This window comes from Heterodontus francisci, chromosome 10 (genome assembly GCF_036365525.1).
Source record: "Heterodontus francisci isolate sHetFra1 chromosome 10, sHetFra1.hap1, whole genome shotgun sequence".
Lineage (NCBI taxonomy): Eukaryota > Metazoa > Chordata > Chondrichthyes > Heterodontiformes > Heterodontidae > Heterodontus > Heterodontus francisci.
Window position 1 is genome coordinate 60,186,206 of NC_090380.1, and position 137,245 is coordinate 60,323,450.

At 42.7% G+C, this 137,245-nt stretch overlaps 1 protein-coding gene across 1 annotated transcript; it reads left to right on the plus strand.

Annotated features, from left to right (window-relative positions):
• The first annotated feature begins 41,983 nt into the window (after window positions 1–41,983).
• On the plus strand, window positions 41,984–111,831 carry LOC137374458 (cell surface glycoprotein CD200 receptor 2-like). Its single transcript, XM_068040596.1, has 8 exons — window positions 41,984–42,083; window positions 43,159–43,290; window positions 89,712–89,863; window positions 95,451–95,780; window positions 98,188–98,475; window positions 105,599–105,731; window positions 108,244–108,271; window positions 111,733–111,831. The coding sequence occupies exons 3-8, from the start codon at window positions 89,740–89,742 to the stop codon at window positions 111,814–111,816; spliced, it is 987 nt and encodes a 328-aa protein (XP_067896697.1). The 5' UTR covers window positions 41,984–42,083; window positions 43,159–43,290; window positions 89,712–89,739; the 3' UTR covers window positions 111,817–111,831.
• Window positions 111,832–137,245: the final 25,414 nt, after the last annotated feature.

The window sequence follows — 137,245 nt, forward strand, 5'->3', positions numbered from 1 at the left end:
AATGCAAGTTTTTTTGTTGTTACTTTGATTCTAGCATCAGCACAAGGAGATCTCTGGCATCCAAAGTGCTGATCTCAACCAAACTAAGCAACAATCTCATTGAAGGATTCTGCAAACCAAGAGGTAAAAAGCACTGATTATACTTCACTTAGTAATCATTTTGCAGAGTGAAATAAAGATTAGGACATGCACATGGGATTGAAGTACAAACTGAAATATCATAAACAAACTGTAAATAAATTTTAAAAATCTACGGATCTTTTATCATAATGGATAAATTTGATATTCCACAAATATAAAAATAGTCCTTCAGAGACAGTAAGGTTGTTCAACAGTAACCATGACTTAATATGCCATTAAAGATCCAGTTACACCTCATTCAACAAGGTGTAACTTTACAAAGGTTTTTAGAGTGATGCTAATAGTGTAAAAGTGGAAGTTCATGTCAATTCAATTCAAGTGATTTCAGAAGATTTTCATCTGCAGGGACTTCAACAGCATGACCTGTGAAGGAGCAGGAAATCACTGACAGCAACTACTGGATTTCCATGTTTAACTGCTCATGTGCGGACACCAGGGATCAGATTTTCAAATGCCATTGGGGTTGGGACCAGGTGCAAACGTGATTTAAAAATCGTGGTCTGAGGGCGTCTCTGGGTCTTGACGCCTCTGGGACAGAGTTCAATGAGGGCGGAGGGGGGGAGGGAATGGGAACCCACTCACATCCAATTAGAGGAGCTTGTTAAGGGGTCAGGGAGGTTGGGACTGCCATTTTCAATTAGGATTTTGGTGAATTTGAACAGTCTGGTGCATGTTAGTGTACAGTTGTTGGGTTCACAATGGGGAAAAGGGAACATTTTTCGTAATATTAAAAATTATGGGGGCTTTGGGAATCTTGTGACGGATCATGGCCATTACCTTAGATTTGAATTTTTCAACAAAACTTTCCTCTTTTATTCTGCTGGCCCTCTAAGGAGCTGCCTGCTCTCTTCAGAAAGGCAGCAGCTGGTCCCATCATGCCTGCTGTCTGTCTTTGCTACTTACACTCTGCAGGCAGCTCCTGCCTCCTGGAGACACTCAGTGCCACTAATTGGGCGCTGAGCTCACCTACTACCCAAATAGAGCATTAACATATAAAAATAGTGTTGTGGGGTCAGGACACACAAATTATCTGGACGTTGGGTTCCAGAGCCCATTTTGAAAATTCTGCCCCAGAAGTTGTTGTCTGTTTCACAGTTGTAATGGTGGAAAATGCTGACAGTTTTGCATTCATTACATCTACAAAATGTGGGGCATGGCCTACTGGAGAACAATACAATAACGCAATGTGTGATGTTAGCTTGTTTGTAAATGTTGCAGTTGATTTAAATATAAAAGGTCTTTCAATGCACTGCAGCACTGTCACCAGTAAAGCAAGGTTGCTCAACATTCTTACAGTTGCATCATAATACATCATAGCTGTTATGTCTTGTTGTTCCCAGAGCTCCAAAATAATCACAGTTTTTAACACAGATACTGGAGCTTGCATCTCATATATTTTACACATCTCTACACATGTGGCAGAATGATACAATTTGTGTCTGGTATACAGACTGTGTAGTGCAGTAGTGGTTGGTGTGGTATTATGGATATACATGTATACATACGCATGAACAATATAGATCTTAAATTATTTTGGGATGCTATAACAATATAATGTCATGCTTAGAAGGAGCCATGATGAAATAAACAATGAAGTGGAGGACTTATGGGAATAAAAAGTCAACTGTTAAACTGAACCATAGGAAAATGAGCAGATTTGTACCACAGACAAAATGAAGTTGAGGTCAGGTGACCTCTCCTGTACTAGCAATAAACGAGCCTGTCTGCAAAGATGAAATTTATTAACTATATTAGTGTTAGCTCTGGGGAAAACCCATTGAAATTGACAGGATCCCATTACATGCTAATGACTTCTACCTACAGGAATGGAACTAACAAAGGTTCTGTAGGACAAACTGACTCCACCATCGAAACCCTGATGAATGGGTGTGAAGTAGCACCATTGTAACAGAATGGTCCCTATCCAGATACCAAGGTAGCAATGGCTTCCATATCATGGACCATTTATGTGGTCACATAAGAGGAGAGGGCCCTGTAACAACTGACAGAGACGCAAATGTGATAGATTTTTACCTCTCTCTGGAGAGAGAGAAGAGATCAAGAAAAAAACATAGAAAGCGAGTTCCAGCCAAAAGCTGTGAGATCGGTTCAGCATAAGGAAAAAGCCCAGCTGCAGATACAATACTTCAATTTGCTGCAGCAGAGCACTTAAAAAGTGATCACCGCCTCCAGACTGAAGTTTTAACCACCAGGTAATCAATCCACAACACCTCAGCAAGTTCATGACCACAAACATTCAGGCCTGCACCTTTGAAAAGACTTTCCTCCCAAGAAGATTCAACAGGTTTCTGTGAGCCATGAACTCTTACATCACTTTGGACTTTAATTGCATCCTACCCTTTTTCTCTCTATCTATTCTTGTGTATGCCTATGCGTGTGTGAATGTATGAGTGGATGAAGGTTGGGAACAATTCAGGTTTTGCTGTTTAAGTAAATATTTAACCTTCCTTTTTGAAAATCTATGAGAAAACCTGGTGTTTGTCCGTTTATTTACAATGAAAACATTCAGGACTAACACATCATTTTTAACAAAACACTATTGTAGTTAATTGGGAGGTGAGAAGTGGAAGTTACCCACACCACTTACAACCTGTCCATTTGGGGGCTCAAAGCCGGGATGCTGAACAATCAGATTAAATGAGAGACTTGGAAACAGGAGGAAAATTGGCCTCGAAAACATAGGAAAATTTGAACAAACAGGTTTTCTCATATCATTCTTTTCTTCTCTACGGGGCTAGAAACAAAAGACATGGGCACATTTAATGCTAAAGAGTTTATAGAGCAGGGAGACATATCCCATGGTACATTAAATCAATGGAATCTTGAAGAATTAAAAACCCTAGCTGCCCAAGTGGGAGTCACTTTCAAACAAAAAACAAAGAAACCTGAAACAATAACAATAGTGTTGCACTTACAGCTGAACACAATTCGTTACCTAAATTGACTTAAACTGGGTCATTTAGAGTTCATCCATAATTAGCTATGCTCTCCACAATTCAAATCATACTGGGTTTGGTTTCAGTTTTGTGCTCAGTTTCAGGTTTGTGTTCATCTCTTGCTTTTTAAGAACTATGGTGAGCATGCAGAAAAGTATAATTTTCAACTGTTAGCTGTCCATTTCTCACCTGGAAAATGACCTCTTTGTAATGCCAAGGCCCACCTCAGGCAGTTTGCAGACTTGCCTAAAAATGGATGCACAGCATGTCCCTCTGTTTTGGGTGGGAGGCTGCTCAAACATATAAATTAGTGTCTTATGCTATTGTAAGGCCCCAATTACAACTCTGAAGTACAAACGTGCAGAGCCCACATGTGCAAGACAGTGAGAAGCCTACCAGACCCCCTTCAAGGGACTGTTGGTGGCCACTCCAGAAAAGGGCCTCAATTTGTTTTTTATGTTTTTAGGCCAGAGGAAACAAGAATGCTCTTTCACCAAAATTGGAAATAATAACACCCATGATAAACACATAGAGCATTATGAGGTTGAGTAAGGCAAACAATACCAGAAAGAAGTAATCTAGAAGCTGAAACTCTCCTGGCAATCGAAAAAGTACAATGAAAAACAAATTCTATGATCCAATTATCTGCAGAAGAGTGCCCCTTTTAAAATCTGTTTTAGTGACTCTGAGAGACCAAACCCATTAGGTTTTACAGGCAAGTTGGCGCTGGGTGCGACATCTGTGATTTTGCATTAAAATAGCATCAGGGTCCTAATTGCATTATAGGACCCCAATTCGCATGTGTTCAGAAGGTTTCCATCTTCCTCTGGGAGCCTCCTCTGTCTACTGACAAAGCTATGTGCTTTAAATAGCACTGCATGCTAACCCTTGCTCTTCAGTTGTTTTTCTAGGTCCTTCAGCCAATTTGAACCCAACAGCTGCTCAGGCAAAGGGGTCAACCTGCCTGCAGATTGGAATCATTCACTGTTACCCCTCTAGGCTCCATCTCAGAAATTGGCACTCTGGGTGGTATAGAGGGCACCGCATTAGCAGTGGAGAAAACTGGTTTGAAAAATCTTTTCCTGTTTGTGATGATGGAATCTGTACTGGGTGATTCACAGACCATGTGAGCATCCATTGGGTCATGTGGAAAGGACAACCCAGGAAACAGGTAGGTAGGTAGGTGGGTGGGTCGGTGGCTGGTAGGTAGGTAGGTAGGTATTAAAATGCACTAGGACAGTACAATAAATGTATAGAAAAATCTCAGGAATGGAAGTTCATTTGCTGAGCGAACTTAAGGTCAGAATTCTAATCCTTACATTTTATTGTATTGAATCCAAAATCAGCCCTCTAGGCACATCCAATTACAACTTTACATATCATTAAAACCAATATGAGATGTGGTAGAAGAATCCAGCCATCAGAGGGTAGCAGTAATTTCCACTGCCCCACTTCTGTGGTACTGCTACTGATTTCCTCTGTGTGCATAGTGTAATGACATCATAAAACCGTTCTTTGTAAATGGGATTACAATTTCACTACAGCAAGCACGCAGAGAAAAGCTTTCTCCAATCTCATCTTGAAACGAGTATCTTGTCTGTAGACATTTTTCTTCAAATCCCTTTAAGATTTTGACATTGAGGAGTTCCACTTGCATGGAAAAGTGTTTGTCCGTCCTTGTTTTAGGGAGGAGGGGTTTTGGAGGGGGAGAATAAATGAGCAGTAAGGATTATTTTTATTACAATGATGATATTCCCAAATTATATCATCACAAACAGGAAAGAGATTTCAAACTCGCTTTGTCCACTGCTAATGCGGTTCCTCCTCTTCTGAAGCCACTAATTCATCCTGGGGTGTAGCTTCATGGGAACAGAAGCGAAAATGGACAGCCTTCATATGTTCATGCTGTCGCTGCCATTTCTGGGGAATCTTTGCCGAATTCATGGCGAATGTCAGGAGAAAACCCCCAAGAATTTCAACCCCAAAGTGCCTCTTTGTGTGCCACTATTTTATCTAAGATGCCACAAATGTCTTCAGCACTGTAGTTGGCAAAGAAAGGATACTGTCAGTGGCTGCAGCTGCAGCAACAGCAGAGCTCTGTTTATTTCACATTTATAAGATTCCTTCATTTGCTGGTGGCCTAGCATTGGGCATTTGGCCCCATATTATTCAACCTTACAATATTAGAGGTTTCTGTGCTTCCAAAGGTTAGTGAAGAAGTCTGCTGTAATCAGAATTGGCCTTTAGCTTCTTCGCTATTTGACCTTTGGGGGGAATTTAAATCCCCAAAAATAGATGAATTTGGGTCAGGTACGAAGTTAAAATGTTAAAAGTTTCAAATCCAAACCTACATCGCCTCAAACCTACCCATTTCCAGTGTTAACAGAGGCATGTTGAAGGGCAGGTGACCAATCCATTCTCAGGAGAATGCTTTTGTTTATTCATTCAGTGGATGTGGCTGTCACTGCCTAGGTCAGCCTTTATTACCAAACCCTAATTGACCTGAGCAAGGTGATCATGAACCAGCTTCTTGGACCGCTGCAGTCCTTGTGATGTAGGTACATCCACAGTGCTGTTACGAAGGGAGTTCCAGAATTTTGACCCAGTGACAGTGAAGGAATGACAATATAGTTCCAAGTCAGGATGGTGTGTGACTTGGAGGGGAGCTTGCAGTTGGTGGTGTTCCCATGCGCCTGCTGTCTTTGTTTTCCTAGGTGGAAAAGGTCATGAGTTTGGAAGAGGCGAGTTGTTGCAATGCATCTTGGAAATAGTACACTTTGCTGCCACTGTGTGTTGGTGATGAAGGGAGTGAATGTTGAAAATTGTGGATGGGGTCCCAATCAAGCGGGCTGCTTTGTCCTGGATGGTGTCGAGCTCCTTGAATGTCGTTGGAACTGCACCCGTCCAGGCAAGTGGAGAGTATTCCATCACACTCCTGACTTGTGCCTTGCAGATGGTGGACAGGCTGTGGAGAGACAGGAGGTGAGCTGGTTGCCGCAGAGTTCCCAGCCTCTGACCAGCTCTTGTAGTCATAGTATTTATTTGGTTGCTCCAGTTAAGTTTCTGGTCGATGGTAACCCCCAGGAAGTTGATGGTGGGGTAATCAGTGATAGTGATGCCATTGGATGTCAAGGGGAAGTGGTTAGATTCTCTCTTGTTGGAGGTGGTCATTGTCTGACATGCCTCCATTTTAATAAGAATTCTATTTACCTGACAGGTAAAAGCAAATGAGAAGGACTGGATCTATGAGGTAAGTGCCTTTACAGCACTACATGTGGGCCAGCGGGAGCAGGAGTATTTCCTCCAGGCTCAACAAGCTACCCTGCAAACACACACCGGCCCCGCACCTGCACCCCCTACCACCCACTGCCGATCTGTCTGACCCCAATCTTCCTCGATCTACCTGTGATCACCAACTCCTCATGATGGGCGGCGCAGTGGTTAGCACCGCAGCTTCACAGCTCCAGCGACCCGGTTTCAATTCTGGGTACTGCCTGTGCGGAGTTTGCAAGTTCTCCCTGTGACTGCGTGGGTTTTCGCCGGGTGTTCCGGTTTCCTCCCACAGCCAAAGACTTGCAGGTTGATAGGTAAATTGGCCATTATAAATTGCCCCCAGTGTAGGTAGGTGGTAGGGAAATTGAGGGAAGGTGGGGATGTGGTAGGAATATGGGATTAATGCAGGATTAGTATAAATGGGTGGTTGATGGTCGGCACAGACTCGGTGGGCCGAAGGGCCTGTTTCAGTGCTGTATCTCTAAATAAATAAATAAATGTCTCCCCCTGCAATCTCTCTGCTCCCCATCCACGATCTCTCCATTCCCTCCCACACTGCCATGATCTCCCTGCTCTCACTCCCCACAATCTCTCTGCTCCCTGCACTACTGCACCCTGTTCCCCCCCTGCCACCGCCACCCCCCCCCCCCCCCCCCCACCCTCATGATGATTTCTTCCTCCAGCATCACTAGATCTCCCTTTTCCATGGCTGCAGCCTTGTACCAGGCTGGCTGTAAGGCTGTAAGTCCTGGAGAAACAAATTAAAACACACACTGGAGTTAAACTCCATAATGTTCAGGGAAACACATACAGTACTCCACCCACTCGAAACTCGTGCTTTCGTAGATTTGGGGGTCTTTGCTCCTATTAAATACACAATGAAATATTAATTGGAATATGGGATTTCTCTGTAGTTGCTTGGTCACACATAATTTTGTCTTCATTTAAAACAGCTACAGAATCGACTGCTTCATTGACCATAGTTGTTTACGGGTAACTATTTCCTTCAAGCTAAAAAAATAGACAATAGGCAGTTTTTTGATGCATTCAGAAACCCACACCAACTTCAGTGAAAGTGAATTCTATACTCTGTTATGCATCAGCACAAAGCAGCTAATTTTTTTTTAATGGAAACAACAATTGTTTGCAACTGATACATGTTTCAAGATGAATATTAATAAAAGCTTCTGTAGAATGCTTTGTTGTCTTAAGGGTTCATAGTGAAGGCTCTTTTGGATATGATGTAATATTACAATAATTACTAAGATTGATATTAACATGAAAGTAAAATACTGCGGATGCTGGAAATCTGAAATAAAAGCAGAAACCACAGGAATCACTCAGCAGGTCTAGCAACATCTGTGGAGAGATAAACAGAGCTAACACGTGGGATTTCCATTCCAGGATCAGGAGCCAGTTGTCGCAGTCACTTCTGGGTGCTGACCCTGCACAGCGGTGGCAATGGGCACGCGTTGCAATCTCGATGTGGAAATAAGCTAATTGGCCTAGAGTCATTTTTGCCACTAAATTAGTGATGACAAATGCGGAAGGAGGTGGGACATAGGCAGCCATAGGTCCAATTTAAAGGTGGGTAGCAGCCATTGCTGAGGTTGCCATTTGCCCAAGGATGGAGGAAGGAGCAGAGCAAAGGGCAGTGAAAAGGGAGGCCACCCATCTCATGCCAGGGCACCTGCTTTTCTGACACCTCACTGGAGGTGCTGCTGGAGGTGACTAAGTACAGAAACATTCTGTTCCCTGCCAGTGGCAACAGAAAGCTTGCAAGGCTCACCAAGAGGGCATGGCTGGAGATGGCTCATGAGGTCAGCAGCAGAGGGGTGGTGAAGAGGAATTGGGTGCAGTGCAGAAAACATTTCAATGACCTCCTCAGGACTAGAAATGTGAATCCAAAGATAGACCCAGATGGTATGCCTCCTGGCCAGCAGTCATCAGAGTGCAAAAACGAGGGGCATCCTGAGGGCACATAGAGTTCTGATGACCATCCGAGAAATGTGTCCTCAGCAGCCTTGCTGACCCAAAAGGATAGGTCAGAAAGCTAGTGCTGTTGGACTGGAGGCTGGAGTGAAGACTGCAGCAGCGAATGTGAATGAAAAGCTACGAGTGGTCAGAGAGAGAGGCATTGTACTAACTGCATCTTTCTTCAGCTTGCAGACCAAGTGGAGTTGAATGCCAGGGAGAATGAGAGGGCATGCCTGGATGGTGAGGTGCCACAGTTAGCATCGCTCACGCACTTTGAGGAGCTGGCCCTTGATGCAGCCAAAGTGTCAAGACACAGGGACGCTGGGAATGGAGAAACAGGTGTCCGCTGTAGACAGGATGAAAACATCTCAACACCTCCAGATTCTGCGGATACATGGCAATGTCCCCCATGCAATGAACTGTCAAAGCATGAGTTGTCATTTAATTGTTTTTAGCAGCATAAGCATCTGTTGACTGTCCCAATCTCTCATCACCGTCGTTTCTTATGTCTCCCACAGGGCCAGCTACAGAGGGGCAGGAGCCCACGAAAAAACAAGTTCCCGAAGAGTCACATCTTTTTTGTGTACCCTCCACCAACGCAGATACTCGCAGCTTGGTGGGTCCTTGCGTGTTATTAAAAGGAGTAACGGAAGGTGAAGCGCGCATCAATTCAGAGCAAGAGAATGTGGTGGATGCAGAGTTGGCTGTGGCCAGTCCTCCTCAGAGGTTGAAGGACAGGCGCAGCCCTGTTTAGTAGGGGGTAACAGAACCTCGGGAGTCACAATACAGGTGGTTGTACATGGAGAACCAGGGTGCCCACATGTTGGAGTTATCTGAGACTCTGCAGAGTCATGGGATGAAAATGGAGGAGTCCATTCATCTCATGTGCTCCACAATGTCTCAGTGCTCTGAGTGTATAAGCTCTTCCATTGAGAGAGTGGCCAACCTCATAGAGAGCCATATGCGCCATTACTCAGAGTGGATGCAGGAACAGTGCACTGAGATGCATGAAATGTATACCGTGGTCTGTAGCATTGACCGTCAGTGACACAAATGGCAATGAAACATGGAGTGGATGCCCGTTGCGCCCCAGCTGGTGGTTCCCTCCATAGATCAAGGGCAACATGAAAGGATTCAGGTGGTGACAGATGGTGATGAAGGGGCAAGTGCTCAAGGGGCTCCATCATCAGCATCCACCTCCATGGCCACTCTGACGGAGGAGGCTGTTGTGTTTGATTGCTCAGTGATTGATTGCTCTGTGCTGTGTTTGTAAGACTGCTCACGATGCTGTCAGTCAACCCTGAGGGGGGCGTTGTTCCAAAAATGAAACTAAGACAGCTCTGGGCAGCCATCTTGAATACACACACAGAAATTGTGAGTCTAGTTTCTTCATGCATAAGGGTGGCGGCAGTGAGAAACAGCCCAATTAGCTGGCACTTAAGGGCCTCCTCCCGCCACCGCGTGTATTTTACTCACGGCAGCTGGACAGCAACGGTCCCAAGAACTCCGCCTGGTAACATCAAGTGGCCTTCTTGTGGGCTGGGGTGGGGGGCCATCCTGATCAGGGAGCCTGTGCCCCACAGAGGGCCACCCCTGAAGCCCTAACCACTCCCAACGCACGACACTGCCACCCACCCCCCCACCCCCCCACACTTAACCAACACCCTCTTGCCTCACCAGGGCCCGGCTGATCATCCCAGGTGAGGACCCAGAAACTACCTCTTGCTTCTGATGATTGGATGTAGTCCCAGAAGTAGCCATTGCTCCCAGTGGTCCTGCTGGGACTAAGAGATGCCGGCCTGCTGATTATTGCCTCAAGGAGGTGGAAGTCCCGCCCAAGGCCAATTAAGGGCTTGAGTGAAAAATCCCAACCTGGCTCCCCAGGCCCGCGCAAGTAGGCTCGCCGTCGACTTTTCAGCCAGTGGGAGGGGCCTCCTGCTCAATGTAAAATTCCGGCTGTTAGCTCTGTTTCTCTCTCCACAGATGCTGCCAGACCTTCTGAGTATTTCCAGCACTTTCTGTGTGATGAAATACTCTCCACTTGCCTGGATAAGTGTGGCTCCAACAACACTCAGGAAGCTTGACACCATCCAGGACAAAGCAGCCCGCTTGATCAGCACCCCGTCTGCCACCTTAAACATCCACTCCCTCCACCACCAGTGCACACTGGCAGCAGGGTGCACCAACTACAAGATGCACTGCAGCAACTCACCACACCTCCTTCGACAGCACCTTCCAAACCCACAATCTCTTCCACCTAGAAGGACAAGGGCAGCAAACACGTAGGTACACTGCCACCTGTAAGTTCCCCTCCAAGCCACACACAACCCTGACTTGGAACTATATCACCATTCCTTCACTGTTGCTGAATCAAAATCCTGGAACTCTCTCCCTAACAGCACTGTGGGTGTACCCGCACCAGATGGACTGCAGCAGTTCAAGAAGGCGGCTCACCTCCAGCTTCTCAAGAGCAATTAGGGATGGGCAACAAATGCTGGCAGAGCCAGCAATGCCCACATCCCATGAAAGAATAATATATAAATAAATTGAATGAAAATTACATTTAGTATTTAAAAAACATAGTTTTGATGATGGAAAATATGAGTTGGTTAATCAATATGAGTCATGAACATCAGTCCCACATAAATCTTAAAATTCAAATGAACATAGTCACATGCTTACATCGGAAAATCTTCCTTCTTATGGTATCAGCGTGGCTTAGCCAGTAACACTCTTGCCTCAGAGTCTGAAAAGTTGTGGGTTCTATGATCTCAGCTGACATATCAGGCCATTGTTGGAGTACATTCGGTCAGGTGAGATGTCAGTGATCACATGGGACTATTCAGAGCAGAGAATTCTCTTGGAGTTTCCCTACTCCAATAAACATCATCAAAGTTATGTTAACAGCCGCGTTGCAGTTAGAAAGATCCCATGTGCAAATGACTGTCACAACTGCCTTCATTCCAATAATCTACACTTTTAAATAATTTATCCACTTCGGGACATCTATGACAGGTGTAATAAGGTGACATATAAATACAAGTCTTTCTTTTCTCTTACTCCTTTGCCAACAAACCTGGGTATTGATGACTAAGTGAAGCATTATGCCAACTATGAAGAGATAATGGACACCAATTTTAAGAGTTTGGAGTTTCACACAAGCACCTACAGAGCATTGATTATAACTTCCCTGCAGGAATTTATGGATGTTATCAATAAATATGTGGGTGTACCTGCACCAGATGGATCAATCAATGCCTGTCTAAGAGCGAAGACCAAAGTACGGAAAGTCCTCATCAGGGAACTCCTCTTTGCTGACGATGCTGCTTTAACATCTCACACTGAAGAGTGTCTGCAGAGTCTCATCGACAGGTTTGCGGCTGCCTGCAACGAATTTGGCCTAACCATCAGCCTCAAGAAAACGAACATCATGGGACAGGACGTCAGAAATGCTCCATCCATCAATATTGGCGACCACGCTCTGGAAGTGGTTCAAGAGTTCACCTACCTAGGCTCAACTATCACCAGTAACCTGTCTCTCGATGCTGAAATCAACAAGCGCATGGGAAAGGCTTCCACTGCTATGTCCAGACTGGCCAAGAGAGTGTGGGAAAATGGCGCACTGACACGGAACACAAATGTCCGAGTGTATCAAGCCTGTGTCCTCAGTACCTTGCTCTATGGCAGCGAGGCCTGGACAACGTATGTCAGCCAAGAGCGACGTCTCAATTCATTCCATCTTCGCTGCCTCCGGAGAATACTTGGCATCAGGTGGCAGGACCGTATCTCCAACACAGAAGTCCTCGAGGCGGCCAAAATCCCCAGCTTATACACACTACTGAGTCAGTGGCGCTTGAGATGGCTTGGCCATATGAGCTGCATGGAAGATGGCAGGATCCCCAAAGACACATTGTACAGCAAGCTCGTCACTGGTATCAGACCCACCGGCCGTCCATGTCTCCGCTTTAAAGACGTCTGCAAACGCGACATGAAGTCCTGTGACATTGATCACAAGTCGTGGGAGTCAGTTGCCAGCGTTCACCAGAGCTGGCGGGCAGCCATAAAGGCGGGGCTAAAGTGTGGCGAGTCGAAGAGACTTAGCAGTTGGCAGGAAAAAAGACAGAAGCGCAGGGGGAGAGCCAACTGTGTAACAGCCCCGACAAACAATTTCTTCTGCAGCACCTGTGGAAGAGTCTGTCACCCTAATATTGGCCTTTATAGCCACTCCAGGCGCTGCTCCACAAACCACTGACCACCTCCAGGCGCTTACCCATTGTCTCCCGAGACAAGGAGGCCAAAGAAGAAGAAGAAGAAGATCAATAAATACAGATTATGTCAGGGTAGCTTTACTCTTTGGTTACCTGGCATTCAATCAAACCTTCTGGTCACCAAAGTCTAGAAATTGCTATTGATATAAAGCATCATATCTGTGATGATTGAGGGAAGGGTGAGGGGGAGCAGGAAAGGGATGGCTGAAATATTAGATGGCACCAGAGGTGTTCCTTTCTGCACCTGTCACTCTGTTACCCTTTGCATTTACAGACCTGGCTCAGCTACCTGGCAATGACTAAGGAGTTTTATCTGAGGAGGCTTAGTTCTAGCAGGGAGACATTACATATCTGTAATATTTGGTTCAAGAAGATGTGTAGATAACTTTGAACATAAGTTGGCACCGATATGTGGTGCTTTTCTGGAGTTCAGGGAGTCAGCAATTGCAACCATATTGTCTTTTGGCTCACATACATTTTGCTTTGCCCAACATAACTTGAAATGTCTTCTATTTGAATTCAGTGTGGACTTGGTATGCTGCCATCATCCCAGAAACATTAGGGCTATCATCTGTGATCCCTTTATTTGAAGGGAAATGAAAACATAGAAGGATGAACACCCAGGAGGCCAAAGTTGCTCTGTGCAGCCATGGTTGATGGCAACACGATTATGCACTTGGAATAAAACTGGGGAAGCAAAGCAAATGGATTGCCTGAAAAATGAGTGAGAAAAGCCTGTGGGAGCCACAAGACACAAGGATGCGAGGAGAAAAGGCACATACTTAGACAAGGTGTGGAAATAAATAATTTAAAGCAATTGACATGAGTCAGCCATCATAGTCCTAGATGTGGCTGAGGTTGAAGACTTCATGCTTATCAAGTCATTCCTTGTAACTTATCACAGACCTTCCCTTTTGTTATTTTTCCACTCCCTCTGGTGTATGATCGCCTTAAGAGTGATGTCCCTTTAAGATCTCCGTATGCTAATGAGCTAAATACCAGGATGTAGTCACGTAACTACAAGTCAGAGTCACTATGCAACCGTAACACCTAGAGGAAGGTTCTGTAAATAGTTTGCTCTGTACTGTACATACTAGTTTAGCTGTTAATAAACCTGTTAGAGATCTTCAGCAAACTGGATTCCATGCCGTTCATTATCTTGCATAAGACAACATAAAGAACTCATTATATGGTGGCAGCTGTGATGAGAAGACAAAGTCTAAGTTGAAGACCATGGGTAAAACAGCTGTGAAAACAACCCTTCCTACAGCCACAGCCAAAAGAGAGAAAGTTCAACAGAAATACTGGCCCAAACACTGGAAAGAAAAAAGAACTTACCTCCAGATGTAGAAGACAGAGCTCAGAATGACAGGCTGCAAAGATTCCTGTGATTGGGCGAGTCATTGTGCTGACAGTTGAGGAAACCCCGTTTTAAAAATAAGCTTTGAAATGCTTAAAAACTTGATTTTTTTCAAAGGCTCCATAAAAAAAATGAAGAAGACCTGATTTCTCTCCCAGGCTGATTGAGGTCAGCGCCATGACAGGAGGCAACCAATAGCAAAAAGCGTGGAAAAACTCCGAACATTTCAGAATCTCCATTCACGCAGCCAAAGATTTAAAAAAATTAAATCAGTTGAGTGTGAAGAAGAGTCTCTGCAGCCACATCCATAAAACAATTAAACCACTCGAGCATGAAGAACATAAACAAACTCTAGCCAAAAAAAAGCAATTGAACTGATTATTGAACAGCTGTATAAACAGATAAGCTTAAGTGCTGCAAGCAAGATAAACAGAGACACTATCAAACACCTGCTGATCTCCATCTAAACAGCTAGTCTAAAGAACAGAAAATCCCTTAAAGGGGAAACGGTGCACAGTCATAGAACAAGTCTTAAAGCAGGTTTTAAGCAAAAGAACAGCAGAAAGATGGATACCAAATTTCCCAGCATGAACTGGAAGACCATTGATATCCTATCCGAGTTCAAAATTGTTAAGCTAAGAATGCAGTTATGCTTCACAGACCAAGTGATGAGAGAACCAGAGAAGCAGGCTGTAAAAATATGGATAGCAATTGGAAATGAGGGGTTACACAGAATCAATACCTCTGGCTTATCTAGAGAGTACCAGAAAAATCCCACAAAAATATGGAAAATGCTAAAAGATCAGTCCCAGTTCAGGGTGAATTTTAATATTAACCACCTGGAATTGATGTCCTACAGACAAGAGCCACAAGAATCAATAAACCAGTTTGTCAATAGAAGCCGTAGTAAGGGCAACAAATGCGATTTTTCAGAAACTGAGCTGTCAGAGCAACTGATGGAGCTGGTGATTGTCTCAACACACATTAAAGCATTTCAGAAAGACCTCTTGGGGGAAAAAGAAAGGTCACAGTATTGAGGAACTACTGGAAGATGGCAGGAAATACAAATCCATTGTAGCTGGACAGCAGCATCTGCAAGCACTAGATGCAGCCAACAGTATTGGCTTGATAACCAGGTCGAAAGAGCAAGCAAGCTGTGTAGTAAATGTGGTTGGGCCCACTCACCGTGAAGTTGTCCTGCATTTCAAGACCTGTGCAAGGTGTGCGATACAAAAAGGCACTGGGCCCGACTAGGCAAGAATTCTGGTTCCAAAGATGCAGCCAGAAGTCACAATAGGACATAAACACACAGAAGACAGGCACAACAACAGGGCAACAGCAGCAAGAAGAGGGCCAGAGACCTGCATAAATGCAAGCTGGTACATGAAATCCACAGTGAAACAGACCTGAGACAAGACTCAGAGTGGAGCGACTCTGTTAGCGGGAATGAATCTAGAAGAATCACTCGACACTCAGGTCTGCTCCAATGTCAAACAGTTTATTTAGTTACGCCAGCGGGGAGCAGGTCACTGGTCTGTCCAGATGCCTCTCCACGAACAAAGGAAAATCATCCATACTTATACATTTTTCAAACAGTTACCCAGCCCATCCTGGCTGGACTTGATCCAATCATAACGGTTATTGATTACATACATTACACATATTACCAATTAGATTACTCATTAGGCATCATGTGGCTATGTGATCAGCTCATAGCAAGCCCCCTGATCATCTTGTGATGTTTCCCAAACCCCCTTATCAACTATCCTTGAGTCTTCACAATGAATCCTTTTACCTTTATCAAGCTTGCATTCCTGATTGCTTTGTGCAGTCTGCAGTTACACAAAGCAGCTGTCTTATACACTGATATGAGGGGCCCTCCTTGGTCAGGCTAATTGTCTGTGCTAAGCAGTACCATGCTCAAGGCTGCAAGCTAACTAACTTGTCCCACAATGCCTTGGGTAAATACACCATTTTGTAACAATATGTGGCTAATACTTTCATCTTATATATATATATATATATAATGTGTGTATTTGTTTAGCTGCATCAGCCACAATTTTTTTCCTTCTACATACTCTCAGCCAGAAGACGAGCAAGTGTTTCACATTGTGAACCTGATACATTGTGTTGATCGAGTCAAACAACTAGAAGCTTTTGCTACTATTAACATCACATGCCCAAATAAAGTTAGCAAACACACACTCTGGGTTAAGATTGAAACCAGCGCTAGTGCAAATCTCCTACCAGTCCGAATCCTGAAGGATATTTACCGGAGCCGTTGGAAATCAATGATACAACCAACAAATGCAAAGCTATCTATATACAATGGGTCACCCATTCCATGCAGTGGGAAATAACAATACAATGCAGCTATGACAAGTCGGCATGGAAATTGCATATACTTTACCTGGGTAGACACAAGCAGACTAGCAGTGGCAGGACTACAAGCGTGTAAGGTCCTCAACATCGTGACGATCCACGAGGTCACCAAAGTACCCATTATAGCAGAAGAGACCAAGGGTACACATAATGAATCAGTCCAGAACCTACAACAAATGCACCTGGACAGGTTCAACGCCATAGGATATTTCAAAAGCGATGCCATACTGCGCCTCAGAGAGAATGGAATACCGTCAATTGACCCTCCCAGAAAGTTCAGCGTGCACATATAAGAAAAGCTTAAGCACAAGTTAGATGCCATGGAATGCAATGGCATCATCCGTCATGTGCATCATCACACAGACTGGCACAGCTCGATTACTTGCATACTGAAGAAGGATGGAGCAATCAGGGTAAGTCTAGATCTGAGGCATCTAAACATCTCCCTAAAGAGATGCCCCCACAAGATTCCAACATTATAGGAATTGAATCCCAAGTTCACAGGAGCCAAATTCTTCTCCAAGCTGGATGCTAAACATGGATATTGGTCGGTACACCTAGCCAAGGAATCTCAAGGAGTCACCAAGACACCATTTGGAAGGTACTGCTTCCAGAGACTGCCTTTCAGCTTATTTGTCAGTCAAGATCTGTTTCATCAGCATATGGACAGAATTATAGAAGATGTGTCTGGCTGCATATGCATTGCCGATGATATTGTGGTAATGGGCAAAATCAAAGAGGAGCATGATCAAAATCTTCATTCACTGATGGTAGTAGATTGTCTTGAAGGGTTCGTCTTTAACAGCAAGAAGTGCCAGGTGAATGTAAGTCAGATCAATTTCTTTGGCTCCATCTATTCCGGTTGTGGAATCTGTCTGGTGGCAGGCAAAGTCGAAAATGTAAGGCACATGTCTATCCCACAAGACAAGGGAGACATCCAGAGTTGTCTTGGATTTTTCAACTACTTGGCACCATGCATTCTAATTTTTGTGACAAAGCATTATCACTCACAGAGCTCTTAAAGAAAATCGTACCATTTGTATGGCAGGAGGACCATCAGCATATGTTTGAGTCTCTCAAACAAGCATTGTCAGCAGAAACCTGTACCCTGCAGTATTACGATCCATGAAAGAAGAAACTCCTGGAAGTTAACACCTCACAGAAAGGGCTAGCAGCGTGCATCCTGCAGGATGGCAAACCAATTGCATTCGGGTCCAAATGTTTATCCTCGGTACAATCCAATTACTCAAACATAGAGTGTGAAACACTTGCTCTGGTGTTTGGGATCACAAGGTTCCACACTGACCTGTTTGGTAAGCAGATCACTGTGGAAACTGAGCAAAAAACACTGGAGATGATCTGGTGCAAACCATTGACAAGCGCACCACCTCGATTACAGTGACTCTTAGTGAAAGTTCAGGGGTACGATTTCAACATCTGCGACAAACTGGGTACCAAAATGGTCACCTCAGATATGCTGAGCAGATTGCCAAACCTGAGCAAGAATGAAGAAGTTCCATTGGATCTACAAGTAGAAAATGTGGACATTGAGGTGGAAGATGTGCTCAAAATCAATTTATTGTATTTTGGTCAGCACAAATGTGACCATATACAATCAGAAACATCCAATCACCCACAGCTGAAGGCACTGTGGAAAGTCATCATAGAAGGTTGGCCTGATATGGTAAAAGCGGTGCCAGAAACCCTCAGGTGCTTTTGGCCTTGTAGAGATGAACTCGTTATCTTGAGAGGCATCACCTTCAAGAGAAAACAAGTAATTGTGGCCAAAGCTCTCCAACAGGACATCTTGTCACAACTTCACCAAGGCCATATACATATAGAGCGAGCAAGGTGACTGGCACAAGACACTGGTTATTAGCCAGGGATCGACAGTGACATCGAACGGTTAGTGAGGATGTGCAAGGCATGCCAGAGCCACCAGCCACAACAACATAAAGAATCTCTACACCCTCACACGATTCCGTCAGTCCCTTGGTCCAAAATCGCCACTGATCTATTTTCCGTTAATGGAGATGACTTTATCTTAGTCACTGATTATTTCTCCAAATTTCCAATTGTCAGACAGGTAAAAGACACTTCAAACACAGTCGTTGCACACACATTGATTGCCATATTCAACCTATTCGGTGCACCTGAAGAAATCATTTCTGACAATGGGCAAACCTTTCAGGGATATGTGTGCCAAATGGAATGTAAATCATGTGACGTCCTCACCACATTACCCTAGATCTAATGGTCTTGCTGAGCGAATGGCTCGCACAGTCAAATCACATCCTGAAGTGTAGGACAACAAAACAAGACTTTCGTTTTATTTATTTTTTTTATTTAGAGATACAGCACTGAAACAGGCCCTTCGGCCCACCGAGTCTGTGCCTACCAACAACCACCCATTTATACTAACCCTACAGTAATCCCATATTCCCTATCACCTCCCTACACTAGGGGCAATTTACAACGGCCAATTTACCTATCAACTGCAAGTCTTTGGATGTGGGAGGAAACCGGAGCACCCGGCGAAAACCCACGCAGACACAGGGAGAACTTGCAAACGCCGCAGAGGCAGTACCCAGAATCGAACCTGGGTCCCTGGAGCTGTGAGGCTGTGGTGCTAACCACTGCGCCACTGTGCCGCCATGCTACATCTCAGAGCTACACCTATGGATATGGGCTTATCATAACCAGCAGAGATCATGTTTGGCAGATAAGTGCGGACGACTCTGCCTAGCCATCATTTGTCCAAATTCTCTGAGATGCAGGAGACACTGCACGTAAACAAGGGAGAATGAAGATGGTGCATGACTGACATGCAGGGGCAGAATTACCTCAGCTACACGTAGGGCAAAAGGTCAGGGTCTTACACTCCACAATGAGAACATGGTTACCCACAGAGATATCCAAAGTATGCAGTGAGCCTAGGTCCTAAGAGATTACAGCATCTAGCGGAGGGGTGTTGAGAAGGAACCGACATCAACTAAGAGAGGTATGCAATACTTCAATTGTACACAGTGGACTCAAAAGAACACACTCTGACAATGAGGATGACGGAAGAACAGGACAACAACGAACACATTCACAACTTGTCTGCAAACCAAAAACAGCCAAAGGTGAAATCCATAGAAGGTTATACCACAACCAGATATGGAAGAGTTGTCAAACCACAGATGCGATATATGGACTCTTAAGCCTCTGCACTTGTAAACTTGTAAATAAGGAATAGTATAAATGGGTGGTTGTTGGTCGGCACAGACTCGGTGGGCCGAAGGGCCTGTTTCAGTGCTGTATCTCTTTAAAAAAATTCACAATCCCAATCCTTGTACCTGTAAGTTTCATAGTCTCTACCCCTTATAACTAATTTTGATGTTGTCAAATTTTATGTGTTTGTACTTGTAGCATACGAGACTTATCTTTGGAAAGAAAGAGGATGTTGTATGATCGCCTTAAGAGTGATGTCCCTTTAAGATGTCAGTATGCTAATGAACTAAGTACCAGGATGTAGTCATGTGACTCCAAGCAAGAGTCACGATGCAACTGTAACACCTAGAGGAAGGTTCTGTAAATAGTTTGCTCTGTACTGTAGTTTAGTTGTTAATAAACCTGCTAGAGATCTTCAGCAAACTGGATTCCATGCTTCTCATTATGTTGCATAAGACAACATAAAGAACTTATTACACCCTCCTTTCACTTGCTTAAAACTTATTACATTTCTAACTTTTCCCAGTTTTGATGAAAGGCCATTGACCTGAAACATTAACTCTTTCTTTCTCTATGGATGCTCTCTGATCTGCTGAGTTTTTCCAGCATTTTCTGTTTTCATTCCTTATAGGTCTTTCCACTGACTCTGGAAATCAGCCTGTTTACTTACCTGTTCATTGCCCCTAGAGGCTGGTTAGCCCACTTATATGGTGGCAACCAGAACAGTAATGTAAATGTAGCCTGCTTACAGTAGTCCAAGGTACTATTCGTAGCATGAAGTAACATTACAAGAAGCAATTCCTGCACTAGGTGGTTTCTTTTTAAATTCCACCGACTAAACTATTGTTTCACAAGTTATGAAAAAATCTATTGCATGTTAAATGCTATGCCCTTATCCAGTATGCATGGAATTTGCTCCCAGCTGCATGAAGTAGCTGCTTTAGAATCTGAGGTTTGTTTCCTAGCAAGGACAACATCGAGCCAGGCAAAGTTGTGGAGATTGATAAGGATCTGCATGCGGCAGATTCGATCTTTTTGTTTCGATGGATGATAACTTGACATCTGTGAAGAGACGATTAACACAAAAATCATTTCTTCTCTGAAAGACTCAGAATGAAAAACTGCAGAAGATGTAAATGAGGATGTGCCAAAACTGGAAATTCCTGAAGTTAGAGGAATAGATTCTGCATTGTGTGTTTTGCGTCGATTCCTTAAGTTAAAAGATAGTGAAATATTTGATACATTTAATGTGCTGGAAGGAAAGAAGGGTCACTGACCCGAAACGTTAACTCTGTTTCTCTTTCTACAGATGCTGCCAGACCTGCTGAGTGAATCCAGCATTTCTTGTTTTTGTTTCAGATTTCCAGCATCCGCAGTATTTTGCTTTTATATTAAGATGTAGAGGATGATGACTTCTGATTGCCACCAAAGGACATCATAGAATTCTTGGCAGCATAAAGGAAATCACAAGATACAAACATTTAATTTTCATTTTTATGTTGCTCTACTTTGTTCACCTTTTTAAGATGTCATACACAGTTTCCAGCCCCTCAGTATAAAGAACAAAGAACAAAGAACAAAGAAAATTACAGCACAGGAACAGGCCCTTCGGCCCTCCAAGCCTGCGCCGATCCAGATCCTCTATCTAAACATGTCGCCTATTTTCTAAGGGTCTGTATCTCTTTGCTTCCTGCCCATTCATGTATCTGTCTAGATACATCTTAAAAGACGCTATCGTGCCCGCGTCTACCACCTCTGCCGGCAACGCGTTCCAGGCACCCACCACCCTCTGCGTAAAGAACTTTCCACGCATATCCCCCCTAAACTTTTCCCCTCTCACTTTGAACTCGTGACCCCTAGTATTTGAATCCCCCACTCTGGGAAAAAGCTTCTTGCTATCCACCCTGTCTATACCTCTCATGCTTTTGTACACCTCAATCAGGTCCCCCCTCAACCTCCGTCTTTCTAATGAAAATAATCCTAATCTACTCAACCTCTCTTCATAGCTAGCGCCCTCCATACCAGGCAACATCCTGGTGAACTTCCTCTGCACCCTCTCCAAAGCATCTACATCCTTTTGGTAATGTGGCGACCAGAACTGCACGCAGTATTCCAAATGTGGCCGAACCAAAGTCTTATACAACTGTAACATGACCTGCCAACCCTTGTACTCAATACCCCGTCCGATGAAGGAAAGCATGCCGTATGCCTTCTTGACCACTCTATTGACCTGCGTTGCCACCTTCAGGGAACAATGGACCTGAACACCCAAATCTCTCTGGACATCAATTTTCCCCAGGACTTTTCCATTTACTGTATAGTTCACTCTTGAATTGGATCTTCCAAAATGCATCACCTCGCATTTGCCCTGATTGAACTCCATCTGCCATTTCTCTGCCCAACTCTCCAATCTATCTATATTCTGCTGTATTCTCTGACAGTCCCCTTCACTATCTGCTACTCCACCAATCTTAGTGTCGTCTGCAAACTTGCTAATCAGACTACCTATACTTTCCTCCAAATCATTTATGTATATCACAAATACTATGGCAGGAAGACCTTACACAGTGGCCTTTCCCCATTGAGGCTTTGCGGCGGCTGCCTCAAGCTTTAGTGCATCCATCAGCAGTCCTGGACCTTGGAATGTGCCAGTCTGCAACACTCGGTCCTGGACAGCTCTTTGCACTGGAAGACCAGGCAGTTTCGGGCAGATCAAAGAGTGTCTTTCATCTAGTTGATGGTCCTCCAGCAGCAGTTTATGTTTTTTTCAGTGTGCATGCCTGGGAACAGCCCATAGAGCATTGGGTCCTGCATTACGGAACAACTCGGGATGAACCTCAACAAAAACCATTGCATCTCTTGCCAGGCCTGCTTTGCAAAGGCACATTCCAGAAGGAGGTGGATGACAGTATTTTCCCCACTGCAGCCTCCTAGAGGGCAGCATGCAGAGGTGGTGAGACTCCGGGCATTCAGCAAGGATCTGACGCTTCTTTTGCTGGTGTCGTCTTTCCTGCCCTTCCTCATCCGATGAGGAGCAGCCACAGTAGTTTGTTTCCAACGTGAACGTCTTCTTGCCATTGGTTTGGGTGGTGGGCTAATCCCTTTTTTGGGCCTTCATCTTTATGGTTTTCTGCTTAAGCACTTTCCACTCACCCGGTTGTTACTCTGCTGGCTCCTCCTCCATTGATTCTGTGTGCTGAGGAGGAGGCTCCGGACACAGGGTTGATGTTTGGCAGCTTGTTGTGGCACCCTCTTCCTTCTCTTTGTCCTTCTTTGTTATGTGTTCCTCGCTGGGAGACTTAGCGGGGGAAGGGTTACTGGTCTTCTTCACCACAGCAGCCATGTTCTCCATTCCCTTCTTGTGCTGGTCCTTGATTCTCACTGCCTGTGTGTAACTGAGCCAACGTTTTGGGCAGGTCTTATAGAGGTGGCCTGCATCCTGTCACATTCTTAAATGTCACATCGATGTAGCCGCCGATGGGGAAGTCCTGCAGGCAGAAGATGTCGTCAGCTTCTAATCCACAGCTTTCAGAAATGACTCATTTAATGAAGACGGTTGAGTCCATAGGTGCTGTTTTTCACCATCACCCTAACGATGTTATGCACCCCGTGACCTGGAGTTCTGGTGTTGGTTGCAGCCATATGCTTAAAGTGTTCACTGGACGAGCACCAATGCCTGAACCAGCAGGAAAACAACAACCATGGGAAAACTCCAACACCAAAAGGGTGAAGAGTCGAAATCGGCGCTGAAATTAGTCCCTCCAAAAAACCAAAACACAACTCGCATGCGCCCTGGAAGAAACATCAAGGGAGAACCACCTTCTTGATCGTGGTCTCTCCCCTGCCAGGTAAGTATATCCTACAGTAATGTTGACTATCCACCCATTACAATTAATCAATGTCCTGCAGACAATCCTTGTCATCATCGAGCAGTGCCCAGCAACCCATCTCCGACTGCTGCTTAACCAGGAACCAATGTAGATCAGTGAGCAGAGGGGTGATAGGGTAATTAGACTTGGTGCGAGTTAAGACACGGACAGCAGTTTTGGATGACCTCAAGTTTATGGTGAGTAGAATGGGGGAGACCAGCCAGGAGTGTGTTGGAATAGTCAAGTCTAGTGGCAATGAAGGCATGAATGAGGAAGAAGTACAGGAAGAAAAATAAACTTTTTTTTTAACCTTTAAGCAACACTATGAGAGTTCAGCTACTAACTTTTACAAACAAACTATCATTTCTGCATGACACTACTTTGATGATTAATCTGAGCTATGCCAGAAACCATAAGTTCTTATATAATTACAATTATTGGAAACATATAATTTATGTAGCTTCTCATCAAAAATACCCAGATAGTTTGTCACTCCGTGAAGCTCAGGGGAAATCCTCAGAAAGGTTCAGGCACCCTTGTGATTAAAATGTTAGTTTAAATGTGATTATCTGACCCGTGGGCTATGTGGTAAATGTACACTTGTAGATTTCATTAAAATATTCTGCATATCAGTGAAAGGTTAATGTTTTACAATTTCCCCTCCATACAATAATAATGAGGCTTAATCAAATCTTTTTGCTACAAGTGCTGCAAAACATTACAAAGAGCAGTTCAGTGTAAGATTCTTTTTCCAATGTTTCGTGCCCCTCAGAAACACTAATCCAGATCAGTTTACAGTATGCCATGAGCTTAATGGGTCCTATGTACTGAAGTTTTAAATGTTTACAACTAATAAGAAAGGTTTTTCTTCAACTTCTGACAGTTAATTGATGATGTAATTGATGCATTAATAGTGTAATAGTGAGAGTTCCTGATGCAGAATATTGTTTTGGGTCCAGAGAAATTCAATTAACATTTATTGGCAACAATTTTTATTTGAATGAACATTTGTTTTATTGGTATCTTTTCAAGACACTTGACCATTCTGTCATGCAGGGCGCCACCTACCAATAATGAGGCACATTAATTTCGTCACATGAACATTGATTTTTATACTGTTACTGGAGTAAAGAAAGAACTTGCTTTTTAAAAGAAAGCAACACCAGACCCTTGACTGGAAAGACATTTGCATATTTACAGACAGTGCTTAAAAAGGACAAATGACCATTTCCTGACACATTCAATCCACAATGGACTTTTGATTACCAGACCTTGAGGGTGGAGGAACTCGCATTCCAGGTTGACTGCTAAGATGGTCGAATACACAAATGGACGTGGTCATCCCCCCCCACCAGTCACATGACTAACCTGCTGGGCAACCTGAGTTTTTGAATTTGAACTGGCCACAGAGTTTATGAAGGCAGAAAGCTGTTTGCTCCTGGTCTGAAAAGGCCTCCTGTGGCTGGGTAGCTGCATCTTCTCCTGTCTACTTCCATCTTTTTCTCACGGAACTGAAAGCCATTGAAGACACATGAACCCCAAGAGAGAAAAGTCCTTACAGTGAACAAGGTTTAAGAAGAATACTGGGCCCCAACGAAAAGCAAGATCTGCCTACAAGCAAGAACTACAGCGAGCTCAAAGCACAGTAACAAAAACCCCTCTTCAGAGATTGCCTCAAACCTCTCCACTATTTTTCTTCTGCTCTTTTCTGTCTCTATTTGCATGTGAGTATCGCATATACATGCTAGTGTGGGGTGTGGCGTGTATCCGTAGGCATTAGCCAAATTAGAGTTTAAGTTTAAATTTTAATAAATTTCACTTTTCTTCTTTAAACCTAAGAAAACCTGTTTGTGCTCACTTCTTCGCCTTATAATTGGAAAGGATTCACCAAGGGGGAGCTCAAAACACAGTGTGTTTAAAAACAAAACCCCAAAAATTACAGTAAGACCAGGTGAAGGCTGAGAAAGACCCGTAGACACCTTTCTCTCTTGGCTGCAACAATTCCTTTACCTCTCAATTACAACATACATTCCTATCGCAAATACTTCATATTCCTTTATATTGTTTAATAGTTCAATAAACCAACTAAACATGCCCCCTTCCTTTAAAGGAAAATATTTTTCCTATTAGTACATTCCAGGGCAAATTCAGCAATCCTGTGTTTTCAGCATGGAGCTATGAGCAAAGTCAGAAAATATAACTGACAAGTTGTAGCTCCGTCTCCAACTCACAGTCTCTCCAAGCTCCTAGGAGTGTGGAATTGGTAATTTAGCCTTGGTAACTTTTTTTTATTCCTTTCATTACTGCTGAGGTACTAGACTCGATAATTACTGGAGGCACATTCAGGACAGCCGGGGATGCTGATGGGAGAGAAACCCAAAGGGAGCATGATTCAAATTAATCATGGTTTATCTGTATCTCAACTCCATTTGCCCGCATTTGTTCCATATCCCATGATACCCTTACCCAACAGAAATCTGTCGATGTCAGTCTTGAAAATTTCAATTGACTCAACATCCACAGTCTTTCAGGGAGCCAATTTCATTTTCACTACCCTTTGTGCAACAAATGCTGTCTCACTTCACTTGTAAATGGCCTAGCTTTAATTTTAAGATTTTGAAATTTTTTTTAAAAAGTTTACGGTAAAGGCTGCAACCGATATCCCAAAGGCTCTCTCCCAGCTTGCTATTTGAGTTCACAGGATATTTCAGGTTCCATTGGCAGATCCTGTTACCTTTGATCCTAAACTTAAACTTTTATCTGCACCATCTGGGCTTAACAATGACTCTTCCATCAAGATATTTTGTGCTGGAGGTTGCATGGATTGCTCACTATAAATTCCAGTCTTTTTCCAAAGATGAAAAACACTATGTGGTCAGATTATATTGTTCAAACTAAAAATAATAATTACATATTATTAGCAAGACCTAGAACATTCAAGCATTCAAATGACATTTGCTTCACACAAATGCAAGTCAATGGCCATCTCCAACAAGGGAGAATTTAAACACCTCTGCTTGATGTTCAATGGCAACACCATTGCTAAATCCCCCACCATCAACATCCTGGAGGTTACCATTGACCAGAAACTTGACTGGACCAGCCACATAAATATGGCATCTACAAAATGTTTGAATCTGCTTTGTCCCCTGTCAAAGTTATCAGATAAGGATTGCTGTTAACATCGGATGTGAGCTGTAATAATGGAGCTTCCTTATAGCTAACCAGTCATCACATTACCTATCTGAGATGCCCAAAGCATATCCTGACCCTTTGTATTGCCAGACAGGAGACAGTTAAACTGATTAACAATGAAACTATCAAGATGGCCATTATCTTGATGTCAGGAGAGTTGGTGAGAAGGAACCTCAATTCAATATACATTTTGGGCATCATGTGAAAGGGCTCGCATTAAGGGGAAGACATGGGAACAAGTAGCAGGTATTTTGGGTTAAGCTGTCAGGACAGTCGGAAGTCCAGTCTACAGAAGTTTATTGTCTAGTTGTAATAGTTATAATGATAATAGTAATACACTTGTGTTTGGACAATATGCTTGAGCCTGAACCATGAGGAATCACTTAATTGAGTTTAATAGGTTTCCTTACACAACAGCAGATCAGAGGCTGGAAATTCTGCAGTGAATAACTCACCTCCTGATTCCCCAAAGCCTGTCCACCATCTACAAGCCATCGGTCAGAAGTGTGATGGAATACTCGCCACTTGCCTGGATAAGTGCAGCTCCGTCAACTCTCAAGAAGCTCAACACCATCCAGGACAAAACAGCCCACTTGATTGGCACCCCATTCACCACTTTAAACATTTAATCTCTGCAACACTGATGTACAATGACAGCAATGCGGACTGCAAATGCACCGCAGGAACTCGCCAAGGCTCCTTGGACAGCACCTTGCAAACCCACGACCTCTACCACCTAGAATTCAAGGGCAGCAGATGCATGGGAACACCATCACCTACAAATTCCCCTCCAAGTCACATACCATCCTGACTTGGAACTATATTGCCGTTCCTTCACTGTCTCTGGGTCAAAATCCTCAAACTTCCTTCCTAACAACACTGTTGGTGTACCCCACAACAGATGGACTGCAGCAGTTCAAGATGGCAGCCCACCACAACTTTCTCGGGGCAATTAGGAATGGACAACAAATGATGGCCTTTTCAGTAATGCTCACTTCCCATGAATGAATAATAAGAAGTCTTAATTACACAGTAACAAAAGATATACTGTAGATTATTCCTAATACCCACCTGGAATTTTCTCAGATATCATCCACCATAGTTTTAGTGGAAAGCTGGAGAAACGGTGTACATAGCCATTTACACCATTTCTGACACCAAAATAAGTGTCCAAGAATGCAGTATCCTTTCAGAATCTTGTAACTGAGCTTTTGTAGATTGTAACTTGAGCACTTCTATCTATGGAGCTCTGTCTCGAAACAAATGGTTGAGGAAAGGTAACTACAGAATAGGGAAAGTTAGCTGCATTTTTATTGGTAGATTTTTTTAAAGTTTCATGAATGAAAAATCCTAAAAAGCCAGTAGGCCTCATGCCTGAATTTCTGATAGGCGCTCCCAGCATGAAGTTCCATAATAGGAGCACAAATTCCCAAAATCGACCCTATACTGTTGAAGCAGACTAGGGACAGTACAGATCAAAGCAGTTCTCATCCCCAGGCAAGCAATTTGTTGTAAATCAATTTTCCTTTACAAATTAAAGCGTGTGAATTGCAGTCTTCTGACTTTGATGGATTTTACCTTTGCCTGGTCACTTGACTTGCATATCAAATAGTCTGGTTCTGACAAGAACCCTTTGCAATCATTATGCATCTGTATGCTTCACACGCATCCAATATTTCAAAGCCAGGATAGAAATGTTGATACAATTAACATATTACAACTTTCCATTAGTGAGTTGGCTGGGCCACATAACCTCTCCCCCACAGAGACATGCGCGCGCGTGCGCGCACACACACACACATACACACACACAAGCACACATACATCCCCAAACAGTATTTGTGTATTGCTTTAATTCATTTTTCCTCCCCTCACACAAAGACAAAATAATTCCTTTGAGAGACTAGCTAACAGAATTTCATTTTAAATTCTCAATTTATTGGTCTATCTAAAATTTCATATGAAACACATACAATAAAGGGATGTTATTGTCTGAAGCAAGGTATTGGACTCATTCCAGGAAGTAAAAATGTTCAGCCATAGCTCTCAGGGAACAGGGAAATGAGTGAAATTTATGATCAAAGGCATGAAAGTGATCACAAATCCCCTTAAACATAAGGATCCCTGTTTATTATTATTAGTGAGATATTTATATCAAGTTGAGCGAGGCTCACTAGAAAAGAATGAGACATGGTAGATTTGCTAAGCTCTCTTTCAGCAGCCATCACTCTAAGGAGAAGTACTGTAATCTGTAAGCAGGAGGTTGTTACACAGGCACAGCAGCCATTCAGAATATGCCCAAGAACAATCAAGACTAGTCAGTTTGTCATAGTCTGAATATACAATTACCAGGAGACATTGTAATTTCAGCAAAATTATTTTTAAAAATGTTCATTAATGTCAATAGAACTGTTAGGATTTGTCAGTATTTCACGGCATTTTAAATTAATTGCTCAATATTGTAGCAGTACTTGAATTGACAGCAAAGCCTTAAGGGAATGATTGGGACTAAATTGGGCCAGGCAGCACCCACTTTTTGGACACTTTGACGCCACATACGGCTCAAAACTGGGCTCCAGGTTTCGTATGCACACTTTTGACAGGAAGTGCACAAGACACCATTTTGGTAAAGGGATTGTGCGTGCATGCCTAACGATTGTGGGCAGCATACGGAGCAGCGAGGTGATGATGTGAATAAGTGTGCAACGTAGGTCTGGAAAGAGATGCAGTAGTTTTGTTGAGTTTCATCCCAAGCAGCTCCTTAATGCAGGACCTTTTTTGGATGATTGGTTTGATTAAAATTGAATTTTTTGATGAAGTAATGGAGAAAGTTGATGATGGGAATATGGTGGATGTTGTCTATATGGATTTGAAGAAAGCGTTTGACAAAGTACAACATAAAAGCCTGGTTAACAAAATTAAGGCTCATAGAATAGGAGGGTCAATGCGCAGTTGGATTAAAAAAATGGCAGAAGGACAGAAAACTGTCATGGTAAATGGTTGTTTTTCAGACTGGAGGATGGTAGACAGTGGTGTTCCCTAAGGGTCAGTGCTGAGACCACTGCTTCTTTTGTTATGTATAAATGACTTGGATCTTGGAATACAGAGTGGAATCTCAAAATTTGCCAATGATACCAAAATTGGAGGAGTTGCAAACAGTGAGGATGATATAAAAACAAGCAATGCTGGTAATACACAGCAGGTCTGGCAGCATCTGTGGAGAGAGAAGCACTTCTCTCTCCACAGATGCTGCCAGGCCTACTGAGTATTTCCAGCATTTCTTGTTTTTATTTCAGATTGTCAGCATCTGCAGTATTTTGTTTTTATTTTAGTGAGGATGATATGAACTGCATGCAACAGGACATAGATAGACTAGCGGAATGGGCAGACAAGTGGCAGATGGAATTTAATACAGACAAGTGTGAGATAATTGACAGAAGGGATAGGATGAGGCAACATAGACTGAATGGCTCAGTTATAAAGAGTATGCAGGAACAGAGGGACCTAGGGGTGCATGTGCATCAATCTTTGAAGGTGGCAGGACATATTGAGAGAGTGATTAGCACAGCATATGGGATCTTGGGCTTCATAAATAGAGGCATAGAGTAGAAAAGCAGGGAAGTTATGCTGAACCTTTATAAAGCTCTGGTTGGGACCCACGTAGAGTATTGTGTCCAGTTCTGGTCACCACACTTTAGGAAAGACGTGAGGGTCCTTGAGAGGGTTCAGAGGAGATTTACCAGAATGGTTCCGGGGGTGGGGAATTTTCATTGCAAGGTTAGGTTGGAAAAGCTGGGCTTGTTCTTCCTGGAGCAAAGGAGATTGAAGGGAGATTTGATAAGAGGTGTACAAGATTATGAAAGGCTTAGATAAGTTAGACAAGGAAAAACTGTTCCTGGTAACTGATGGTACAAAGACTGGAGATACAGATTGAAGGTTTTGGGCAAGAGATGTAGGGGAAATGTGAGGAAGAAATTTTTTACACAGTGAGTAGCAATAACCTGGAACTTGCTGCCCACGAGAGCGGTGGAAGCGGAGACAATCAATGATTTCAAAAGGAAAGTGGATGGCCACTTGAAGGAAATAAACTTGCAGGGAATGGGACTGACTGGATTGCTCTGCAGAAAGCCGACATACTCATGGGCCAAATGGCCTCCTTCTGTGCTGTAAATGACTCTATGACTGTAATACTCAGTGCTCTATGGGCGTCCAAGGGACGCAGACCAAGACAAATGTCAACTGCTGCTGGAGGACCATCAACTCAGTGAAATACACATTTTGGCCTGCCCAAAACTTGCTGGTCTTCCAGTGCAAAAAGCTGTCGATGACTGAGTGTTGTAGATTGGCACAGTTCAAGGTCCGGGACTATGTGCTGACGGATGCACTAATGCTTGGGCAGCTGCCCCAAAGGCTCAATGGAGAAAGGCCACTGCATAAGGCCTTCCCGCCATAGTATACCAAGGGGCTGGAAACCAGGTAAAATCCCTCGGGCTGTATGCTCCAGAGAATGTTCGACATGAAATGTAAATGTAAATATAACCTTTAATGGCAGGTGTAGTGAGGGACCTCATGTACTGTGTTTGATAAAAACTGATCTATATTGCACTTTATGTAATGCCAAATTTGAACTCTAATGTAACGCATTTTTATAAATTTATAAATAAAGTATATCTTTAGAGATAAAAGATTTGAAGCCACCACTGCCATTTTTGAATTGCACACTCCAGCCAATGAGCTATCTTAACATTATATAGCTGAATACAACACCAAAAGGAATGAAGACCCCATCATTAGTGCTATTTAAAGAGATCATGAGGTTCTTAAAGGTTAATTGCAGTATTATTTCTTCTCATTGATGATGCAATAGTGCACATTTTTGGAGCTTTCCTGTACTATGGTAAGGTTTGAATAGTCGACAGGAAGTTTTGTGGTTGGTGCTGAAATACATTTTATAACATTAAAAATGTTTTGATAAAAGGTGTTCCTTCCAGACATGGATGGCCTGGTCGGGCTTCCTCTCAAAATAGAACATGACTGGGATAATGTAGAAAGGTTGCGCACAGCAGGACAAGTTGCTAGAAGAGGGAGGAGGCGGAGCTAGATTCTCAGCAGGAACCACGTCTGCAAAGAGTCTTTGAGGAATAATTCGCTTACCTTAATTCAGCAAGGACCAATGCATGAGATGTCCTCACTTCACAAAAGAGATCATGACTGAAATCTGTCAACCATTGCAACCACAAAGCAGTGCAAGGACTGTGGCTGTAAAAGTGATTGTGGCTCTTAACATTAATGCGACTTTCTCCTTTTCGGCTACTGCTGGAGAAGTAAGAACATCCTGCAGTTTGCATGCATTGTTGAACAAAGCAGGTCACTGAGGCTCACAATACAATGAGAAACCCATTCATCTCATTCCCTCTTGCCAAAGTCAAGCAGGCAGAGTGAGCATAAGCGTTTGCATGGGTTGAAGGCTTCCCCATGGTGCAAGGTGCCATTGACTGCAAGCAGGTTGCTTTGCATGCACCTCAAGTGAACTTAGCCATTTTCATGAACCGATAGGGATTCCATGCCCTCAATGTGCAGCTGCAGTGCGAACACAGCTCGCCACGCAGATGACAGCCCAATATACTGGTAGTAGTCATGGTTCCCTCATTCTGCAGCAGTCCTCTGCTCCACCTGTATTTGAATGACCATGGCAAGTCAAAGGTTGGCTATTGTGTGAAAGGCGTTATCCTGTTATGACATGGTTCATTATTCTGATCTGGAACCCATGTACACATGCACAGCAGGCCAACAATGAGAGGCATACTGCCACAAGGAACATTATAGAGCCCACCATCAGCTTTCCCAAGTAATGTTTCCACTTCCTGTTCCACACAGGAGCAGCCCTGCAGTATTTAGCTGAGTGGATATCAAGATTGATATAAGTAACCTGGGGGAAGAATTTGGGTTTGGGGTCAGGACCCCACATCAGGGTCAACTAGAGGTCACAGCCCTGCACTGTGGGGAACAGTCACCTTTTTAGTTTAGAGATACAGCACTGAAACAGGCCCTTCCGCCCACCGAGTCTGTGCCGACCATCAACCACCCACTTACACTAACCCTACTCCTATTACTAACTCCACATTCCTACCACATCCCCACCTGTCCCTGTATTTCCCTACCACCTACCTATACTAGGGGCAATTTATAATGGCCAATTAACCTATCAACCAGCAAGTCTTTGGCATGTGGGAGGAAACCGGAGCACCTGGAGGAAACCCACGCAGACACAGGGAGAACTTGCAAACTCCACACAGGCAGTACCCAGAATTGAACCCGGGTCGCTGGAGCTGTGAGGCTGCGGTGCTAACCACTGCGCCACTGTGCCGCCCTATTGCCACCTGGCAATGATTTTCCCCGAATTGGCCTATTACTGGCCACGGGAAATGCTTGCCATCCAATTAACAACGGCGGGCAGGCTTTTGAAGCTGGAGGGCCAATAGGAGGCCCTCCAGCTCAGAAGAGCAGCATGTTGTCATTTCAGGTAAGAGAGTACCTATTACCTATTCAGGTAATGCCTCCATTTTGAGGCACTCAGTCCAACTTTAAAAACATTTACATTTAAAAATACCCTCAGCAGCTGGGTCACCATTGTGGAGAGAGAGCTCTCCACAGGGCAGCCTGCAGATGCAACTGTAACCAGGCAGGCAGGGAGGCTCTCAAAGCCTGCCTTGCGCATTGGCTCCCCTGGTCTGCTGCCTGGAGGCCACCTCCAGGCACTTGGCCCAGTCCCCGATGCCACGAGGGCCTGTAGGGTGTCTCTGACATTAGGCCTTTAGTGGCCTTTAAATATCCTTAATTTGCTCCCTGCTGCTTGCAGGTGGGTAGCTCTGTTGCCCCTGCCTCCACTCCCATTCCACTTCAGGGAAAATGGGCCGGGTGGGAAAGGTTCCGGCAAACTGGCACACTTACCGATGTCGCAAATTTTCATGCCTGCCGGCCTCCACACTTGTCCCCATGGGGGCCTAAAAATCCCGATCGTTATGCTCGCCGCCACCTATCAGGTAAGAAGCTAAGAAGCAGAAGCATGAGGATGAAGAGTATTTGCAATAGGAAGTGGAGGAACAGGAAGAGGAAGGGAATCTACAGAAAGCGCACACTGCCACTCTCCATCTGGGCTGTACATGATCACATCATTCATGAGTGATATCAATAACTTCAGCCACACTGCCCACACTCAATCCCACTCTCCTTACCTTTCCTCTATCACTGGCCATACATTGTCCTGTTTCTAACAACACAAAAATAAAAACCATCAAAAAATGCACATCCAAATCCAATGTTATAAATTCATTCACTAAATAATGCATGCATATGAAACTAATCACCCTTGCACAATCTCTTTGTCCCTGTCTTCCATGTGCCTTTGTCTAAGTGCTCCTACGAGGTGCTTCCTCAATGACTGCGGTTGGAAGCCTGCTGACCTTTAATTGAGGAGTCTGCAGATGGCTTTCAGGGTGTCTCAAACAGTTCTGAGCTTGAAGACTCGGGTGCAGCATGCACTACCTCGTCCTGGGCTGCAGTAGTCTGGGCTGACTGACCACAGGCAAGAGCAAGGGCACTGGCAGAGAGACGGGGTGGGAACAGGAATGCTGTCATCCTGAGAGAGGACAGTAGGTTCTTGTCCACTCTCCCAGGGCGATGCCTCAGCAATCCTACTGATCTGCTGGAGAACAAATTGATGGACTGATGTGATGCTCTGGAAGCCACTTTGAAAGTGGGTATCCAGAGTCATGAAGGCAGCAGTCTGAGCTTCCACTGCAACATTCAGATCTTTGATGGAAGCAGTTTGTGCTGCAATGGAAGCTTTGGCATGGCCCATCAGACAGTGCATCATGGTGGGGTCCCAGGTGTCCTGATGGCGATTACATGTTAGAAATAGGGGGCTCTGTGCTAAGTTGGAGCTGGACTCCTCCATGCACCTTGACATTGAGTGTAGGCTTTCTCCAAGCTTTCTGGCGCATCAAACATTTGGTTGTGTACACCAATCAGCCTTCTTCTGTAGCCTGGCCATGGCCAGATCATCGACTTGTTTGTTTGGTGATGAACTTCCACCTTGCACCAAGACCTTGTATGACCCAAAAGTCTAAGAGGAAGAAGATCAATGTCTCAGCCCTAAAGCAGCCCGAGCGAAGAGAGGAATTCCAAGTGCAGCTCACAACCAATCTGAAAAATCTTTACACATCCAACTTAATTTCAAAACAGTGGGAATAAATAAAGTCAGCTGTACTGGATTCCTGTGTCCAGACCATTGGGTTCGGGCATTATCGTCACCCAGGACTGGTTCAATGAAAATAATGCTGAAATATGTGAGCTCCTGGAACAAAAACGAGCAGCATTCATTGCCTGGTAGAACAACCCAAGGTCACAAGTCAAGAAGACAGCATTCAAATAGCTCAAGGCTGACACCTAAAGACAAATCCAGACGATATAGGACAAGTGTTGGGAAGAGAAAGCCAGAGAGATCCAACAATATGCCGACAATCATGATATGCAAAGTTTTTTTGGAGCCACCAGGACCATCTATAGACCAACGTCAAATAGACAAAATCCCCTTCGCTCACAGGATGGTGTCACTTTTCTTCAGGATGACAATGCCATCTGTAAACACTGGAAAGAACATTTTCAACAACCCCTCAACAGTGAATCCACAGTGACAGCTGATACTCTTCAGGCTAAACCCCAGTAACCTGTAATAGAATCCACAGGTGAACCACCATCGATGGGAGACCTGCAATAATCAATCAAACTGATGAAAACCAACAAAGCCTGCAGCCCTGATGGTATTCCAGCTGAGGTCTTCAACGCTGGTGGGCTTTTGCTCACTTCAAGACTCCATGCACTCATCCTACAGATTTGGGAGGAAAAAGAGCTCCCCCATAAGAGCACTAGAGAAATTTCAACAACAATGCCTCCGCCGCATCCTCTAGATTCAATGGGAGGATTGTCAAACAAATACTAGCATCCTTCTTGAAACCACGTCCGCAAGCATTCAGGCAAAACTCCTGCGAAATCAACTTCGTTGGACTGGACACTGTATCCAGATGGCCGAAAACTGTTTCCCTCTCTAGTCCTGTTTTCTCAACTCTCAGTGAGAGTATTTGGTTAAGTTTTTGAGTGCCTCATTATAGAGATGATACTGAAGCCATAGAGAATGTGCAACACAAGTGCTCTTAAGTGTCACTGATATACAGTCCTGGTCTCACTGCAGTACAGGAATGTGGTGATGACAACTGCTCTGTACACTAGGACTTTAGTTGACTTGCGGAGGTCTTTGTTGTCAAACACTCACTGCCAAAGTTTGTAGAAGGCTGAGCTGGCACAGCTGATCCAGTGTTGGATCTCCTAGTCAATGGTGGCTACCAAGGTATGGGAAGTGCTCAACATATTTCAAAGTCTCAACATATTTCAAATATTAACTGGGAACAGAATTTGAGCAGGTGGGGATGGGGGAGCGATGTCAGTGCCAAACACTACCGACAGTGGCAGTGAGGCCTGAGAGATTTTAACTTCCAGCACTCACTTGCATGCTGCCATTCAGCTGGTCAGTAGGTGGGAGAAGCAGTTCAGGCAGCAAGAGGCTGCTAGCTGGCATCATAGGAAGGCTCACTAGCAGAAAGCTAAGTTGTGGAGAGTTGTTTTGTGAGGGTCTCACAGGAGTTAAGCGGAAGGAGGGAGGCTGGAACAGGGGCATCTTAAACTTTTCTTGTGCCACCTGGAGACGCAAGAATGGTCCATGTTACTTACACCCATCCAAAACCAGCAGGGTCCTTCTTTGCAGACATACGTTGGGTCCTAAAGGTGTCATCAGGACCTGACTGCAATTTTAATTCAATGGCCTGAGCAGGAAGCTATTGTGTCTTTTCTGCCATGTCAACCTAGAGGGAAGAGGAACCAAGATCTAGAGAGGCCCAAACAGGGTGTTTTTTTTTAAATCTTTCCTTGTGCAGAAAGGGGAGCAGCAGTACACATCTAGGCCCACAAGGAAAGATTCAACATTTCTTTTGAAGTAACAGTAACAGAAACAGTTAACAATCTTTACATTTTCATTTGAGAGGTCGTAAAATCTTGGAATTGCGGCTTTCTTTGCATATTTCCCATTTTGGACTTGACACCTTATAATGACTTTTTCAAATGACTCCTTGCTTTGAAATCAGTAACAAAATTATTATATAAATATAGGGGATGTACAGATCATCATTAGCCATAGGCACAGCATATACGCAATGATTCCAGGTGCCCTTTAAACAAGTCAGTTGCAATTGACTGGCGCCATACAAATGAAGCACATGTATTTTCTGGTCCCTGTTATATTCATGATTTTACACATCGTCTGACATTGAAAGAGTAGAATCTCTTTCTGTGTTAATTGGCCCACATTTTTGCCAATATAAATGCAGCAATAATAATCTTTAGGGAAGTCATCAGTTGAAGGAAAGTGAACTGACTTTGCTGTTGCCCACCACTGAAATGGATGAAACTGGAGAATATAATTCCCAGGCTCTGATTATTTCACATGCAAGTAGTGTAATACTGCATTTCTGTAAGATTTGTGCTTCCATGCCCTGTGTTACCAACAAATATAAAATGGTTTACCAAAGTTTTATTTTGTCATAGAAACAATGTTCTTTTAAATAATTTGAAATTCTCAGCAATATTTTTCAAAACTCCTTTTCCTACTTTCAGTTTAATCGATTCACCAACTGAATGGAAAGGAGAAGAATGAACCAGAAAGCAAATCTTTTGTATTCAGCAACTGTTCCTCTGGCTCCCCCACCTCTTCTCCCCTACTCTTTTCCACAACTGTACAATGTATTTCCGGAATTTCTCTGTCTTTTATAATTTGAGAAGCAAGACAAAGAGGCAGCGTTATCATCAATGAAAGCTATACATGCTAAGTGAAGCTTTCATTCCTGATTGGCACCTTAGGCAACATATTACATCAATGCAGAAAAGTACCCGAGCTAATTTCTCTCACCTACTTTTCACTTACTGACAAGAGAGTTAAAATTTATGCTTAAGAGGAAGCCTATCTCAGGAATAGTATTCAGACTTGGCCAAGATCTAATCTAAATATTGTACCATTATCTATATAGGGTAGCCGTCCTGTTTCTGTGATAGCACTCTTGCCTGTGAGTCTGTAACCTAGGCAGGGACTGCAGCGTGATACTGAAAGAGTGCTAAATTGTTGGTGGTGCCATCTTTTGGATGAGGTGTTAAACTGAAGTCCAGTCTGCCCTCTGGATGTAAAAGATCATATTTCACTATTCTAAGGAGAACAGAAGTGTTCTTCGGCTGTCTTGGGAAATATTTATACCTCAATCAACATAAGTAAAATCAGAATGGGTAAAATTTGGGTGCAAGGTACAGGTCGGGGCAGGGGGGTAAGATTGGTGTCCAGGAGAGGGAGTGGGAGCAGATCGTATTTTTTCTTATTCATTTGTGGGATGTGAACGTCGCTGGCTAGGACAGAATTTATTGCCCATCCCTAATTGCCCTTGAGGAGGTGGCAGTGAGCCACCCTCTTGAACAGCTGCAGTCCATGTGGGCTAGGTACACCCATAGTGCTGTTAGGAAGGGTGCTCCAGGATTTTGACCCAGCTACAGTAAAGGAACAGCAATATAGTTCCAAGTCAGGATGGTGTGTGACTTGGAGGGGAACTTGTAGGTGGTGGTGTTCCCATGCAATTGCTGCCCTTGTCCTTCTAGGGGTAGAGGTTGTGGGTTTGGAAGGTGCTGAGTAAGGAGCCTTGGTGTGTTGCTGCAGTGCATCGTGTAGTTGGTACACACTGCTGCCACTGTGCGGCGGTGGTGGAGGGAGTGAATGTTTGAGAAAGGGGTGCCAATCAAGCGGGCTGCTTTGTCCTGGATGGTGTCGCGCTTCTTGAGTGTTGTTGGAGCGGCACCCATCCAGGCAAGTGGAGAGTATTCCATCAAACACCTGACCTGTGCCTTGTAGATGGTGGACAGGCTTTGAGGGGTCAGGAGATGAGTTACCCGTTCCGAAGAAGGGTCACTGACCCGAAACGTTAACTCTGCTTCTCTTTCCACAGATGCTGCCAGACCTGCTGAGTGGTTCACAGCATTTCTTGTTTTTATTTCAGATGAGTTACCCGCCACATGATTCCTAGCCTCTGTTCTTGTAGATTACTCCTGCTCTTCATAGGTCCATGTTCAGGCATGTAAGGGGGGCCTTCTTAATGCTTAGTGGCATGTTGAACTGGCAAGTTCAGCACATAACAAGTGAAGCACTGGTTTGGTCAATAATCTACAACAGGTCCTCATCTTTCTCTTGTTCAATGTTGCTGGTGTACATTCCTGCCCTCAGCACAAGCCTCCTTTCTCACTATGGAGGGCAACAGATTTCTGCTGGAAATAAGTGTGTGCTTCCTGCCCACCATTTTGGGGGCTCGCATGGGGAGATGATGACTTTGTGGTAATGTAACTGAACTAGTAATCCATAGGCCCAGGCTAATGCCCTGGGGACACAGGTTCCAATCCCACCACAGCAGCTGGTGGAATTTGAATTCAATTAATAAATTCAATTAATTAATTTAAAAACTCTGGAATTGAAAGCTACTCTCAGTAATGGTGCCATGTAGCTATCATTGATTGTTGGAAAAACCTATCTGGTTCACTAATGTCCTTTAGAGATGGAAATCTGTCATCCTTACCTGGTCTGGCCTACATCTGATTCCAGACCCACAACAATGTGGTTGACTCTTAACTGCCTCTGAAATTGCCTAACAAGCCACTCAGTTGTCAAGGGATGGGCAACAAATGCTGGCCTTGCCAGCGACACCCACATCCCATGAAAGAATAAATGAAAAATAGAAAATGTTCCTTTAAATAATTTGAAATTCTCAGCAATACTTTTGAAACTTTTTTTCCTACTTTCAGTTTCATCAGTTTAAGTATAGTTCACCAACTGAATGGAAAGAATAAGAATTAACAGGAAAACAAACATTCTACATTCAGCAATTGCTTCTCTGCCTCCCCCTCCTCCTCCTCTCTCTTTCTCCTGACACAGATGAATTCATCGGCCACTATCTGGTCATTTATCTCATTGTTGTTTATGAATCTTGCAAACTGACTGCTATGATTGCTGACATTACAATAATGACTTCATTTTAACGTACTTCATTGGCTGTCAATTGCTTTAGGATGTCCTGAGGACATAAAAGGTGCTATATCAGTGCAAGTTCTTCCTTCCTTTTCTAGTCCTGTTAAATACACGTTCCCAACAAGTGTAAAGTTGATAATACATAGAGAACCAAGCTGAATACAGAAAGTACGGAAGAGATCTCAGAAAGGGAATAAGAGGGGCAAAGAGAGAGTGTGAGTATAGATTAACAGCTAACATAAAAGGGATGCCAAAAGTCTTTGTATAAGCATATAAATAATAAAAGGTGCCAGAGGACTGGAGAATTGCAAATGCTACACGCCTGTTCAAAAAGCGGAGAGTGATAAATTGGCAAATACAAGCCAGTCAACCGAAAATTGGTGGTGAGGAAACTTTTAGAGACAATAAAGCAGGAGAAAATTAACTGGTACTTGTAGTGTTGTAGTGTTTTGAATTTGCAATTGCATCGGTGCATTGTGCACCCCAGAGGCTGCTGTAGAACACACATGCTAGCAAAAGGAAAGTGAAAGTAAAACAGAATAAAGAAGAAGCCTTTATGTTCAACAGCAGCTGCTGTCTCAATCTCTGTCTCACGTGTCTTATACCAAACCTGGATAAAGCTCACTCCAGTCCCGAGGAAATCACAGGACTTGAAAAATAACTGGGCAAATAAATGAAAGTCAGCATGGATTTACAAAAGGCAAATCATATTTCTCTCACTTGTTTGAGTTCTTTGATGAAGTAATGGAAAGAATTGATCAGGGTGGTGAGGTTGATGTTGTGCATATAGGCTTTCAAAAGACATTTAATGAAGTATCACATAATAGACTTGTATGCAATATTACGGTCCATGGGATTAAAGAAAGAGTACCCATGTGGATGCAAAATTGGTTAAGGGACAGAAAGCAGAGAGTAGTGCAAACGGTTGTTTTTTGGGACTGGAGGGAGGTCAGGGTCAGTATTACAACAACAGCCCTTTTGGACTTCGGTACACAGGAAATAATTAAAAAATTTCCTGATGAAACTCAGCTCAGAAATGTAGTAAACAATGAGGAGGATAGTAATAGATTTCAGGAGGACATAGACAGACTGGTAAAATGGGCAGACACATGGCAGATGGAATTTAACACAGAGAAGTGTGAAGTGATACATTTTGGTAGAAAGAATGAGGAGAGGCAATATAAACTAAATGATGTAATTTTCAATGGAGTGCAAGAACAGAGACCTTGGGGTGTATGTACACAAGTCTTTGCAGGTGGCAGGGCAAGTTGAGAAAGTTGTTAAAAGAGCAAATGGGATCCTTGGCTTTATTAATAGAGGCAAACAGTACAAAACCAAGAAAATTATGATAATTTTTTAATAAAACATTGGTTAGGCCTCAGCTGGAGTATTGTGTTCAATTCTGAGCACCACAGTACAGGAAGGATGTCAAGGCCTTAAAGACTGCACAAAGGAGATTTACTAGAATGGCAACAGGTTTGAGGGACTTCAGTTATGTGGAGAGACTGGAGGAGCTGGAGTTGTTCTCCTTATAGTAGAGAAGTTAAAGAGGAAATTTCATAGAAGTGTTCAAAATCATGAAAGGTTTTGATGGACTAAATAAGGAGAAACTGTTTCCAGTGATGCAAGGGATCATAAACAGAGGACACAGTTTAAGCTAATTGGCAAAAGAACCAGAGGCAACATAAGGAAACATTTTTTTACATGTTGTGATCTGGAATACGCTGCCTGAATGGTGGGTAGAAGCAGATCAATTGATATCTTTCAGAAAGGAAGTGGATAAATACTTGAAGGGAAGAAATTTACAAGACTATGGATTAAGAGTCGGGGACTGGGATGAATTAGATATCTCTTCGTACAGCCAGCACAGGCATGATGGTCCAAATGGCCTCCTTTATTATTCTATGATTCTAAATATGTCAAAAATGTTTAGAAATCAGCTCGACAATTATCATATATGTGATGTCCCAGTGCTCATTTTCCAGGTACATTCATCAGCTTTTATCAATGGGATAGACACCACTGGTCAAACAGTCATTTCAACAGGTCTATTTAGTGAAGCTATTTACTCACACAGAAAACCACAGAGCTTTAGAATAGACTGCCTCCAAAGATCAATCCAGATGCATTTAAACAGGCTGTGTTCTGTGGCTTTAGGTGTTAGTGACGTCTGTCTGCATTATGAAACCCAGCAAAAACAGAAGAGACTGACACTGATCCCTTCCTTTACCTGATTCACCCAAGAAGAGAGTTACTGGTCTGTCATCAACAAGGTACAAGTGACAGGTGGGTCAAAAATCATTAATGTCTGTAGAGTAGTGGAATAGTTATTTATTTCAAGTGTAATTAACATTCAGGATTTGTCTGGAGCTCAGTTTTTTTGTTAAAGTAGTATTTACTGTGAAAAGCAGTCCTGCCATTTATATACCATATTGCAGGATGTACCAAACTACTTTACAACTAATGAAATATTTGTTATGTAGACAAACACAGTAGCCAAATCATGCACATCATGGTCCCAAGAACAGGAATAAAATAAATGACCAGTAGTACTGTTTTTAGTGCTATTGGTATAATTATGGAAAGAATCTCCTCCCTATCACCATTGTAGTCATTAGTATGTATTGCATTAGACTGGATTATGTACTGGTTTGATAAGCCAAATAACATAGAATTATAGAATCTACAGCTCAGAAACAGGCCGCTTGACCTAACCTGTCTACGGCAGTGTTTATGTTCCAAATGAACCTCCTCCCACTGCTCTTCATCTAACACTATTCCTTTCTCTTTCATGTGTTTGTTTAGCCTCTCCTTAAATACATTTATGCTATTCACCTCAACGATTGCTTGTAGTAGTAAGCTCCACATATTTACCACTCATTGTGTAAAGAAGTTTTACTTGAATTCCCTACTGGATTTATTGGTGACTGTCTTATATTTATGGTCCTTAGTTTTGATCTCATTTACAAGTGGAAACATCTTCTCGATGCTATTCTTATCAAAATGCTTCATAAGTTTAAAGACCTACATTTAGGTTATCCCTCAGCCTTTGTTTTTCCAAAGAAAAAAGTCTCTGCCTGTTTAATCTTTCTTGAAAGTGGTATTATCTCGATAAATCTTTTTTGCACCTTCTTGAGCAACTCTTTTTATAACATGGGGACCCAAAGAGCGCAGTCATCTTAAGTGCAGTCTAACAAGTATTGATATGAGTTTAACATAGGTTCTCTGTTTTTCAGTTATAGCTCCTTCGAAATAATCCACAGTGCTTTGTTTGCTTTTTAGTGGTCTTATGAAGAAGTTTTGCTAATTTTAGTGACTTGTATATCTGCACCACCTTTTCCATGCTTCCTTGTGTTCTTAGCCCTGATCCTGATCACCACGTTGTGGAGTTTCTAAAGACACTGGACACGTCCAAGTCAGCTTTAAGGGAATCAAGCAGCACTTTATTTTACAAGTATGCATACAAGGAAGTCCTCTCAGACCACTCTAAGAGGTGACTCAGAGTTACATCTTTTCCTCATGTATTTATACCATTCCTGTGACATTTCAACATGTGCATAGTTACAGATAAATTAGACATGGAAGACCTGATCTTTTGCAAGCAGTGCCAGCAGCTTGTTTAAAGAAAGACAAACTTTACTTTATCTGTCTTGAAATTTAAGTCTTTATACCTATTATAGCAATTTTAAATACAAAATATCTAATATTTTGAATTGCTATATAAATTATAGCAATTTTACAAAGAACAAAGAACAGTACAGCACAGGAACAGGCCATTCGGCCCTCCAAGTCTGCGCCGATCTTGATGCCTGCCTAAACTAAAACCTTCTGCACTTCCAGGGCCCATATCCCTCTATTCCCATCCTATTCATGTATTTGTCAAGATGTCTCTTAAACGTCGCTATCGTATCTGCTTCCACCACCTCCCCTGGTAGCAAGTTCCAGGCACTCACCACCCTCTGTGTAAAAAACTTGCCTCGCACATGCCCTCTAAACTTTGCCCCTCGCACCTTAAACCTATGTCCCCTAGTAACTGACTCTTCCACCCTGGGAAAAAGCTTCTGACTATCCACTCTGTCCATGCCGCTCATAACTTTGTAAACCTCTATCATGTCGCCCCTCCACCTCCGTCATTCCAGTGAAAACAATCCGAGTTTTTCCAACCTCTCCTCATAGCTAATGCCCTCCAGACCAGGCAACATCCTGGTAAACCTCCTCTGTACCCTCTCCAAAGCCTCCATGTCCTTCTGGTAGTGTGGTGACCAGAATTGCATGCAATATTCTAAGTGTGGCCTAACTAAGGTTCTGTACAGCTGCAACATGACTTGCCAATTTTGATACTCTATGCCCCGACCGATGAAGGCAAGCATGCCGAATGCCTTCTTGACTACCTTATCCACCTGTGTTGCCACTTTCAGTGACCTGTGGACCTGTACGCCCAGATCTCTCTGCCTGTCAATACTCCTAAGGGTTCTGCCATTTACTGTATACCTCCCAGCTGCATTAGACCTTCCAAAATGCATTACCTCACATTTGTCCAGATTAAACTCCATCTGCCATTTCTCTGCCCAAGTCTCCAACCAATCTATATCCTGCTGTATCCTTTGACAATCCTCATCATTATCCGCAATTCCACCAACCTTTGTGTCGTCCGCAAACTTACTAATCAGACCAGCTACATTTTCCTCCAAATCATTTATATATACTACAAACAGCAAAGGTCCCAGCACTGATCCCTGTGAAACACCACTAGTCACATCCCTCCATTCAGAAAAACACCCATCCACTGATACCCTCTGTCTTCTATGACCGAGCCAGTTCTGTATCCCTCTTGCCAGCTCACCTCTTATCCCGTGTGACATCACCTTTTGTACCAGTCTGCCATGTCAAAGGCATACCTTGTCAAAGGCTTTACTAAAGTCCATATAGATAACATCCACTGCCCTTCCTTCACCAATCATCTTCGTCACTTCCTCAAAAAACTCAATCAAATTAGTAAGACATGACCTCCCCTTCACAAAACTATGTTGTCTCTCGCTAATAAGTTCATTCGTTTCCAAATGGGAGTAAATCCTGTCCCGAATAATCCTCTCGAATAGTTTCCCTACCACTGACGTAAGGCTCACCGGCCTATAATTTCCTGGATTATCCTTGCCACTCTTCTTAAACAAAGGCACAACATTGGCTATTCTCCAGTTCCTTGGGACATCACCTGTAGCCAATGAGGAGGCAAAGTTTTCTGTCAAGGCCCCAGCAATTTCTTCCCTTGCCTCCCTCAGTATTCTAGGGTAGATCCCATCAGGCCCTGGGGACTTATCTACCTTAATGCTTTGCAAGACACCCAACACCTCCTCCTTTTTGATAATGAGATGACTGAGACTGTCTGCACTCCCTTCCCTAGGCTCATCATCCACCAAGTCCTTCTCTTTGGTGAATACTGATGCAAAGTACTCATTTAGTACCTCACCCATTTCCTCTGGCTCCACACATAGATTCCCATCTCTGTCTTTGAGTGGGCCAATCCTTTCCCTGGTTACCCTCTTGCTCTTTATATATGTATAAAAAGCCTTGGGATTTTCCTTAATCCTGTTTGCCAATGACTTTTCATGACCCCTTTTAGCCCTTCTAACTCCTTGCTTAAGTTCCTTCCTACTGTCTTTATATTCCTCAAGTGCTTCGTCTGTTCCTGGCCTTCCAGCCCTTACAAATGCTTCCTTTTTCTTTTTGACGAGGCTCACAATATCCCATGTTATCCAAACTTCCCGAAACTTGCCATACTTGTCTTTCTTCCTCACAGGAACATGCTGGTCCTGGATTCTAATCAGCTGACGTTTGAAAGACTCCCACATGTCAGATGTTGATTTACCCTCAAACAGCCGCCCCCAATCTAAATTCTTTAGCCAAGCCTGAGTACACCCCCACCTCCCAGTGTGCACCATTTCAACCAAAGGATAACACTGGATCGCATGCTTTCCAAACATTTTTGTGATCTGGATTGCACTGCATGAAAGGGTAGTGGAAGCAGTTTCAATAATAACTTTCACAAGGGAATTGGACATATACCTGAGGGAAAAAACACAGCGCTATGAGGAAACAGCAAAAAAGTGGGATAAAATGGTTGGCTCTCCCAAAGAGACAGGAAAAAGTTGATAAGAATATTTTTTTCAGTCTTCGGCTTATTTCTGGTAAGTTCAGATAGTCGAATAAATAGAGGCATGGCAGGGCAGTTCTGTCCCATGGAGTGCACATCCTGCATTAAGTGGGATCTCTAGGATGTTTCACATGTCCTGTACAGCCACATGAGCAGCTCGAACTCCAGTTTTAGGGCTTGAGCAGCAGCTGATGTCACTGTGGTGTATCTGCGATGCTAAGAGTTTCAAGGATAGCACATGTCTGGATGATGTCACCCCACAGTTTAAGAGAATGAAAGCAGATGGGGAATGGGTGGCTGCCAGACAATCAAGTAGGACCAGACAGGTAGCGCAGAAGTCCCCTGAGAGCATCTCTAACCAGTATTCAGTTCTGAATACTGGTGAGAGTGATGGTTCCTCTGGGGAGTGCAGCCAGAGCCAAATCCAAGGCACCGCAGATGGCTCAGTTGCACTGTGGGAATGCTGGAAGATTGAAAAAGCAATAGTGATTATTTATTTATTTGTTCATGGGATGTGGGCATTGCTGGCTAGGACAGCGTTTATTGCCCATCCCTAATTGCCCTTGAGGAGGTGGTGGTCAGCTGCCTTCTTGAACTGCTGCAGTCCATGTGGGCTAGGTACACCCACAATGCTGTTAAGAAGGGAGCTCCAGGGTTTTGACCCAGCAACAGTGAAGGAACAGCGATATAGTTCCAAGTCAGGATGGTGGGTGGCTTGGAGGGGAACTTGCAGGTGGTGGTGTTCCCATGCATCTGCTGCTCTTGTCCTTCTAGGTGATACAGGTCACGGGTTTGGAAGGTGCTGTCTAAAGTCTTGGTGCATTGCTGCAGTGCATCTTGTAGATGGTACACACTGCTGGCACTGTGTGTCGGTGATGGAGGGAGTGAATGATTGTGGATGGGGTGCCAATCAAGCGGGCCACTTTGTCCTGGATGGTGTTGAGCTTCTTTAGTGTTGTTGGAGCTGCACCCATCCAGGCAGGTGGAGAGTATTCCATCACACTCCTGATGTATAGGGGATAGGAAATTCTATAAATTAGGGAAAAGACAGGGGTTTCTGCAGCTGCCAAAATGACTCCAGGATGGTATGTTGCCTCCCTGGTGCCAGGGTCAAGGGTGTCCCTGAATGATTGCAAAGCACTCTGAATGGTGAAGGTGTACAGCCAGAGTTTGCGGTCCATATCGGTACCAACAACATCGGTCGAAACAGGGATGAGGTCCTGTAGGCAGACTTTAGGGAGCTAGGAAAGAGATTACAAAGCATGACCTCAAAGGTAGTAATCTCCAGATTACTCCCAGTGCCACAAAGCCATGAGTATAGAAATAGGAGGATTGTTCAGATGAATGTGTGGCTGGAGAAATGGTGCAGGAGGGAGGGCTTTAGATTCCGGGACCTGTACAGACCGGACAGGTTGCACCTCAACAGAGCCGTAACCATTCACCCCGCAGGGCAGTTTTCTAGTGCTGTTAGGGAGGGTTTAAATTAACCTGGCAGGGGTGTGGGAATTAGAAAGGATCAACAAGGTGCACAAAGGATTGGGAGAGACAAATAGCACTCGAGTAAAAAATAGTAAAGCATTAGGTATGGTCAGACTAAGAGGAAATACAGTAAGATCTAATTCAAATTTATAGTGCATGTACGTAAATGCACACAGCCCTCTAAATAAGATTGTTGAGCTGCAGGCACTAATAGCCAAATGGGAATATGATGTTGTGGCACTAATGGAGGACTTGCTAAAAAAAAAGTAGAATTGGATTGTAAATATCCCTGGATACAAGATAGGGAAGGAAAGAAAGGAGGAGGATGAGCAGAATTGATTAAGGAGAATATTACAGTGCTGGAGAGAGGATGTCCTGGAGCAGTTAAGGACAGAATCTATTTGGTTAGAGTTAAGAATATTACAGACAGGTGAGAGATGATAGAGATGATTTCCACTTTTATACCTCTAAACTGACAAAAGACAGTGTATTTTAACAAATTGTTTTAACCCCTGAGTGTTTAAATGATTAACAAACAGACAAATGACAGGTTTTCTCATAAATTTAAAAGAAAGATAATGTTTATTATACAAGATCCGAAAATGTTTACAACTTCATCCACTCTCACACACATACAGATACACACACACGAAAAGATAAAGATTAAAAGATAACATGTCTTTAGGCCTGATAGTTTTAAAACTAGTTTGAACACAAGAAATAGGAGCAGAAGTAGACCATATGGCCCATCGAGCCTGCTCTGTCATTCAATACGATCATGACTGATCTTGGGCTTCAATTCCACTTTCCTGCCTGCTCCCCATATCCCTTAATTCCCGGTGAGACCAAAAATCTATCTATCCCAGCCTTAAATATATTCAGCGATGGAGCATCCACAACCCTTTGGGGTAGAGAATTCCAAAGATTCACAACTCTTTGGGTGAAGTAATTTCTCCTCATCTCAGTCTTGAATGATTGACCCCTTACCCTGAGACTGTGTCCCCATGTTTTAGATTCCCTGTCCAGTGGAAAAACTAAAAACAGTGCTGTAAAACTAAACAAAATAAGACCCCACTTTTGCCAACATGGGGATACAGATGATGGCTCTAAGTCAACATCAAAAGATGGTAGATTGGGCATGGGCAACACCATATTGATCTGCAATGCAGTGATAATGCATGATAAGGATCTGGAATCACATTCTTTTCAGAGGAAGCTTCTCTGCAATGATCCAATGTTTTTTTTTTCTTGATTGGATGGTTATTTTGTAGAGATCAGAGTGTGTGTATACACTGTACAAGCTTCCTATGTGTCACTCTAACAGTACTAAATGATATCTGTAAAAGTAAACAAAAACCTTCTGAAATTTTCATAACCTGAAAGAAATGTTTCCTGTTTTTCACTATTTTCTATTTACCTTGTCGCCATTGTGGTGCTCTTGGGACCAGAGTGAGGTTTAGCCGAGTTTAGTAAGAGATATCATTCAGAGCCAGCATGCTGTTGAATAACAATGAATTCTTCTTTATTCTTTTTCACTTTCCAGCCCCTCTGCTGGCATGTGTGTATAATAGCCTCAAGTGAACAAAATGTATAATGCAATTTTCAATTAGATAGAGTATAATGTAGGAAAATGTGAGGTTGTCTACTTTGGCAGGAACAATAGAAAAGCAGAATACTATTTAAATGGAGAGAGACTGCAGAATGCTGCAGTTCTGGGTGTCCGTGTACATGAATCACAAAAAGTTATCACATAACACCAAGGAGATCCAGAGAACTAGCAGGGTTGTGGGGGGGCCTCCATGACTCCAGCTTCTGAGACCCTCAAGTGGATAGTGCTCCGCATAATTCGTCTGGAAGTAACAGAGCCTGAGCAAATAAAAAGAGAAAGTGGTTGAAATATTCAGCAGGTCTGGCAGCATCTGTGGAGAGAGAAACAGAGTTAACGTTTCAGGTCTGTGACCCTTCATCAGAACTTGAAAAGGTTAGAAATGTCATAAGCTTTGAGCAAGTGAAAAGTGGGAGAGGGGAAGAAGAACAAAAGGGAAAGTGCATGATCAGGAAGAGAGCAGCAGAGATTAAATGACAAAGATGTCATGGAACAAAGGCAAATGGAGTGCTAATAGTCATATTTAAAGACAACGCATTAATCCAGAGAGAGTGTTAATGACAGAATGGTGAACAGCTCTGTCCAAAAGCAAAAACTTGAGAAACAAGATTAAGACAGGCCCATGGTTAAAAAATAAAAAAGAAAATTTATAAAAAAGGAAAAAGCCAGTCATGCTCTTAAATTGTTGAACTCAATGTTGAGCCGAAAAGGCTGTAGAGTGCCTCATCGGGAAGATGAGACGCTGTTCCTCGAGCTTGCGTCGAAGTTCACTGGAGCACTGCAGAAGGCCAAGGACATAAATTTTGGTATGGGAGCAGGGTGGTGCATTGAAATGGCTAGTAACTGAAAGCTCGAGGTCATGCTTGCGGACTGAGCAGAGGTGTTCCACAAAGCGATTACCCAATCTTCATTTGGTCTCCCCAGTGTAGAGGCATTGCTGAGGCTGTCCGGGATGATGGTAAGTGACAGGCTTATGCCCCTTCTCAACTCCCTCCTCACCCTCATTCTGAGATATGGCATCAAGTGGAAGCTGAAGATGTTGTGACCATGGACTTCCTGCTTTCCTTCCCAGCCACCTTCCCTCACCCCAAACTTTCTGTTCTGCTTTTCTGCTTTCAGAACTGGTGCCTGGTCAGCCTCAGCACACACAGGAGGCACAGGAAGAGCAAACCCATGATAGCGATGAGGAGACACCGTCACTTCATCTTACAATTCTAGCCATCAGCTCAGATACTGTCATGCTTCAAACTTTCGAGGTGGCATGAGCACATGATGAGTCACTGGGCATGGATGCACTGCAGGAAGGCCAGAGGAAAAGGGTGGCCAGATCCCCAGAGGGTGTGGTAGCAGACGAGTTCTACTACAGGGGACTAAGATGAGAACTTCGATAGAGCAGCATAAAGGAGAGTGCTGATAATGATGCACATCGAGATGACTAGTGCATTACCATACCTGCCAATTATGGTGCCCAGGTGGAATCCTCCCAATGCCTCAATGCTGCGGTGGAAGCTCATGAGATCCATGCTTGCTGCCATTCAGGCTCAGACTGCTGCCATCATTGCTGCAGATCTCAGTGCTCAAAGGGGCATGCAGGCTCTTACGGCAAACCAGCATTCTGTGCTCCATCAGATTACTAGGATCGCTGAGCTGTGGAAGACAAACCCCTGCCCTCTCTCAGGATGACAGCATTCGTGCTCCCACCACTGTCACTCCTCCAGTGCACTTGTTGCTGCCTCTCAGCCAGCCAGCCCAGACTGCTGGCACCCATGCCAGGATGATGCAGTCTGAAGCTTGACCTTCAAGGTCAAGAGCTACTTGTAAGTGTCCTGCAAGGCCATCTGCAGTCTCCACCACTAAAAGTCAGCTAACCACAGGGTTAACAGTGCATAGGAGCACTAGGACAGGCAAAGGCAACCATAAGACCAGCACTAAGGGGCTGCACAGGGTAAATAGTCCATTATTGTTTGCATAATTGGATGTGTTACTGGAAAAATTTGTTTTGTGAAAGATTTTTTTGGTACCTTTGATTGATTGCTGTTGGCCAGGGAGACTTTGTTTTTTTCATTCATCCGTGGAATGTGGGCATCGCTGGCTATCGTGGGCATTTCTGGGAAGTGGGAAGCCTGAAATGGATGCGATGATGAAGAATGGTAGATTCATGTTGGTATGGGGAAGTTTGTTTCAACTGAAGTTGAGCCTCACAATCCACCCTCTCTTGCTGTGGCCAATTGCAAAGGGTCCCTGTTTCTTTTTCCTCCTCCTTTCCTTCCGCTTCCTCCTCTTACAGCTGCCTCCCATGTTCCATTTTCTAGTCACGTTGTAGACCAAGATATACAACTGCTCCCATAACTGGGCCCAGTACGTCTCCTTCCTCCCTGATTGTATCCAGAAACTTACAGGAGTAGGAGGATAATGCAAATGAATTTGCAGCTGGAGAGAGGGCTTTAGATTCCTGTGGCATTGGATTGATTCTGAGGGAGCTGTACAAGGCGGACAAATTGCTCACAACAGGGCTGGGACCAAGACTGTGGTGGGGAGGTTTGGTCATAACATTGGGGATGTTTTAAACCATCTTGGAAGGGGGATGGGAACCTGAGTGTAGATTCAGAATGGAAAAAAGCAAAGCTAGAAATAGAAGGCAGAAAGTTAGTGTGTGTGGAAGACAGAGAAAGCAAAGCTAGAAAATAGACAACAAAGGCGTTGTTCATTATTTGTGGTATATACTTTAATGCAAGGAGTCTAGTGAATAAGGCAGATGAGCTGAGAGCACAGATAGACACATGGAAGTATGATAGCATAGCTATTACTGAAATGCGGCTTAAACAAGGGCGGGAATGGCAAATACATGAGCCAATTTCATGCTGAGAGATTCAGAGCTTTATTAATGAGTATAGACATGGGGAGTTATCAGCTTTGGAGAAATGCAAGCTAAAGTGGAGCATGATTGAAGTTTTTAAAATTATGTAGGATAAAACCTGGCTACATAGAAGCTGTCTCTGAAAATGAACGACTGGATAAAATGTTAATGTGATTTGTTTGAACAGCTGCCATGTGTAAGAAAATAATTGCTGCTAATGCCCTCAGTTGACATCAGATATCATTTGATAAGTGTTGAAAAACTATTAGAAATTTTAATTCTGGATCTCTCTCAGCCTGAGCCATTTTGTGCTGTTAAGCTTGACCCACTTATTGAGATTGAGTGTTGGCAGGATTTAGAGCTAAGGGAGAAAGCCAGGACGGGGGAAACTAAGACAGACATTCTCAGAAACCATACATTTCAAAATGTGTTTTCCCCCAGTTTTATTAGCAGGTCACTAATTACGGGAAAAAATAGAAATTCTTTTGTAAAGAGAAATGTCTTCCTTCCAATTGAATATATTTCATGCCTTGAGGTGATTACATGGATCTTCATCGGGGGGGGGGGGGGGGGGGGAAAGAAATAAAAGCTCCCGATAAATCAGTTGTAAAGAATGAACCATACACATGAATGCATGAGAAGAATTGTAAAAAAAAAATCAACCATATCAACTTTCTCCAACCCCCCAGAAGGTTGGCATCCTTCTATCTACAACACATGGACATGCAGCAAATAATCCATTTAAATTGTGGTGTCTGCTCTTGCTGCACCTTTGCTGATGACTGTGAAGGCCAATCCTTGAGAGGCAGATTCTGCCACAAATGCTGCACATGAAGCTGCCAAGTGATGCTGTGAGTTGTTGTTTTTGATATTGGCGCCCGTTGCCAAGCTGCTGTCGTTACTGGTCATTGTGGTCGTGCATACCAGTCCACAGGATATGTCGCCATTTCCCTCTTTTGCCAGCTAGTGACTCATGGGTGCAATAGACGACATTTAGGGCCTTCATGTTATGCTTGCAAGCATCCTTGAAGCGGAACTTTGGTGCCCCACTAGTCGTCTGGCCCTGGCTACCTCACCATACAGAAGGTCCTTGGGTATGCGACTGTCTTCCATCCTGCAGACATATCCAATCCACTGAAGCTGCCTCTGTTTGATTAGTGCCGAGGACTGAAATTCAGTACCCCATTTCAAACACAAATAATAGTATAGTCCGTCAAACAATGGGGCAGAGGGGGGTTATTTTGGCAAACAGGTATAAACAGACACCAAATGAGTGCTGTGGTAATAAGACATTATTCTGTTTGAAAGCCTGGATTTAGCACACAGTTTTGGTCCTAATTGCTGATTACCATAATTTTAGTACCTGGAGGCACTAAACCAGACACCTGCAGGTTTAAGCACCCAAGTGCGGATTAGAAGCTATTTTCATGGACCAGTGCATGCAGGGGGAGGGGGTGCTGCTCAGAGGTGTGGAGTGTTTTGACTGGCATGTGGCAGGTTGGCTCAGGAACCAGCACATACACACACATTGGAGGTCCTGGTGGGGTGGGTCCAGAAAAGAAGGGATATCCTGTACCCATGGAGGGTAGGGGGAAGAGGGAATGAGGGAATGGACACCACCTCACCCTACTCTTCCTCTCTCCTGCAGTAATGGATGCTGCTCTGCCTGACCTCATGTTCTACTCCCATTCAACATCCAGATCAAGTACATGTTGGTTCTGAACTCTCACAATTTCCCATAGCAAGATGCCCATGACCAAGCACTTTCTCCTGGTGACACCTGCAAGGTGGAGTAGCATGAACCTATTCTTTTTAGATGAAGTCCTGAGAAAATTTGGGGAATGAATGTTACTAGTGTTGGTGAATTCCTGACAAAATGTCCCAGAAAGTCTCCTGATGCGTTTCAGAGGTCTGCTTCACTGTTCCAGGAGCAAGTGAACAGTAAATGTAAGTATCCTTTTAAGTCTTTTTTTTTTTTTCTTTTTGGGCCTCCTTATCTCGAGAGACAATGGATACGCGCCTGGAGGTGGTCAGTGGTTTGTGAAGCAGCGCCTGGAGTGGCCTAGAGTGGAGTCCTTTTAAGTAGCACTTGAAATACACATTAAAGTCTTGTTTACTCCCAAACAACCAATCACTGTCAGGAGAGGGCATCAGGATATGCACTAGCCATCAAAATGCCATGCAACCTCCTTAATGAGTGCGAGCAGAGATTTTAAGTAGTAATCGACCCCTTAACAAGACTCTGGTTGACTGTTCCGACTGCAGGCTTCAACTCCTTTATCAAGCTGGAGTCTTGTACTAAACATGAGCTAGGGGATTTCAACTTCCCCAATATTAACTGGGATGGTCTTAGTGCAAATGGCTTAAAGGGGGCAAAATTCTTAAAATGCATACAGGAGAGCTTTTTGAGCCAGTATCTATAAAGTCCTACAAGAGAAGGGGCAGTACTGGACCTAATCCTAGGGCATGAAGCCAGTCAAGTGGCAAAGTGTCAGTGGGGGAACATTTCATGGATAGTGACCATAACTCTAAGATTTAAGGTAGTTATGGAAAAGGAAAAAGATGGACCAGAAATAAAGGTACTGAATTGGGGGAAGGCCGATTTCAATATGATAAAACAGAATCTGGCCAAAGTGGACTGGGAGCAACTATTTGTAGGCAAGTCTACATCACATCAGTGGGAGTCATTCAAAGAGGAAATTGTGAGAGTTCAGAGCCAACATGTACCCGTTAAGGTGAAGGGTAGGACTAACAGGCCCAGGGAACCCTGGATGTCAAGGGATATAGAGAATTGGATCAGGAAAAAAAGGATGCTTACGGCAGATCCCAAGCGCTGAAAACAGTGGAGGCACTAGAGGAGTATAGAAAGTGTAGGGTGGCACTTAAAAAAGTAATGAGGAGAGCGAAGAGGGGACATGAAAAAACACTGGCGGGCAAGATAAAGGAAAATCCTAAGGCGTTTTATAAGTGTATTAAGGGTAAGAGGATAACCAGGGAAAGAGTAGGGCCCATTAGGGACCAACGTGGCGATCTTTGTGTGGAGCCGGAGGACATAGGTGAGGTTTTAAATGATTACTTTTCATCAGTGTTCACTATGGAGAAGGACGATGTAGGTGTAAAGATCAGGGAGGAGGATTGTGATATACTTGAACATATTAGCATTGAAAGGGAGGAAGATTTAGTTGTTTAAACGGGCTTAAAAGTGGATAAATCCTCAGGCCTAGATGAGATGTATCCCAGGCTGTTATGGGAGGCAAGAGAGGTGATAGCAGGGGCTCTGACACAAATTTTCAAATCCTCTCTTGCCACAGGAGAGATACCAGAGGACTGGAGGACAGCAAAAGTGGTACCATTATTCCAGAAGTGTAGCAGGGATAAACCAGGTAATTACAGGCCGGTGAGTTTAACATCAATGGTTGGGAAAATATTGGAAAAAATTCTGAGGGACAGGATTAATCTCCACTCGGAGAGGCAGGGATTAATCAGGGATAGTCAGCATGGCTTTGTCAGGGGGAGATCATGTCTAACTACCTTGATTGATTTCTTCGAGGTGGTGACTAGATGTGTAGATGAGGGTAAAGCAGTAGATGTAGTATACATGGATTTCAGTAAGGCTTTTGATAAGGTCCCGCATGGGAGATTGGTTAAGGTGGTAAGAGCCCGTGGGATCCAGGGCAATTTGGCAAGTTGGATCCAAAATTGGCTTAGTGGCAGGAGACAGAGGGTAATGGTCAAGGACTGTGACCAGTGGAGTACCACAGGGATCGGTGCTGGGACCCTTGCTGTTTGTAGTGTACGTTAATGATTTATACATGAATATAGGAGGTATGATCAGTAAGTTCGCAGATGACACAAAAATTGGTGGTGTTGTAAGTAGTGAGGAGGAAATCCTTAGATTACAGGGAGATATAGATGGGTGGAGCAGTAGCAAATGGAATTTAATTCTGAGAAGTGTGAGGTAATGCATTTTGGGAGGACTAACAAGGCAAGGGAATATACAATGGATGGTAGGATCCGAGGAAGTACAGAAGGTCAGAGGGATCATGGTGTATATGTCCATAGATCACTGAAGGCAATAGCACAGGTAGATAAGGTTATTAGGAAGGCATATGGGATACTTGCCTTTATTAGCCGAGGCATAGAATATAAGAACAGGGAGGTTATGATGGAGCTGTATAAAACACTAGTTAGGCCACAGCTGGAGTACTGTGTACAGTTCTGGTCACCACACTATAGGAAGGATGTGATTGCACTGGAGAGGGTGCAGAGGAGATTCACCAGTATGTTGCCTGGGCTGGAGCATTTCAGTTATGAAGAGAGACTGAAAAGGCTAGGGTTGTTTTCCTTGGAGCAGAGAAGGCTGAGGGGGCACATGATTGAGTTATACAAAATTATGAGGAGCATTGATAGATTAGAAAGGAAGAAACTTTTTCCTTTAGCGGAGGGGTCAAGAACCAGGGGGCATCGATTTAAGGTAAGGGGCAGGAGGTTTAGGGGGGATTTGAGGAAAAAAAAATTTCACCCAGAGGGTGATTGGAATCTGGAACGCACTGCCTGAAAAGGTGGTGGAGGCAGGAACCCTCACAACATTTAAGTAGTATTTAGATGAGCACTTGAAATGCCATAGCATACAAGGTTACGGGCCAAATGCAGAAATATGGGATTAGAATAGTTGGGTGCTGGATGGCTGGCAGAGACACAATGGGCCAAAGGGCCTGTTTCTGTGCTGTATAACTCTATGACTCTAAACTGACGTTTCAGCTCAAGGCCATCTCGCAGGATGTTTCAGACCCTCCTTTTAGATTTCTGCCCCTGCCACAGTATCAAAACTGCTCTTATCAAAGTCACAAATGACATCCTATGTGACTGTGACAAAGGCAGACTATCCCTCCTCGTCACTCTCGAGCTGTCTGCAGCGTTTGACATGGCTGAGCGCAATCTTCACCTCCAACACCTGTCCACCATCATCCACCTAGGTGGGGCTGCCCTCACATGGTTACATTCTTATCTAAAATAAAAACAGAAAATGCTAGAAATACTCAACTGGTCTGGCAGCAGCCATGGAGAGTGAAATAGAGTTGATGGGCAGGATTTTGCCCTTTGGGTCAGGACCCCTAATGTCAGGGTGAAATGGGGGTCACAGCCCTGCACTATATGGGAAACAGTCACCTGGCAGTGGAAATTGCAGGCAAAGTTGATGAAAATTTTCCAGTTCATGTAGAGAGCAGGAAGCGGCACCGATATAATCACCAATCTACCAGACAAAAAAAAGCGAAGGAGGGGCCTGAGTAGGACTGGAACAAGGAATGTTTCACAATTCCTACAAAAAGGCAGGCATAGCTCAGACCCATGTGGATACCCATAGCAACACCTTTTATTCGGAAGAAGTGAATGGAGTAGAAGCAGGAGTTGTTCAATGTGAGAACAAGTTCAGCCAGGCAGAGGAGGGTAGTGGTGGATGGGGCCTGGTTGGGCCTCCATTCAAGGAAGAAGCAGAGAGCCCTCAGACTGTCCTGATAGGGTTGGAAGTGTAGAGGAATTGGACATCCATAGTGAAGAGGAGACTATTAGGGCCAGGAAACTGGAAACAGTTGAAGTGACAGAGGGCATAGAAAGAGTCATGGATGAAGGTGGGAAGGGAATGGATAAGGGGGGAAAAAATAAAGCTGCGATAGGAATAAGTTCAGTGGGGCAGGAACAGGCTGAAATGATGGGTCCACCAGGACAGTCCTGTTTGTAGACCTCGGGAAGGAGGTAGAAATAGGCTGTTTGGGGTTCCAAGCATATGAGGCTGGAGGCCATGGAGGGAAGATCTCTAGAGATGAGGTTAGTGACACTCCTGGAGATGATGGCTTGATGTTCGGTATTGGGGTCATGATACAGGATGGGGTAAGATGAAATATTGGAGAGTTGGCATTTGGCCTCTGCTGAATAGAGGTCTGTACACCAAACAACACACTTCTCTGCAGGTTTGATGACAATATTAGGGTTGGACTTGAGAGAACAGAGTGCAGCAAGTTCAGAGGGTTACAGGTGAGAGTGATTGAGGGGAGCAGAGAAAAATGAGATGGCTGATATCATGCATGCAGTTCTCAATGAAAAGATTGAGATGGGGTAAGAGGTCAATGGGAGGGGTCCTGGTGAAGGGAGAATACTGGAGATAGGGAAAGGGGTTCACTGTGCAGGGAGAAAATCCTGACCAAAGAAATGGTGCAGAGGCAAAGATGATGGACTAAGAGCCCAGCGTAATGCCAGGCTCAAAAGTCATTGAGGTAGGGATGCGAGAGAAGGAAGCTGAGGCCTTTGCTAAATACAGATCATTCAGAGACAGAGAGGGGAAGGTCAGAGGGTATTGTGAACACATGACAAGTGGTGACATTTGAAGAAAAGCTGGGGTCAGAGGAGAATTAAAAAGAAGGATCTGGAGGGGCCATTGGTACCCAAGAGCGAAGTTTCACACCTGAAAAGGAAAATAAAAACTTTGTTAAAACGCTGGATGAGACGAATGACGAAGTGATACTGCGGAGATGGAGTGAGTCAGTGCTGCTGAAGAGAGCGGTCAGGAGTGTCCATGTGACAGTGCATGGCATTGTGGATCTCACGATGCGGCAAGAACAGCAGTTCCAGGAATGCTGAATGTTATGGAGATATCTAATCATGGGTGAATTCAAAACACGGAGGGTGGAATTTCAGTTGGAATCCACGTGGAATAAGTTGGAGCCAAAGACAGTTGCTGAGGAAGGACATGTGGCTGTGAAAGCTAATTTTGGTAGATACCTGATCAAACACGAGAAATGAAATAGCAAGCAATAAAGGTGAACAAGATAGGAGAAATAAACAGAACTTTTTCAAGGTGGGCATTCCTGGAAGAGAAGTGGCAGTAAATTAAACACTAATACTAAATCAAAATACTGTGGATGCTGGAAACCTGAAATAAAAACAGAAAATGCTGGAAATAGTCAGCATCTGTACAGAGAGAAACAGAGTTAAAGTTAATGACCTTTCATCAGAACTGGGAAAAGCTAGAGATGTAATAGGTTTTAAGCAAGTGAACGGGAGAGGGTGGGTAAAGGAACAAATAAAAAGGGAAGGTCTGTGATCGGGTGGAAGGCAGAAGAGATTAAATGACAAAAGGTTCATGGTGCAAGGCTAAAGGGAGCAGTAATGAGACAAGTAAAGAAACAAAAGATTTGTCTAGAGGAGGTGTGAATGGCAGAATCATGACCAGCTGCCATCCAAAAGCAAAAAAAAAAGAGAAACAAGAGAGAAAAACCAAAACCAGTAAAGAAAAAAGGAAACAAAATGGCATAGAGGTTACGATCTAAAATTGTTGAACTCAATGTTGAGTCCGGAAGGCTGCCAAGTGCCCAGTCGTAGCCAGAGTATTACCTTCTCTTACAGCTTCTACACCATTACCTCTGGTGTCCCCCAAGGATCTATCCTTGGGTCCCTCCTATCTCTCATCTACATGCTGCCTTATGGCAGCATCATCCAAGAACATATTAGTTTTCACCATTCAGCTGACTACACCCAGCTCTATCTCACCATCACCTGCCTTGATTCCTTTACTGTTGCTAAATTGTCAGACTGCTTGTCCGATATCCAGCACTGCATGAGCAGAAATTCCCTCTAATTAAGTATTGGGAAGATTGAAGCCATTGTCTTTGGTTCCTGCTCCAAACTCCATTCCCTAGCTTCCAACTCCATCCCTCTCCTTGACAACTGTCTGAAGCTGAACCAGACTGCAACCTTGGTGATATATTTGACCCCAAGATGAGCTTCTGACCACATATCCACGCCATCACAAAGTCTTCCTATTTCCACCTCTCTATCACTTGACTCTGATCCTGCTCCAACTCAACTGCTGCTGAAACCCTCATCCTTCTTTTCTTTCTTTCTTTTGGGCCTCCTTATCTCGAGAGACAATGGATACGCGCCTGGAGGTGGTCAGTGGTTTGTGAAGCAGTGCCTGGAGTGGCTATAAAGGCCAATTCTGGAGTGACAGGCTCTTCCACAGGTGCTGCAGAGAAATTTGTTTGTCGGGGCTGTTGCACAGTTGGCTCTCCCCTTGCGTCTCTGTCTTTTTTCCTGCCAACTACTAAGTCTCTTCGACTCGCCACAATTTAGCCCTGTCTTTATGGCTGCCCGCCAGCTCTGGCGAATGCTGGCAACTGACTCCCACGACTTGTGATCAATGTCACACGATTTCATGTCGCGTTTGCAGACGTCTTTATAGCGGAGACATGGACGGCCCCATGCCTTTGTTATCTATAAACTTGCTATTCCTATGCATTCCTGGCTGACCTCCCACATTCTACCCTCTGTAAACTTGATGCAATGCACCAAGTCCTGTTCACCCACCAGCCCATTGCTTGCTGACCTACATCAGCTCCTGGTCAAGCTACATTTCAATTTTAAAATTCTCATCCTTCTTTTCAAGTCCCTCCATGTCTTCGACCCTCCCCAACTCTAATCTCCTCCAACCACGCAACTCTGAGATACCTGTGCTGATCTAATTCTGGTCTTTTGGGCTCGACGATTTTAATTGCTCCCCCGTGCCTTCAGCTGCTTATGTCTTAGTTACTCGAATTTCCTCCCTAAATCTCCCTGCCTCACTCTCCTCCTTTAAGATACTCATTAAAACCTACCTCTTTGGCCACTATCACCTGTGTGGCTTGATGTTAAATCTTGCTTTATGATGCTCCTGTGATGCACCTTGGGACGTTTTATTACATTAAAAGGTGCTGTATAAATACAAGTTGTTGCTGTTAGCAACTGAACACATTGCCAAACATTGCCCCCACCCAACCCCCTCTGGTTCTTTACAAATAAAAATGTAAGCCAATCAATTGCAGCACATTTGTATACACCCGTGTGTTACAGTAAATGTGACACTGAAATTTAACACAGGAAGTGTGACAGACAGGTGTGAGACAAGAATGTGAAAAATTGTTTTATTTTTATTACATTACTAGCAAATTGTCCATTGATAAAGATTTTTTTTTAAAAAACTTCAGATATAAAAAAAATTACAACTGAGCCTAGCTGGGCTCAGGGAACAGTGAAGCATAGCCATAGAGATAAACTAAAAAAAAATTGTGTTGGCAGCTGCATGGGTGCAGAACAGCATAGCTACAGGAATAATCATTCAAAACATGCATACTTTGTAGTTTCAGATATTAGATGTGCATGAATCCCTTTTAAAATGTTCAAACATGTTTTCGGCTGGAGACTGAAAAACAACATTTTCTCCATGGAATACAGTTATGTCTGATAGTTTTAATATAAAAAGACAAACTTTAATGTTAATGTCTCATTTAAGGATGTTTTGATAGTTGAGATAGTACTTCATACTCAGCGACCTGCACTAGACCAATAAGACCAGCCCTCCACTGTGTCTCACTGATCTTATCTTCCTTAAGATACTGGTCTATAATTTCCTGGTATCCACATCATCACCTATGGATAAACTCTCACTTCTGTGACCCTTGCATATCCAAAGTGTTCTGTGATTCATCGGTAGTCTCTGAACTCCTGCCACTTTACCCTTTATGTAAAACTAATCCTTTTCAAGCTACCATGTACAACCCTGAACAGTGTCTTGCAATCTCCTTACATACATCCCATTCAGCATGACTGAATGAAGGTTAAGAAGTCAACCTAACCACATCGGCATAAAAACAAGATATGCTGGAAATACTCAGCAGGTCTGGCAGCATTTGTGGCATGACGGGCTCCCTTTTTATTTTCAGCTATTTTTTCTTTTTTATTTGTTTATTTTATTCCATTTTGTTTCATCATTTTTTTTTTTTACCATTTGCCTACCCACTGCTTTTTTTGTCATGTTTGTGCTTTGGGCCAGGTTGTTCTATTTGTCTATCAATTAAAACCCTCTCTGCACTAACGCAGTGTCTTTCAGCACACCATTAACATACCATTTGCCTTTGCTCTATGACCCTCTGGTCAGTTATTCTCTGTGACCTTGTCCTATCAACACCTTCTCTTTGGTTATCTCTTGCCCCACCCCCGCTTTATTTGCTTTAAACCCATTACATTTCTAGCCTGTGCCGGATCTGATGAAGGGTCACTGACCTGAAACATTAACTCTGTTTCTCTCTCCACAGATGCTGCCAGACCTGCTGAGTATTTCCAGCATTTCTTGTTTTTATTTCAGATTTCCAGCATCTGCAGTATTTTGCATAGGCAGTTACACAGTCAATCTCATATCTTACAAATCCACCTAGCCTTCTGGTTTGGTCACAGGCATTTCATGAGATCAGCAGTGGTTCACTGTGTAACTTGCCATCCACCTCATTTAGAAAACCTGAGCTCATTAGCTTCAGAAGTCAGACTTCTGCTTGGCTGCTGCCTTCCAGCCTCACCCAGGGTGTGCTGAATAGCTGAGTGATCAGTCCATGGGATGGCATCAACATCTGATGGCTCACTTGTGGTCTTGAGGCCCAGAAAATGATCAGCATGTGCACCTAGTTTCTTGATAATATTGCACCCCTAACAGAGTAAGCAGGTTCATATATTTTCTAGAACTATTTCCAGAAAATTGTTCCATAGCATTACATTACAAAGGCTTTTGTACACATTTGCTTCCAGCCACATCTGGCATCTGTCTTCAAGCTGGATAACTTTTTTTTAATATAAGTCTTGCCAGATGTTTTCTTGCATTCTTAAATTCATGTCCCTATGCTATTGGTGTTACATCATAACTCTTGACAATAGCATCCTGTATAATATTATAATCCATACGAACAGCAGGATTGACACAAGAACTCAACATGACCTGATGAGTCAGTGGCTTATTAGTTTTCATCCCACTTGAGGTGACCCTAACATTTCAAATGCCTGAATTAAAAAACAACAGTCAATACAAGAGCATGACAATCTGTGATACTTCCACTCCTGCTCTTCCTCCTGTCTACATTGCTTTGTCTTTCTCCATCCAAACCTGTTACTCTCAGCTGAAACTCTCGCTGCTTTAACTGAAAATCCCTCAGTTTTCTTCTGCCACTAATTTCACCATCCCCAATTTCTGTCTTTTTTGATTTGGACAATATCTTGATATATAATTTTCTCTGTTCAGTTCAATTTCAAACCTTCGTCATCATTGTGACACAGCATCCCAGGTAGCTGCCAACAACTGTTACAAATTCAGATCTTCCATAAATCCCACTGGAGGTTTAATGTTCTCAGTTATTTCTGTAACCAATCCCATTTCCTTTACATTCTAGAGTTGTCCCATATTATCGATATTTACAAAACACAATTTCTTCACTGTCACATCTGTCCTGACCTGGATGCCATTGATAGCCCACAGCTAATAGTTCAGCATGCCTTCAATTCAAACAAACTATTTAAAATAAACAATTGCTTACTTTCAGTTTCTTTTGGAAAGATATGGGTTGGTCAATACTTTCAAAATGTTAATCACTCTAAAACGGATGATGCAGACTACCATTTCAGCTCCTGCACATTAACAGAAGAATCTCTGCCACAAGTGCATAAACCACATTTTTGTACATGCTAGGTTTTTATTAGTGCTTGCAGCATGCAATAGTATATGACTATAAAGAGAAAGCATTTTTCATAGGATCAAATCAGCAATATAGGCTGTAAATGTTCAAAGTTACAAAGCATAAGATACTGCAACTCACAAAAAAAATGGTCTGCAACTACATCATAGTAAAAATCATACATGTGGGATTCTGATCGTTAATTTCAAAATTAACGATGATTCATCATGATGACCAGCTCAGTTCCTATTTTAATTCCAAACTCTGGCAATTCTGTAAGTGGAGTGACAAGAATGCTCAAATAAAACCACTTAATTCATTCACAGCAGAATGAATCCTCCTTATTTAAAAAAAAATGCTTCAACCAGTCTTCAAGAAAATAAAATAAAAGCAAAATACTGCAGATGCTGGAAATCTGAAATAAAAACAAGAAATGCTGGAACCACCCAGCAGGGCTGGCAGCATCTGTGGAAAGAGAAGCAGAGTTAGCGTTTCGGGTCAGTGACCCTTCTTCGGAACTCACAAATATTAGAAATGTCCCATCAGCCTCCATATCCAAAGGATCATCCTCCGCCATTTACGCCACCTCCAGCGTGATGCCACTACCAAACGCATCTTCCTCTCCCTTCCCCTGTCAGCATTCCGAAGGGATCATTCCCTCCGCGACACCCTGGTCCACTCCTCCATTACCCCCACCACCTCGTCCCCATCCCATGGCACCTTCCCCTGCAATCGCAGGAGGTGTAATACCTGCCCATTTACCTCCTCTCTCCTCACTATCCCAGGCCCCAAACACTCCTTTCAGGTGAAGCAGCGATTTACTTGTACTTCTTTCAATGTAGTATACTGTATTCGCTGCGCACAGTGTGGTCTCCTCTACATTGGGGAGACCAAGCGCAGACTGGGTGACCGCTTTGCGGAACACCTCCATTCAATCCGCAAGCAGGACCCTGAGCTTCCGGTTGCTTGCCATTTCAACACTCCCCCCTGCTCTCATGCTCACATCTCTGTCCTGGGATTGCTGCAGTGTTCCAGTGAACATCAACGCAAGCTCGAGGAACAGCATCTCATCTACCGATTAGGCACACTACAGCCTGCCGGACTGAACATTGAGTTCAATAATTTCAGAGCATAACAGCCCCCCATTTTACTTTCATTTTTAGTTATTTTTTCTTTTTTTCTTTTTGACATTTTTTACAATCTCTTTTTTGCATTTATTTCATTTCATCTTAGTTTGTTCAGTTTGCTTACCCACTGTTTTTTTTTCAGGTTTGCACTTGCTGCTGTTCAATATTCAGTCCGTTAACACCTTATCTGTACTAATGCTTTGTCTTTCAACACACCATTAACATATTGTTTGCCTTTGCTCCATGACCTTTTGGTCAGCTATGTGGCCTTGTCCAATCTACACCTTCTCCTTTGTTATCTCTTGCCCCACCCCACCTCACTTGCTTATAACCTGTGACATTTCTAATATTTGTCAGTTCCGAGGAAGGGTCACTGACCCGAAACGCTAACTCTGCTTCTCTTTCCACAGATGCTGCCAGACCTGCTGAGTGGTTCCAGCATTTCTTGTTTTTATTTCAAGAAAATAAACTTTCCCATAAAACAATCATGAGGCATGTAGCAGACAATACCATTGACAAAAATCAAGCAAGTTTGAAAGCTGTAGTTTATAAGAACACAAAACACAAGAAAGAGGAGCAGGAGTAAACCCTATGCCCGTTCGGGCCTGCTCCACCATTCAAAACAATCATGGCTGATCTTAAGATGCAACTCCAATTTCCTGCCTGCTCGCCATATCCCTTGATTCCCTGTGAGACCAAAGATCTGTCTATCCCAGCCTTAAATGTATTCAACAATGGAGCATCTACAAGCCTCTGGGATAGAGAATTCCAAAGATTCAGAACCCTTTGAATGAAGTAATTTCTCCTCATTTCAGTCATAAATGATCGGCCCCTTATCCTGAGATTGTGCCCCCGTGTTTTAGATTCCCTGACATCCTTTGCTGGTTTCTAAAACACTCCCAATCCTCTGACTTGCTACTCTTTTTGCAACATTGTAAGACTTTTCTTTTAATCTAATACCATCCTTAACTTCCTGAGTGAGCCACAGATGGATCTTTCTGGCTGAGATTTTCTTTTTCAAAGAAATGTATTTTCGTTGAACATTTTGAATTGTTTCTTTAAAGCTTTCCCACTGTTCATTTACCGCCATACCTTTTAGTCTACTTACCCAATTTACCTTAGCCAATTTTCCCCTCATGCCTGTGCAATTGGCTTTAAATAAGTTTAAGATTCTTGTTTGTGATTGGAGCATGTCACTTTCAAACTTAACATGGAATTCAATGGTATTATGATCACGGTTTCCAAGTGAATCTTTTACTATGACATTGCTTATTAACCCTGCTTTATTACACAATACTAGATCTAAGATAGCTTTATCCCTAAAATAAAAGCAAAATACTGCAGATGCTGGAAATCTGAAGTAAAAACAAGAAAAGCTGGAAATACTCAGGAAGTCTGGCAGCATCTGTGGAGAGAGAAATGGAGTTAACGTTTCAGGTCAGTGACCACTTTCCTCAGTATTAGTGCCAATGCCCCATGAATCAAAACCCATTTGTCCCACGCCAATCTTTGAGCCACACATTTAATTATCTAATCTTATTTACCCTATGCCAATTTGCTTGTGCCTCAGTTAATAGCCCAGAAATTATCTTTGAGGTTCTGTTTTTAATTCAGCCCTTAGTTGCTCATACTCCCTATGCAGAAACTCTTTCCTAGTCCTATCTATGTCATTGGTACCCACGTGGACCACGGAAACTGGATCCTCCCCCTCCCACTGCAAGTTCCTCTCCAGCCCTGAGCAGATGTCCCGAACCCTGGCACCAGGCAGGCAACACAACCTTCTGGACTCTCGCTCTTGGCTGCAGAGAACAGTATCTATCCCCCTGAATATACTGTCCCCTACTACCACTACATTCCTATTTACTCCCCCCTTTTGAATGGCTTCCTGTACCATGGCGCCATGGTCAGTTTGCTCATCCACCCTGCAGCCCTCGCTCTCATCCATACAAGCTGAAAGAACCTCAAACTTGTTGGGCAATTGCAAGGACTGAGCCTGCTCTACTTCTGCCTTCTTGATCCCCTGACCTGCCTCACGCGCAGTCACACTCCCCTGTCCCTGACCAAATCAGAAGACCTTATCCTATGGGGTGTGACTGCCTTCTGGAATAAAGAGTCCAGGTAACTTTTCCCCTCCTTGATGCATTGCAGTGTCCATAGCTCGTCCTCTAGCTCACTGACTGAGCCAAAGCTCTTTGACCTGCAGACACTTACAGCAGACATGCTTGCCGCGAAACACAGTGGCATTTAAGAAAGCTTCCACATACTGCAGCTGCAACACATCACCCAAATTAATAGAAAATATTCACCAGCCAATCTGTTAAGTTTTACCAGTATTAGTAAATAAAGCCTTACAATTTGTAAACTTACCTGAGTTTTGAAAGATAAACGATAAAAAAACTCACCAATCAACTACCTGTTTTCCTGTGATGTCACACTTTGATTTTTTTTTTCTCTGCTCAAAACAAGATCAGTCCACTCTGATGGCCCAAACTGGATAGCTCTTTTACACTGCTCACTGATCACACTCGCTCGCTCGCTCTCTCTCTGCTTCCCACCACTGCTCTTTTAAACAGCTTGCTCGTCCCACTTTCTCTTGCTTTCCTTTCCGCCGCTGCTCTTTTGATTTGCCTGCTGGTCCCTCTCGCTCTCTCTTTCAATTTAATTAAATTGATTTTTCTTAATTAATTTATAGTTCCCCTCCCTCACTTACCAAACTCCCTTCTTCACACTTTGTGCACTCAAGCTGCACTCAGAGACCCCTAAATTTCTACTGTCTGAAAACAATGATCAATCAGCTTTGCTGGAGGTCAGAAACCAGTTTAACCTAGCTACCTAATTAACTAGCTACAGCTACTCTGGGAGCTTGTATATCCCTGTTTAAAACTAAGAAACTTAGCTTGCCTGTTAACTTAAACAGTAATGTTAGTTAATTGCTAAATTAAAACAAAAACTAGAGATTAACCCTTATAATGCTGTTACTTACCAAACTGCCTTCTTCACACTTTGTGCAGACTTATTTCTTTATACATAACCTCTTTGGGGACCTATACTAAATAAATGCACATGTAACTGCAACTCTCAGAAACCATCAGCTCATCTTAAACATTTTTCTCAAGTTTACGTGTAACCAATAGCAGGAAAAACTAACATTCGATTGGCTCTAACGGAGTGCAATGCTGCACTTTCACAAATCTGAAAGCTGTCAGTCTTTCCTCCAACTTAACTGATTGATCAACATTAGCAACTACTAATCCCAGTTAAAAAGCTGGGCCTGAATTTTCCACTCTGGGTAAAATCAGCGAATGTGGTGCAAATTAAGCCCAAAATTGCACTCATTTTGAAAACTGTTTTCCTCACCTGAGTTTCTGCTCACTCATTTGCATATCACCAAACACAAATTCTGTCATGAACCAGAGCTATCAGGCAGGCAGCATTTTAAAACACATTAAAAAAAATTTGCTTTAAAATATTCCTTTACATAATTAAGAGTGGTAACATGGTAAAGTTTGATTAATACAGCTGAACTAGGTTGATCACTAAAAAAACATTTTAAATCAATCAGTGTCAATCTGCCACAAAAACACAAGAAATAGGAGCAGGAGTAGACCCTATGGCCATTGAGCCTGCTCCACCATTCAAAACGATCACAGCTGATCTTAGGCTTCGACTCCACTTTCCCACCCACTCACCATATCCCTTGTTTCCCTGAGACACCAAATTCTAACTATCCCAGCCTTAAATGATAGAGCATCCATAACCCTCTGGGATAGAGAATTCCAAAGATTCACAGCCCTTTGAGTGAAGTAATTTCTCCTTATCTCAGTCCTAAATGATCACCCCCTTATCCTGAGACTGTGTCCCTAGATTCCCTGAGCAGTGGAAACAATCTCTCAGTGTCTACCCTATCAAGCCCCTTCAGAATTTTGTATGTTTCAATGAGATCACATCTTATTCTTCTAAGCTCCAGAGAGTATAGGCCCAATTTACTTAGCCTATCATTGGACGACCCCATCATCCCATGGACCAATTTAGTGAACCTTTGCTGTACCACCTCCAATGCAAGTATATCCTTTCTTAAATGCCACCTGTGAGGAAACAATTTTAAGTGACTAAAAATTATTTTAAAAAATGCAAAACTTTTTTCTAGTTAGATTGACACACTGCAGTCAGTTTCTTAGTAAAAAAATTTTTTAAACATTAAAAACCTTTCAAAATATTGCTTTCCTTGTACCCAAAATATCCTGTTTAAATTTTGGAGACTCCTCGAAGGCCTACAAACGAGTACAATTAGTGGAAACTCCCAATGATGATGAATTCACCCAGGGACATAACCAGTTTTGTGAGCAGGGCCTGCTTCCTATGAAATCTGATTCCACCACCCTTTCAGGTAGTCCATTCCAGATCATAACCCTGTGTGTGCAAAAATTTCTTTGCATTTCCCCTCTAGTCCTTTTGCCAATTATTTTAAATTTATGACCTCTTGTTACCAAATATTTTCCAGAGGAACGTTTCTCCCTACTTGCTCGATCAAAACCCCTTATAATTTCGAATACCTCTATTAGGTCTACCCTTAACCATCTCTGGTTTAAGGAAAAGAACTCCCAGCTTTTCCAATCTTTTCATATAAACTGAAGTCTGTCATCCCCGGTATCATTCTGGTAAACCTCCTTTAAACCTTGTCTAAGGTCTTGGCATCCTTCCTAACGTGTTGTACCAGAATTATACACAATACTCCAGTTGCAGTTTAACCAGTGATTTGTAAAGGTTTAACATGACTTCCTTGTTTTTGTATTCATTGTCACTGTGTACAAAGTCATGTATCCCAAGCACTTGATCAGCTTGCCCTGCTACCTTCAAAGATTTGTGAATTTGCACCCCAAATTCTCTCTGCAGTTACACCCTTTCAATATTTAGATTATACTACCTCTCCATGTTGTTTCTTCAAATGTCCATCACTTCACACTTAGCAACAGGAAAACCAGTGGTCATAATACTGACCCCTGGGGGATCCCATCTCTCCTGTCAGAAAAACATCTGTTCACCACTACTCTCTGCGTCCTATGTGTTAGCAAATGTTACGACCGAGGTGGGAGGAGTGCATGATTTATTCTAGTTACACTTCTCCACAGATCACAACATATATTTAATTTTTTTCCCACTTACCGATACGGTCAATCATATACAATTTTTATCCCAGAATAAAACACACCAACAAGGTTTCTTTAATAAACAAAATTATCCATTTATTATAAAACAAGTCTTAACCAGTAATGAAGCAAAGCATAAAGACACAGATCGAAATATAAAAGTTCCCTTTTTACCTTATACATACACATACACACACTCCTCAGCTTCTCAAGAGATGGAAAACTGGCAGTCTTTTCCAAAAAGCTGGATCAGACTGAGCTGGGTATTGCTCTCTTGGCAAGTTTTCTACAACTGTCTTTTCAAACCATTGTCCATATCCCAACTCACTGTCCAAAATGAACCCAAAACCAATGTCACAAGAATCAAGCCTCCTGATCCCTATAAATCTTGACCTGCCACTTCTCTGTAAACATCTCCATCATGTCAAGAACACCTGCTGGGTAATTATTTGAAGACAGGTGCCTTCCAGTAATTGTTTACAATCCTGTCCTCTCAATGACGCTTGAAAAAAAAACATCCATGCACTCCTTTTCGGTTTGAAAACACAAATCGTCAAAATTAAACAAAAAATGGAAGCACTCGTAACACAAATTATACACAAAGTTTCCACCATTCCTTTAATACTATGTGCTTTGATCTTCTGAATAAGTCTGTTACGTGGCACTTTATCAAATATCTTTTAAAATGCATACATACATATACCTTCATCAACCCTCTCTGTTCCATCTTCAAAGAACTCAATCAGCTTAGTCAGACACAATTTTCCTTTAGCAAATTTGTGTTGGCAGTCCCTTATTAACCCATGCTTCTCCAAGTGAGAGTTAATTTTGTCCTGGACAATGGTTCTAGTCAGTTTCCACCACTGAAGTTAGACTGAATGGCCTATAGTTATCAGGTTTATCCCTCTCCCCTTTTCTTTGAGCAGGGGTGTAACATTTGCAAATCTCCAGTCCTCTGGCACCACCCACATATCTGAGGAGGTTTGAAATATTGTGGTCAGAGTTTCTGCTATCTCCACCCTAGCTTCCCTCAGGAACTAGGATGTATCCTGTATGGACCAGGTGACTTGGGAATTGAGAGATTCCAATCTATTTAACACCTCTTTGCAATCTATTTTCTCCTATCCATGATCTCTACTCCCTCCTCCTCTGCTACAATGTTAACTTCATCCCCTTCTTTTGTGAAGACAGGTGCAAAGGATTCATTCAGAACCACAGTTATGCCCTCTACCTCCACAGAATTTCCTTTTTTGTCCCTAATCATCCCCCACCATTCATTTAACTATGTTTACAAAAGGTTTTTGGACTCATTATATTTAAAACTTTTCTCATACTATCTCTGTACCCTTCTTCTATCCTTTTTGAATTTTCTCCTGCACTGTCTGTGTTCTGCACCAGACATTAGCAATAAACCTCCTTTTTCTCTTTTATTTTAACCTCTATTTCCTTTGTCACCCAGGGAGCTCTAGATTTGGATGCCCCATCCTCCTCTTTATGGGAATAGGTTTGGTTTGTACCCATTGTCTGCCATTGCTCATTTACTGTTTTCCTGGCCAATCTTTGTTTCCAGTCCACCTGTGCTAGAACACTTCTCAAATCATTGCAATTGTCTCTTTTTCAGCTGGCCAGTTCATGTAATTGTAGGAAGCTCTTGTTTATCAACAAATGTTTCAATTACTTCATTGAAATATGTGTTTCTGTGGGTATTTAGTTGTAGAAAATATATCAGGCTGATCAAAAGTTTTAGGAAAGCTAAATAAAATATAATTTCTTCATCGCAGCTGGCAATATTTTTGTTTAGATTAGTACAATGTAAAGTGGGATCGACAGTTACTTGCTGCTAACCAATCTCTGTCAGTATGTGTGGTTCATCAAAATTGATTGTGCTTACTTTTAAAATTCACATTCTAGTGGCAATTATTACAAAAGGTGAACGCAAGCAAACAGGATGAAAACGTTACCGCAATCCGATCTTGTTTTTACAAACTCAAGGGAACTGACAGAACAGTTTGATCTTATCACACGGTGATCTTGAGGTTTTAATACTTTGCAGACTGCAATGGCACTTTAACAAGACACATGAGTAATACACAAGCAGGCTTCCTGTGAGATTGATAATGCAGGTTGCCATATCTCATTTCACATTTGCACAGGAACTCCAAAGTAAAACAAAAATAATTTCAGTTCCTATTCAACACAGATAAGAAGCACACATTTTCATGGAATATATCATGCAACTAATGGGGAAAATTGAGTTCAAATAAACCACTAAGTAATTTTTATACTTCAAGAAAAGCACTTGTTATTTGCAAGTAAAGTGATTAAGGGAAGCAACTTTTGTCTTCAAAATGTAAAACTGTTCAAATTTGGCATCTAATCTATTTCTTTACCCTAGAATTTTATATGAATTCCCCCAGTCATGCCATCCCTAGTCATCTTAAATAACATTCAAATAGACAATATCCAACCGAATCCAATTCAATCATCATTTTAAAAACCTTCTTCACATTCCTCTCTAAGCCCATGTTTCTCTAAATTAAAAGCCCTAACTCTTGGAACCTATTCCGATAACTAAGAGAGCTAGAACTATTTAGTTTACACTCCTCTACACCTTCTCTAGAACCTACATATCCTCCACCATTTGTAATGATCAAAAATAATCTTAAGTATAGACACGCCAAAAGCTTTAAATAGTATAGTGCTCTTTATTCTATACTTGCTGATACTAGAAAAGCAATAATACATCCTATTTGTTTTCCGTATCATCACCTCACATAGCTCAGGAGATATGCATAAGCAATCAGTTATGACTTCAAGTCTCTTTCTGGATTGGTTATCTTATACTGGTACCCCTACATGGTATAAAATGTTTGGAATTTCCCAACCTAGATGCATCACACAGCAATTGCCCATATCAAATTCCCTAACTTTTCTAAATCAGCCTGCAACCTATTAATTTGGCCTAAAATACAAACTGCTGCACACATTTTTGCATCATCTGTGACTTTACAAATTATTCCATTGACCTCATACAATTTATTCAGGAAAACGATCAACAGCAATGGTTCCAACACAGAATCTCTTTGAATTCTAGTTATGACCAGTTCCCATTCAGACCCATTAACATTGATATCATTGTTCTGCCTATGAAATTTCAGCCAATTACCTCTATAACCCATAAAATTCAATCCTTTCCAATAACCTTCTGTGCAATATTTTATAAATTCTTTATGGAAACCAAAATGTTCAACATCAACAGATGCTATCATCCATCATCCAAGAGACACTCATAGAATTCAATCAAGTTAGTGAAGTAGGACATGCATTTCTTCAAGCCGTGCTGGGAGTCCCTATTAACTATTAATTTCTCCAAGTGATCATAAATCACATACCCTGTTATGCTTCCCAGCAGATTGCTATCAATGTGATTGGTCTTTAGTTCCCATAATTCAATTTTTTTCCCTTCTTAAACAATGAGAACACATGAGCTTCCCTCCAATTGATGGATTTAGCACAGACCTCAATGAGTTATCAAACATATGAGCCAATCACTCACATTCCATATCATCCATTTGCTTAAGCACTCAGGAGCAAATGGAATCAGCTCCATTTACTTCAGATGTTCCCTCAGCCAGTCTGCAAGGGCCTCGGGTATAATGATTGAGGGTCATGGTCATCTTGTGGATATTACCACAAAGAAAAGAGGATTATAGACTAAAACAATTAATCATTTTATCTGAAGACACAAAATACAATATGAGCATAGCATTAACATAATGGCCTTGAAACTACACTGTACAAAAAAAAACTAGATAAACACACTTGTGTTAAAATAATAAACTAATAAAAATTAGCATGATATTGTTAAGCATTCCTTCATCTGTATGCAATGGGAATGGCCAGAATGTGAATTTCCTCTAAGATTCTCTCACTCTGCTGCTGCAAATGTGTAAGATGTGTAGTGGAATCCCCATTTATTACAACAACCTGCATTTATAGAGCACCTTTAATATAGTACAAACATCCCAAGACACCTCATGCAAGCTTCATCAGTCAAAATTTAACACTGAGCCACATATAGGGTTGAAGTTAGCGAACCGGTCATGGGTCCCGGTGGCAGACATGCAAGTGGGCGCGTCATCTCTCGTCACATGTGTGTCTGGCCCACCACAATCACACAGCGGGCAGCCCATTAATGGAGGCACAGGTACCCGTCCAGTTACGCAATGGGTGCAGGTGGCGAGGCGCCAATGAAGTCGTCAGCGGAGAGGACGCTGTTGTTGGTGCCATATTTAAAGCACTGTCAGCTCTGCTTAAACTGCTGCTTCACTGATTGACTTTGATGCTGCTTTGTCTTTGCTGCTGCTGTACTGCTGTGCTGCTCCCCCCACCCCCACCTTGTGGAGTTCCTCTGATGCTGTGCTGGTGACCAAGGTGTCAAAACGCTCGGAGCTCTCTGGAAGCCAACAGAGACCATGTCAGGTGGAAGACCCTGCGTGACCCCACAGTTCAGTGATTCCTCCTTGGAGATTCTCCTCCAAGCTGCTAGGGAAAAGCAGGAGGTCCTCCTTCTAAGAGATGGCAAGAAGAGATCCTCCCACCTGACCAAGCAAGCCTGCTAGAAGATCACAGAAGAGGTCAACAGCTGTTGGGTCACCCAATGCACAACTCCGCCCATTGCAAGAAAAGAGTCAATTACTTACTTTGTTCTACGAAGATGAGTGCTCAATACCTCTCTCCTCTTTGGGGCTTGCTCGTGGCGACACGGGAGGCAGTGCAACATGGGGAGGGAGTCACCACAAAGGTGATGGCAAAGGGGATAGGCATCACCACATCCTGGCAGATGTATGGATGCATCTCAGCCACAGGCCACCTTCTTTCACAGCTCAGCCCAATGACGTCCCCTCAGAGTGGACGTGGGGAAGAGCCATGTAGGAAACCCCAGAAGGGGATGAGGGGCTGCCACTAGCAGAATTGTTTTTTTGCTCATCCTGTGGAGTCTTACTATGTCCCTCTTTCCACTTGCAGGACAAACGGTCCCATAACGTCAGGGAGACTTCGCGGATTGGCAGAAGAATAGCCGATATCTGCCTCTTCCCATGACTGAGGAGGAGGCACTGGAGCGAGCAGGGACCCAGGGCGGCCACTCAGTAGTGGATGGTGAGACTGGAATCTCTGCACAAGAATAAAGATTGTCTTCATTTGACATCCACCCCACTTCTGGAGATCCACATCATGCATGGTTGGCATAACAAGATCTTCACAGCCTAACCCACAGATATTTGTGTTCTCTATTGCAGATCGTTGTATGCAGGAGGCTACAGTTGAAGGGGAACAGCCATCAACCTCTGAGGAGGAGCAGCACTCAGGGGATGCACCGTCACGTGACTCTCCTGCCCCTTCCACCAGCGCAGATACTTGCACCTCAGTGGGTTTAGAATCAGGGTGAAAAGCTGCTGAGATTACCACACATGTGCCCAAGCAGCTGGCTGAGGCTGAGACAGCCGAAGCCACTGACAGAGGACTGTGGGTGGCCAGGCCCATGCTGAGCACCAAGCTAATGACAAGCCTCTGGTGTTGACAGCACAGGGCATGCTGGAGTTGCTGAGAAAGGTAAGGTAACATCTGGAGTAGATGCCAGAGGCCAAGCGCAGCCATGAGCGGACGACAGAGAAGTCCATCCATGCCAGGACTGCTGCCATGTATCAGGTGTGTGAGCACATGGCTTCCTCCATGGAGAGGTTGGCGACCTTCATGGAGAGCCAGATCCCACAAATGCGTGCAGACCTGCACACCATCACCTTGGCCATGAGCACAATGCAGCAGTGGAAAGGCAAGAGAAGGACGAAACACCTGGAGTCTTCTCCAGTCAGCAGGAAGGTTCAAGTGAACCTTGTAATGGAGGAGGAGAGGCTCACCACCACAGATGGGGGCTCTCCTCAGGGCACTCTCCTCAGTGTGGATAGCAGTTCCTTAGCCCCTCCGCCAGTGAGCTGAGCCCCAGCAGATGCAATGCCTGAGGGGAGTGCTGCACCTGTGCAGGAAACCCTCAAGCAGCTGGGGCCCTCCAGGCTTCAGGCAGCCAGAGGACATCCCCCAAAGTCATCATAGGCCAAGGGGCAGTGTGATCAGCAGCCTGCCTCCAGTCCAGTGACTAGCATACGGTCACAACTCGTAGAAGCACATGGAAAGGTATAAAAAAAGCATATAGTCACACTTGGGGTTTCATGGGTATTTGACATTTCCATTTGTTTTATGTTATAAAGTTCTTCATTATTGCAGTTTGCATTCATTGTTGCAAAAAGCTTATTCTTTCATGTCTTAAGTGTGAGATGCTGCCTTCACCCTTCTCTCTAAGTGGACTGCCAGTGTAGCTACAGCCCTCCTTTGTTAAGTGTCTCAGCTGTGTCAGTGCATTTGGTTAAACTGATCGCGAGGCATAGAACCCAAATAGAAAGGAGGTGACAGACTGAATGCGTCTTTATTGAGTTCACTTTGAGAAGCCAGCATGGTGACAAGAAGCGGGTATGAATGAGATTATCTTTTGTCTCCCTGGCTGGTCTTTCAATGACTCTGGCCTCCAGTGTAAGGTGTTCAAGATCCACTGCTGCCTGCTCATTAACCTCCTTCACATCCTCCTTATTGGTTGAGGACTGACGCTCAAATATGTCCTTATTATGCAATGCCTCCACCCTCTGCAGTGCTAGATTATGCAGAGCACAGCAGGCCACCACAATACATGAGATCCTCGCTAGGGCATGTTGTGTGATTGCCTTTAAGAGTAATGTCCATTTAAGATCATAGTATGCTAATGAGCTAAGCACCAGGACATAGTCATGTGAATACTTGCTAGTGTCTTATTCTATAACTGCAATACCAAGAGACAAGTCCTGTAATTAGATAGCTCAGCAGTGTATATACTTGTTAGCTGTTAATAAATCTGTTTGATATCTTCAATCAACTGAACTCCACGCATCTTATTTATGTTGCATCAGACAACATAAAAAGCTTCTCATTACATGGTGGCAGCTGTGGTGAGAAGACAAGATCCAACATTGAAGACATCAGGAAAACAGCTTTAAAAACTACCTACAGCTAAAAGAAATCAGGTTAAAAGAAACACTGGCCCAAATGGTGTAATGAAGAAAAAAAACTTTCCTCCAGCTGTAGAAGACAGAGCGCTGAATAACAGGCTGCAAATCAATCACTGTGATCGCGTGAGTCAGGTATGCCATCGGTATAGGAATTCCCGTTGAAAAAATGCTTTGAGGTGCTCACAAAGTTGATTTTCTTAAAGGGTCAGTAAAAGCAAAAAAAGGAAAACTCAATCCCTAACTCAGGCTGATTGATTTTTTTAAGGCTCCCATAGCTGATCAGTTCCACGCCATTACAGGAGGCGACAGGCAGCAAAAAACAAAGGAATACTCCATTCACACAGCTCACAGCTAGAGCTATAAAAAGAAATCATTAAATAACTCAAATGCTGAAGAGCTTTAACTCAGCCAGAGTTAAAAAAACTCACAAAACCAAGTGTGAAGAATTGCATATAGAACAGCTGCACAAACAAGCCCCAGTAAAAGAAAAAGCACTTGAAATACCTATTAAACAACGGTATAAAAAGAGACAGATTAGAGTGCTGGAAGCTAGATAAACAGACAAGCACTGCTAAACACCTGCTACTGTCAATCAAAGCAGCCAGTTTAGATAACAGATTTCTTTAAAAGGAAGACAGTACAGAGTCACAGAACCAGGTTTGAAAGCAAGTTTTAAAGCAAATAAATGATGGAAAGATGGATACCAATTTGCCCGACATGAACTGGAAAGGCTCGTATATCCTATCCGAGTTCAAACTGTTCCAACAAAGAATGCACTTATGCTTTGCAGACCAAGTAATTGTAGAACTAGAAAACCAGGCTGTAAAAATAATGATAGCAAATGGAAATGAGGGATTTCGCAGAATCAATACCTCTGGATTATCTAAAGAGGACCAGAAAGATCCTGCAAAGATATGCAAAGCGCTGGAAGATCAGCTTCGGTTTGGAGTGAATTTCAGAATTCACAGCCTGGAATGGATGTCCTACAGGCAACAGCAAGAGGAATCAATAGACCAGTTCATCAGTATATGCCGTATTAAGGGCAACAAATGTGATTTCTCAGAAACTGATCTGTCAGACCAAATAATGGGGATGGTGATTGTACCAACACCCATTGAAGCATTTCAGAAAAAACTCTTTGTGAAAAAGAAAGGTCACAGTATTGATGCACTGCTGGAAGATGGCAAGAAATACATAGCCATTGTAGCTGTACAACAGCACCTGCAAGCACTAGTGCAGCCAACAGTATCAGCATCATCACCAGGTCGAAAAGAGCTAGTAAGCTGTGTGGTAAGTATGGTGGGTCCCACTCATGGCGAAGTTGTCCTGCATTTCGTGACCTGTGTAAGGCATGCGGTGCAAAAGGGCACTGGGCCTGCCTATGCAGTAATTCTGGCTCTAAAGACGCAACCAGAAGTCAAGGTGGGACGCAAATGAACAGATAACTGGACAACAGCAGCAAGGAAAGAGCCAGAGACTGGCATAAGCGCAATCCAATACATGAAATCCATGGCAAAACAGACTTGAGACAAGACTCAGAGAGTAGTAGTTCTCAGACAAAAGACGAACGGGAATTCCACATTGTGGAACATCTGGCACGTCATGCTGATGAAGTCCAACAACAGGAATCTTTCATCACTATCAACATCACGTGCCCAAAGAAAGCTGGCAAACACACACTCAAGGTCAAGATTGACACCGGTACTAGTGCAAATATCCTACCAGTCTGAATCCACAAAGCTATGCACCTGAGTCGTTGGAAATCAATGATACAACCAACTACTGCCTAGTTAACTGCATACAATGCAATGGCACATTAACAATGCAATGCAGATACGGCAAGCCGGCATGGAAACCACAAATGTTCTACCTAGTAGACACGAGCTGACCAGCAGTGGCAGGACTACCAGTGTGTAAGGATCTCATTATCATCACCATCCACAAGAGCAACACCAAGGGGAAATCTCCAAGGACCGGAACCTGCTCGCAGACTCTGACCAGCATCAAACGGTGTTGTATGGAAACCCAGCAACAGCACAACTATGCTGTGCCTTCAGTTCTGCTCTATAGAGAACCGCCAGCACCACAACGGGCCAGAACAGGCAGGTACCACCATGAAAACAAGCCCACGACCTAGAGCCCCAGGCCTTCAGATGCGGAGGATGAGGAGAGGCGAAGGACAAGCAATGTCCTGAAGAAGCAGAGGAGGAATGAGTTGAAGCAATGTCTATTAGCTCTTCGAGATGAGGTGCCCGAACTTTCCAAGAATGACAAGGCCCCAAAAGCGGTCATCTTGAGAAAAGCAACAGAGTATGTTAGTAGGCTGAAGGCAGAGCAACAGGAACTGAATGCAGGGAGGGAGAAACTCAGAAAGAACAGCAACAGATGAGATGCAAACTCCCCGAGCAAGTGTTGTCAAACCACTGAGACAATTTATGAACTATTGCGTCTTTATATCTGTAACTTCACAATCTCGATCCATGTGTAAATAATTTTGATGTTATCTAATTTATTTGTTTCTTACTTTTATCATATGAGACTTATCTTTGGAAAGAAGGGTGGTGTTGTGTGATTGCCTTTAAGAGTAATGTCCCTTTAAGATCTTAGTATGTTAATGAGCTAAGCACCAGGACATAGTCACCAGGACTTGCCAGTGTTTCACTCTGTAATTGTAACATCACGAGGCAAGTCCCATAAATAGTTAGCTCTGCACTGTATATATTTGTTATCTGCTAATATACCTGTTTGAGATCTTCAATCAACTGAACTCCACGCATCTCACTTATGTTGCATCAGACAACATAAAAAGCTTTTCATTACAGGGCATATTGCAGGACTCCACCAGATCAATCCAGGCACCAGAATTTCATCTCCAGTAGCCCATTGGCCTGCTCTTGGTTGCTCAGGTGAACCTGTGGCAGGTGTATCTCTCCTTTGTTGCAGTGCAAGGGTTCCTCACAGGCATGAGTAGCCATGTCTTCAATGGATAGCCCTTGCTCCAAGAATCCATCCTGAAGGTAAGTGGGGGGTGGGCCTGAAAATCTCTGGTACCTGGGACTGTCAAAGTGTGTAGGCATCGTGGCTGCTTCCCAGGAAGCAGGCACACACCTGCAAGAAATGCTTTTGCTGCTCGCAGACCAGTTGAACGTTGATGGAATGGAAGCCCTTCCTGTTGGCAAAGGTGGCTGGCTGCTCCGTGGGAGCCTTGATGACCACATGCAAACAAACTATCATGCCTTGCACCCGGGGAAATCCAGCGATGGTCCCGAAGCCAATGGCCCTCTCTGCCTGACTGTCTGGGTAAGACCGATAGCGCACATAGTCGATGGCTCTCTTGAGCAAGGCATTAGTTGGTTCCTTGATGCAGCGGTGTGATGCTGCTTGGGAGATCCCACACATGTCCCTGGTGGATGTCTGGAATGATACAGACATGTAAAGGTTAAGTGCTGCAGTGATCTTCAAGGCCACTGGCATAGGATGACTGTCTTCCCATAGGTCACAATTCGTCCTGCCACATGGTGCACAAGTTGGTGATGGCCTCCTTGGAGAGCCGCAGTCTTCACTGACAATGCCACTTGGACATTTGGAGGTAGCTGAGTCAAGTCCAGTACCTTCTCTGGCTCAGGTGGGCCCTTCTTGGCATGGCCGGCTGCTGTTGCTCTCGTCGTGGAGCTTCACGGGCAGGCGCAGCTGCAACCTGGCCCTCCCTTCTTTGGAGACACTGCATCATGCCATGGGAGTCCAGAAAGACTGGGCGTATGAAATCCATGCCAGCTGATCAGTAGGCCTCCAGAGCACTGTCCTTGCAGAGACAAAGTAACCTTGACATCTTTGCCTTTACTTTGCCTCCCAGCTAACAGACTAATGGCCCTCAGTGCTACCCTTGCTGAGAGCCAGCCCTCTCACCTGATAGTATGGCCAGCCAACCCTCTCACCCAGCAGTAGACTACCCATGCAGATTACTCGAGACCAAGATCACTCATGCGCAGCGCACTGCAGGCTGACAATGGCCTCTGCTCTCCCCTCTTCCCCTGTGCCGTGCCAGTCACAGCTCTGAGGCCTCGCCTCAGTGCCACCACCTTTCAATGTCCGTGATCCATAGGCACCTGAGGACTGCCTGTTGTTCACTTAATTCCAAATCCCCCGTTGAGTCGCGATCAAATTGCATGCAAGTTTATTATAACTAACTTTTCAACAATTTAAAATACACTTCCGTCACATCGGGATGGCAATGCCACCTTGGTCCTTTCCCACCACTGACTAAATATGGAACCGACATCACAACATCGGATTTATGGGCAGACGCGTCCTACGCCATTTTCCAATCCCCCAGGCCACGATTCCCATTCCAAATGGCCTCACTAAATTCAGCCCAAAGAGATATTAGGACAAGTGACCTATTAATAAAAAATAGGTTAAGCTTTCTACAATGCACTATGTGCAATGAAATTGTAAGCTCATTCTTAGTAAAATGATGCACATTCCATATATTGCACAGGAGAAATCTTCCCCCATGGAATCCTTAAGACATTTAGCAATACTTAATGCATAAGTCTAATTAATGACAATAGACTAATTATTACAATAACTATGTCATGTAAGAGACAAGACCAATTCATATGTACAAATCAGAGGGATTTGCTGTTTAATTAGTCATTACTATTGAACAAACCAGTTATTTTATGTCAAGGGTGGTGCCTGTTAATTTAATGGCACAGATTTTGTTCTCAATGGTAAAGGAATGGCTTTCGTTGTTCAACTCGCATACAGTTGCCCAAAGACATTTTGTGGATTTGTCAGCAAAGGTTTGTACTAATCAGGCATCTGATCCAGTACAGTATCATGTACAGGGGATCTGTAGCGTCTGTGAGTAGGGCAAGCAGCAGGGAGGCTCTCAATTAATCAGATTGAAAAATCCTCATTGAGATACGAAGAGTACAAACCAAGAAGTAAAAATAGGAAATATAAATTGCATTTAAATCATTGTACAGGAAGTGGAAGTAAGATTGGGACATATAAATGAGAGTAAGGGAGAGAGAGATAAAAGAGACAAACAGAACAACTTACAAAAAATGTTTTTTTTAATCTGCAACATTAATTTTCTTCTGAGGGAATGAGACTCCACATGTATAAAATTTAACTTTTCAGGCCAGGGAGGTTTTTCAGCAGTAATTATGACTAATTACATAACTTACTCCTGAATGCACTAACCTTAAAGTTTCCAGCCATTTTTTGTGCAAAACTACTGCCTAATTACCCTAAGTGCACACCATTTCAGTGATTTAAGTGCCTAGTCTATCAGTGAGGACTGCAACAGTATCTCCTGTAGAAGAGCAGGGTATCCCTGACAGTAATGTCTGGAGTTCAACTGCACATTTGTGGACACCAAAAGTGGCTGTCAGATTTAAACTATAATAACAGTGAATGCTGTTAGCCACACCATTATTATTACAGCAAAAATTGGGCAAATAAGCGCATGTCACATTTTAATTTTCACTCACAATTCAGACTATTATGTACTGGTAGTGGCAACCTTGCATTTGTTGAGGGTGGGCTTGTGAATTATGGCAATTGTCTTTTGTAGCGCTCTAATGTGTTTACAAATTTGCATTTTCTAGAGTATCATGTTAGTATTCTCAAGAAAAATAGGTAGTAACCTTGCTGGTTGGCATGAATGGGCTGTCAATATCCCATTGACAAGAATAATGCAAACTTATCACATCAAAAGTGGAAAGTTGACAAAACTTGGAACTTTTTTTAATACAATGCTTGCCTTTAAAAAAAATCAGATAATGATACAGGGACTCAAGATTTCAAGAGTAATATAGCTAATATGAAATACCCCCAACCAATCTTCAATCAACATTCTGCGTTAATTTACTGATCTAATTGTGCATTTAACTCCATACCACAAAGAAAATTGTAATCCTTCTTCTACACCGCTAAAGGTCAAATGAATCTGGTATAGCTAACATAATGTAGAAGTATTTCTTCAGTACTGTTTAATGTGGTTTCTGATATCATACAGAAACATGAAACTTCAAAAAGTGTATTTAATTTTCTCGGCTAATTACTTACATAGAGATATTTAAAATGCATTTTAGTCAAGTTGACTGTTATTTCAAATATGATTTTTCTACTTATATCTTACAGTAGGAAACATTAAAACTAAAACATATTAAAGTCACCAACTTCGTTAGCCAGTATAATCCTCAGATCATAGTCTGAAATATGTGACAATCCTAGATAAAATGCTATTCAATGATCACTCCCTAATTAATAAAAGCCCAAAACTGCTAAAAGGTAGCAACAACATACATCATTGAAAGTAGGAGCATTTTGATAATGGAATGGTCATATTCTATTTTAAAGACAATTCTGGGATTTTTCATTGTCGGAAAAATATTGGGCTTTTCAGTGTTTAAATTCAAGGAGAAAAAGCTCAGCTGAGATGTTTGCAGTTATTATTTTACCATTTAGACACTGCTTCAGAAATGTTTCTTTCATTTTTTTAAATTTTAATTTATGTCCTCCAAATTTTTTTTATTATCAGTAAGTACAAGTTAGCCACAAGTCCTGAGTTCCATAAAAAGAATTGGCAAAACTGCCATTCCATTTTAGGATTATCAGTCAGGTGGTTCAAGAATTGAGCAGTACTGCTTGGAATTTAAGAACAACATTTGGTTCTCCACCACTATAAATCAACTCCAGGGCAATCCATTTGAATCTAGAATGGTTGGTCTTCAAGGGTAACGTGTATGTTTTCTCACAAGTCATACCAACACTACTGGCTTTGAACTGCAGTTACTGAATATTCTTGTCCAATTTAATATTGGGAAGATTGAAGCCATTATTTTCACTGCCCGCTCCAAACTCTGTTCCCTAACTACCAACTCCATTCCTCTCCCTGGCAACAGTCTGAGATTAAGCCAGTTTGTTTTCAACCTTGGTGTCATATCCATGGCCTCACCGCTCCCTATCTCTAATCTCCCCCAGCCCCACAACCCTCCGAGATATCTGCACTCCTCTAATCCTGGCCTCTTGAGCATCCCCGATTTTAATCACTTCACCATTGGTGGCCAAGCCTTCAGTTGCCTAGGTCCTAAGCTCTGGAATACCCACCCTACACCTCTCTGCCTCTCTATCTTGCTTTCCTGCTTTAAGACACTCGTTTAAAAACTACATCTTTGACCAAACTTTTGGTCATCTGACCTAATATCATCTTATGAGGCTGGGTGACATTGTTGGGTTGATAATGCTCCTGTGAAGCACCCTGGGATGTTTTATTACATTAAAAGTGCTATATAAATAAAATGTTGTTGTTAGTTTGTGCCTGTGCAACAAGTGATCCTTGAGATTCCTCAGTAAGTTCTAAACCACTGTTTAACCTTAATGTAGCTCTGGCCTGTTATATTTGATAGTTATCCAGATAGTTATTCCATCAATGAATAGACTTCTACCTATGTCATTTTTGTTTAAAACTGTCCACTTTCTTCCCCTTTGGCAATATCCTCCCTGTTCCTCTCCTGAAGGCTGAGATTTTATATCTAATAGTTATGGTCAGGTGGGTGATGCTGTGGCTTGTTCCCCACGGTTCAGCTTACAACTGACAACAGCAAGAGTTTTTGTTACTAATGTTTTAACCCCTTTTGTTTTATTTGCCAAATAAACAGACAGTGACCAGTTTTCTTGTAGGTAAAAGAATATATAATTACTTATTTTAAACAAATCCTGAAATGATCGCAACACCACTCACGCACGCATTCATTCTCACATACACTCTCAAGTGAATATAGATAGAAATGTACAGGGTAACGGGTGTTCAGATTTCAGGTTGTAAAAGTCTGTTGTTTCATGAATAACCTGTGGTATCCTCCTCAGAAGATGAATTTTTAAAGTTGCAGGCCTGTTTGCTGGTGATCTGGTGGCCATATTGGGTTGAAGATAGTACTGATGTCTTAGGTCAATTTTACTGTTAGAAAGGTAATTTTTGCAAAGGCACTCTTTTGTCTCTGCTGTAGCTAGCTTTCAACTTGCCTCAGTGGGGTTCAACTGCATTGGCGAGAAATGTTCTCCCTCTCTCTCTCTCTCTGCCTTGCTGGAATTCAAGATGGCTTTTTGTTGCACTGTGTGGCTGAGGAGAGGCCAGACTGATGTTGTTGTCTCTAATACTGCTTTGAAAAGAACCCCCCCCCCCCCACAATGTTCCTCAAAACCATTACTTATTAAGGTGAATACTTCTGGAAGGGTTGGCTTCACCCATGTGACTTTAGGTTTCAGTCCTAGCTGGGCTGGATAATGGTCTTAATGATGGCCCCATTCTGAGGAGATGAGGATGGTTCACAGTCCATTGTAATGAAGGTTATTCAGAGATGAAAAATCTGAGAAAGGTCTTGTCTTATTGTGTTTGAATATCGCTCTCACCCAGGTGTGATTATTTGTTGCATTTCCGCGCAGACGGGGCTTATTGGTTTCCATTCTTAGCAGACACAGATGTAGATTTGAGTGCAAGGAATACTGAGGGTTCTGTATCTTGTCCTCCATTTTGTTGACAGCACATGTACTAATCTCTTTTAAATTATTCCAATTTTTAAAATAACTCTTCAGTATGGTTCCGTACTTTCATCGCTGCACCTTTCATGAACATGACACCTCCCCCAAAAGGAAAAAAATGAAATTTCTTGGATTTCATTTTTATGTTGTTTGCTTTCTTGGTTTAGAAAGAAAGAAAGGAGGAAGGACAAGGGTCACACCACTACACACATTCTGCGCTTAGGACAGCCACACCTCAATCTTACAACTGCTACAGCTAGCATTGTCTGTAACAGCCATTTCTTGTTCAAGTTTGAGTTTTCATTATCCTTTCTTTGGATGAGGCACAATTATAATTGAATTTCCTTTTTTGGTGTTGATGTTTTGCCCCAGGAAAGCTTCGGTTTAGAAAAATTGGTGTTTTCTATCCATTTCCCCCTTTTAAATCCCATTTATATGGTGCAAATGGGTTTGGATTTCTCTAGCATCTGTTCTCAGTACTTTGGGAGACTGCTGCAGAAACATATTTTCCGTTCCAAGGCTTGTAATGTGCAAACTTCCTTTACTGCATTGAACCTGGCTGTTTGCAATTGCATTGCCTGTAACCCCTTAAACGGTGGCTTCAACAACACATGGATTTAATAGTTCGGGTTCTGGCTCATTGATAATTAATATCTCTAGGGTGACAGTGGGTGGTAAATTGTTTTTTAGCCCCTATGAGACATCTGTGTTCTCCTTCTGCACTTTGTCCTGAGTGGGTTCTGAATCAAATTCACTGGGATTGGTTAGCTTTGGCTTTGATTCTTCAATGGGCACATTGTCACTGACCTCACTTTTATTTTTCTTGTGGCTTTCACAAGGGTTGTTTTCCTTAGGGCATTTTACCTTCCCTTTTCCTTTTGGGATAGTTTTTACCCCAATCTGCCCCATGCCCTGGGGCACTACTGCTTGTAGGTGGCTTTCCAACTTCAGCTGTAGTCACCTGTGGCACTTCAGCTAGGTGAGGAATTTCCCTCACATTTGGCTTGCCTGCTTGGGAACTTTCCTTGTCCCTGTTTAAATCTTTAAAGAAGGGTTCTGCTAACCATCCCTCTGGCGCATTCCCTTCATCCTCTGCTGCTTTTATCTTGCCCTCTTTATATTCTACTGGATGCATCTTGGACTCTTTAAATTCAACAAGATTTCCTTTAGCCTTTTTAATCTTTACTGGCTTTATCACCCCCGTGAAATTTTTGGGACTTCCTCAGCCCTCTGCAACTGCACAGAATTTTTCTTGTTCCTCTCAGTTTCTCCAGTCTCTGTGGACTGATTGGGACCCTCTGGACACAATAATGTGCTTCCTGCCAAGTCATTGCCCAGTAATAGGTCAATACCTGCATTGGTCATCTCAGAATGACCACGAATGTCACTACCCCAGTGACCAACTTACTCTGCAAGTAAAAGTTTACTAAGGTAACCTTCAAGCATTTGCCAGTAAGCCCTTTTACCAATACTGTGGTATTTGTTCTGCTTTCAGGTGGCATTTCTGTAAACTTTGCTACAAGTAGTGTTTGAAGACAACCAGTATTCCTGAGAATGGTTATCTATTTGCCTGGTTCTTGTAGGTATTTTGATCTGGTGCTACATTAGTATACATGCTCACCAACTTCATAGCTATGGACACTGTCTTGACTGCAGTGCCCCTGGTTGTTTTTTTGGAATACCAACAATCTGCCATGATATGCCCAGATTTTCCACACTGGAAACACAGCAGGATCCCTACTGGTTTATCATCTTGGTTTCATCTTTTAAAAGTTGGAGACTGATCTGGTTTTCCTTCACTACTCCCCTTTTCTCTCGAGACCATTTCTGCTTCATCTGCATCCCTGCTATCTCTCCATAGCCTGTCAGAGTTACTAGACCCAAATGTATTCTGAGTTAGTAGTCTATGTATTAACTCATAGTTGTTGGCCATTTTGGCTGCTTCTCTTACCCTTGTAACTCTGTGCCGTTCGATAGGGGTTCTTATATTAGCTGGGATACTATTTTTAAATTCTTTCAGCAACATCACTTCTCTCAAATTTTCATATGAGGGTTCTAACTTGAGAGATCATATCCAGCAATCAAAATTCTTTTAAATTCATTGCAAGTCTGGGAGGGTCTTTTCCTAGTGTGTTTAAATTTTGTCGATAGGCTTCAGGTACCAACTGATATGTGCTCAGAATAGCATTTTTGGTCATCACATAGTTTGAGGAACTTGGAGAATAGGGAATAAACCTCAAGGGCTTTTCTTGTTAATTTACTTTGCATTAGCAAGGTCCAGCCCTTGGCTGGCCACTTCAACTATTTTGTAAGCTTTTTAAATGAGATGAAAAATACCTCCACATCCTCCTCATTGAACTTTGGTATCACTTGGGAGAACTTTAAGAGCTCAGCACTCGATCATGAGCTAGGGGTAGTTCCCTCACTGGCAGTGCCTTCACCGGGTACAGTGGGTCTTCCCCCATTTAGTTCGAGCTGCTTTAGCTCTCTTTCCTGCCTCTTCTTCTGGAAAGCTCTTTCTTTCTCCCTTTCCTGAAATTCTGTCTCCTCCTTCTGTTCCTGTCCCTCCCTTTGCTTTTCTTTTTCTTGGAATTTTAGCTCTAGTCTCCGCCGTTCCAGCTGTATCTTGGCTAATGCTAGCCTGTCTGTTTCAGATTCTATGCCTGTCTCCGGTTTGTCAAGTTCAATTTCAAAATGGCTCACCACTTATTTTCGGATTTTGGATTTCCTAGCTTTTGGATGGATATTTATCTCTAACTTCCCAGCTATGTTCCATAACTCTTCAATGAATATGGCCTTTAAACAGTCCTAAGTTACTTCACTCTGTTCAAGGAAGGTTCTGGCCTTCAATGTGGACATTTTTAGGAGTCTAGCATTGAAAACCACAAGAAAACCTGTACTGAAGTTTTTAAATTATTTCTGGGAACCACTTTGGCTTCCCACTTCCAATTTTTCATTTGTGTGTGGATTCGATCGCGGATGTAGAGCCCCTAAATTGACATGGCCAGGGTGATGGTATGACTTGTTCCCACTGTTCACCTCCCAACTGACCACAGCAAGTGCTTTTGTTACTAGTGTTTTAAGTCCTGTGCTTTATTTGGCAAATAAACAGACACTGACTTTTTTTTTAAAACCTACAAGAAAACCTAACTATTTTTAAACAAATCTCAAAACAATCACAACACAGCTCACACACACATTCACTCTCAAGAGAGGATAGAAAAGTACAGGGTAAGAGGTGTTCAGAGTTCATGTTGTAAAAGTCTGCTAATACAGGAATAATTTGTGGGATCCTCCTCAGAAAGTGAACTTTTAAAGTTGCAGGCCTGTTTGCTGATTGTCTGGTATTCGTTGGGCTATTGCAGTCTCCTGGCAGTTCACTTTGGGTTAAAGACGGTGCTGATGTCTTAGGTCAATTCTCACTGGTGGAAAAGTTGTTTTTGCAAAGGCTTTCTCTTGTCTCTGCTGTAGCTAGTTCCAACTTGCATATATTGGCTGGAAATGTTGTCTCTCTCATTATACACACACACACACAAACAAACACACACACACATACAGTCTTGCTGGAATTCAAGATGGCTCTTTGTTGCACTGTGTGGCTGAGGAGAGACCAGACTGATGTTGTTGTCTCTAGTCCTGTCCTGAAAAGACCCTCCTTTCTGTTCCTCAAAATGATTACCTTTTCAGGTGAATTTTACAATGGTTAGTTTTGCCCATGTGACTTCAGGTTTCAGTCCTAGCTGGGTTGTATAATGGCCTTGAAGATGGCCCCATTAGGAAGAGATGAGGGTGGTTCACAGTCCATTATAATGAAGGTTATTCGGAGTCTGCAAATAACCTTGCCTCACTGTGTTTTGAGTATAGTTTACATCCAGGTGTGATTAGCTGTCGCATTTCCATACGGACGGGGCTTAATTGGTTTCCAGTCTTAGCAGACACGAATGTGGATTTGAGTGCAAAAGATGCTGAGGGTCACATTTCTTGTCCTTCCGTTTGTTGACAGCACATGTACCACTCTCCTTAAAATCGTTCCAATTTTTCATAACTCTTAAGTTTGGTTCTGTATTCTCGTTGCTGCACTTCTCATAAACATGACTAATCCCAACTGAATCAGCGTCAGGATTAGCCTCTATTGATCATATTGTTTTTAAAGTTTGTAGCTTTGACACATCTAACCACAAACTTCTTGTTACATGAGCTAATAGCATTGTTATGCAACGATTTCACTGGCACTCTTATCCAATCTAAAACAACTAAAGCACTTCATGTATGTTGCTTAGAACAGGAAATATATAGCAGATATAAATATCATGGCATTTGCCTGGCTTGATAAGTTCTTGTCTGTAAACAATAGTACTCATGTTCTGCTCCATAGGAACCCACTAATCAGTCGCTGCTGGACGATGAATTTCTTTGAAATAAGATTTCATTCAAGAAAAGCAGTTCTAGTTGAAATAAAATCTCCAAGGAAAAGACTTCAGTTTCCTCTGCTGTTACTGGCCATCTTTATTGCTCTTGCACAGCCAGGTATGTAATGTTCTCTTTTTTAAAAAGTGCCTCATACTAATGGTATCTTTAAATATTTTGCACATCCTGGATTTTCTTCATGCCACAATTAGTGGTTGTGTCTTCAGCTGTTTAGGTCCTAAGTTCTGGATTTCCTTCCCCAAACCTCTCTGCCATTCGACCTCACTCTTCTCCTTTAAGGCACTCCTCAATATTTACATCTTTGACCAAGCCTTTGACCACCAGTACTAAAATCTCTTTATGTGGCTCATGTGCCAAATTTTGTCTGTTAACGCTCCTGTAAATCATTTTGGCATGTTTTATAATATTAAAGGTTTCATATAAATGCAACTTGTTGTTGTTGTGTCAAGGATTTTAGTCATCTCCTTTATCCCATTGCCTGTCTGTACTGTATAAAATAATAAAAGTGTGTTTGATTGTACATCTTTTGTTTGAAATCAATTGTCAGTCTCATAATAAAAGTTGGAAACTCCCACAAACCTGCATATCAAACAAAAGTCTAACTAGATTCTATTTGATCCTTACATTTTCTCTTAATTAAAAAATTCCTGTCAAGTTTCAGCTCAGTTTCATAGTTTCAGAAGTTGTAGGTGGCATTGCTCATGGTTCCTTAATGGAGCGTATGACTCAGTCACAGAAAAGATTATCAATTTGTGGAATCCAGCAGGTGTTGCTAAAAAGATAACAACAATAACTACTCGTACTTATATAGCACTTTTAATGTAATAAAATGTCCCAAGTTGCTTCAAAGTGGCATTATAAAAGAAAATAAGACATTGAGCCACTTAAGTAGATATTAGGGCAGATGTCCAAAAGCTTGGTCAAAGATATAGGATTTAAAGGGCATCTTAAAGGAGGAAAGTGAGGTAGAGAGCCAGGGAGATCTAGTGAGGGAATTAGAGGTTATACAGAAGAGAACTAAAATAATTTTCGGAAAAAATGCACTGGAATACCAAATGAATCAACAAGGCAACAATTTCAGTGCTCGCTGTAACCAAGTCATTACTTAATGGACTCTAAAGTAATCCATTGTATTAAAATACAGTTAAATTAACAAAAAGTCTTTGTATCTATATTTGCTTAAATTCACTATTTAATATAATGGTGGGCATTAGGAAATGGTCGTGGTAAACTAAATTTGCATTCAAGAACCCAGTTTTAACTTGCATTGGAAATGGAAGTTTATAATAATTGCAATGCTAATATATATTTTAGTTTCAAGATTAAAGTAGATTTAAACAAGAAATAATCTCAATGATAAACAATACATGTCATATAAAAAGAAACAACAAAAAGAGAGGTGAAATTAGGAGTGAATTGTCAAAAAAATTGATGTGGAAAACTGCCAGTTCTTTCTGTGGCTGAAGCTGTTATGCTAGGAGCATTACTTGACCCTTGTATTTATTGCTTTTAGGTCTCAACCTTAAGTGATTATTCTGCAAGTGTTCATCCCTGTGGTTAGTTTAAAATCCAACGAGAAGAAAAATAGTTATTATTTTCTTTTAAAAAAAGCAAATTGCAACTTCAGTTTTTCATGTTAACCAACTTCCTGATGTCAAAAATAGTTCTGAAATTCGTAGGTGAATTTGTAAAATTTGCTTCAGGAGTTTATCAATTTGAGAAAAGGTGTGGCATGATGAAACCTGCCCATTAAACTAAACAGGTAGTCAGATGAACACAGTTATTTAAATCAAAATCCCATTTAGATTTAGTAAAACTATTCTAATCTTTAACTTCATTTGCATGTTCCAATGAATGATAGCTGGCACGTTAAAAATACCGTTTTATATCAGGTTATATCAAATTACATATTTACCTTAATTTGCAGTTGCATTCCATGCAAGCAAAACTTCACATTTGTTCAACACTAGCTATTAAAAATAATTTGCATCGATATAGATTAGAATCGCATCCTCATGAATATAAACACAATGGATTACTTTTGAAATGGGATCTCTGTTGTCATCCAGGCATTTTCTTTTTATTCATTCATGGGATGGGACCATTGCTGGAAAGGCCAGCATTTATTGCCCATTAACTATCTCTAATTGCCCTCGAGAAGGTGGTGGTGAGGCGCCTTCTTGAACCGCTGCAGTCCATACAGTGTAGGTACACCCCTGGTGCTTCTAGGGAGGGAGTTCCAGGATTTTGACCCAGTGATTGTGAAGAAGCAGCTTGTGTGACATGAATGTTACTTGCCAATCATCAGCCCAAGCCTGAATATTGTCCAAGTCTTGCTGTGGGTATAGACTGCTTCAGTATCTGAGGAGCTGTGAATGGTATTGAACACTATGCAATCATCCGTGCCCCACTTCTGACCTTATAATGGATGAAAGGTCATTGATGAAGCACTGAAGTGGTTAGGCCTAGGACACTGCCCTGAGAAACTCCTGCAGTGCTGTGGTGCGGCTGAGATGATTGTCCTCTAACAACGACAACTACCTTCCTAAGTACTAGGTATGACTCCAGTCCCGATTCCCATTGACATCACTTTTGCTGGGCTCCTTGATGCCACACTCTGGTCAAATGCTGTCTTGATGTCAAGGGCAGTTACTCTCATCTCACTCTGGAATTCAACTCTTTTGCCAATGTTTGGACCTAGACTGTAATGAGATCTGGAGCTGAGTTACCCTGGCGCAACCCAAACTGATCATTGGTGACCAGGTTATTGCTGAGTAAGTGCTGCTTGAGAGCACTGTCGATGACACCTTCTATCACATTGCTGATGATTGAGAGCAGACTGAAGGGGCAGTAATTGGCTAGATTAGATTTGTCCTGCTTTTTATGGACAGGACATACCTGGGCAATTTTCCACTTTGTTGGGTAGATGCCAGTGTTGTAGGTATATGAGAACAGCTTGGCTAGGGGTGCAGCCAGTTCTGGAGTATATGTCTTCAGTACAGGCATACAGGTCCACAGGTCACTGGAAGTGGTAACGCAGGTGGATAAGGTAGTCAAGAAGGCATACGGCATGCTTACCTTCATCGGTCGGGGCATAGAGTATAAAAATTGGCAAGTCATGCTGCAGCTGTACAGAACCTTAGTTAGACCACACTTAGAATATTGCGTCCAATTCTGGTCGTCACACTACCAGAAGGACATGGAGACTTTGGAGAGAGTACAGAAGAGGTTTACCAGGATGTTGCCTGGTCTGGAGGGCATTAGCTATGAGGAAAGGTTGGATAAACTCGGATTGTTTTCACTGGAACGACAGAGGTGGAGGGGCGACATGATAGAGGTTTACAAAGTTATGAGTGGCATGGACAGAGTGGATAGTCAGAAGCTTTTTCCCAGAGTGGAAGAGTCAGTTACTAGGGGACATAGGTTTAAGGTGCGATGGGCAAAGTTTAGAGGGGATGTGCGAGGCAAGTTCTTTACACAGAGGGTGGTGAGTGCCTAGAACTTGCTGCCTGGGGGAGGTGGTGGAAGCAGGTACGATAGCGATGTTTAAGAGACATATTGACAAATACACGAATAGGATGGGAATAGAGGGATATGGTCCCCAGAAGTTCAGGAGGTTTTAGTTTAGACAGGCATCAAGATCGGCGCAGGCTTTGAGGGCCGAATGGCCTGTTCCTGTGCTGTACTGTTCTTTGTTCTTTGTACTACAGTCGGGATGTTGTCAGGGCCCATAACCTTTGCTATATCCAGTGCCTTTAGCCATTTTTTGATATCACATGGAGTGAATTGAACTGGCTGAAGATCGGCATCTGTAATGTTGGGGACCTCAGGAGGAGGCCAAGATGGATCATCCACTTGGCACTTCTGGCCGCAGATTGTTGCAAATGCTTCAGCTTTGTCTTTTGTACTGACATGCTGAGTTCTCCAATCATTGAGGAAGGAGATGTTTGTGATGACAGGATTAATTGACAATGAAACTGAAAGCATTGTGTATAATTCTACAATCTTAAATGCCATTCTTTTCCACAACAACTCTTCAGTCTACCATGCATGGCTCCCGGTGGATCTCAAACATGACCCAACTGAAAATTGTCTTTTGATAACTCCAGGAGAAGGTGCACTGTACCCTCTGAGCCTTTCAATATAATTCTGAGAATAACTAGTATGAATGTTTCAAACAATTCACGTTATACAGGTATTTTATCAAGTTTGAACTGATCATTTCAACACATTGACAATGCCTCAATACAGTTGTAAATAGCCCAGTTTATTTCTTGTGTTAAAGTAGTATATGAGATCTATATTCTAAACGATTGTGTTACATTTTCCATACAGTTACGAAAGTACAGATTAACCTGCTGAATATTCTAATAATTTTCTTCATTTAAAATCTTAAAATAATTCAGTAAGTATCTGCCATTTGTTTCCCAACATCAAGTTTCAAAACAACTTTAGAGTTCCTATCAAAATTGTAACATTGGCCACAGGTTCAAACTGGCAGAAGACACATTTCAGAGTGTAAATGTTGTGAATTCTGTGCAGTACCTTTCCTTTTTTAGGAAGTCACACCTCCATCAGTTGCAGTTTAAACACTGTCACAGGCCTGCACTGCAGACCATAAAACACCACCATTAACTGAGAGGTGATATTTCATAAGAAGAAAAGTATATAGTGAGAAATTTCAGGGTTAACATTTCTACTCATTGTTTATGCGGTGAAAGAGGGAAACTGGCCACAATAAGAGTGAAGGAAGAGAAGTGAAGAGAGACCATTTCGGGCCACATATAGAGTAACGAGAGAAAGAAGGGTCAAGGTGGAGGGAGGAGGATCAGCCAGGTCACAAGACAGGTGGTTGAAATGAGATTGGCTATGGTCATTGTTTGGGGAATCACGAGAGACACTGGACTGTAGAGGAAGAAACAAGACATAGTTCACAAATGGGGAGGGAGAAAATCAAGATCAGCTGAGGTATAGTGAGGGGAGAACAAGAGGGTTGGAGAGACAGAGATCAGTAATGGCTTACTGAGACAATAGACACTTTTAATACTTTTTGGAGTATATTTGGACAATTATAATGAATAAAAATGCATAAACACACAAGAAATATTTAAAACCTGCTCAGAAGAGCATATCAAGTCTTTGATAAAAACTCATCAGGAATTGATAACTGCAACATCAAAGATAGTAGAAAACAATTTCTTGTTTAACTATGTACTTTGCACTTATATTTTCAGGATTTCCAAGTACAATTATATCATGAAGTTCCATTCCCGATTTTCAAAATTGTTACATTTTGACTTAATTGAATACATCTACTGTAAGCACAATAAACAGTGCAAAAACTCTACCAGCTATAAATCTATTCATTTTCTGATTCTGCATTTCTGGTTAATGGAAATTATTAAATTTCACCTACTAGAGACTTTGCTCTAAATTTGGACTTAGCTGTCAAAGACACACTGCACAGCACTTCTTACAATTATTTTAAAAATTATTGCCAAATTTATATGCAAATTCCAACCAATTCACTGTCTTTAAAACACTAAATGCAGCAAAAGAAAAATGAAGAAAATCACGAATTTATCACCAGTCTGGGCAATGCTTCTTACAGTACAATCTGAATTAATTTATGGGACCCTCTAATTTGCTATTACAAACTTTTTTTTATTCCCTGTTCCTTTTCTAGGTTTCCCTCTAGCAGAAAAACTAAGCACGTTGCTAGGTAACAAGGTAGTTTTCCGTTGCCCATTTAATGGAAATGTGACTATGATATCATGGTCATTTCATTCAGTGCTTCAAAATGAATTTATAGCAGCTCTCCGATGTGATTTGAATGAAATGAATAAGGCTTCTATCAATACCAGAATAACAATTCAAAATGCAACATGTAATATGACTAATAACGAAATGAATCTCCAGATAGAGCCTGTGTACCTCACTGATGATGGGAATTATAGCTGCCAAATTGCAGGTCAAAACGGAGTCCATGAAGTAACCTTCTCATTATCAGTGACAGGTAAGACAACTTACAATGTTCAATATTGACAAACAAATTGACTTTTGTGGAAGGAAGCACTTTCATTGCATTTTAACCTACTGCCCCCCACCCTACCCTACCCCCACTATCTCCACCCCACCCCACCCCCACTACCTCCACCCCCTCCACCCCACCCCCACCCCACCCTGATGTCTGGCGAGCCCCCCAACCCTGATGTCTGGCCCCCCTCGCTCCTCCATGTATATTTTCATCAAAGCTAAATCTCTTATAAATGCATCCCTGATATCAGAAATCCATGTGATAGAGGCCTGGATAGGATGATGTATTAGCTAAATTTTCTTTTGGGATCCATGTGCTCCTTCTGTAGTTGCAAGGATCTTACCTGAAATCAATTTAGGTACTCTCATTTGCTAATTGTCACCAATTTGCAACATAGAACTGTATATAATTTGACATAAAAGACTTTATTTTGGTGAAAGGATGAAAACAGGTACTAAATAGGCTCTGTAATAACTAAACACACCTGTTTGAAAGTCTAGCATTAGCATGCAATTTTGGTTCTAATTGCTGATTGCCATAATTCAAATATGCCTGGAGATGCTGAAAGAGACACCTGCAGGGTAAAGCAATTTTTGCAGAGCAGTATACGTGGGCTCTACCCACCTACTTCCACTGAAGGTTTGGAGCGTGCTGCCTGACAAACAGTGTCACAATGCAGGATGGTTTACAGATCATTGAGAGGGTGCATAGGTTCTTGGACATCGCACTAGAAATCCTGGTGGAGGTGGTTCAGAGGAGGAGGGAAGTTCCGTACCCAAATTGGGGGAAGTGCCCACCTCACCTTCCTGTCCCTCTCTCCTGCAACAACTGGTGCTGCTTTGCCTGGCCCCATGTCCTCCCATTCCTCCAGCAGACCAAGGGGATGCCCATAATCAAGCACTCCCTTTCTCCTAAAATAAAAGCAAAATACTGCAGATGCTGGAAATCTGAAATAAAAACAAAGTGCTTGAATTATTCAGCAGGTCAGGCAGCATCTGTGGAGAAAGAAACAGAGTTAACATTTCAGGTCTGTGACCTTCATCAGAACTCATGAAAGGTGATGGCAGGCAATTTAAGGGATCATTTAAGTGCAATCAGCTGCTGAACAATCCTTTGGGCAGCCATTCCTAGTGAAAGCTTCATCTTCTTTACCAAGGTGGTGTCTTGTGCTAAATGTGGGCTAAACCGATGTTTCAGCTTGACCCCATCTTGGTGATCGCAGAGACTCTTTAGCGCCTAAAGTATGCGGGAAAAAATTGCCCTCTAAATTTTCCACTTTTGCACTTCACTGGGAGCACATATCTGGGAATCATGCGCTCAAGGCCCCTGTTTTTCACATCCAAAATACTCGAGAATCACAAAACTGACATTTTGCCCTGAAATTTATATTCTGAACCAGAACCATAAGAATTATTTATGTGCCATGTGGTAAAATTCACACATGGTTAAATAACAATGTTTTTCTGATATTAGGGTTGAGCAGGGGAACTTTGTATCTGGGCTTAGCTGTACCTGACTTAAGAGAATGCTTATTAAACCATCAAAATTCTGCACAGACTATAACTTATTCTATAAAATTGGAGAATGCTTTGAACAAAAAGTACTCCCTGTAGACTTTCTTCCATCTTTAAGAAATCAAATGCCATTCCAAACTTTCTGGCCACCTTAACAACTCCTTGAAACTTTCCACATATATTTTACATAGATCATTTAGAAAGAGTCTATGCTGGATTCAAATCCAAATCCTAATATTATTCTACCAATATGAGTCACACAGGACTATATTTTCCTCCTTTTAATAACTTTAACATAAAAGTAGAAGTGAAAAAAATGTGTTGTGATGTTGAGAAAAAAAAATTAACAGACATCTTGTCTACGTTTAGCAAGGCTATCTGAACTTCCATCCCTCCAAAAGTAGACTAATGGACAACACGAAAAGGTTGATTTTTCAAGTTGTTGTCAAGGCGATTAATGAAGACTTCATTTGCAGAATCAAATTGAAAAAATATTTTTTCTCTTTAAACCTGGCATTACTTAGCTTAATATGCAGAGGTATTAGCATAGGTGTTACAGGAGTGATTAGTACAGGCCTGTGCAGCTGGGTGTTTTGAATGGACCCCTAAATTGGCAAGAGTTTGAGTTCCAAAAGCCAGCAGTTATCAGTACTAGTTCAGTTTCTACATGCTAGTTTGAGCCTGTACCACAATGTCCGACTGTGACACCATTATAGGCTGCTTTAGTGCTTGGCATATTATTAAGAAATTCACACTAAAACCAATGTACAATTCTGGAAAATAACAGTTAGGTTAATTGATGATTCAAAGAAAAAGTTCAGAACATGTGCACAATGCAAGTTTCAATTCAAGTATTGTTCTGTCTTTTCCAGTTCCACCCGCTATATCTTTCAGTATTGAAAACAAATTAAATGACACAATGATGGCCATATGTACCGCTTCAAATGGGAAACCAGCTGCAGAAATTACTTGGCACCCACATAATTTAGGAAACTTCACAATCAATATGAGCCATCACAGTAACAGAACCGTGACTGTACGAAGTGAGTATAACATTACCACCCACCTCTTCAGCGAGGATGTAATCTGCATTGTAAGCCACCCAGCATTTGATAGGACACAAAACTATTCCATTCCACAAAACAGTCCAGGTCCAGATGGTAAGTATATCAAAGATATGTCTTACATTTTCATGAATGAATGGGGATCATGGTGCTGATATTTATATTAAACTGCAATTTAACAAAACTGAACATAAAATAGCATTCAGCAAATACAAGTAAAAATGTCTGAATTTGAAGCAATACTTTTACACTATAAACTGTATATTTTGAGGAGATTTAGCTGAAGCAGTTAGGAACAAAGTATTCATGGAGATGAAGTTGTTCCTAATACATGGACAATGCATTATACAGCAATAAATTTTTCATGTACTGTGATGAATGCACAACTTGGGTGTTTCTGGAAGCTCGTATATGTTCATGTGCACCAAAACTAATATATAACGGAGTGGCCAATTTAAAAGCTCCTGAAACAATCCTGCTAAACTATCTAAGCCTCTTGAGTGGAAAAATAGGACTTTAGAGCAATTCAGCTATGGAATATGCTTCTTCTAGGCCAAATAGAGTGACTGTGAAGACAACACAGATAAAGAACTGCAGCTGTTAGTAGACAGCTGGAAGGCATTACAGAGTATTCTCTACATTGCAAGGGGGCAATACATCATTAATTGGAGGGCACGGTAAGATTTGTAGGGATCTGCCAAAAGCTGGAGGGATAGCCACAAAAGATGTCCAACCGGATGCAAAGTTGCTTTAGTTTACCAATTTCAAACCATAAATTCCCAGATTTCACTTGTGAGCCATGCCAGGCTTCCCAATCATGCATGCAGGTTGCTGTGCATATGTTAGTGAGGTCAAATCCATGAAATGGATTAGGCCTCCTTTTAAACTAAAATGCACTCCTTAGTATCTGCTCCTGAACACTGATGCCAGGATTTGGGAAGGTACTGAGGATTACAGCCTTAGTTTTCGCTGAAGAAGATAATGAAAAAGAACATCAAGGGATTAGAAAAGGAGAAAACAATTGAAAAACTAGCAAAAAATAAAAGTGATTAAAATCCTAGGCCTGGAAAATATGCATCCAGGTTAGCAAAATTAAAGCCATGGGATGAAAAGGATGGTGGCAGCATGGATACTAAATTGACTAGGGAATAGAAAGGAGAGTTGTGACAAATGGCTGTTTTCTTCAGACTGCAAGGAGGTACCCAAGGTTCAGTATTAGGACCACTGCTGTTTTTGATAGAGGTTAAAGACTTGGACTTGGGCGTACATGCCACAGTTTCAAAATTTGCAGATAAATTTGGAAGTGCAGTAAACAGTGAGGAAGATACTAACGCATTTCAAGAAGACATAGACAGGCTGGTAGAATGGGTGGACACATGACAGATAAAATTCAGGCTGAAAAGTGTGAGGTAAAACACTTTGGTATGAAGAATGAGTAGAGAGAGTGCTGTATTATCTCTTGCTAGACCAATACAAATGAAGCTGAAGGCAGGCATAAAGGTTTGAATGCAAAGCTTTAATGGAGACTTGCTGTTGCTTCAGCTTACATGTGCTAACTGACTGCGCAGGAGAACTGAATCACATGATATTGCATCACTTCCTATGATGACATACATACTAGCATAAACATATATTTAAATGATTATATTTAACATACTAATAAATACACAATCACAACAGATTGTACAAGCTAAATGATACAATTTTAAAGGTGATGCAAGAAGAAAGGAACCTGTGGGTGTATGTGTACAAGTCTTACATACATACGTAGGAACATACGTACATATGAATTAGGAGCAGGAATAGGCCACTCAGCCTGCTCTGCCATTCAATAAGATCATGGCACACCGAAGTCTAGATCATTAATATATATCAAGAAAAGCAATTGTCCTAGTACCGACCCCTGGGGAAAACCACCTTCCTCCATTCTGAAAAACAACTGTTCACCAATAATCTCTGTTTACTGTCAACAACCTCATATCCATGATGCCACTGTCCCTTTATTCCATGGGCTTCAACTTTGCTAGCAAGCCTATTATATGGCATTTTACCAAACGCCTTTTAGATGTCCAAATACACCACATCAACTGCATTACCCTCATGAACCTTCTCTGTTTCCTCATCAAAAAACTCAATCAAGTCAGGTAAACATGATTTGCCTTTAACAGATCTGTGCTGGTTTTCCCTAATTAATCCTTACTTGTCCAAGTGATAATTTTGTCCTGGATTATTGTCTCTAAAAGATTTCCCACCACTGATGTTAAACTCACTGTCCTGTAGTTGCTGGATTTATCCTTAGACTCTTTTTGAACAAGAGTGTAACATTTGCAATAATCCAGTCCTATGGCACCACCCCTGTATCTAAGGAAGATTGAAAGATTATGGCTGGTACCTCCGCAATTTCCACCCTGACTTCCCTCAGAATCTTTGGATGCATCCCATCCGGTCCTGGTAACTTATCAACTTTAAGTATAGCTAGCCTTTCTAATGCCTCCTCTTTATCAATTTTTTTAAATCTCATCCTTTCTCTTTCACTATGACTTTGGTAGCATCTTCTTCCTTGGTAAAGACACGTGCAAAGTACTCATTCAGTACCTCAGCCATACCCTATGCCTCAATGCGTTGGTCCCTGTTTTGGTCCCTAATCAGCCACACCCCTCCTTTTACTACCCTTTTACTATGTACCTGCTTATAAAAGACTCTTAGACTCACGTTTATGTTAGCTGCCAGTCTCATCTCATATTCTTTGCCTCTCATTTCCTTTTTCACTTCCCTTCTGAACTTTCTATATTCAGCCTGGTTCACACTTGTAATGTCAACCTTTCATATGCCCCCTTTATCTACTCTGAATCTCTCTCATCATCCAGGGAGCTTTGGTTTTGGTTGCCCTACCTTCCCACCTTGTGGGAATGTACCTCAGCTGTACCCAAACCGTCTCCTCTTTAAAGGCAACCCACAATTTCTTTACAGTTTTCCCTACCAATCCTTGATTCCAATTTACCTGGGACTGGTCCATTCTCACCCCACTGAAATTGGCTGCACTACATTTTTACTTTAGATTGCTCCTTGTCCTTTTCCATAGCTAACCTTAACGTTATAATACTATGATAACTGTTCACTAAATGTTCCTCTACTAACATTTGATCCACTTGACTCATCTCATTCCCCAGAACCACATTCAGGAACACTTCCTTCTTCATTGGGCCAGAAACATGCTGATCAAGAAAATTCTCCTAAACACACTTCAGAAACTCTTCCCTCTTTCCACTCTTTACACTATTACTATCCCAGTCTATATTAGGATAACTGAAGTCCCTCATTATCACTACGATATACTTCTTGTACCTCTCTGTAATTCCCCTGCAAATTTTCTCTTCTACATCTTTCCCACTAGTTGATGGCCTATAGCATACACCCAGTAGTGTAATCGTACTTCGATTGTTTCTTAACTCTAACCAAATAGATTCTGTCCTCGATCCCTCCAGAATACCATCTCGTTCTAATGCTGTAATATGCTCCGTAATCAATACTGCCACCCGTCCCCCTATCTATCTTTCCCTATCTTTCCTGAAGACCATGTATCCAGGAATATTTAGTACCCAGTCCTGTCTTTTTTTGAGCCAATTTATCACTATGACATCATATTCTCATTTGCCTATTTGCGCCTGCAGCTCATTAGCCCTATTTACCATGTTTTTTGTGTTTACATACATGCAATGTAAACCTAATATAGACCTTATTGCATTACCTCTTAGTCTGACCTCACCTAATGAAAAAAGAAAGACTTACATTTATATATCGCCTTTCAGGACTACCGGACGTCTCAAAGTGCTTTACAACCAATAAAGTACTTTTTTGAAGTGTAGTCACTGTTCTAATGCAGGAAATACAGCAGCCAAAACGTGCATAGTAAACTTCCACAAATAGCAATGTGATAATGACCAATTAATCAGTTTTTGTGATATTGATTGAGGGATAAATATTAGCAGCACACCAGGGATAACTCCCCTGCTCTTCTTCAGAAGAGTGCCATAGGATCTTTTACAGCAACACAAGCAAGCAAATGGGGTTTTGGTTTAATGTCACATCTGAGAGACAGTACCTCAGACAGTGCAATACTGCACTGGAGTATCAGCCTTGATTTTCCATGCCCAAGCCCTGGAGTGGAACTTGAACTAGGAACCTTGTGACTCAGAAGCAAGAGTGCTACCAACAGAGCCACAGCTGACACTTAATGTACTATTTCTTACTGTAGTGCTATCTGTCTTTCTCAATCTTTTGTGCATCTTGTTTATCCTTCCTAATGCTACATCCTAGTTCCCAGCCCCCTGCCAAGTTAGTTTAAACCCTCCCCAACAGCACTAACAAACTGTTTCGCAAAACATTGGTCCTGGATCTGTGTATGTTCACCCTATCCGGTCTCTATAGGTCCCAACTCGACCAGAACTGGTCCCAATGTTCCAGGAAACTAAAGCCCTCCCTCCTGCACTAGCTACACATTTATCTGCTCTCTCTTGCTATTTCAGTACTGATTAGCAAGTGGCATTGGGAGTAATCTCGAGATTACTACCTCTGGAGTCCTGTTTGCTAGTATCTTTCCTAGCTTCCTAAAATCTGCTTGCAAGACCTCAGTCCTCTTTCCACCTATGTTGTTGGTATTGATATGGACCACAGCCTCTGCTTGTTTACCCTCACCCCTCAGAGTGCTCTGCAGCGTTCTGCTTGACCCTGGCAGCAGGAAGGCAACATACCATCCTGCATTGACATCTGTGACCACAGAAACGTCTATCTGTTCCCCTAAGTATAGAATCCCCTATCACTATTGCTTTCCAAATCTTCTTCCTGTTTCCGCACCACCACCCCCCACCCCCCCCCCCCCCACCCCCACCGCCCCGTACAGCTGCATAGACTTAGCTCTGGCTGCACCTCCCCCAAAGGCACCATCACTCTCACCAGTATTCGGAACTGAATACCGGTTGGAGAGCAAGATGCACTCAGGGGACTCCTGCACTACCTGCCTAGTTTTCCTTGACTGCCTGGCATCAGTCCCTCTCTGCCTGCACACCCTTAAGCTGCAGGGTGACCACATCTAGAAAAGTGCTATCTACATAACTCTCAGATCGTGGATGCAGGGCAGTGATGCCAGCTGCTGCTCAAGCTCTGAAGCCTAGAGCTCGAGCTCCTCCAGCTGATGACACTTCCTGTACATATGGTTGTCCAGGACATGAGAATGTCCTGGCGTTCCCAAATAGAATAGGATGTGCACTCCACAGGACTGATGTGCCCTGCCATGCCTCTATTTATTAGACTAACTTAACAGAAACAAACTAAAGACTTATTGAAGGCGTATAAAAAAACCTCACCAGCTACTCACCAATCAATACCTTCTCTTGTGCTGGCATCACTTTTTGCTTTTTATTTACTGTGCCAAGAAGGTAGGAAATTATGCAAAACCCACGTAAAACACTGGCGTATAGCATTCAATTGTAGGCAGCACACATTAGGAAGTATCTGAAGACTTTGAAGAGGGTACAAAAGAGATTTACTATAATGGTTCCAGGGATGAGGGATTACAGTTACATGGATAGAGTGGAGAAGCTGCGGTTGTTTTTCTTAGAGCAGAGAAGGCTAAGTGGCGATTTGATAGAGGTGTTTAAAATAATGATGGGTGTAAGTAGAATAAATAAAGTGATACTCTTTCCAGTAGCTGATGGGTCAATGACCAGTGGCCCCAGTTTTAAGGTGATTGGCAAAAAAAACAAAGACAACATGAGGAAAAACATTTTAAGCAACAACTGGTTCGTATTTGAAATGCATTACCTGATAGGGTGGTGGATACAGATTCAATAATAGCCATCAGAAAGAAATTGAATGAATACTTGAAACAGAAGAAATAGCAGGGATATGGGAAAAGTATGGTGGAATGGGACTAACTAAGTTGCTCTTTGAAAGAGCCAATGCAGACTCAATGGACTGAATGGCCTCCTTTCGTGCTCTACTCATCTATGATTCTATGATATCAAAATTTCCAGATGATACCAAATTAGGTGGTATACCTAACACTGATGAAGAATGCAAAATGGGAAGGCTGGGCAGTTAGGTGCATTATTTAATACAGATAAATGTGAGGGGATGCACTTTGCTAGGAAAAACAGTAACATCACCTACAGCTTAGAAATAAGAAATTTAATGAGGTAGAACAGCAAACGATCTTGGGTTAAAGGTGAACAAATCACTAAAAGCAGTGATGCAGGTCAGCAAAGCATAAAAGAAATTACAAAGCATTGAGATTTATTTCGAAGGGGTATGGAATTCAAAAGTAGTGAAATTGTGTTCAACATGTGTAAGACCCTGGTCAGGCCACACCTCGAGTGCTGCACACAGATCTGGTCTCCAGACTATAAAAAGGACATCGATGCAGGAGAAAGCACAAAAACTGATTTACAAGGATGGTATCAGAACTGAGAGATTACAGATATCGGGAAAGATTGAACAGGTTATGGCTTTGTTCAACAACAACAACAACAACTGGTATTTAAATAACACCTTTAACTTCGTAAAACATTGCAAGGTACTTCACAGGAGCATTATAAAACAATATTTGACACCGTGCCTCAGCAGATATTAGAGTGATGACCAAAACCGTGACCGAAGAGGTAAGTTTCAAGGAGCATCTTAAAGGAGGAATGAGTGATAGAGAGGTGGAGAGGTTAGGGGAGAGAATTCCAGAGCTTAGAGCCTTGGCAACTTAAGGCATGGCCATTAATGGTGGAGTGATTAAAATCAGTGATAATCAAGAGGCCAGAATCATTGGTGTTGTGTAAACCCCTGCCTAGATGACTTGGGCCAAATCGTATACTTCTGTGCTACACATTCTATATAATTCTGTGTAATATAGTTAAATAAAAGGGAAAAGGAACAACAATGTAGTTTTGCAAAAATATTTCCATTTCATGAAATTTTCCAATGAACCTACGAAGATTTTACAAATCTTTGAGAAAGGAGATTTAAAATTTGAATATGTTATTCAGTACTTAAATTATACAGATAATGGTATAAACAAATGAATTGATGAATCCTGTGGTGAAAATGAATATTATATTTCCCTTCCTGTTAGAAGCAATAAAATACCTTGGGCTTCAAACACAAAGATTTTCAAGAAACATTCCCAACAAATGACTCACAGCACAAGAACTAATTAGCACTTATGTTTTTGCAGATTCGCAATCAACTCCAAAGAATTTATTTTATATATATCTGGTTACTGGTATCCTAGCTACTTGCCTGTGTCTCCTTGCAGTAGCACTTTTTATAGTTGGGTACTTGAACCTCCAAAACCAAACTGCATTCAGGTGAGCTTGCCAGTTGTATGAAGTTTCTTTATAATCATGTCAAGAGGGAATGGAAATAATTATATCCAGTAATTGAAATTCTAACTTTACTCTCCTAATTAGTGCAGATATTTAGAACTTTATCCCATTGCTGGTGATGCTTGCCCAGTCTGCCTGTTCTTCACAGTTTGCCTGTCAATGCACCTCACAGTTTTCACCTATATGCTATTATCACATTTCGTGGACACTGTATTTAATATGATATTTCTGTTTTACTCATATCAAAGTTATCATGAAGTCAATGGAAATAAAAACTGAGAGCTGTAAAGCTGGCTCCCGATTCACTGTCACCTATTTTACAGAGAGATGGCGGCATAGTGGTAATGTCATTGAGCTAGTAAGCCAGAGGCCTAGACTAATGGCCTGTGGACATAGTTTCAAAGCCCACCACGGCAGCTGGTGAAATTTAAGTTCAATTAATTAATAAAAATCAGGAATTGAAAGCTGGTCTCAGTAATAATAAAAACCCATCTGGTTCACTAATGTCCTTTAGGGAAGGAAATCTTCTACCCTTACCTAGTCTGGCCTACATGTGACTCCAGACCCACAGCAATGTGGTTGGCTTAACTGCCCTCTGAAATGGCCTAGCAAGCCACTCAGTTGTCAAGGGCAATTAGGGATGGGCAACAAATGCTGGCCTTGCCAGCAACATCTGCATCCCATGAAAGAATTAAAAAAAACATTGTTACACAAAAATTACCCCCTCATTTCTGAACTGATCTTTTCTTTTTGTTTTTACTCTCGACAACATCTTCACCATCCACCTATGTGCCTTTTCCCGTGGGCTACTATTTCCTTCCCCCAACTCCATCTAAAGAGGCCACCACATGTTTCCCATAGGGAATGTCTTTGTATTTTGTTTTTGGAGAAAAGAGAAGAGTAATAATAGAGGGAGGACAGCCTGGCCAGGAGCAAAGGAGGCACATGGCACCCCACTTGAGAAAATACAAACCAAGATGCTCCCAACTCCAGCTAATTCAGGAGCAGTGTGTCTGGGGGCTGCACTTCACAAGAGAAATGGTCAACATGTTATTCCACATGACAACCTAATTGTACTGCTTCTCTTACCACATGCAAGCCATATTTTTGTACAGTAATTTCTTTGGTAATATGAAGCTTTCTTGTAAAAGTGAGAAGACATGAAAGAACAGAACGGTTCAAGTACAAAATCAAAGAAGGCCGATGCTGATGAAAGGCTGTTTAATAACAAAAGCCATGGAATTGTAGAAAAATCTATGGGTCTTAGGGTAAAAGCTGCTGGAAAGAAGAGAGAAACCACACCAGAAATGCTAAAAATGAAAACTAATTTTATATAAACAGTCAAAAAATCCAGTGGAAATACTTTTTGAGAGGGGAATAATTCTATGTACATATCTATTTACATATCATTAAAAGTTTTGTAAATAGTGAACAACCCATTCATCCTCCCAGCCACATAAATATATATGTTGTACTATCTTTTTATCTTGACGTTTTATAGTGCTAATACCCTGCCTCAACACGTTACCACTTTATAATTGCCTTGGTGCTGCTCCTGCTCCAGTGCTATAACTTTGTCGAAATACAGCTGAAACCCTCATGGTGCATGTAAAGAAGGTTTCAGCCACACTTATGACCAAGTTACAGTGGTAGAGCAGAAATAGTTCCAGGGAAATTCCTGGCCTAAATCACCATTTTTATAATGAGAAAAGCCTATCTACCTCCTGCAGGATTATCACCATTGGCAGTGTTGAGGTAAAAATTGCCCAGGACTATCCATCCATTTTGGTTGTTATCCAATTTTTGGATAGTAGTTTTTTCACTCAATGAATCTGGCACCCAGCATTGCTCTGTGTGCTATTGGCTTTTTTCTTACTCACACAAGCAATTTGTGACTGCACAATTTTGGGTCTTGGGCCATGGTCTATCAGGCCCACCCATCATTTTCCTTTCTGACTACTGGCTTTTAGATTTGGTCTACCTGTTCTCCATGTATTTTTCTTGTTGGTATACTGCTAGCCTCGATCTTACCACTTTGGGCTTTATGCCCCACCCATAAATGAACAATGATCTCTGACCCTGTGAACCCTGGAACTCCATGATATCCCTGGCCTATGACACCCTACCCTCTGCCCCAAACCCCAACCCTATGACTACTGTCCCCTGTTACCTTCCTCCAATATTTCCTTATTTACCTTCTCCATGAGAGCTTTTCTTTGTGACCAAATTTCTAAAGAACAGGAACACTTTCCAATCAGATAAACATTGATAGACTGTAAGTACATACTATTAACAGATTAAATGCCTTAACAAAATAGTAGCCTCTTTTTAACACAAATATTAGAGGCTATTAGTTTTTTTTAAACTTACCTTTATAGTCAGCAAATATACGATAACAACTCAACAGCACTTAGAAAAGTAAACAAAACACAAAGTCTAAAATCTTAAAAAGTATATTTTCCACCTTAATTTACTGCTATGTATTTTTCTACAGAAATTGCTTTGGCTCCACACCCAGTCAGGTAAGAATCATTTATATCTGTTCTGCAGTTTAAAAAATATTTAGCAATAATGTTCATTTTCTTCCACTTTATTCCTATATTCTGATCTTTTGGTAGAAGTTTGTGAATGGCTTTGAAAGAAGTAATGAGGGTTCCTTATTTTCAACTGTCATCACCAGTTCCGTTCAAATTAAACATTTGAAGTGAAATCAAACAGGGTACCAAAGTTAAATTAGTATCAGCAGTATTAGAACAACGTAGTGTCCCTCTTTAAACACAATTTTATTCGGTTTAGGGTAGTTAGGAAATGTACAAGGAATAATCAAATGTGAAAATATTCAACAGGAGGAGAGCTAATTTCAGTGAGTTAAAAAGGGATCTAGCCCAGGTGGAATCAAATACTAGCAGTTAAAAAGTAAATAAGCAATGGGAGGCTTTCAAAGAGGAGATAGTTTGGGTACAGAGTAAACACATTTCCACAAGAGGGAAAGAAAGGATATCCAAAGTTAAAGTTTAATGATAAAAGTCAGGTTCATAATTCAGTGGAGAACTAATTGAATACAAAAGGCACAGAGGAGCACTGAAAAACACAATAAGATAGGCAAAAAGAGTGTATGAGGACAGATTAGTGGTCAACATAAAAGAGACAAAAAAGTATTTTATAAGCACATCAGTAGTAAAAGGGTAGTCAAAGGAAAGGTGGGGTTAATTAGGAACCAAAAAGATCTTCTTGTTGAGGTAGAAGACATGGCTGATGTACTAAATGAACACTTTGCATCAATCTTCACTAAAGAAGAAAGTGCTGTAAATAAGAGGTAGTAGTGAAATTAGATAGGACAAAAATAAATAAAGGAGGTACTAAAAGGATTAGCAGCACTCAAAGTAGAAAAGTCACCCCATCCAGATGGGATGCATCCTAGGTTGCTGAGGGAAGTAACTGTGGAAACTATGGAAGCTCTAGTCAGAATCTTGGAATCCTCCTTAAATAAGGGAATAGAAACAGAGGGATGGAGTATTGTAAAAGTTACATACCTGTACAGAAAGAGAAGAGGGCTAAAACCTACAACTACAGGCCAGTCAGCCTAACAATGTCAGTGGGTAAACTTTTAAAATAATCTGGGAGAAAATTAATAAGCACTTGGAAAAATATCGGTTGATACATGAACGTCAGCATGGATTTGTTAAAGGCAAATCAGGCTTGATGAATTTGATTGAGTTCTTTGACGAAGTAATGGAGAAAGTTGATGACAGTAGTGAGCTTCGTATTGTGTATACTGTCTTTCAAAAAGTAGCACATAATTGACTTGTTAGCAAGAGTGAAACCCACAGGAGTAAAGAGGCATTGGCTGTATGGATACTAAATTAATTAAGGAACAGAAAGAAGAGCAGTTGCTTTTCAGACTGGAGGAAAGAATGCTACATTGGCCACCAGGGCTCGGCGTTGAGATTACTTCTCTTTAGATCTATATTAATGACCCAGACTTGGGTATACAGAGCATAATTTCAAAGTTTGCAGACGATATGCAAATGAATGCACAATCTTCTGACTCAAAGGTGAGAGTGCTATCAACTGAGTTACAGCTGACGCTAACTGAGTCTCAGGACTCAGAATGATAAATTTTTGGACGCTAAGGGAATAAAGGGATATGGAGATAGGGCTGAAAAGTGGAATTGAGGTGGAAGATCAGCCATTATATTGAATGGTGGAGCAGGCTCAAGGGGCTGTATGGTATACTCCTACTCCTATTTTTTATGTTCTTATGGTCTTATGTTCAAACTTGTTAAGTTGCTGGTGTTTGTGTTACGACCAGGTGAGAAGGGGTCTCGGGTTCCCTCTCAGCCTTTGCCTGGTTTAACCATAACAGGGTTGTTATTTTTAAAAAACACTGTGTTTTAGCTCCCCCTTAGTGAATCCTTATTCACCGCTTTCCAATTGTAAGGCAAAGAAATCAATTCAGACAGGTTTTCTTAGATTTTAAACAAGAAATGTAGAAGTTTATAAACCTTAAACTCTAATCTGGTTAACGACTACGACTATACGACGCAACATGCTAGGGTGGCACAGTGGTGCACTGGTTAGCACCACAGCCTCACAGCTGCAGCGACCCGGGTTCAGTTCTGGGTACTGCCTGTGCAGAGTTTGCAAGTTCTCCCTGTGACCGTGTGGGTTTTCATTGGGTGCTCTGGTTTCCTCCCACCGCCAAAGACTTGCAGGTAAATTGGCCATTATAAATTGCCCCTAGTGTAGGTAGGTGGGTAGAGAATATGGGATTACAGTAGGGTTAGTATAAATGGGTGGTTCTTGGTCGGCACAGACTCGAAGGGCCTGTTTCAGTGATGTATCTCAAAATAAAAATGCATACGCAATAAACACACACGCAAACAGAGACAGAAAAAGTAGAAGGGAAAAAGTTTGAGGCAATATCTGGTAGTTATAATCCTTTAAGTTCAATGTGGAGTCTTTGGTTGCCGGTAAGTCTTGCAATTCGTTGGGGCCCAGTTCACACTTCAACTTGTTCTGATGTAGGTGTCTTTTCTCTCTTGAGGTTTATGTGTCTTCCATGGGTCCAGTGGCTTAGGAGAAAATGAGAGAGAGAGAGAGTGGCTTCCCTGTTCCAGCTTCAGTTTCAAAACTGCCTTCTGCCTCTTTCTCTGTGGCACAATTCAAAAAACCCCAGGTTGCCCAGCAGGTTAGTCATGTGACTAGCTGGTTTAACCACTTCTGTTTGTGATTTCTGCCATCTTAGCAGTCATCCGGGAATGTGAGCTTCCTCGCCTTCAATGTTTGGCGATCACAGTCCATTTTGGGTTAAGTGGACCAGGGAATAATACTTTGTCCCTCCAAGCCCTGTCTGTTAGTATGCAAATGTTTGTCCAGCCAAGTGTCAGGTGATTTTTTTTAACAAGTCCTTTCTTCACTGCTGCAACAGTTTAAAATCAATGTTCATATGACAAAATTAATATGCCTCATTCTTGGTAGGTGGGGGTCTGCATGACAGTAGCAAACTGGAAGGAGCAATGGAATCAGAGGAAGCAGTTCAGAAATTAGAGAGTGAGTTGAGCAAAATAATTGCAGGCAGATCAATGGTAGCTGAAATTCATTGTGGATAGGGAAAGAAAGATTGTCAGCATGCATAAAAAGTTCTAAAATACCTAAGGACGAAGTTCAAAGAGACCTAGGAGCCTTAGCAGACTTGATGCTACAATTCTCCAACCAAGACAGAGCAGCAATCAACAAAGATATGTTACGACCAGGTGAGAACGGTGTCTAGGGTTCTGTTAATATCTTCACCTGGTCTTATTGTAACAGGATTTAATTTTAAACACACAGTGTTTTAATCTCCTCCTTTGTGAATCCTTGTTCACAACTTTCCAATTGTAAGGTAAAGAAATGAGCACAAACAGGCTTTCTTTGGTTTAAAGAAGAAAGATGAAATTTATTAAGCTTTAAACTTAAACTCTAATATTGTCAACGCCCACAGATATACGAAGCACCCATGCTAGCTTTCACACGCGATACACATATGCAAATAGGGACAGAAAAGAGCAGAAGAAAAGATAAGTAGAACAGTTTGAGGTAATCTCTTGTTAAAGTGCTTCAAGCTCATTGTTATCCTTGATTGAAGATATGGTCTTGCATTTTGCTGGGGCCCAGTGTTCCTTTTAAACCTTGTTCACGTAGGAGACTTTTCTCTCTTTGAGTTTATGTGTCTGCAATGGTTTCCAAAGCTGGTGAGAGCGAGATGAGGGCAGACAGGGGAGAGGTCTTATCAAACCAGGAGCCAGGAGCTTTCTCAGTTTGAATCCTTTGTTGGAAGTTCAAATCTCAATAGCCAACTAGTCATGTGACTAAAACTGGTCTGACCACTTCTTCTTGTATTGGGGAAGTAATAACTGGGTCCCTTTTGTTCGAACACTGCGAGTACTATGTGGGGTGGCGCAGTGGTTAGCACCGCAGCCTCACAGCTCCAGCGACCCGGGTTCAATTCTGGGTACTGCCTGTGTGGAGTTTGCAAGTTCTCCCTGTGTCTGCGTGGGTTTCCTCTGGGTGCTCCGGTTTCCTCCCACATGCCAAAGACTTGCAGGTTGATAGGTAAATTGGCCATTATAAATTATCCCTAGGATAGGTAGGTGGTAGGGAAATATAGGGACTGGTGGGGATGTGGTAGGAATATAGGATTAGTATAAATGGGTGGTTGATGGTCGGCACAGACTCGGTGGGCCGAAGGGCCTGTTTCAGTGCTGTATCTCTAAAAAAAAAATGTCCTTCCAGTCAGGGTCTTGCAATTTTAAGTTTGAATGTTCATGTGGCAAAATCATGTTTGCCTCAGCCTTAGCAGGCGGAGGGTTTGCCTGACAGCTAATAGAATGTTAATTACATAGCCAAACAGTTGAACATAAGTTAGAGGAGATCACAATTAAAATGTACACACTTTGATTAACAACACCTTGTGTACTGTGTCCAGTTCTGATTGCTGAGACACAAAAGAGACATTCAAGCTGAGGGAAGAGCCAGAAGACTGACCCCTCAAGTGCTAGAAGTCTGAGTTATAAGAAAGGATAAGAAACTTGGGTGCTTAAGCCTGGAAAGGAAGCACCTGAGAGGTGATCTTATAGAGATATGATCTGTGAAGACTGAAAAAGTTCTGAAGCATTATTTCTGTTTTAGCCTTGACTTCAATCCGTCCACTTTGATTCATGTCCTACTGCACTATTGTCTTCAGTTTCAGATTAGCTGCTTCCTCCCAGGCATTGCAGGCGTTCATTGTTGCTATCTGAAATAGAGCTTATTGTTATTTTTTTTATCATCAAAGAAAGTGCTTTATATCTCCTTAATGTATGGTTAGGATTTGGAATGCACTGTCTGATAGGCTGGTAGATACAAATTTAATGGTAGCCTTCAAAATGGAATTGGATAAACACATGAAGGAAAAAAAATTGCAGAGTTATGGGGGCAAGAGCAGGGGAGTGGGACAACAACAACAACAAAAACCTATATTTATATAGTGTTTAATAGGAACAATATAAAACAAAGTATGACACCAAGGCACAAAAGGAGATATCAGGTCAGATCACCAAAAGCTTGGACAAAGAGGTAGGTTTTAAGCAGTGTCCTAAAGGAAGAAAGTGAGGTGGAATGGTGGAGAGGTATAGGGAGTGCATTTCAGAGCTTGAGGCCTAGGCAGCTGAAGGCATGGCCACCAGTGGTGGAGCAATTAAAATCAGGGATACACAAGATGCCAGAATCAGAGGAGCACAGATATCTTGGAGGGTTGTGGGGCTGGAGGAGATTACAGACATAGGGATGAGGCTATGGAGGGATTTGAAAACAAGGATGAGAATTTTAATATCAAGATATTGCTTGACCAGAAGCCAATGTAGGTCAGCAAGCACAGGGGTAATAGGACAATGGGACTTTGTGTGAATTAAGACACAGGCAGCAGAGTTTTGGATGACCTCAAGTTTACAGAGAGTAGAATATGGGAGACCAGCCAGGAATGCATTGGAATAGTCTAGTCTAGAGATAACAAAGGTATGAATGAGGATTTCAGCAGCAGATGAGCTGAGACAGGGGCAAAGTCGGGCGATGTTATGGAGGTGGACAATAGGCAGTCTCAGTGATGGCATGCATATGAGGTCAGAAGCTCATCTCAGAGTCAAATGTGCCACCAAGATTGTGAACAGACTGGCTTAATCTCATACTGTTGCCAGGGAGAGGGATGGAATCGGTAGCTAGAGAATGGAATTTGAAGCAGGGATCAAAAACAATGGCTTCAATCTTCCCAATATTTAATTGAAGAACATTTCTGCTCATTGAGGACTGGGTGACTAAGTGGATTGCTCTTCAGAAGAGCTGGCTTAGATTCAATGGGCTGAATGGCCTCCTTCTGTTCTGTACTACTCTATTATTCTATCTAATATAGTGTCATTATTTTAAAAATCCAGTATAAACACATTGCTATATGTTTGGTTGCAGGAATCAAATGGACCTTTTATACAGATGGAGAACTTCATTTATGATACATTTCAGCCACAAAATGTGAGGCAATCATAAAAATAAAAGCAAAATACTGCGGACACTGGAAATCTGAAATAAAAACAGGAAGTGCTGGAAATACTCAGCAGGTCTGGCAGAATAAAATATTCTGCTCAAGCATGTTACAATTATTTATGGCATTAGGTGCCATTAAAATTATTCTATTTTCTCATATTGTTATGGTTAACATTGTTTTAAAGCTCTTGGAGATAAATGTGTTCAGAAAGGTTTCAGAAAAATCAATAGGGTAGTATATCTGTATCTGCTAATGTGCAGTTAGTCAAAGACTGATCAGAAAAATCATCTAACTTCCCAGTTCGTAGCCAACCAGCTACCACCAGCAATCAACAAATGGAAGCCAGTGACTACCAGAAACCAGTCATCACTATCACCATCCAGTATAAGCCAGTCATAATCAGTAGCAACCAGCTACCTGAAGTCAGCCATCACCTGGTGAGGTGGTGGCATAGTGGTATTGTCACTAAATTAAGTGACCCAGGGTAGTGTTCTGGGGACATAGGTTCAAATCCCATCACGACAGAAGGTGGAATTTGAATTCAATTGATAAAAATATGAAATTATTGTTAAAAACCTATCTGGTTCACTAATGTCCTTTAGGGAAGGAAATTTGCTGTCCTTACCTGGTCTGGCCTTTTTGTGACTCTAGACCCACAGCTCTTACATGCCCTCTGAAATGGCCTAGAAAACTACTCAGTCGTATCTAACCACCACAAAGTCAATAAGGAATGAAACCGGACGGACCACCCAGCATTGACCTAGGCACTGGCAACGACAACAGCAAACCCAGCCCTGTCGACTGTGCAAAGTCCTCCTTACTAACATCTGGAGGCTTGTGCCAAATTTGGAAGAGCTGTCCCACAGACTAGTAAAGCTACAGCCTGACATAGTCATACTGTCTAAATCATACCTCACAGACAATGTCCCAGACACCGCCATCACCATCCCTGGGTATGTCCTGTCCCACCGGCAGGACAGAGCCAGCAGAGGTGGCAACACAATTGTATACAGTTGGGAGGGAGTTGTCCTGGGCGTCCTCAACATAGACTCCAGACCCCATCAAGTCACATGGCATCAGGTCAAACATGGGCAAGGAAACCTCCTGCTGCTTACCACCTGCCGCCACCCGCCCCCCCCCCCCTCGGCTGATGAGTCAGTACTCCTCCATGTTGAACAGCACTTGGAGGAAGCACATAGGGTAGCAAGGGCACAGGATATACTCTGGGTGGGGCCTTCAAAGTCCATCACCATGAGTGGCTCGGTAGCACAACAGCTGGCCGAGTCCTAAAGGACATAGCTGTTAGACTGGGTCTGCGGCAGGTGGTGAGGGAACCAACAAGAGGGAAAAACCTTCTTGACCTTGTCCTCACCAATCTGCCTGCCGCATATGCATCTGTCCATGATAGTATTGGTGGGTGTGACCCCACACAGTCCTTGTAGAGACAAAGTCTCGTCGTCACATTGAGGAAACCCTCCATCGTGTTGTGTGGCACTATCACTGTGCCAAATGGGATAGATTTCAAACAGATCTAGCAATGAAAAACTGGACATGCATGAGGCACTGTGGGCCATTAGCAGCAGCAGAATTGTACTCAACCACAATCTGTAACCTCATGGCCCAGCATATCCCCCACTCTACCATTACCATCAAGCCAGGAGACCAACCCTGGTTCAATGAAGAGTGAAGGAGAGCATGCCAGGAGCAGCACCAGACATACCTCAAAATGAGGTGTCAACCTGGTGAAGCTACAACACAGGACTATCTGCATGCCAAACTGCGTAAGCAGCATGCGATAGACAGAGCTAAGCGATCCCATAACCAACGGATCAGATCTAAGCTCTGCAGTCCTGCCACATCCAGTTGTGAATGGTGGTGGACAATTAAACAAATAACTGGAGGAGGTGGCTCCACAAATATCCCCAATCCTCCATGATGGGGGAGCCCAGCACATCAGTGCGAAAGATAAGGCTGAAGCATTTGCAACAATCTTCAGCCCGAAGTGCTGAGTGAATGATTCATCTCAGCCTCCTCCTGAGGTCCCTAGCTTCACAGATGCCAGACTTCAGCCAATTCGACTCACTCCGCGTCACATCAAGAAACAACTGAAGGCACTGGATACTGCAAAGGCTATGGGCCCTGACAACATTACAGCAATAGTACTGAAGACCTGTGCTCCAGAACTTGCCACACCCCTAACCAAACAGTTCCAGTACAGCTACAACACTGGCATCTACCCAGCAATGTGGAAAATTGCCCAGCTATGTCCTGTCCACAAAACGTGAGACAAGTCCAACCCGGCCAATTACTGCCCCATCAGCCTACTCGCAATCATCTGTAAAGTGATGGAAGGTGCTGTTGACATTGCTATCAAGCGGCACTTGCTTAGCAATAACCTGCTCAGTGACGCTCAGTTCGGGTTCCATAAGGGACACTCACCTCCTGACCTCATTACAGCCTTGATTCAAATACGGAAAAAAGAGTTGAACTAAAGAGGTGAGGTGAGAATGATTGCCCTTAACATCAAGGCAGCATTTGACTGAGTATGGCATCAAGGAGCCCTAGCAAAACTTGAGTCAATAGGAATCAGGGGGAAAGCTGTCTGCTGGTTGGAGTCATACCTAGCGCAAAGGGAGATGGTTGTGGTTGTTGGAGTTCAATCATCTCAGCTCCAGGACATCACTGCAGGAGTTCCTCAAGGTAGTGTCCTAGGCCCAACCATCTTCAGCTGCTTCATCATAATGTCAGAAGTGGGGATCTGCGCTCATGATTGCACAATGTTCAGCACCATTTGCGACTCCTCAGATACTGAAGCAATCTGTGTAGAAATGCAGCGAGACCTGAACAATATCCAAGCTTGGGCTGATAAGTGGCAAGTAACATTCACGCCACACAAGCGGCAGGCAATGACCACCTCCAACAAGAGAGAATCTAACCATCTCGCCTTGACATTCAACGACATTACGATCACTGAATCCCCCACTATCAGCATCCTGGGGGTTACCATAGACCAGAAACTGAACTGGAGTAGCCACATAAATATTGTGGCTACAAGAGCAGGTCAGAGGCTAGGAATCCTGTGGTGAGTAACTCACCTCCTGACTCCCCAAAGCCTGTCCACCATCTACAAGGAAGAAGTCAGGAGTGTGATGGAATACTCTCCACTTGCCTGGATGGGTGCAGCTCCAACAACACTCAAGAAGCTCAACACCATCCAGGACAAAGCAGCCCGCTTGATTGGCACCCCATTCAGAAACATTCACTCCCTCCACCACCGCCGCACAGTGGCAGCAGTGTGTACCATCTACAAGATGCACTGCAGCAACGCACCATGGTTCTTTAGACAGCACCTTCCAAACCGGCGACCTCTACCACCTAGAAGGACAAGCGCAGCAGATGCATGGGTACACCACCACCTGCAACCTCCCCTCCAAGTCACACATACCAGCCTGACTTGGAACAATATCACCGTTCCTTCACCCTCGCTGGGTCAAAATCCTGGAACTCCCTTCCTAAGAGGACTGTGGGTGTATGCTACGACCATGTGATAAAGGTGTCTAGGGGTCTCTCTCAGCTTTCGCCTGGTCTTACTGTAACAGGGTTTAATTTTAAGCACACGTGTTTTGAACTTCCCCTTGGCGAATCCTTGTTCACCACTTGCCAATTGTAAGGCAAGAAATGAGCAGAAACAGGCTTTATTAGGTTTAAAGTGGAAAGATTGAAATTTATTAAACTGAAACTTAAATCTCTGATTCGTTTCACTCCTATGGATACATGACGTGCCCACACTAGCATGCATACGCGATACACACATGCAAATAGGGATAGAAAAGAGCAGAAGAAAAATAAAGTGAAAAAGTTTGAGGCAATCTCTGAAGGGGGTTTGTTACTGTGCTTTGAGCTCGCTGTGGAGTCCTTGATTGTAGGTAGTCTTGCTTTTCATTGGGGCCCAGTATTCTCCTTAAACCTTGTTCAATGTAGGAAACATCTCTCTCTTGGGGTTCATATGTCTTCAGTGAGTTTTGGAATGCCCTGAGAACGAGATGGGAGCAGGCAGAAGAGAGGTCCTCTCAGCCCAGGAGCAAACAGCTTTCTAATATAAAAGCAAAATACTGCAGATGCTGGAAATCTGAAATAAAAACAAGAAATGCTGGAAATACTCAGCAGGTCTGGCAGCATCTGTGGAGAGAGAAGTAGAATTAACGTTTCAGGTCAGTGACCCTTCATCAGAACTCCATCAGAAACAGCATTCTGCCTGTTTAAAACTCTGTGGCAAGTTCATATTCAAAAACCTCAGGTGGCCCAGCAGGTTAATCATGTGACTAACTGGTGTGACCACGTCCGTTTGTGTATTCAGCTATCTTAGCAGTCAACCTGGAATGCGAGCTCCTCCACCTTCAAAGTCCGGTAATCAAAAGTCCATTCTGGATTGAATGTGCCAGGGAATGGTCTTTTGTCCCATTTAAGCACTGTCTGTAAATATGCAAATGTCTTTCCAGTCAAGGGTCTGGTGTTTTTGTTTAAAAGCAAGTTCTTTCCTTACTCCGGTAGTTCATGTGGTAAAATTAATATGCCTCATTCTTGGCAGGTGGGGCCCAGCAATGACACCTCCACACCCAGGGGAATGAAATGTGCTTTGAGAAGCGCATTTTATTCAAAGGTCAAGAGAAAATTATGATACAGAATGAAAAACCATGCATATCTCTCATTCATTTCCATTCATTCATAAATCCTAAAGCTTATCAAAATTGCCCGTCTTTTCTTGGTGCCTGTGCTACTTTAATTGCCCCCTTTTTGGCATCCCAGTAAAAATGTGGTCCTTTGGGGACATTTTTCTTCAGTTTATCCATTGCCATGACTATCTAGGGTCTTTGTTCCTGTTGAGATCATTTTTTTCCAGGAGAGTTAGTTCTGGGCAGGTCTATCCTGAACTCTCAGTGCTTTGCTGAGTCATGCAAAGGCTTTTGACTTCAGGGGATGGGGTTCCCTTTTCCTCTGATTGTGGGGGAGGATTCTTTGTTAATCTCCCCTTTGTTCTCTGGGACATTCCTGCCTGCAGGTATGTATGCAGACCCTACTGCACTCCTCTGAGGCACTTAAACCAGGTGAGGCTTCACCCTCACAGTTTCTCTGCCCCCTAGAGGTCGTTCTTTGTCTCTGCGGGTTCCTGTAAATGCTGTTAGCAACTCTGGTGGGGCTTCGAGAGTCAGCATTTATGTAGGAGAATATGGGGTCTAACTTTTCAAATTTTTCAGGGTTGGCTGACCGGACAGTAGGGGTTTTCATCCGGGATTCCTCCTGGACTTCCTTTAAACTGTCCTCTTGGTCAATTTTTCTCCCTCTCTTTCTAAACTTTTGCCAAACTTCTGCCTGACTGTCCCCTTTTGTTCTCAGCAGGGGTCCCTTACAGTTCACCAGTCCTCTGCTGGTGGGTCCTCCAAACACTGGTACAGGACCTGGGGTGCAGGTTTCACTGTAGGTTGGGGTTTCCCCTCAACCTGGCACATGTGGCAATTCCTGCAGTACTCCACCACATCTTGGGCCTGTCAAACTGCTGTCTTATGCAGGCTTTGGTCTTTCGTATACCGGCATGTACAACCACTGTAGTCTCGTGGGCCCTTCTTAATATTTCTATCCAGTACCCCTGCGGCACCACTAACTGGCGAACTACTGTCCATTCCTTGCTCTCAGATCTGTGAGGAGGACTCCATTTTCTCATCAGTACCTTATTCTTTAAATAGTAGCCATCAGGGACTCCCTCTGTTTCACTTTCAGACTGGGCAGTCTGTGCTAAGTCTTGCAATACTGGGTTGGCTCATTGAGCCCCAGCTGGAGAAAATCTATTTAATTCGTTCCCTGGGTCTCCTAACTTTCCAAAGAAGTCTCGGACAGGCAGACCTCATGGTCATCTGCCTGCAGTGCCAATGTAGTCTCCTCTGAGGGAGCTGGTTTGATCAAGGCCTGATCCACTACACATTCAGGGAAACTGCAGGGGACCATCTCCTGTCACTACCCTGTCTCTCTGACCTCCTGTGGTCTTTTTTTCACTACTGGGGGAGCTACCACCTTCACCCCCACCAGATCATTACTTAGGAGCAGGTCAACCTGTCCATAAGCAAACTAGAGACAATCCATATGGTCACCGGTCCCAAAACTAGGTCGAACTCCAGGTGCACCCTGTGTACAGGTACAGGCATACACTGCCCTCCAATATCAGTCACCACTGTTTTGGTGTTCAGTGCACTCTCTGGGGGAAAGGTCAGGCCTTTTTCCAGTAAAAGGGACCTAGTGGCCCCTGTGTCCCTGAGAATCACTATGGGCTTGCTGGCCCCACTCGAGTGGGTTGGGGTTACTTTCCCTTCCAACACAAAACCCTGAGAGCCTTCAGGAATCTTATTAGCTTTTCCTGCACTGGCCATAGTAGGCTTCCTGGATTGCACTCTTATTGCAGTTAAAGCCACAGCTTGTTCTGCTGTGCTTTTCATCAGTGTCCCGTCTTCACTGAGCGGGTGTGCCCTGATTAGCACGACTGATTTTCCCTTTAGTTTCCAGCAGTCAGCTTTTAAATGCCCTGCTTTATTACAATGGAAGCACACAGGTCTCTGGGTCTGACTCTTGCTCACAGCACCTTCCTTTTTGGCTGGAGGAGGGCCCCCTGTGTCTCCTGCTTTCCTTTCTCTCCAAGGATTGCCTGGGCGAATATCACCTTCCCATCCTTTGTCCTTTTCGGATTTGTGGGGGTGATTAGGAAAGGTTCGCACCAAGGAAACCGACTTATAAATTAAAGCAAATTCATTAGCTAGAAAGGCCGCTTGCCGGGCTCTCTGTATCCACTGTTCCTCTACATGGGTCTTTATTGAGAGTGGGAGAGAGTTTTTAAATTCCTCTAACAGATCTATTTCCCTGCGATTCTCATAGCTGAGCTGTACTTTAAGAGCCCTCAGCCACTGGTCAAAAGCCAGCTGCTTACTTCTTTCAAACTCCAGATACATTTGATTAGCTTGCTTTTTGCGGATTCTTAACTTTTGGCAATAGGCATCGAGTACGAATTCATATGCCCCGAGGATAGCATTTTATGTCAGTTCATAACTTGATGAACTCTCATCTGGCAACAGTGAATAAACCTCATGGGCTTTTCCAGTTAGCTTGCTTTGTAGTAAAAGAGACCAGGTATCTGCTGGCCATTTTAGCTGCCTTGCCAGTTTCTCAAAAGACACAAAAAGTGCCTCCACATCTCCCTCATTGAATTTTGGAATTAGTTGAGCACGTTTTAGCAATTTTGTACCCAGCCCTGAATTATGCACTTCCATATTGGTGATGCTTTCACTGGGGTTACTCTGTCACCCCCTAGTTAAATCAAGCCACTTCAACTCTCTTTCTTCGCATTCTTTCTGGAATATTCTTTTTCTCTCTCCTGCCTTTCATTTTCTTCACGCTCCTTCTGGAAGTTTCTTTATTTCTCTTCCCGTTCCTTCTGGAAGGCTCTCACTTTCTCCCAATTCTGCCTCCTTCTCTCTCTTTTTCCTCTAATTCAAGTTTCCTTTGTTCCAATAGTAACTTTGCTAGCAATACCCTGTCTGGGTCTGCTTCTAACCTTGTTTCAACTTCTTCAGCTTCAAGGGAAAAATGGTTGGCCACTAGTCTATGGAGTTCAGACTTCCTGGCCACGTACAATGATCCCACACTGCTCAGCCATTTTCCTCAACTCCTCCATAGACAATGCTTTTAACTTATCCCAAGTTACTTCACCCTAGCTTGGCGAGCTACTAGCTTCCGTTGCAGACATGTTAGTATTCAATCACACACAACCACAAGAAAAGCTGTATTGAAAACTTGCTCTTTTTTTGATTGGGAACAAATTGGCTTCCCACTTCCAATTTCTCTCATTCGTCTATGGGTAAAATTCCAGATGCTAGCACCCAAGTTTCTGTTACAACCAGGTGAGAAAGATGTCTTGGGGTTCCTCTCAGTCTTCACCGGGTCTTACTGTCACAGGGTTTAACTTTAAACACACCGTGTTTTGAGCTTCCCCTTTGTGAATCCTTGTTCGCCGCTTTCCAAATATAAGGCAAAGAAATGAGCACAAACAGGCTTTCTTACATTTAAAGATTTAGACGTGAATATAGGAGGTATGATCAGTAAGTCCGTGGATGACACAAAAATTGGTGGTGTCGTAAATAGTGAGGAGGAAAGCCTTAGATTACAGGACGATATAGATGGGCTGGTAAGACGGGCAGAGCAGTGGCAAATGGAATTTAATCCTGAGAAGTGTGAGGTGATGTATTTTGGGAGGACCAACAAGGCAAGGGAATATACAATGGATGGTAGGACCCTAGGAAGTACAGAAGGTCAGAGGGACCTTGGTGTACTTGTCCATAGATCACTGAAGGCAGCAGCACAGGTAGATAAGGTGGTTAGGAAGGCATATGGGATACTTGCCTTTATTAGCTGAGGCATAGAATATAAGAGCAGGGAGGTTATGATGGAGCTGTATAAAATGCTAGTTAGGCCACAGCTGGAGTACTGTGTACAGTTCTGGTCACCGCACTATAGGAAGGATGTGATTGCACTGGAGCGGGTGCAGAGGAGATTCACCAGGATGTTGCCTGGGCTGGAGCATTTCAGCCATGAAGAGAGACTGAAAAGGCTAGGGTTGTTTTCCTTGGAGCAGAGAAGGCTGAGGGGGGACATGATTGAGGTATACAAAATTATGAGGGGCATTGATAGATAAGATAGGAAGAAACTTTTTCCCTTAGCGCAGGGTTCAATAACCAGGGGGCATAGATTTAAGGTATGGGACAGGAGGTTTAGAGGGGATTTGAGGAAAGATTTTTTTACCCAGAGGGTGGTTGGAATCTGAACACACTTCCTGGAGGGGTGGTAGAGGCAGGAACCCTCACAACATTTAAGAAATATTTAGATGAGCACTTGAAACGCCGTAGCATACAAGGCTGCGGGCCAATTGCTGGAAAATGGGATTAGAATAAGTAGGTGCTTGATGGCCGGCACAGACACGATGGGCCGAAGGGCCTGTTTCTAAGCTGTATGACTCTATAAAGAAGAAAGATTGAAATTCATTAAACTTAAACTTAGACTCTAATTCGGTTAACACCTACGGAGACATTACGCGCCTACGCTAGCATGCATACGTGATACACATATGTAAATAGGGACAGAAAAGAGCAGAAGAAAAATAAAGTGAAAAGGTTTGAGGCAATCTCTGAAGGGTGTTTGTTACTGTGCTTCAAGCTTGCTGTAGGGTCCTTGTTTGTAGGTAGTCTTGCTTTTCTTTGGGGCCCAGTATTGTTCTTAAAACCTTGTTCAATGTAGGAGACTTTTCTCTCTTGGGGTTCATATGTCTTCAGTGGGTTTTCGAGTTCTGTGAGAATGAGATGGGAGCAGACAGAAGAGAGGTCTTCTCAGCCCAAGAGCAAACAGCTTTCTGCCAGTTCAAAACTCTGTGGCAAGTTCAAATTCAAAAACCTCAGGTGGCCCAGCAGGTTAGTCATGTGACCACATCCTTTTGTGTATTCGGCTATTTTAGCAATCAACCTGGAATGCGAGCTCCTCCACCTTCAAAGTCTGGTCATCAATAGTCCATTGTAGATTGAATGTGTCAGGGAATGGACAAGTTGTGTTATGTAGGTGATTAAAGGAGCCAAAAGATTAAAGTTGTGGCATACAGAATAGCTGAAAATTTATCCTTGTCATACCTTCAAAAGTTATATCTTATGCCTACATATACCATAACCTACTCCTTTGCATATTATTGCTTGTAACAAGCTCTAGAAATGTGTAAGCTGCACATGACAATTGAAACAACATCAGAAGAAAACCAAAAAGCCCATTGTCTCTTTTGTTGCGAGAGTTCACTTTTTTGTTAAAACTTGGGAATCTATATTTTTAAAAACTAAAAAAAAATTTCATAGACATTGAAACATCTGGATTTTTTTTTTTTAAAAGGCAAGGTCAGCAAGAGGTTCCCCGTTTTGACCAAACACCGGAAACCAGGTGATTGCAAGGAAACCACAGGGGGTTTTGACCTCAGAGCTACCATTTGTTGTGACAAGAGAGAATTTATGATTGGCACAAGACCTATGTGGAAGTTTAGTTTCAATTTGAACTGTTGAAACAGTCAATTGTTGTTTCTGCTTGGACAGGAGAAAAACTGCACACCTTTCTCTTTAAAATGCATCCTGCATCTCTTGAGAAGAAACCCTGTATTTCAAATGTGGCGGATTCCTATTTCCTCCTGTCTCTGAAGAATTGGGTGGCACAGTGGCGCTGTGGTTAGCACCGCAGCCTCACAGCTCCAGTGGCCCGGGTTCAATTCTGGGTACTGCCTGTGTGGAGTTTGCAAGTTCTCCCTGTGTCTGCGTGGGTTTCCTCCGGGTGCTCTGGTTTCCTCCCACATGCTAAAGACTTGCAGGTTGATAGGTAAATTGGCCATTAGCAATTGCCCCTAGTATAGGTAGGTGGTAGGGAAATATAGGGACAGGTGGGGATGTGGTAGGAATATGGAATTAGTGTAGGATTAGTATAAATGGGTGGTTGATGGTCGGCACAGACTTGGTGGGCCGAAGGGCCTGTTTCAGTGCTGTATCTCTAAACTAAACTAAACTAATCCCTTTTCTGGAAATGAAAAAGCTTGTATGACGTGGTATTGTTGCCTCCTGTAATTCTGAAGACAACCTGAATGCTTGCAAAAACATTGCATCTTTAAAAAAAAGGACTTTTTCATGGAATGTGTGAGTACTGACACCTATGTTGCTGCACACCTGATGGATGAAGTATGTGATGCCTGCTGCAGTTGAATTTCTTTGAACGCCTACCCAAATAGACTGTTCATCAACCTTGCCTGGAAAATTCCTAGTGGCAGCCAACTATTTGACTTTGGGACACCTCACCAACCCAAAGGACGTCCTTCTATATCTTTTCAGTAAAAGTTTTTTTATGCCTTCTATTTCTTTGTAACAGCTGTAACAAAAATCCTTTTTTTCTCGGTTAACTGGTTTCTGGATGTATGTGCGTATGCGTGAGGGCTAGAATAATAATACGAGGGCTTTAATGTTTTGATTCGCATAAATATTTACTTCATTATTAGTTAAGACTTGGTTTTATAACGAGTGGATAATTTTGTTGTTTATTAAAGAAACCTGGTTGATGTGCTTTATTCTGGGGACAAATAGAATATCTAATTGGCTGTTTCAGTAAGTGGGAAAATTTATTGATATGCTGTGATCTGTGGAGAAGTGGGACTGAATTAACAGTGCACTCCTCCTGCCTCGGTCGTAACATCTTTCAACTGGCACATCTTTGGTGTCATTGCTCACATTGAGTTGAAAGCCTGCTAAGTAGACAGGAGAGATAGTGGACTGAGTCAGGTGACAGCACAGCGATATTGGCTTGGAAGAATATGGGAATGCCAGTTTCCCCAGGGAAGAATGGCATGACGACACAGGGAAGGTGGGTAGGTAAGAATTATGTGGGGACTCAGGGTGCACAGATATTTATAGAGCATAAAGGGACAAGGGTAACAAGCTCTTCTTGCCTCTGTCTCCAAATTTCAAAATTAGCAATACGTGTGGACCGTATTCTTTCTACCTCCTAAAAGATGGACATACTGTTGTCAACAGAAATTAAAACAGACACACACATAGGGCTGAATTTTACCGGCCCCTCAACACCGCGGGTCGCGGCACGGGGGCCGGTAAAATGCTACGGGGAGAGGCCTGCCTCGACCCGCGACGCCGCAAAGGACCCACTGCATATTACCGGCGGCAGCGGGACCTTGGTGCGGCCCCTTGCTGCAAGGCAGCAGCACCACAATTAGCATATGGTAAATAGTACTTACCTTTGCTGATTATGCAGCCCACCACCTCTCCACCGACACTTCCAGATTTTTCGATCAACAGGTGGCCGTCACATGCCGTCCCGTTCATGATTGGAAAAGCTGACGAGTCCACAGAGGCAGCAGGTTTTGCAGCAGAAGATAAGTTTCTTTTTAGGGGTCTCACTCCGCATACTGGAAGGGAGTAGAGGGGGGGGCATTACAGGGGTCTCACTCTGCATTCTTAAAGGGAGGAGGGAGGGGGATACACAGGGGTCTCACTCTGCATTCTTAAAAGGAGGGGGTCTGGGATTACTGGTGGGAAAGCTCTGCTGGCATGTAGGAAGGTACTATGTACCATCCCTCTGTTAACAGTATATGCTCTGTGTTTGTTTGTGTTTGTGAGGGAGCAATCGCACACTCTGCACCCTGTGTGTGGGGAGGGAGCCAGAAAGGGCAGGAGCATTAAGGTTATATGGATGGTGGGGGCAATCGATTCAGCTGGTAGGCTCTTGATGTGGTCATGCTGTGCCACTCTGACTGTTGGCCAAGATGGGCAATGCCATGGCACGCCACATAGTTGATCCAGGAAAACAGCTGATGTACCCGTCAATACCAATCCCTGCCCTGTTAGGAACCTTTGAATACATGAAGGGTTCAACTTTATTTATCACATGGAAATAGCTATGGCTTATCCTACATTGTGTGATTCTCTGCGCGTGAGGATCCGTATGCGCCAGAGGCAATATTAACAGGCAGGTGTGATCCACGTAGAGGCCCCCGGTCATGAGCAGCAGCCCCCAAGGGGAGCCCGCCATTACATTTGCCGTGCATCTACAGGCCCCACATGACATACCACCGGATGTCAGAGCACCAGTGTCAGAGGCAATTGCACAATTAGAGAGGGTGGTGACATGTTCCAGTGCCCTGCTCAAGGATGACCTGCAGTCCATGGGCTCCGGTGGACATCCCATTCCTTTGTTCCTCATAGTGACAGCGGTTCTCAAGCCTGATGCCTCTGCACCTTTTTAGCTGTCTACCAGAGACCTTTGTGGGGTCACACAGTCAGCAGTGCACCGCTGCATCAGGGTATTCACCAATACCCTGCACCAGAGGGCCAGTGAGGATGTCTGCTTCAGGATGGACTCTCACAGCCAAACCCAAAGGGCCATTGGTTCTGGCACTATTTTGGAAAACCATAGGTTCATAGACTGCACTCATGTGGCCATCAGGCATACTGCCAGGCTACCACCTGCAGACGTCACATTAAAGGAGTCCTCTCAATCTAGGTGAAGCTGGTATGTGATCACCGCAGAGGCTTGCTGTGAATGTGTGACTGCTTCTCAGGCAGCTGCCATGACACCTGGGTCTTGCTCCAGTCCCGACTGCCACCACTATTCACTGAACTGGCTCAGATAGATGGGTGGCTTTTTGGAGATAAGGGCTATAGTTTGCAGACACGGCTCCCAAAACCAGTGAGAGAGTCCACCACTGCTGCAGAGGAGAGATACAACACCAGCCACTGAGCTACATGAGCCACCATTGAGCAGGAGATCGGCATGCTGAAAGAGCGCCTCCAATGCCTGTATGGATAAGGTGATGCCCTGTACTACCGGCTGTAAAGGCCAGCTCCTTTCTTTGCTGCTCTGCACAACTACGCACCCAAGAGGCCTGGCATGAAGAGGAGAGACGTCAACAGGATTCGTCCGTGGACTATGAGGACACTGAGGACCTACAACATGAAAGACGCATGGGCGGGCAGATGGCACCCAAGCTCTGCACGCAGGGCTAGCAATGAGGTTGGGATGTACGGAAGTGGCTTATCAGACAAAGGTTCTCTGCACCATAGGAATATACATGAGCTCTGCAAGCCACACATCACCCTCCATCACCTGCTGTGCACCAGTCCACATCTGTAGCATCCTTGTGTAAATCATTAGAGGCAGCAGCTGACAGCCAATGTCCATGTCACTGCATCCGTAGAGATGCTCATGAGTAATGGTGGCATGGCAGTGGTGTTATTGCATACGTTGGTTCTCCTGAAGGGCCAACAGTGCAAAGGGATGTGACATTGGCGCTACATGCTGGCACACATCATTGGCACAGAGAAAAGGACACACATGTTGGTGAGGAACATTTAGTGAAAGACATATTTACATTGCTGTGACACCCATGCATTCCCACTTGTTTCAGTGTGTTCTCTGTAAACCTCTGTCATACTTTTTATGGTCTATTTAAGTCTCGTGTCCTGGAATGTGCAAATGTACGATTATTCACCCAGGTGCAGCACACCTACAAGAAGGAATGTTACATTTGAGTGGGAGAAGAGGATCACAACCTCACAGGCCACTGGGACACAGCAGGGTAAGTATGTGGCGACAAAGCAGAAAGTGCTGGGGTCACTCAGTAGGTCAGGCAGCATCTGTGGAGAGAGAAGCAGAGTTAACTTTCAGGTCTGTGAACTTGGACAAGTTAACTCTGCTTCTATCTCCACAGATGCTGCCTGACTGCTGGATTTCTGCAGCACTTTCTGCTTTGCTGCCAGATTGACAGCAGCCCCACTCTTCAGCAGTCAGGTAAGTATTTCTTTGACAGTTGTCAGGAAGCAGGTGCTGGGGCGCTTAAAATAGGGCCCCAGCACCTGCTGCACAACTGTCAAAACTCTTGCTGCGCCGAATGTCCCTCCTCTCCCCACGTAATATGTGGGGAGGGTGGCGGGGGGGAGCGGCGCGCAGCCTCTGTGGAAATGAGCTCCCGCAATTAATATTGCGGGGGCTTGGCGGTGGCCAGCAAATGCAGGTGCGCCACCAAGTTCAAAGGGCGCCACCGCAGAGCGCGGCGCCCCAATAAAATTCAGCCCATAGTCTCCATTGCATAGCTATCTGATGCTGTTCAATACCACCCTAATGGTAAAACTGCATTGTTCATTACACTCACAATTGTCCACTGACTTTCTCTGGGTTTTTGCACTGAAGGATCAGTGATTAGAAATCCATTTCAGTGCAACGTTCTCTAAAGAGGATATGGATCCTGTGCGAGCAGGGCAAGCAACTGTGCATCTCCTTAACAAATCAGATTGAAGAATTCTTACTGAGGCACCCAGAGCCTGCACCAGGAAGAGTAAGTTCGAATATTTAATTACATGTAAAATCATTTTTCAAAAGAGAAATAAAGTGAGGGAAAGATGGAATTCAGAGAAAGAGATAAAAGAAACAGAAAGAAAGAAGTTTTTAAAAATTATTTATTTTTAATTTGTTAAAATCTTTAAATTATTAAAAACTGAAAGTATGAATCCCCACTCTTGTAAAAGTTAATTTTCAGTGCCAGAGTGGTTTTTTTGGCAGTAATTAACTGCGATGTGAAAATCCACATACACTACAATGAATAAGCCGTAACCTTTTCTGGCAAGTTTAGTGGGTATCTAATGGGTAAGTTCCATAACTTCAGACATTCCATGCATTTCAATGGCATGTCTCTAGGTGTAGCATAGGTTCTGGATGAGTAGAGAATTTCAGGCAGCAACTTCCTGATTTTTGTGTTTAATTGTGCATGTGCTCTCACTGTTATTTTTACTGCAGAATCCAGGCAATTGTATAGACCTGGTACATGACTTGGAGTTTATCAAGGAAACCAGGTATGATTTCAGTTGGCTCCAGGGTATGGGTAATGCCCTCTACTGTATTGTATGTATTCTGCAGTTGCAATTGAACAAGAAAAAGTATTTTTATATTGTGCCATTATATTGCAATCACAAATGAACAAAAGCAAAGAGGTCATCTTTGATCCAAAATAATAGATGTTTTTTCAACTGTTAAAATGACAGATATTACAAATATTTTTAAATTCAGTGAAGGGGATCTCAAGACATCATTAAATGACAAATCAGGATTTTTATTTGATAAAAACAACTTAACTGCCTTGTTTAATGCAAACCAACTGTGATCTGTCTAACTTTATGCTGAATGTTTTTTCGGCTGTCTTTTCTGATTAATGGTGAATAGATTCTTGAAAATTTAAATTTCTTTTGAAAATTTAGATTTTATTTTAAATTGGAACAAAATCCCTAAAGAAGGATAAAGAAAATGACAAAGGAGTGATGAATGTGCTGGAACTAAATTAATAACTCATGGAAATAAATTCTTGTTATCATTTTACGATAAATTAATGGTCATGATTTCACATAATTGATACTCTTCTCATAATCCAAATAAAAATGTAGATTTCCCTATTTGGTGCCATTTACTGTATTGTTTTCTGCTGTTGCACCTTTGAATTTGGTCCTCAGTAAGTATTGTTCATGATATTTTTTGTTTAAGCATTCATTTAAACATACCAGTGCAATAAATAAAAACTAATTGTCTATGTCATCATTTACAGTCAACAACAGTGGAGATAATTCACTCTCATTGTACCTATAGCAGCATTATAAACTTATGATTTTATTGGAAATACAGGCCAGAGGAAATTTTTGTTTGCTTAGAATTTGTTACACACTGCAACTAAAGGAAATCATCCCACAGATGGTTAGCTTTTGTAAATTCAGTACTGATCTGCATAATGTTTTGTTGATACTTATTCAACCAAATTATTCTACCTGATATACACCAGTTAGTCACAAATATGTTACAAGGAGTTATACATAAGGTCACCCAATGATCAGTCATCTCCTGTTAATCATACTCTTCAGGAACTGACCAAGTTGCTTGGCTTAGCACTGAATCGTTCTTTGCAATGATTTTTATACCTTTCCTTCATTGACAAGATTGCAGATTTAGAGATACAGCACTGAAACAGGCCCTTCGGCCCACCGAGTCTGTGCCGACCATTAACCACCCATTTATACTAATCCTGCACTAATCCCATATTCCTATCACATCCCCACCTGTCCCTATATTTCCCTACCACCTACCTATACTAGGGGCAATTTATAATGGCCAATTTACCTATCAACCTGCAAGTCTTTGGCATTACGTTTCTATTAAAATCCACCTTAAGCTACAATTGTCCAATGAGGCATCTAATTCTTTGTTCAAACTATGATATTAGAGACTGCGTTGATGATCAGGATATGTTTACATTTCCTTCAGTAATTTCACCACTTCTCATGGATATTGCCGATGCCTTCAAGATCTTTATCAGTAAACACAATAGTAGCTTCCTTTCCTGGTCACACACACATTTTAAAACCAAAGGACAAATAAACAATCCAAGACCCTTAAAATACTGACTTCTTACAAACTGTTGCTTGGGGAATTTCTAGTTTCCCTGCATTTCAAATGAAGACAAACTCTGATTTATTCAATCTGCATCAGATTGTGTCACTCTCAGCTTTATAAAACGCTTTGGGCAACATTAGGCAGCTGAATTAGCATTTCTTAAAACATGTTCAGTCTCATTTCTTCACGTTTTCAGACACCATGGCTCCATGTTTTTGTACACCTGTAGCTTCTCCAAAATTCTAACTTGGAATCAAAGAAAAACATAGCTTTGAAGTATAAAATGGTGAAAGGTCACAGACCTGAAGTGTTAACTCTGCTTCTTTCTCCACAGATGCTGTCTGACTGCTGAGCATTTCCAGCACTTCCTGTTTTTATTTCAGATTTCCAGCATCTTCAGTATTTTGCTTTTATTATAGTTTTAAAGCATGTCTGTTTATTGGCTTTGACACAATTCTTTACAACTTTCCACTTTCTGTTAAACATTTTTTCACCAGTGACAGTTTATCTTTAATGTAAATAGCTTGCAGCTGTTAACAGGTTACTTTATCTCAAAAAAAGCCCTTTTATCCTTTGCAATGGATGCTGGTCAGATTTGCTCAGTTTTCTGTACACCTGAATACAACATAGTTTCCTGTATTTCATTTAAACTGTTGATGCTCCTGGGTTGGATAGCCTTACAAGTCTCAACCACAAATTTTGATTAAAAATAATATTACTGTTACTTACAGTCTCCCCTCAAATTGGCTGTGCACCTCAACAATTACAGGTGCCAGGCACTTATCGTGAAGTATCCTCATCCTTGCCTTGCCTGTTCTGTAGTCCATTCTCGCTGCTTAAATCACGGGTTGACATGACAGGTTATTATTAATAAGTCCAGTATAATCACCAGTTGAACAATGAGCAGAATACGGAAGATAATCCTTATCCATGGGTGAATCTCAATATTGAGACCGATACCCCACCAGGACTAATCATCCTCAACCTTGGGCTGGATTTTACCAGCCCCTCGACGCCATGGGTCATGGTAGGGAGGCCCGGAAAATGCTAGTGGGAGCAGCCCACCACAACCCACAACGCCGGATATTAGAGGTGGAGGCAAGGCCTCGGTACGGCCCCCTCGCTGCTTGGTGGCAGGGCCTTTATTAAAATATTGAAATTAGATATATTAAAATGCAAATGAAATTACCCACCACCGGTGGCTGTCCCACGCCGATTTTACGGCAACCAGCCGCAACTCATGTGCCTTCGGAACTCCCAAGGCAAGACACTGGTGGGGAGGAGAGAGGAATAAAATTATCAGGGCGGGGGTCGGGTAACGGAGAAAACTGTTCCTCTTGGTTGTGAGGATGGTGGGAAGGTGTTGAGGGTCAACGGGGTGGAAAGTTCAGAATTTCAAAAAGTATTTTTTTTGGGGCAATAGCTCAATTTATGTATTGAGTACTCAGTGGGGGAGGGGGGGTGGGAGAGGGGATTCGAAGTTAAATTAAAGTTTTATTGACTTTTTTATGACACTGGCACCTTTAAATATTTAAATCTCTCCTGAAGGGCTTGAAGCCATTTAAAAATGGTGCCAGTGCCTGCGCGGTGGCGCCGGACGCCATTGCCGGGGATGTGCCGGCCGCCCGCTCTATGTCATCGGGGGCAGCCACTTTGCCCCCTCCATTTAAATGAGCCCCCACACACAATATCGCAGGGGCTATGCGGCGGCACGTCCGTGTCAGAAGGGCGCTGGCTTCATAGGGTGCTGCGCGGAGGTGCCGCACTGATAAACTTCAGCCCCTTATGTATTTCTTTCCTCATTTCACGATTCCATTGAGCTCGAATATAATAGTGCTTTTGAGACTGATTAATGTGTTTCATTAATTCTACCAGGTGCTCAGGCAATGGTGGTATGTTATACCCAAAACTTGCATCGTATTTGTGCAACTACTCTCTTACCTCATCCTCTACATCAAAACTCACTTACTTATGTGAATACATATTTAACAACAGAAGTGCTCCATGTCGGAATGGAGTAAAACAAAATGTTCCCGTCGCAATAGGACAGGTCAGATTATTATATTGGTATTCCTGGTGCACAGTGGTGACATAATATTCACCTCTCCCCTGTATAATAATCTCATGGGGAGGTGACACCCTGCAGTCACATTCATGGTACAATTCCATTCAACATGATTCCAATTCAACCCACAAGCTGGATCTGCATGCTCAGCTATGTCATATGGGCAGACAAACATGTCCTGGACTTGAGTATACACTGTAAGGTCTAGAAGCACCCATGGGAACCCATCCACATGGGTTACATACCCTAAGCGTTCATCATATTCCACTAAATGGTTCCCCTTACGTATCCGTATGTTTTCCACATGAAACAAAGGACTAAGGGCTGCATTCCTCTGCAAGACAGGACAATACAACACCAGTCCCAGCAGGTTAACACTCTCCTGCTCCAGCCAATTGTTCTCATGTCTTACCAGGTGCACCTGTACTCATCTCCGGACCTGACACATTGACAAATTGAATTGGTAGGTGGACATAGCCCTCAAATGTGGATTAGTTATCCACAAAGGAAACTATCCCTTGGCAATGAATTGCAGATTTTCCCTGGCCTTTTCCACCAAACAAGATCCATTGCACACGTTGCACATACATCATATCGTGCGGCCTCATTGGAAGCATTACGATTTTCCTTAAACATCAGATTGATTGTTTTAAAAGGGTTACAGGATACTTGACCACATCTTGCAATTCTCCCTGTTCTGAAATATTAATTTTATTCAAAAGATTCCTTAAGCGTTTTCTCACCATCTTTACTGAGCTTTCTAAAGTGACTAAATCAAAGGGTATTAACTAGGGAAGTACCAGTATTGAATATGGTGTATAGATATATATATATATCATTCAACAAGCTTTGCCACCTTCTGTGTGCCTCTCCTCACTGTTGTTTTCCTCAGCATTCTTAATCAACTCAAAGTATTTCAGTTCAGAAGTAGGATTAAACCATGATGATCCTGGAAGTCATTGTGGTACAGAGCGTGCAGATCTGTCTCTGCTAGTGCATCACTGGCTCTTTCCCAAAATTCCTCAATCAGTTTGCACAGCAACCTTTCATATAATTGCACAGTTTTAAGTTTATACCAGTGGAGCATCCCTAACCCTATTAAGTTTAAAATTACCAATATAACTTTATGATGAACATTGTGATATAAACTTTTCCAGGGGATCATTACTAGCCCATTGGTTGGCCATGGAGAAATTTTACAGTTCAAAACAGCATTCTAATAATTTTGTCTTTAAAACAGAAATCAAATATTTCCACTTGATTCCAGGCATTAATACATTTTGTTTGTCTATCGTTTACCTTAGAAAATCTTTCATTTCTCAAAAATAACTCTTTTATTTTGCATGAAATTTTTATTGCTTCAAATTTACCCCAAATTCAAATGCTTTTGTCAATCTCCAATTTTATTTCTGCCCAAAAGAAGCTTTATTCCTTGATACTCAGGAACTACCTGGATTACTTTTCATTAGTTCCTTTTGATGAAAATTTGATTATCCCTTTGAACTTCAGTAAACGTTCCATTTCTCATGTGATTGAAATAGCAACTCATATCAATTTATTATATCAATTCCAGTTTCAGAAACAAGCTTTGGTGCTTTATACATTAAAGACAGAACTCTTGTAAATAATATCTCCCCTTCTCAAGCTCTTTATCCCCAAAAATACTAAACACTCTAGACAGGTTAAAGCCAAGTCTTCAAAAAGTAAAGCCTTTAGTTCAAATCATCACCATGCTGCACTGGTTGGCTGCAGATAAGATCTTGGGCTGAATTTTACCAGCCCCTCGTGCCGTGGGTCGCGGCAGGGGGGCAGGCAAAATTCTGTGGGGTGAGGCCTGCTTCAACCCCCGAAGTCGAGAAGGGCCCGCCGCATATTCCCGGCGGCGGGGGGTCCTCAGTGCAGCCCCGCCCCCCCCCCCCCGTCCCCCCCCCACTGCTAGGTTGCGGGGCCTTCATCTAAATATTTAAGTGAACATAAATAAGGTGCAAATGAACTTACCTGCTGGCGGCAGGCATCCCACGCCGATTTTACGGCCACCACCCGTGACTCGCACACCTTCGGATCTCCTTACGGACTTCCCAGGCGAGACACTGGTGGGGAGGGGGGAGCGGTGGGGGAGCAGGGAAAACGCTTTTTATTGGCTGTGAGGATGGTGGGAAGGGGTTGAAGGGCAAATGTGAGAAGTTGTGGGGGGGAGGTTCGGGTCGGGAATAAAGTTAATTTTGGAACAATAAGCCCAAAAACAAAAAGGGGAGGGTGTGGGAAAAGGCCTCCAGCTTTTATTTAATTTTTTGATTGCAATCTTAAACTCTGTGCCTTTAAAAATTCAAATTTCGTCTAAGGACTTGAAGCCCTTTAAAAATGGCACCGGCGCCTGCGCAATGGTGCCGGACGCCGTTGCCAGGGATGCGGCGACCACCCCCGCTACGTCATCAGGGGTGACTGCTCCGCCACCTCCATTTAAATCATAGAGTCATAGAGTTATACAGCACAGAAACAGGCCCTTCGCCCCATCATGTCTGAGCCGGCCATCAAGCACATATCTATTCTAATCCCATTTTCCAGCACTTGGCCCATAGCCTTGTATGCTATGGTGTTTCAAGTGCTCATCTAAATACTTCTTAAATGTTGTGAGGGGTCCTGCCTCTACCACCCCTTCAGATCGTGTGTTCCAGATTCCAACCACCATCTAAATCGCCTCCTGCCCCTTACCTTAAATCGATGCCCCCTGGTTATTGACCCCTCCACTAAGGGAAAAAGTTTCTTTCCTCGGCTAATAAAGGCAAGTATCCCATATGCCTTCCTAACCACCTTATCTACCTGTGTTGCTGCCTTCAGTGATCTATGGACAAGTACACAAACGTCCCTCTGACCCTCTGTACTTTCTAGGGTCCTACCATCCATTGTATATTCCCCTGCCTTGTTAGTCCTCCCAAAATCCATCACCTCACACTTCCATTGCCACTGCTCCGCCCATCTTACCAGCCCATCTACATTGTCCTGTAATCTAAGGCTTTCCTCCTCACTATTTACGACACCACCAATTTTTTAAAATATATATATTCATTCATGGGATGTAGGCGTCACTGGCCAGGCCAGCATTTATTGCCCATCCCTAATTGCCCTTGAGAAGGTGGTGGTGAGCTGCCTTCTTGAACCGCTGCAGTCCATTTGGGGTAGGTATACCCACAGTGCCGATAGGAAGGGAGTTCCAGGATCTTGACCCAGCGACAGTGAAGGAACGGCGATATAGTTCCAAGTCAGGATGGTGTGTGACTTGGAGGGGAACTTGCAGGTGGTGGTGTTCCCATGTATTTGCTGCCCTTGTCCTTCTAGTTGGTAGAGATCACGGGTTTGGAAGGTTTGTGTCATCTGTAAACTTACTGATCATACCTCCTATATTCACGTCTAAATCATTAATGTACACTACAAACAGCAAGGGTCCCAGCACCGATCCCTGAAGTACACCACTGGTCACAGGCTTCTACTCGCCAAAACAACCCTCAAACATCACCCTCTGCCTCCTGCCGCTAAGCCAATTTTGGATCCAATTTGCCAAATTGCCCTGGATCCCCTGGGCTCTTACCTTCTTGACCAATCTCCCATGCGGGACCTTATCAAAAGCCTTACTGAAGTCCATGTAGACTACATCAACTGCTTTACCCTCATCTACACATTTAGTCACCTCCTTGAAAAATATCGCGGGGGCTGTCTAGAGGTACTTCCGTGTCGGAAGGTCACTGCTGATAAAATTCAGCCCCTTATCTATTTCTGCTAGATCCCTTGCTGCAGCATTCATGTGGAGCTGAAACCCATGGTCATCTGTTGAGA

Bases quoted from the DNA above. Each gene is read 5' to 3' on its own strand.
- LOC137374458 (XM_068040596.1), top strand. From the start codon at position 89,740: ATGAATTTCTTTGAAATAAGATTTCATTCAAGAAAAGCAGTTCTAGTT. The intron at 89,864-95,450 runs GTATGTAATGTT...TTCCTTTTCTAG, and splicing joins TATTGCTCTTGCACAGCCAG to GTTTCCCTCTAGCAGAAAAA. The intron at 105,732-108,243 runs GTGAGCTTGCCA...ATTTTTCTACAG, and splicing joins CAAAACCAAACTGCATTCAG to AAATTGCTTTGGCTCCACAC.